At 51.7% G+C, this 125,253-nt stretch overlaps 4 protein-coding genes and 1 non-coding gene across 8 annotated transcripts; 2 read left to right on the top strand and 3 right to left on the bottom strand.

The window, feature by feature from the left end:
- Nucleotides 1-13,694: 13,694 nt before the first annotated feature.
- On the top strand, nt 13,695-13,801 carry LOC118652846. The gene has a single exon (XR_004966714.1). It is a non-coding gene; the product is annotated as a U6 spliceosomal RNA (small nuclear RNA).
- An 8,414-nt stretch (nt 13,802-22,215) lies between these two features.
- Nucleotides 22,216-59,804, bottom strand: LOC118652803 (optic atrophy 3 protein-like). The gene is made up of 2 exons (XM_036302949.1): nt 59,570-59,804; nt 22,216-24,242 (listed from the first exon to the last, which is right to left on the bottom strand). The coding sequence occupies exons 1-2, from the start codon at nt 59,709-59,711 to the stop codon at nt 23,830-23,832; spliced, it is 555 nt and encodes a 184-aa protein (XP_036158842.1). The 5' UTR covers nt 59,712-59,804; the 3' UTR covers nt 22,216-23,829.
- Nucleotides 59,805-62,886: 3,082 nt separating this feature from the next.
- Nucleotides 62,887-73,408, bottom strand: GPR4 (G protein-coupled receptor 4). 3 transcript variants are annotated; one of them, XM_036302975.1, is made up of 2 exons: nt 73,318-73,408; nt 62,887-65,756 (listed from the first exon to the last, which is right to left on the bottom strand). In XM_036302975.1, exon 2 carries the CDS (start codon nt 64,967-64,969, stop codon nt 63,875-63,877), a length of 1,095 nt encoding a protein of 364 aa, XP_036158868.1. In that variant the 5' UTR covers nt 64,970-65,756; nt 73,318-73,408; the 3' UTR covers nt 62,887-63,874. The 3 variants fall into 3 exon arrangements, with proteins under 3 accessions (XP_036158868.1, XP_036158871.1, XP_036158869.1); XM_036302978.1 differs by having other exon boundaries at nt 62,887-65,125; nt 73,318-73,375; XM_036302976.1 differs by lacking the exon at nt 73,318-73,408 and adding an exon at nt 67,909-68,208.
- A 3,785-nt stretch (nt 73,409-77,193) lies between these two features.
- EML2 (EMAP like 2) lies at nt 77,194-104,847 on the bottom strand. Of its 2 annotated transcripts, XM_036302957.1 has the most exons (22): nt 104,646-104,847; nt 102,008-102,226; nt 101,790-101,913; nt 101,512-101,616; nt 99,638-99,666; nt 99,299-99,428; nt 95,029-95,178; nt 94,004-94,073; nt 93,779-93,889; nt 92,593-92,688; nt 91,327-91,461; nt 90,235-90,334; nt 88,891-89,045; nt 88,652-88,777; nt 86,299-86,430; nt 83,118-83,185; nt 82,760-82,848; nt 82,421-82,518; nt 81,808-81,895; nt 81,284-81,379; nt 79,608-79,738; nt 77,194-77,614 (listed from the first exon to the last, which is right to left on the bottom strand). In XM_036302957.1, exons 1-22 carry the CDS (start codon nt 104,791-104,793, stop codon nt 77,489-77,491), a joined length of 2,526 nt encoding a protein of 841 aa, XP_036158850.1. In that variant the 5' UTR covers nt 104,794-104,847; the 3' UTR covers nt 77,194-77,488. The 2 variants fall into 2 exon arrangements, with proteins under 2 accessions (XP_036158850.1, XP_036158851.1); XM_036302958.1 differs by lacking the exons at nt 101,512-101,616; nt 101,790-101,913; nt 102,008-102,226; nt 104,646-104,847 and adding an exon at nt 100,187-100,267.
- Nucleotides 104,848-115,128: 10,281 nt separating this feature from the next.
- GIPR (gastric inhibitory polypeptide receptor) lies at nt 115,129-123,405 on the top strand. The gene is made up of 13 exons (XM_036302844.1): nt 115,129-115,306; nt 115,685-115,784; nt 116,445-116,552; nt 117,087-117,190; nt 118,323-118,426; nt 118,616-118,760; nt 119,486-119,645; nt 120,076-120,136; nt 120,454-120,523; nt 120,645-120,733; nt 120,821-120,959; nt 122,458-122,499; nt 122,592-123,405. Exons 1-13 carry the CDS (start codon nt 115,223-115,225, stop codon nt 122,796-122,798), a joined length of 1,413 nt encoding a protein of 470 aa, XP_036158737.1. The 5' UTR covers nt 115,129-115,222; the 3' UTR covers nt 122,799-123,405.
- Nucleotides 123,406-125,253: the final 1,848 nt, after the last annotated feature.

Below are 125,253 nucleotides of genomic sequence, written 5' to 3'. Positions count from 1 at the left end.
CCCTCCAGTGCCCAGGCCCAGCATCCACTTAGTCACTTGGCCAGTCTCATGGGGAGACAGGGCATCTCACTGGCCTGAGTGAGGCTGAGCATCATTTCCAAGGGCCACAGCCTGTGACCCGCATGGTACCCAAGGTGGGCGGTGGTAGCCCTGCTCACAAGGTCAGGTCAGGAGCCCATGGGGGTGTGAGAGCTCAGTGCAGGCCCCACCCGTGGGCTGGACAGAGGCCACTGGACATGGGACCTGGGTGCTGGGGGAAGATGAATGGATGCGGGAGAGATAAGGCCCAGGAGGAGGGCAGGCCCCCACCCAGGACCCGCCAGGCCTTATGCTGAGCTGTCCGGCCCCAGGCGAGGTGCAGGTGGTGAGAAAGGAGAAGTGGCGGCTCTGTGGCAGCGTGGCCCTGCACCCCAAGGACTCCACGTGGAGCTGCTGCAGAGACCTGTACCCCTTCCACCGCCCCACACAGAGGTGCTGCCAGACCTCGGGGATATTCGTCATCCCCAAGGACTGCAACAAGTCAGAGGCTGAAGACTGTGGGACATACACCCAGCGGACCCCAGGTAGGGCCTGGCCGCTTCCCCTTCTGCTCCTCCTGTGCTCCGGAGCCACAGGGACTCCTCCTTCCTTCCCTCCTCCTGGAAGCTCTGCCCTCCATGGACGGGACCGTCCGCTACTGGACAGGGGTCTGTGCCATTAACTTAGCTGTGTCCTAACTTCCTGCCAGAGTCCTGCCCTCCCTGGGCCCAGTCTATCTGACCCCAGGTGAGGGGGAGGAGTAAGTGTGCACAAGAAGTTCTCACCCAAAGAGGGAGGCTGGGGCTCTTCTGGTCCCTTCCCACAGCTCCCACAGTGACTCATCTGTAAATCATCAGGCCTCCCTCCATTGGGCCTCTTCTAAGCCCCTCCCCCTCCCCAGCCCCTGCCCCCAATCCCTGTGTGTGATGGGCAGCCCCCTGGGTGTGTGTACCACAGAACATATGCAGGGGAGGCATGGGGCAAAGGAAAGAGGCTCCTCTCCTGGTTGGAAGTCATGACCAGGTGGGGATCTCATGAGGGTCCCCATGCAGCAGTGGCACCTGCAGCCCCTTCACAGGTCGCACAGAGGCGCTCACAAGGTCAGGGGTGCTGGGCCGCCCTGGGCTGGTGGTGAGCTGAATGTCTGGTTTTCTCTTCTCTATAAACTCGGCTGAAAAGTAAGTCCTACTGGTAATAGGCTAGTCATGTGCATCTTTCCCCTCCCCTCTTCTTCCCGCACAGGCATTCATCCAAATTCTAAGGGACCTCAGGAGATTTGCAAGGAGGGGCGCAATGGACAAGGACAGGTGCACCCAAGCTGACCCCCTGAACCTGTCTCCAGGCCCCCTTTTCCTGCCCTGCCGGTGGGCTCAGTGGTTGAGCATGGACCTATGAACCAGGAGGGCACCTGCCTGGGTTGAGGTCTCATTCCCGTGTGGGGGGTGCAGAAGGCAGGAGCTCCGTGTTTCCCTCTCATCATTGATGTTTCTATGAACAGAAACATCTATGGGCAGTCCCCTGGGTGCTCTCTCCCTCTCCCTTCCTCTCTTACATCAATAAAAATATTTGTTTTTAAAAAAGGAAAAAGGCCCCCTTTTCCTCATTTCCCAGGGAGCTCAAGCAGCCCTGCCCAGGCTCATTACTTTCCTACAGAACATTTTCAGAGACCAGAGCAGCCCTGCCTGGGTGTCCCCTTGCTTCTTCTATGCTAAGCCTTCCTGCCTCACTGTCCCCAGCTTTCATACACACACTCTCTCCCTGGCCCCTGTGGCTCAGCTGGGGGTGGGGGTGGGGGTGCGAGTGCACCAGACCAGTGGGTCCTTGGGTTGGACTCCTATGGTGACATTTTTCCTACAAGAAGTCAAGAACCCACACATTGCCTGCTGCCTTAGGCAGACTCGCCCAGGGCTGGGTCCCTGCCCGGTACCTCTGCTGGCTGATTCAGTTTGAAATGAGCAGGCTTTACAGAAGCTGAAAATAACAGGAGTGATCTTTTGGAGAAACACAACTCCAGGGTCCACAACAAACTTTTCTGGGGAGTGCGCCCCGCCCTCCTGCTCAGGCTCCCTAGTCCGCAGCCTCACAAATGCACCAGACAGCCAGAGAGTGACTCTATTTGTCAGGTATGTCCTCAGTCCCTCAGGTCATTTACCTATGTCTCCAGAGCCCCACCTCCCCAAAGATCAGGAAATTCAATATCTCGCCACCTCTGTCTGGGATTAAGCACCAATCCAAATCACCTCATTAGCACAAAATAGGATATAAAAACTGTCTTTTCTCCAGATGCTGTGGCTTCCACAACATGCATCAACCAGGAGCAGCCAGATGCAGGCCAGGACCCAGCGGGAGGGAGTCCAGACTCCTTATCTTCTCAGGTGCGGGCCTCCCATCACCCAAGGTACCAGGGTAAGGGCCTCCCACCACCCACCTCCTCCAGCTGGGACCCCAACCCTCACACCTCTCTCCCCTGCAGCCCTCTTCTTCCCGCTGTTCCCATTGGTGCATGGAGGACGCCAAACCTCCCAAGGTGAGCATGGGTGTGGGGGCAGGGAAGCCTGGCCCCTCCTGGTGTCCCCTTTTCCTGCCCTGCTGGGCGGGGCTCAGTGGTTGAGCGTGGACCTATGAACCAGGAGGGCACCTGCCTGGGTTGTGGTCTCAATCCCCAGTGTGGGGCATGCAGGAGGCAGCAGATCCACGATTCTCTCTTATCATTGATGTTTCTATGAACAGAAACATCTATGGGCAGTCCCCTGGGTGCCCTCTCCCTCTTCCTACCTCTCTGAAATCAATAAAAATATTTGTTTTTTATGCAGTAATCGGTTTGGCTCAGTGGATAGAGCGTTGGCCTGTGGACTCAAGGGTCCGCAGTTTGATTCCAAGGGCATGTACCTTGGTTGAGGGCATATCCCCAGTAGGAGGTGTGCAGGACGCAGCTGATGGATGTTTCTAACTCTCTATCTCTCTCCCTTCCTCTCTGTAAAAAATCAATAAAATACATTTTAAAAAATAAAAAAATTATATATTTGTTTTTTAAAAAGGAAAAGGGCCCCCTTTCCTCATATCCCAGGGAGCTCAAGCAGCCCCACCCAGGCACATTTCTTTCCTACATAACATTTGTAGAGACCAGAGCAGCCCCGCCTGGGTGTCCCCTTGCTTCTTCTATGCTAAGCCTTCCTGCCTCACTGTCCCCAGCTTTCATACACATAGTCTCCCATTCCCCCCTGTGGCTCCCTTGGTTGAGCCCCCGGGGGGATGGGGGGGTAGGGGACGGGGGAGAGTGCACCAGACCAGTGGGTCCTTGGGTTGGACTCCTATGGTGACGTTTTTCCTACAAGAAGTCAAGAACCCACACATTGCCTGCTGCCTTAGGCAGACTCGCCCAGAGCTGGGTCCCTGCCCGGTACCACTGCTGGCTGATTCAGTTTTAAATGAGCAGGCTTTACAGAAGCAGAAAGGAACAGGGGCGATCTTTCCGAGAAGCACAACTCCGGGGTCCAAAGCAAACTTTTTTGGGGAGTGGGCCCTGCCGGCCTGCTCAGGCGCTGTGGTCCAGTGCCACCCAAGGCACCAGACAACCAGGGAGTGACTCAGTTCCTCAGGTCTGGGCTCAGTGTCTCCCCCCCCACCCCCCATCATTAACCTATATCTCCAGAGCCCGACCTCCCCAAGAGTCAGGAGCTTCAACATCTCCCCACCTCTTTCTGGATTTAAGCACCAATCGAAATCACCTCATTAGCATAAAATAGGATATAAAAACTGTCTTTCCCCCAAATGCTGTGGCCTCCACAACATGCATCCACCAGGAGCAGCCAGATTCAGGCCAGGACCCAGCGGGAGGGAGTCGGGACTCCTTATCTTCTCAGGTGCGGGCCTCCCATCACCCAAGGTACCAGGGTAAGGGCCTCCCCCCACCCACCTCCTCCAGCTGGGACCCCAACCCTCACACCTCTCTCCCCTGCAGTCCTCTTCTTCCTGCTGTTCCCATTGGTGCCTGGAGGATGCCAAACCTCCCAAGGTGAGCATGGGTGTGGGGGAGGGAAGCCTGACCCTCCAGGTGCCTGGCAGCAGTGAGGGTACAACTTCCCCCTGTGCTCCTGCTCAGCAGAAATGCCAGCCTCAGGGAGGAGTTCTGACTCACCTCCCACCGGGCCCTGGGGGCCAGCCCCTGTGAGCATCCCCCCATCCCCATGGCCTCTCCTTGTGCTGAATGTGGTGCAGGGCAGGGTGGAGGGAGAGCCCCTGAGGAGGGAGCAGAAATGGGGACTCAGGAGAAGGGAATGATCTGCTGAGTCAAGTGCCAAAGTCAAGGGCCTCCTCCCACCACAGGCCTGGCGGTGAGCTCTTCTATTAAAACTCCCTTCAATCAGCCCCACTTGTCACCCGCAGTCCGTGTGACACCCCCACGAAGCAGAAGAGACCCTTTAGAAATGGAAAAAGTGGGACTCAGAGAGGTGAACTTCATGCCTGAGGCCACACAGCAGGTGAAGGGAAGGATGGGCTTGAACCCTGACTTGGCTGAGGAGTCCTCTGTCTTCCACTTTTCTAAGCAAACTCCTAACATGAGGTGCCATGAGTTTCAGCCCTGGCAGCAGCCCAAGGACCAGGGAAGTGCAGTGAGGGGGTGAGGGATGGAAGGAATGTGGGAGTGAGTGAGGAGGAGGTGATCCAGCTCCTGACAGTGTGAGGCAGGATGGAGGGCAGAGACCAGGGTCTCTGAGCCCTTGAAGCTCCCCGCCCTGCTCCCATCACCCCCCCTCCCTCCCACTGCTTCCCTGGCTTTGCTGCCTGTAGATGCTGACCTCATCATGGCCACTGGTTGGGGCACCTGCAGCAGGAAGCCCATCAATGTTTCCCTGTTTCTCTCTCACATTGATGTTTCTCTCTCTCACCCTCCTCTCTCTAAAATAAAGTAAAATAAATAAATAAATAAATAAGTAAATAAATAAATGGGGGAAAAGACAGATTTTCTTTTTTTTAAGATGCTGACCTCCTGCCTGCCCTGCCCAATCTGCTCTCCCTCCAGTGCCCAGGCCCAGCATCCACTTAGTCACTTGGCCAGTCTCATGGGGAGACAGGGCATCTCACTGGCCTGAGTGAGGCTGAGCATCACTTCCAAGGGCCACTGGCTGTGACCCGGGTGGCACCCAAGGTGGGCGGTGGTAGCCCCGCTCACAGGTCAGGTCAGGAGCCCATGGGGGTGTGAGAGCTCAGTGAGGACCCACCCGTGGGCTGGACAGAGGCCACTGGACATGGGACCTGGGTGCGGGGGGAGATGAATGGATGCGGGAGAGATAAGGCCCAGGGGGAGGGCAGGCCCCCACCCAGCACCCGCCAGGCCTTATGCTGAGCTGTCCGGCCCCAGGCGAGGTGGACGTGGTGAGAAAGGAGAAGTGGCGGCTCTGTGGCAGCGTGGCCCTGCACCCCGAGGACTCCACGTGGAGCTGCTGCAGAGACGTGTACCCCTTCCACCGCCCCACACAGAGGTGCTGCCAGACCTCAGGGATAGTCGTCATCCCCAAGGACTGCAACAAGTCAGAGGCTGAAGACTGTGGGACATACACCCAGCGGACCCCAGGTAGGGCCTGGCCGCTTCCCCTTCTGCTCCTCCTGTGCTCCGGAGCCACAGGGACCCTTCCTCCCTCTATCCTTCTCTCCTTCCTTCCTCCCTCCTTCATTCTGTCCCTCCTTCCTGGAAGCTCTGCCCTCCATGGAGGGGACTGTCTGCTACTGGACAGGGGTCTGTGCCATTAACTTAGCTGTGTCCTAACTTCCTGCCAGAGTCCTGCCCTCCCTGGGCCCAGTCTATCTGACCCCAGGTGAGGGGGAGGAGTAAGTGTGCACAAGAAGTTCTCACCCAAAGAGGGAGGCTGGGGCTCTTCTGGTCCCTTCCCACAGGTCCCACAGTGACTCATCTGAAAGTCATCAGGCCTCTCTGCATTTGGCCTCTGCTAAGCCCCTCTCCCTCCCCTGCCCCTGCCCCAATCCCTGTGTGTGATGGGCAGTCCCCTGGGTGTGTGTACCACAGAACATATGCAGGGGAGGCATGGGGGCAAAGAAAAAGGCTCATCTCCTGGTTGGAAGTCATGACCAGGTGGGGATCTCATGAGGGTCCCCATGCAGCAGTGGCACCTGCAGCCCCTTCACAGGTCGCACAGAGGCGCTCACAAGGTCAGGGGAGCTGGGCCGCCCTGGGCTGGTGGTGACTTGAATGTCTGGTTTTCTCTTCTCTATAAACTCGGATGAAAAGTAAGTTGTACTAGTAATAGGCTAGTCATGTCCATCTTTCCCCTCCCACTTCTTCCCGCACAGGCATTCATCCAAATTCTAAGGGACCTCAGGAGATTTGCAAGGAGGGGCGCAATGGTCAGGGGCAGGTGCACCCAGGCTGACCCCTGAACCTGTCTCCAGGCCCCCTTTTCCTGCCCTGCCGGCGGGCTCAGTGGTTGAGCGTGGATCTATGAACCAGGAGGGCACCTGCCTGGGTTGTGGTCTCAATCCTCAGTGTGGGGTGTGCAGGAGGCAGCAGATCCATGCTTCTCTCTCATCATTGATGTTTCTATGAACAGAAACATCTATGGGCGCTCCCCTGGGTGCTCTCTCCCTCTCCCTTCCTCTCTGACATCAATAAAAATATTTGTTTTTTAAAAAGGAAAAAGGCCCGTTTTCCTCAAGCAGCCCCGCCCAGGCTCATGTCTTTCCTACAGAACATTTTCACAGACCAGAGCAGCCCCGCCTGAGTGTCCCCTTGCTTCTTCTATGCTAAGCCTTCTTGCCTCACTGTCCCCAGCTTTCATACACACACTCTCCCTCTGGCCCCTGTGGCTCAGCTGGCGGCCTGCCCAGTGCACCAGACCAGTGGTTCCGGAGGTTGGATTCCTGGTCAGGGCTCATGCCCTGTTTGGGGTTGATCCCCAGTAGGAGGCGTGCAGGAAGCAGCTAATCAGTGTTTCTCTCCCTTGCCTTTCCTCTCTCTGAAATCAATGAAAACACATTTAAACATGTACATACACAAAATAAACGTACTTTCAAAACCACCTTGGACTCGTATGGTGACATTTTTCCCGCAAGGATTCAAGCACCCACACAGCGCCGGCTGCCCCAGGCAGACCCACCCATGGCCCGGTCCCTGCCAGTACCACCCAGGCTGATCCGGTTTCAAAGGAGCAGACCTATAGACGTGGGAAGAAGCAGGCGCCATCTCCTTCGGAGAAGCACAGCCCCTCGGTCCAAAGCAAACCCCTCCAGCGGGAGGAGACGCAGGTCCCGCCAGCTCAGGCGCCGCATTCCGCCGCGCTGATGCGAGGCCGAGGGCGGAGGCTGGGCATCAACACTCAGCGCAATGGTGACGGGTCAGGTTGGGCTGCCGCCCCGGAGGGCTGAGGTGAGCGGGTGGTGTTGGGGTTCTGCTTTCACGCTCCCTTGGAAAACTGGGGACGCGGAACTGCGGCGATTCTCTCTGCCCCCAGCCCCCCTCTGCACTCTGCCCGCCTTTCGGTGCTCCCCGAGGCTGAGCGCTGGGCATGTCATCACTGACGCCCGCCCTCAGTATTGGGGTGGGCAGTGCCCGGGAAGGAGGAAGGGATGGGGGAAGGGCAGGTGAGCTTGTCCCCCGCCCGCTCCTAGGCTGGCCCTCAGCGCTGTGCACCTGCGCATCTGAAACCTGCTCCTGGCGCCCTGGCGCCTGAGGGTGGGATCAGCCCTGCTGTGTCCACTCCCAGGGGCCTTGACCGTCCCTGGATCCCTCCATCCTCCCTGCGCCCGCCCACGCCGCCATCCTGCAGGGCACAGGGGTCTCTGAGCCCGCCCCTCGAGGTCCTGCACAAACCCCCCTCCCAGCTACCCGCCCCCTCCTGCTCAGCCCTGCCTCTCCCGCCACGTCCTGGTGCAGCCAGGTCTTTGCACCTGCTGTGCCCGCCCTCCCTTAAGGAACCGCCCCTTAAGCTGAAGCTGGGCAGGTGCCCTCTCCTCAGAGGCCCCTTACTGATCGTCTAAGAGACGGATACAGAACACTTATCAGATGATTGCCGCTTTGTACATATGGATACATCCACCAACACATATAACTTTGTTCTCTATACACGAACATTTAGGGCAGGAAACACAGCTACCAGTGTGGCCCCAGGCCTTGGGTGATCTGGTCACCATGGGAATCGAACCAGCGACCTCTTGGTTCCTGGGTCAACGCTCAGCCACTGAGACACACTGGCTGAACACCAACTTGGGTTCTGTGCACCCTAAGCTCTAGGGCTGGGACATTAAAACTTTTCTTTTGCACAAGCCCTTCTCACTCTCACCTCTGGGCCTTCGCACATGCTGTTCCCACTGCACCCAGGCTCTACTGGACTCACTCCAGGTGCCTTTCCTGTTTGTTGATTTTAATCTGCATCCTTTCCCTGTATAAACTGTAACCATCTGTATATCAGCTTTTCTGAATCCGTGAGTCCTTCTAGCCCAGCAGTTGTCAACCTGTGGGTCGCGACCTCTTTGGGCGTCGAACGACCCTTTCACAGGGGTCGCCTAAGACCATCCCGCATATCAGATATTGACATGACGATTCATAACAGTAGCAACATTACAATTATGAAGTAGCAACGAAAATAATTTTATGGTTGGGTCACAACATGAGGAACTGTATTTAAAGGGCCAGAAGGTTGAGAACCACTGTTCTAGCCAATCGTGGAGCCTGGGGTGGTTTGTGGACCCAACACAAGGAGATTAAAGGATTCAACGATATAACTTATGTAAAACCCTCCACACAGGCTGCTTTCTTTTTCATCCTAGTGGATAAGGAAAGGGAGCGGGTCCTGGAATGAACATCTCCTCTTCAATTACCGTAGACTCCGAATAAGAATAAGTGCTACCTTGTTATCAGGCCCTGAGAGCAGGAGCTGCAGGCTGCCTTGTCCCAGCTGCTGTTTCTATTTGTTTTGATGCAAAGAGCCCAAGTTAGGAGACCTCATTTGGTCCAGAAGACCCTCCCAGAAGAAGCAGCATAGGGCGGGCCTGCCTTTCATTTGCTCTTGCCCTCTCCTTTGTGGTTGTGGGGCCAGGATGCAATTAGCTCTGTGACGGGAGAGGGACAGAACAGGAAAGGGCTTGGGCTGGAACATGTTGCTCAACACCAAGCCTTTCAAGATGGTCCTCCTCAGCATCTTTAGAATTCTTCCTCTTTGGGGACTGGTGCTTCTACAGAGCAGAGTCCACAGGGAAAAGGTAGGGCACACTCCACTGGCCCTGGCTGGAGCCCCTGCCTTGTCCCTGACTCAGGAGCGGCTAGACCAGCATGTCAAACTCATGGCCCGCGGGCCGCATGTGGCCCACAATGAACATTTTTGGGTCCCAGCCAATATAACAGTATGTAAGAAATGTTTTAATAAAAATTTCGTAACTTAATTTTTATAACATCCTGTTATACATAATTATTAATAATAAACTACAACGTTCACTAATGACTGATTACTATCATCGTGTTGCATTCATTTCCCTTATGTGCAGGCGCACCATTTCTCTCACTAATACTAGCAGCGAATATGTCAGCAGCTGATTGCCTCGTCATTAGTCTTGGACTGACTTGTTTGGTGTGCGCAACAGGAAATATTTCGCTTTTGGAGAACAAGAAAAATAGGTTTATTTACATTACACTTATTAATTTGTGCAGTTATTCAGTGTCTGGTAAGTTAATGTTCAAGAAAAAATATTAATTTTTATTGAAACGTTCTATTATTTTATGTTAACGATGACTCATTCATTTCAGCCCTTTGTATTCAGCATGGCTGTCAAAATAAACCTATGTTTCTATGAAAATTGAAGCTTTTATTTTGGGAGCCCACATATACTTACACCTTGTTTATTTGGCCCGTGCTAGCCTTTGAGTTTGACACGCTTGTGCTAGAGACTAGCCCAGTGATGGCGAACCTTTTGAGCTCGGTGTGTCAGCATTTTGAAAAACCCTAACTTAACTCTGGTGCCGTGTCACATATAGAAATTTTTTGATATTTGCAACCATAGTAAAACAAAGATGTATATTTTTGATATTTATTTTATATATTTAAATGCTATTTAACAAAGAAAAATCAACCAAAAAAATGAGTTCGCGTGTCACCTCTGACACGCGTGTCATAGGTTCGCCATCACTGGACTAGACGAAGCCCCTGGCAAGCAGCAGAGGAAGCCACGGGTCCCCGGGCATCCCATGCGGTACAGGCTGGAGTCGCACCAGTGCTCAGCTGAGGTGGGTGGGCACCCCAGGGAGAACAGCACGATGGGGGCCCATGGTGAGGCTGGTGAGGCCCTTGGCCAACGTGGAAGGCCTCTCACAGGCCCCCGGCCTATGCAGACTCTGGACTTTCCTCTGAGACCAAACCAGGTCGCCTACCAGCTAGTCAGAGCCACTGTGGTTGACCGCCGGCAACTCCACCTGGCTGGCTCCCACCTACAGGGAAACAAATACGGAGCTGTCTGCGACAAAGTCATTTCAAAACCACCCACATCCATGGCGAGGAGAAATGGGAAGAGCTGTCGGTGCTCATTGGATTCCAATAGGGGAGTCATTGTAACCTTCCTATGGAGCACCAGGCTTCACAGGGGCCTGGTGGGAGGACACATCGTGCTGAGGCCTGGGTCTGACTTCATGCTGGGCTTGCCTGCTGTGCAAGTCCAGTCTGGCTCTGGGCGTGGGTCTCGGGGGAGCCCGGCTTGCTGCCTTGGGAGGCTTGGAGCTCCTCCTTGGACTGTAACTCTTTTCTACTCCTCTGCTGTATTGAAGTGGGGGGAACTGGGCTGTGTCACAAATAAATCATTTTCTTGTTAAATTAAAAAATAATCCTTCGCCAAAACCGGTTTGGCTCAGTGGATAGAGCGTCGGCCTGCGGACTGAAGGGTCCCAGGTTCGATTCCGGTCAAGGGCATGTACCTGGGTTGCGGGCATATCCCCAGTGGGAGATGTGCAGGAGGCAGCTGATCGATGTTTCTCTCTCATCGATGTTTCTAACTCTCTATCTCTCTCCCTTTCTCTCTGTAAAAAATCAATAAAATATATTTAAAAAAAAAAAAATAATCCTTCACACAGTGCCTGGAACGCAGGAAATGTGAAATGGACGAGATTCATTTCCCCTGAGCCTCACTCCTCTCCTCTGCAAAATGGGGTCACAATCGCCCTGCACTCTTGGGGTTGGGGTGCTTGTAACTTGGGGTGAAGAAGCTCTTCCCAAACAAGGGAGGAAGAGGAAGAGCCGTAAGGGAGGAGATGAGGTTTATTAAAACGGAAAAACGTTTGTAGGACAGAAGACACCACAAACGCGCTTTAAGGACGAGTACAGCAGGCGTTACACACAGGAATTCTAATGTCCACCCACAGCTGAGAACACGCCGAGCCCACGAGGGATCCTCAGGGAAGCGCAGCCCACACCCCCCATGCCAGTCTTCACACCCCACACCTCCAGAGAGCAGCTTGCCAGGAAGCATGCCCATCTCAAACAAGGGGTGCCAGGGAGTAGCCCCATCTCAAACAAGGGGTGCCAGGGAGTAGCCCCATCTCAAACAAAGGGGCGGCTCACAGATCCTGCGAAGACCACCTGCAAGTTGCTGGGAGAAAGACTGAAAGCCTAAAAAAGTGGATGTGAGAGAACCCGAGATGGCGGCATAGGGAAACACCTGAAATTGCTGCCTCGCACAACCACTGCAAAACTACAACTAAAAGACAAAATGGACATCATCCAGAACCACAGGAAGGCTGGCTGAGTGGAAATTCTACAACTAGAAGGAAAGAGAAAAGCACACTGAGACTCAGAGGAGGTGCGGAAGTGCAGAGGTACGGAGGCGCACGCAGAGAGGGCTGGCAACTGAGGACGCGGCTGTCTTTTTCAATCAGGAGGGAGACACAGATCCCGACTGCTCTGAACTCCAGTTCTGGGCAAGTCTCTGGGGACCCAGACTCATACGGGGAGAAACTGGATTGTCTGGCATTGGGCGAAACTCGAGGGCAGCTTTCTCTCAGAGGTGCTTGCAGCGATTACTGCGGGACACTGAGACCCGAGGCCTCTTAGGGTATGACTAAGAATCAGACATAGCTGTTTGCTCCGCCCTGTTGATTCCCGGAGACCCTGCCCCACCCAAGCTGTGTGCAGAGGCTTTTGCATATGAATGGCGTGGCCCTTTTGCAATCTAAAATTACCTAACAAACTGCAGCTGCGTCAGAGAGACCCAGAACTTCCAAAAGAAGGCCCAAGGCCCCACAGCAGCTTGCACTGCTTCACAGCTGGGCCTCATCTGGGCACCTCCAAACCCCAAACAAGGAAGAAGATTCTGCAGATCTCTCCATAGCTCCTGCTGGGTAGCCTCAGGCAGAGGCTAAATTAGCAGCTAGAGCCAGTGTACCCAGTGGTCAGAGTGGGACCATCCAGATTATAACTCCTCAGATCCATAAGGGACACACTCAGGGGGCAGACTCAGTGAGCACCAAAGCCCCACTGAAGCAAGTCTTGCCCCATATGGGTGTCGCCAGCACAGAAGTTCTCCCACCATAGACACAGCTGATTCTCACAGCCAATTGGCCTGGAGGTCAATTCCTCCCAGTGATACCAACTACAATCAAGGCTTAACTACAACAAGACTGTGCACAAAGCCCACAAAGGGGTGCACCAAGAGAGTCCACAGGTAATTGGGGAGGCTGAGCCACTGGGCCCAATAGGACACCTAGCACAGAAAGCCACTCTATCAACACAGGGAAGCATAAAAAATGCAGAGACAAAGAAACAGGTCACAAATGACAGAAATGGAGGAAAGCAAACTACTGGATATAGAGTTCAAAATCATGGTTATAAGGTTTTTTAAGAATTTTCTAGAAACCACCAATAAATTTAGTGAGACCCTTGAGGATATGGAAAAAGGACCAACTATAAATTAAGCATACACTGACTGAAATAAAGAATAATATACCGAGTTCCAACAGCAGACTAGAGGATCGCAAGAATCAAGTCAAAGATTTGAAATACGAAGAAGCAAAAAACACCGAACCAGAAAAGCAAAAAGAAAAAAGAATCCAAAAATATAAAGATAGTGTAAGGAGTTTCTTGGACAACTTCAAGCATACCAACATCCGAATTATAGGGGTGCCAGAAGAAGAGAGAGAGCAAGATATTGAAAACCTATTTGAAGAAATAATGATAGAAAACTTCCCCTACCTGGTAAAAGAAATAGACTTACAAGTCCAAGAAGCGCAGAGAACCCCAAACAAAAGGAATCCAAAGAGGACCACACCAAGACACATCATAATTAAATGCCAAGAGCAAAAGACAAAGAGAGAATCTTAAAAGCAGCAAGAGAAACACAGTTAGTTACCTACAAGGGAGTACCCATACTACTGTCAGCTGATTTCTCAGCAGAAACTATACAGGCCAGAAGGGAGTAGCAAGAAATATTCAAAGTGGTGAATAGCAAGAACCTACAACCAAGATTACCCAGCAAAGCTATCATTCAGAATTGAAGGTCAGATAAAGAGCTTCACAGATAAGGAAAAGCTAAAGAAGTTCATCACCACCAAACCAGTATTATATGAAATGCTGAAAGGTATTCTTTAAGAAGAGAAAGAAGAAGAAAAAGGTAAAGATAAAAATTATGAACAACAAATACATATCTATCAACACGTGAATCTAAAAATCAAGTGAATAAAAAATCTGGTGCTCGCTTCAGCCGCACATATACTAAAATTGGAATGATACAGAGAAGATTAGCATGGCCCCTGTGCAAGGATGACACACAAATTTGTGAAACGTTCCATATTTTTTCAGAAAGGATATATGCACCCCTATGTTCATAGCAGCACAATTTACAATAGCTAAGATTTGGAAACAGCCTAAGTGCCCATCAGCAGATGAATGGATTAAAAAACTTTGGCACGTCTACACAATGGAATACTATGCTGCTGTAAAAAGGAAGGAACTCCTACCATTTGCAACAGCATGGTTGGAGCTGGAGAGCATTATGCTAAGTGAAATAAGCCAGTCAGAGAAAGATAAATATCACATGCTCTCACTCATTTGTGGATTATAAGGAACACCATAAACTGATGAGCAAAAACAGATGTAGAGACAGAGAAGCATCGATCAGATACTCAAAACTCAGAGGGAAGGTAAGGGAGGGTGGGGGTGAGGGGGAGAGATCAACCAAAGGACTTGTATGCATGCATATAAGCATAAGCGATGGATGTGGACAACAGGGGGTGAGGGTGAGGGCAGGATTGGGGGGATGAGGGGACATTGGGGGGGATAAGAACACATCTGTAGTATCTTAATCAATAAAGGGAAAAAAATCTGATGAACAGAATAAACTGGTGAATATAATAGAATCAGGGGCATAGAAAGGGAGTGGACTGACAATTCTCGGGGGAAAAGGGATGTGGGGGTGCGGGAAGAGACTGGACAAAAATCGTACACCTATGGATGAGGTCAGTAGGGGAGGGGTAAGGGCAGAGGGTGGGGTATGGGAACTGGGTGGAGGGGAGCTATGGTGGGGAAAAAGAGGAACAACTGTAATAATCTGAACAATAAAGATTTAATAAAGGCCCTCTGAAAACTCAAAAAAAAAAAAAAGAAAGTGGATGTGGTGCATTAAATGATGGTCCCCACATATGTCCACATTGCAACCCCCAAACTGGCCAATCTTATTGACACGGCAAAAGGACTTTGCAGATGTGATGAACTTAAGGATTTTGAAATGGGGAGCTTTTCCTGGATTCTCCATCCAGCTGGGCCCTAAATGCCACCCACGGGGTCCTCACTGCAGGGAGGCGGGAGAGCTGATCACTGTAGCAGCTGGAAAGATGGCGCTGGAGAAAGAATTCCACACCCTAATCCCTGGAACACGTGTTGCCTAATTTGGCATGAGGGTCTTTGCAGATGTCTTCAATTTAAGGAACTAAAGATGAGCCATCTAGGCCCTGGCTGGGTAGCTCAGTTGATTAGACCGTTGTCCCCATATGCCAAGGTTGTGGGTTTGACCCCTGGTCAGGGCACATCCAAGAATCAGCTAATGAGTGAATAAATCAAATTTGTGTTTTTCTCTCTCTCAGTTAAAAAGAAAAGATGAGTCCAGCTGGTGTTGCTCGGTGGTTGAGCACCGATCTATGAATCAGGAGGTCACCGTTCAATTCCCAGTCAGGACATGTGGGCTCAATCCCCAGTGTGGGGCGTGCCGGAGGCAGCCGGTTAATGATTCTCTCTCATCATTGATATTTCTCTTTGTCTTCTTTTTCCTTCCTGTCTGAAGTAAATTTTTTAAACAAAATTTTTAATGATGAGATCAGCCTGCATTATTCAGGTGTCCTTAAAAGAGACTGAAGAGAAGGCACAGATACACAGAGGAGAAGGTATGTGAAGATGGAGACAGAGATTACAGCGATGCAGCCACAAGCCCAGGAATGTGTGGAGCCATCAGAATCTGTATGAGACAAGGAAAATCCCCCCCCCCTGAACCTCTGAAGGGAGGCCAACAGTGCCACATCTTGGTTTTCAGCCCGGAACTGCAAGTGAATACATGTGTATTGTCTTAGCCACCACGGTTTGGGTAATTTGTCAACAGCAGCCACAGGAAACTAATACAATGGATAAGAGACTTGAACAGATATAATTAGTATCTTTGCCAAACAAAACAATAAGAATAGCCAATAAGCATATACAAAGATGCTCGACATCATTGTTCATCGGAGAAAGAGAGATACCACTGCCTACTTACCAGAACGGTCAAAATTCCAAAGAAAGAGAAGAAAATAAGTTGACTGTCCATATGGAGCGTTGTCAGGACAGGGAGCTACCGGGACTTGCATGCTTGGTGCTTGGGAGGGGAGGGGAGGGAGGGAGGAGGAGGAGGAGAATGTCATCGAACTCACTTTAAAAGGCACCGGCAGTTTCTCCTAGGATAACGCCCTATTGTCTGTCCTATAACTAGGCAATCCCACGCCTATTCTCAGGGAAACAAGTGCAGCGCACGCTGATACCCACAATGCCTGTGGAGACTGGCTGGGCAGCGAGGTAAGGTCATCACTGCAGTGATGATGAAGTAGCCTACCCTGTCCATGTTGGCAGGGCGAAGCAGAAGTGCTGATTCCTATGCACAGCAAACCACTCCCCATGATTTTTTTTTTTAATCTTTTTTAAATATATTTTATTGATTTTTTTTTTCTTAACAGAGAGGAAGGGAGAGGGATTGAGAGTTAGAAACATTGATGAGAGAGAAACATCTAACAGCTGCCTCCTACACACCTCCTACTGGGGATGTGCCCGCAACCAAGGTACATGCCCTTGACCGGAATCAAACCTGGGACCCTTCAGTCCGCAGGCCGACGTTCTATCATTGAGCCAAACCGGTTAGGGCTCCCCATGATTTCTTAAAGAAAGTGACTGCTTTTCCCCTTTGTAATCAATTTGAACACTATGCTGGCAAAGTATATCGCGTGAAACCAAAGGTGGTCAATCCACTATTTGCTATTCCGCTGCTTTTCTTTCCCCCTCCCTTTGCTTTCCTGTCCTCCTATACAATAGCAATAGGTATACCCTTCCGGTTTCTGTCTCCTCCTGACCTGTTTCCTGTTTTTGTAAAACAGAGAAAGTAACTGTACCTATTTTACAAGACTGCTGAGAGGACAGTGAGATAGATAATGCACAGGAAAGAGCTTGGTAAAGTGGAAAAACAACAACAAATGCAACGCCCAGCACAGCCTTCTGCCAGGATGGTCCTAGCAGCTTTGCTCATAACAGCCAAGCCTGGGGACCACCTGCGTGCAGATCATTCAGCCGGTAAAACAGTGTGTGTGGTCAGCAGTGGAATACTACACAGCAACGAAAAAGAATACTTGATTGCTACACAGAACACAGATGGATCTCTCAGATATTATACTGAGCAAAAGAAGCCATGCCCTCCCGCCCCCCCCACGCAAATAAAAAAGATCATTCCATCCCTGGCTCAGTTGATTGGAGTGTCGTCCCATACAGGTTCAGTTCCCAGTCAGGGCACATACATAGGCTTCAGGTGCAATCCCCAGTCAGGGTGAGTACAGGAAGCAACCAATTGATGTTTCTCTCTCCCTCCATCCCCCTTTTCTCTCTCTCCCCCTTCCTGTCTCTCTGAAAATCAATTTAAAGCCCTAGCCAGTTTGGCTCAGTGGATAGAGAATTGGCCCGCACACTGAAGGGTCCTGGATTCGATTCCAGACAAGGGCACATACCTTGATTGCAGGCTTGATCCCTGGAAACAAAACATATCCTTGGGTGAGTATTCAAACAAAACAAAACAAAAACACATTCCATACGAGTCTGTTGATACTAAGTCCAGGACCAGGCAAATGTTATCTACAGATAGATTTCAGAATAGTGGTTTACGTGGGAAGGGTGCCGTCTGGGAAAAAGCAGGCGGCAGCTTCTGGGCCCTGGAATGCCCTCCGTCTCCACCTGGGTGCTAGTTACACGTGTTTTAGTCCTTTGTAAGGAGTCACTGAGCCACATAAAGTGCAGTTTACACACTTCACTGTATTGGTTTTTAATATATTTTTATTGATTTCAGAGAGGAAGGGAGAGGGAGAGAGAGATAGAAACATCAATGATGAGAGGGAATCATTGATCGGCTGCCTCCTGCACGCCTCCTACTGGGCATCGAGCCCACAACCCGGGCATATGTACTTTACCAGAATTGAACCCGGAACCCTTCAGTCCACAGGCCGACGCTCTATTCACTGATCCAAACCGGCTAGGTCTATCTGTAGTTTTTCTTTATGAAACGAAATGTAATAAAATAGGAAATAGACTGCACATATTAAGGGATTTAGTGAAACTTCTAATGATATATATAAACACATACAACATATAATGTACAATGTGATGTTACATACTACATAAAATATATTTTTATAGTCCATTATATACTACTAGAGGCCCGGTGCATGAAATTCATGCACTGGGGTGGGGGGGTGGTGTCTCTCAGTCCAAACCTGCACCCTCTCCAATCTGGGACCCCTCGGGGAATATCCGACTGCTGGTTTAGGCCCCCTGTGGGATAAAGCCTAAACTGGCAGCTGGACATCCCTCTCAGAATCCAGGCTGCTGGCTCCCAACCACTTGCCTGACTGCCTGCCTGATCACCCCCTAACCACTTCCGTGCCAGCTTGATCGAAAACTAACTGCTCCCCTCCTGGCCTGGTCCCCCCCAACTGCCCTCCCCTGCTGACCTGGTCACCTCCAACTGCCCTCCCCTGCCAGCCTGGTCACCCCCAACTGCTCTCCCCTGACAGCCTGGTTGCCCCTAACTATTCTCTCCTGTAGGACTGGTTGCCCCCAATTTCCCTCCCCTGCTGGCTTGGTCACCCCCAACTGCCCTCCCCTGCTGGCCTGGTCACCCCCAACTGCCCTTCCCTGTAGGCCTGGTTGCCCCTAACTGACCTCCCCGGCAGGCCTGGTCACCCACAGCTGCCCTCCCTCTGCCGGCCATCTTGTGCCCACATGGAGGCAGCCATCTTGTGTGAGGGCATGATGGTCAATTTGCATATTACCTCTTTATTATATGTCACATAATGCACTAATTATGCAGTGTTGGAAATACATATTGAGGGAAAACTGTGGATTATATAAACATTGCACATATGGCCCTGGCCGGTTTGGCTCAGTGGATGGAGGGTCGGCCTGCAGACTGAAGGGTCCCAGGTTCGATTCCGGTCAAGGGCATGTACCTTGGTTGCAGACACATCCCCAGTGGGGGGTGTGCAGGAGGCAGCTGATCGATGTTTCTCTCTCATCGATGTTTCTAACTCTCTCTCTCTTGCCCTTCCTGTTAAAAAAAAATCAATACAATATATTTTTTAAAAAACTGTGTGTATGTGTGGATTATATAACTGGTTCCTGGAAATGGAGATGGAGACTGAGGCCTGTGTGCAGTGGGTGTACCTTGGAGCCTCCGGGGACAGCAGCTGTGGGTGGGGCTGGAGGAGGCAGGACTGGGCAGGGAGAGCTGAGGTGAATGCAGTCCCAACAGTCTATCTGATGGGGCACCTAGAGCTGGCATGACCTCCAGTTGTGCCAAGGGGGCTGGCTTTTGTGCTCTGACCCCCTCACTCACCCCCCTCTCCCCTTACTTCCTCTTTTCCAGGGGTCGGTAAACTCTTTATGTAAAGGGCTAGATAGTAAATATTTTTGTCTTTCAGGCCATATGATATCTAGAGCAAATACTCAACTCTGCCATTGAAAAATATATAAACGAATGAGCGTGGCTGTGGACACTGGATTTGGCCTCAGGGCCTTGGTCCACTAACCCCTGCTCTATCCTGGTAACAACCTCCTGCTGTTCCAGGAACAGGCCAATCCCATACCTGCCTCAGAGCCTCCGTCCATACTAATAGCCCTTTCTGACTCCCAGGCAGCTGCCTTTGGGCTCATCTCAAATGTGGCTTCCTCCAAGACCCCCTCATCTGAATTGGCCATCCCCATTACTCCTGAACTCTGACACTGGGTTAGTTCTTGACTTCTTTACTGTCCCTTTCCCCGCACCAGATGTCAGCCCATAATGGTGAAAGGATTTGAGAATCGGGAGAGGCAGGTTAGGGGAAGGGGGTCCATAGGAGAGGAATGCATACGTGATGGGCAGAGACAGCCCCAAGGCCCGATTGTTTACAAGAATGTTACAAGATAAGGAAGAAGGAGAGGGGGGCGCCCGCTGAGCTTTGAAACTTTGAAACTGAGCCCACGCAGGGAAAGGGGGAACGTGACCAATTAGGAAAGCTCGGGGGACATAAAATAAGGAAGGGTCCAATTAGAAAGTGGAATGAACGGACCAAGAAGCTCCCAGCATTTATAAACTGGTAGACAAAGAGATGAAAAGGACTAGGTTCTCCCCATTTTAGAGGGAGCAGGTTTTCTCCATTTGGGGAGTCTCCCCAGGGGGAGTTTGTATGTGCTCGTCATGAACTTCCACATTTTTGCTTAAAATCTTTTAGTCCGCGAATTTATTCTTCAAGCTTCGTGAGAACCATGCAATGAGAGGCCGAGCCTGCCATTCCACGTGTCAACAGCGGGGACTTTGTCTTGTTCTCCATTAATTCTCAGCGGCTGGAACGGGGCATGGTAGGTGCTCAGTAAACATTTGTTTAATGTGAGGGTAGATTTCTCCTCTCTGTCCTTGGGGCTGAGGGACCCAGCCTAGCCACTCAGCATCACAGTGGCTCATACAGGGATAGCAGGGGCCTCCTGAAGTCCATTTGCTCCTGGGGTGGCCCTCTCCGCTGGACAAGAAAAACAACATGGGATGGACAGGGCCTGCCGGGAGCTGGGAGAGACAGAGGCCCAGGCACGTTTTGAGGCTTTTGTGAGCCAGTGTGCATGGGTTTCTGTTCTTTCCTCCCTAAAGCGCCGAGTACGTCTGGAGGGAGGAATCTGGATTCAGCCTGATTCCCAAGTAACCAGAGACAGGGCAGGTAACACTTGGGGGGGTTGGGGGGGAGGAGTCTGTATGTGCGTCTGTCTCCCCACTGGACTGTGAGTCCTGTGAGGGAGGGTGAGGCTGTCCCAGTCACCGCTGGGACCCACATGGCACAGAACAGGCAGGGCGCATAATGAGCACCTGGGTGACAGTGTCTTAAATGAAAGAATAAACGAAGGACAGTTTTGCTAAGATTAACAGGGATTTTTCAAATACAGAAAAAAAGCAGCAATTTGAACACAACCAACTTGAATTACAAATTTATTCTAACCCCTCTCTCCCCAAGTCGCAAATGCATACAAAATTTCTGTAGTAAGTTGGAGCGATGAACCATCCATCCTCCGGCCTCGTGTATTTTGAGAGGGCGCTCTTCCCACCTGCACACACCCTGATCCCACCCCCACCCGGTGGGTGAAGCTGTTGCATCCCACAGGTCTGGCCACGTCAACACACACAGGGGCTGTTTTCTTTTTCTTAAACATATTTTATTGATTTCAGAGAGGAAGGGACAGGGAGAGATAGAAACATCAATGATGAGAATCGTGATTGGCTGCCTCTTGCACACCCCCTATTGGGGATCAAGCCCACAACCCAGGCGTGTGCCCTTGACTGCAATCGAACCCGGGACCTTTCAGTCCAAGGCTGACGCTCTAGCCACTGAGCCAAATTGGCCAGGGCAGGGGCTGTTTTCAATCTCACACATGAGCACAGCGCTACCTCAGGGCCAGGGGCTTAGGCTCCCACCTCCTCCTCTTTCCTGCCTGTGTGACCTCGGGCAGGTGACTTTCCCTCTCTGTGCCTCAGCTTCTTCACGAATGAAGAAAATGTCGCTGGGATTACGTAAAGCACTTAGAACAGTGCCTGACACCCACCCAGAGCTGAATGGATTCCACCTGACTGCTGTTTATTAACATGATGGAGAGGGGTTTGCAGTCAAGATCCCTGGCGTCCAGCAACCCGTCCTCCAGAGATGTGACAGGGCCAGAGTGAATCCTCTCAGGGGTAACCATGGGAACCAGGCACTGAGCCTGCCCACCTGGCTCCTCGGTCCACCACCCTTCCATGCACTGGTATCTCTTGCCTCTTCCCCTCATCATTTAACCCACTCGGGTCCCTCCTACTGTAGAACACCCCACCCATGACCCATCTCCGCGCCCTCTACACCAGCCTCTCCCTTTCTTCTATAAAGAATTGATGTTTCACTAACCCAGTTTACTGGGTTTCTACCAGGTCTTGTGGCCAGGTGTTTTTAACCACCTGGGGGAAGTGGAAGAAAACCTGCCCCACCCATTTCCTGGTCTATGACTACGCCCATTCACTGAATGCCAAGATCTTGGGTGGCTGTGATTGGGGATGGAGGGCCACCCACTCTTAGCACTGCTCTGGGACCTCTGTGGAGATTCCCACCCCTCCCCCAGTGATCTGCCTCCCCCTCATCTCCCTTCTTGCCCCCCACCTGTTCCCTCAAGCACCCTGCACCCAGGGTAACCTGGGCTCCCGTTTCCCTCCCAGTGCCACTGGCTCCCATCCCTCATGGGCTTCATAGCCCTGGGCAAGTCTCTTGGCTTCCAGAGCCTCAGTTTCCCCATCTGGGACAGTTCATAGGATGACTCTAGACCAGCCGTGGGCAAACTACGGCCCTCGGGCCGGATCCGCCTGTTTGAAATGAATAAAACTAAAAAAAAAAAAAAAAAAAAAGACCGTACCCTTTTATGTAATGATGTTTACTTTGAATTTATATTAGTTCACACAAACACTCCATCCATGCTTTTGTTCCGGCCCTCCGGTCCAGTTTAAGAACCCATTGTGGCCCTCGAGTCAAAAAGTTTGCCCACCCCTGCTCTAGACTCACCCCCATCAGATCTCTGAGCTTCTCTCCTAATTTTAATGAGCTTTGTACCCATTTTGGAGATCCATATAATGGTTCTCAAACAGTCCTTTAATTAGGAAACACCTACAGTCTGAAAAATAGGAGCTCTCCTTGGACTGTTCCTCTCTCATGTGGGGAAGGTCAAATGCCCCATGGGGTTGGCAGGAGTCCCAGCATGCTCTTGGGGTGGGGAGGTGGAGCGAGGTGATGGAACTTGTGAATGTGAGCTTATTTGGGAAAACGGTCTTTCCTAGAGTTAGGGTGCCCTAAGTCCAATGGCCAGGTGTCTTTATAAGAGACAGAAGAGAAGGCCACGTGAGGATGGAGGTGGAGACTGGAGAGAATGCAGCTGCAAGCCAAGGAGCCTGGAGACACCAGAAGCTGGAAGAGACAAGGATCCCCCACTAGAGCCTTCGGAGGCAGTGCTGACAGCTGACTGGATCTGCGGCCTCTAGGACTGGGGGAGAATAAATTCTGGTTGTCCTAAGCCACCAAGTTTGTGGTAATTTGTTAGGCAGCCCTAGGAAACGACTAAAGAAGGTAAAACCAACTAGGGGCCCACACCAGGGAGATGGAGGTGGCACTTGGGGCTAAGGAGGCAGGAGGTACCAGTGCATGAAGAGGGACTGCTGGACCAGTCCGGAGCCCCAGGGGAGGGGAGCAGGAGCCCACAGATCAGATTTAAAGGAAACATGGGGGATGTGATCATCTAATCCATGGCCGGGGTTGCCTGAGAGAGGCCCCTGGGGAAGGTAGGAAAGGACAGCCAGGAAAGCCCCAGGGACTCTGACGACAGGTAACAGGAAGCTGAGGCTGAAAGGCAAGTTGATTAGCCCTGGGCAAAATCAAAGCCCACCACATCAAGGGGGTTGGGAGGGCACTGCCTGAGAAGACCAGCCATTCCAGTGGGTGGTGCCACAGACTGAAGGAGGAGGGGGCTCTGTTGGAATATTCCACTTGAGGACTCAGGAGAAGGTCTCACAGATCAGGTTAAGGAAAGATATTCAGTGGATCAATTGCAAGCCAGGATCCTTTCCCCCCTCTTAAGATAAGGGGGACAGAAGTCCAGGGAAAGACACTGCATTCCTTACAACGGTCTGTACCAACTGATCAAAAGAAGGGGGTGTTCAGTGTAATGGCCGAGTGTCCCAGGGAAGGTAGCACTGATCAGGCAAATGGGGAGCTTGACAGGCTGATTCAGCTGAGGTCCAGGTTCCATGTTTTCCTTCTGCCAGAAGAGTGAGCATGTCGTCCTGGGGCTGGGACCTAGAAGGCCCGTGAGGTTTGGGATGGGGGGGCACTGAGGGCTGTACCAATGAGGTAAGGTAGGGGCTATGTTGGAACGCTTCACAGTCCCAGTGCAGGGTACTACCACTGGTCAGCAGGGGGTGACCAACAGCCAAGTTCATCAAAATCTCAGTGGCTTCCGCTGGGCCAGCACATTAGGGCGCACATGGCCACATCCGAGTTCAGGCTTCAGCAGCTTCCTATTTCTCGGGCGTGGACGCTGCCTTGGGCGTGGACTTGGACCGCGCCTCCGCGTCCCGGGTGTAGAGTTCAGCGCGCACCTCTTCCATCTGCGCCCGCAGCTCCTCCAGGGCTCTCGGCGCCTCCTGCGCCTGCACCTGCGCCTGCAGCGCCTCGAGCGCCAGCGCCAGGCGGCCCACCTCGTCCTGCATCTCGATCCAGGCGGCGCGCTGCTCCTCCTCCTTGCGGCGCTGCTGCGCCTGGTGGCGCGAGTACTCCAGCACCATGCAGGCGCCGCCCACGATGAAGATGGTGGCCTCGCCCAGGAGTTCGGCGCCCAGCTCGGCGGCCGCCTCCTCGTTCAGCGGCTTGATGGCTGTGCCCCGGAAGCCCATAATGCGCATCTTGGTCCGCATCTCCACCCAGTGGTACACTGCAGGGGAAGAGAGGGGTCAGCCCGTGCTCTGCGAGCCCCCTGCCAGCCCCGCCCAGCACGCCTCAGTGTCCAGGTGGGAGCGATGGAGACACAGCAAACAGAATCGCCAGGGGGCGCTTTAAACAAACCCGAACCGGCCTCGCCCAGAGAAGGCCGAGTCACCTGGCCTGGGGTAACCCTGTGGGCATCTTTTTAAATCGCCCAGAAGATTCTGGCAAGCAGCCAGGAAAGAGAAACCCTGCCTGGGATGGGAGGCCCTCAGACTGGGGGCTGTGCCCCTGAAGGGTCACAAGAAGCTCCCAGAGCACCAAGTCCCCGGAAGCTGTGAAGGCTCCATTGGCAGGCGCTTAGCTCCCTCTGCTCGCCCCCCCCCCCCCCCTCCCCAAGCCATCCGGGCCAGCCCGTCCTCCTCCCCTGGCACTGTCACCCCATCCGCTTCCCGGGAGAAAGGGCGACCCCCCTTTCTTTTCGAATCTTCCCAGAATGCAGTGTCAGGGCTGAGGCAGAGGGTGACCTACTGGATCCAAGGAAAGGGCAGCTGAAATGTGAGATGAGGTTAAGCCTTGAACCTGTGAAAAGCGGGTAACAGGGCTGGTGGCTCCCAAATAGCCCCACAGCCCGAAGCGGGAGCTAACAGTTGCCCGCCCTCCATGGCGGGTGTAGATTAGAAACACACCTTGGAAGGGGCTTAAGAGTTGACTGGTGCTGCTGGCACAGAAACTGCCTTGCCTGGCCGCTTCTGTGAGGAAAACTTCCAGCCCTTCTGAACCTTAAAAGCCAAGGCAGGATTGATGCGAACCCTGACTCACTCCTGTAATAATGCATCTTCATCCAAGAGCACGTGGAATTAATGCGGGTGCCCTGTCTAGCTTATTTGGAGATTCATTTCCAACATATTTTACTTTTTTTGTTGTTAATCCTCACCTGAGGATATTTCTTCCACTGCTTTTCAGAGAGAATGGAAGGGAGGGAAGGAGGGGAAGAGAGAGAAATAGACTGGCTGCCTCCCGCACTCCCCAAGGGGGAGGAAACAGAATGGGGGGGCAGTTTGACTGGAAGGGAACCCAGGACCCTTTGGTGCTCAGCCAGAGCTCCAACCATTGGACACACCGGCCAGGGCCAACATATTTTACTTTCAATGTTTAATACTCATGAAAATACATGAAACATGAAATGTTTTATATTATTTGTGCACTAGCAAAAATTTTAAAAGTAATTCAATCCAGAAGAAAATATTTTAACATTTGGAACCTTATAGTCACAGGAAACTAAATAAAATTAAAAATTTAGTTTCTGTATATATTTTGGTTGATGATACCTAATTCATGAGGCAGAATTCTGTCCAGAGGGAGCTCCAAGTTAAGGTCCAGGACAAAGAGGAAGAATGTAAAATTCCTGACAGTAAAAGAAGAGTTTGTTCTTTTTGAAACGGGGCACTGGCTGGCACCAAATCACCAGCGCTGGTGGATGGCATTAGATGTGTCAAAGGAAGGACGCGCCACTCTGCTGGAATATGTCAATGTTCACAAGTTATATCCTTTGCAACTACTTGAACTTTCAGAGAGTTTAGTGTCAACTTGGAAATGCACTAGAGAGTAATCTGTCGATTGTTTTAAGGGGCAGGGTAGCGCTCTGCCACGGTGGCTGCCACCTTCTGCCACTCGGGGGGCAGCTTGTGGTCGGCGGGTGCTCAGTGGACCTGGCACCTCTTTTGTGAAGCGGCGGCTGAGGAGACTCGGGTGTTCACCAAGGCCAAGGGAAAGCCCCGGAAGGAGCCCAGAGTGAGAATAACGATCATATTAATCTGAGGGGCGGGGGGCAGGATGGTTTGCGATGCGCTTTAAGACTAAGAGGCAATACACCCCTTAGTAAACGAATGGAAGCCTATTGTGACTAGCAGGTTTGCCAATGAGGTGGATCAGATTTCGATTTGATGGGCAGCCAATCAATGCAACAGACACAGCTGCACAGCTAAACACGTGTCTGGAACAGTCCAGCAGCAGAGGGAGTGTCTACTCACTGAGACGGGAACCTGCTACTCCGCACCGCAATGTGCCTCCGCCACACGCAGGCTACCACAGCAGCTTTCTCTCTTCTTTCACTTCCCCTTCCCCATTCTTTTATTATACATCAGGTAACTGATGTATGTGCGCAGAATTTGCATTTTTAAAAATTAAAGGCCAATGGTGGGTTTTGATTGACATCAAATGGAGATGGGATGGAGACAAACTGGTTTTCCATTAGTGGACGCTCATTCAGCTCTTACCTTTCTATTCCAGGAAGTTATTTGGCTCTCACTGTTTAACAAAAAAAAAAAGAGCACATAGTGGTTGAGCATCAACCTATGAACCAGGAGGGGAAGGTTCAATTCCCAGTCAGGGCACATACCTATGTCAGTTTGCTCTCGGCTGGACAATGATTTTCTAGAATGTCTTGGTTTCCACTCACATGGTATTTCTCAAACGGGTTTGGGGTTTTTTTGCTGGCTGTTCGTCATTTTCCACTTGGTAACAGTTTGTGGCTTGCCATAAGAAGTGGCGGCTCTCTCATCTTCCTTTTGTGGTGACGTCACCTGTTTATCTATAAAACTACTACTTCTGCTTGCTGTGGGGTGCCTAGTCTAAGGGTGGGGTTGGGCGGAGGGGAGGGGTAGAGCAGGGGTGGGGGGTTAGGGGCTGATGGTGGCTACTTGGAATGGGGGCCCTGCGCTGGCTTTGCCAGGCAGGCTGCCTGGCTGTTTCCTGGAGGCTCCCTGAGCCAGGTGGAGGCTGGAGAGACTGAGAGCTCTGGAGATTCCGACATTGTGACTGTGATTGAAAATGGACTTCCTGAAAAAGAAGCTCGCCCACCAGTGACGAGTCGGCCTTAGGGAGACCTGTGTGATGGGGGATCGGTTCCCCAGGACACTCAGTGCTTCCACAGGAGCTTAAAACTGCAGATTTTGTCTTGTAAGCGGGTAATGAAATCAATTTAGTTGCACAGATCAATTTAGTTCCATTAAAAACATGATGGAGATACAACAGAAAATATGGAAGCCAATCTGAAGTCGTCAGGGTAAGTATTGTTTCATAAAACTTTTGTTCTTGGGAGTGTGTGTGTGTGTGAATGAGTAATCAGAACACCGTTGAAAGGTTGAAAGCCATTGTCCTAGATTTGGGTTGGAATCCATTGAGTCTACAGAGTATTTTCAGGACACTGCCATCTTCCCAATAATGTCTTTCAAGCCACAAACGCAGCATCTCTCTGCATTCATTCTCTAATTTTCTCTGCATGTCGTGTACTTCTTTGATTATATTTAGTCCTGGGTCCTGATATTTTTGACATGATTATTTATAGCATTTCACATTCCATTTTCAATTTGGTTGGGGCTGATATATAGAAATACAATGGAGTTAATGATATGTAGAAATACAAATCATTATGTAAATGATTTTCTAGCCAGTGAACTCACTAAATTCATTCTTTTTTATCTTTTTAACAAAATATAATTTTCATGAAGCTCCATGACTTTTTGCATTTGTTTATGCTAGGGTTCTCAGTTAGGCACAATTTTGCTCCCTGCCAGTAGCACCTCCCAAGTTTTGACAACCAAAATGTCTTCAGACATTGCCAATGTCCCCAGGTAGCAAGGGAGTGGGGCCCGTTCCATATGCATATGCAACTGCATCATTTATAGAAATGACCATCCTTTCCTCACTGAGCTGTGGTATCTTTGTTAGAAATCAACATACATACTACGTACTAATTACATACCCATTACTCATGCAGCCCAGGATGGTGAAAGGGTGCTCAATATGGCATAACTGGTAACAGGATTGTTTAATTACTGAGAGGGGGGGTTGTTGTTTTTATATGGGAGGAGAGTAAAAGCATGAAATTTTTATCTTCCATATTAGGAAGTCAACAGGTAATAAAAAAAGGGGGGTGTGTGTCTTTAAGAACTAGGAGTATACGTGCCTTACTTAGAAATAAGGCGGCAGCCCTAGCTGGTTTGGCTCAGGGGATAAAGCGCCAGCCTGCAGACTGTAGGGTCCCAGGTTCAATTGTGGTCAAGGGCACACACCCGGGTTTCGGGCTCGATCCCCAGTAGGGGGCATGCAGGAGGCAGCTGATCAATGATTTTCTCTCATCATTGATATTTCTATCTCTCCCTCTCCCTTCCTCTCTGAAATCAATTTTAAAAAATATATATTAAAAATATAATAATAATGTGGCAAATGTCCCCAAACAGCCAGGAGAGCCAATGGGACCAAGAGCCTGCTCTGCTTGGAGGACCTGGTTCCTCACCTACTCAGGTACTGCGCCCAGGGCCCCTCACCCAGCCCCCTCTGCACCCAGCCCCTCACCCAGGGTCCCCTGCACCCAGCCCTCACTCTCTTCTCTCCCTTGAAGCCGTCTGCCTCCTATTGTGGCCATTCTCTAATGGAATGCCTGTGCCTACCTCGCCATCCTGGAGCCAAGAACCCAGAGGTGAGACTGGGTATGAGGATCTTCCGAGGGAGGCAACTGAGAGAGGTGGGCTGGCGGTAACACAGCTTTCCAAGTGGGAGTTTTTAAACTTCAGGTCTATGATCTTAAGTGGCAAAGTCAATTTGGTGTGCTATGACCAGCATTTCTTTCTTTCTTTTTTAAAAATACTTTTATTGATTTCAGAGAGGAAGAGGAAGGGAGAGAGATAGAAACATCAATGATGAGAGTGAATCACTGATCAGCTGCCTCCTGCATGCCCCACACTGGGGATCAAGCCTGCAACCTGGGCATGTGCCCTTGTCCGGAATCGAACCCGGGACTTCAGTCCGCAGGCCGACACTCTATCCACTGAGCCAAACTGGCTAGGGCCAGCATTTCTTTAAAGAAAAAAAAAGTTAAGTACATACTGTATAATTCCATTTATAAAAATTCTAGAAAATGCAGACATCTAGCAGACCAGTGGTTGCCTGGGGATCCAGAAGTTGCCTGGGATTTTAAGGAGCATGAAGATACTTTGGGGCTAATGGATATGTTTGTTCTCTAGATCACGAGGATGGTTGGGTGGCCATGTCTATTGAAACTTATCTGATTGTATATTTTAAATAAACCCGACAGACTAAGTCACGAAGGAAGGAAGAGGAAGGAGTAGGCGTTAGGTGGAGTGATAAGCATCACAGGAGATAGAGGGCAGTCCCCAGAAGGGAGGTAGGAGCTGAACTGGAATGAGGAGGGAGGACCCATCTCCCAGCCCTGCCCAGGCCCAGGCTGAGCTGTTTCTGGTTCCCAGGCAAGGCCCTAGCGGAGGCTTGGAGGCGCTGTGGCAACGTGGTCCTGGACCCGAAGGACAGCAAGTGGAGCTGCTGTGGGCTCCACTCCCCCTTCCACCGGGGCTCCCAGAGGTGCTGCTCGACCTACATGAAGGAGTTCCGGGTCATTCCCAAGGACAACAGCAAGTCGGAATACGAGGACTGCAGGACCTACAACAACAGGAAGGACCTCTAGGCTCCAGGAAGGCACGCTTCCCCACCTGACTCCCCCAGCACCGGCCCTTTCCTCCTAAGCTTTCAACAAGAGTCTAAGTTATGGGCCACAGGTTCCCACCGTGTGATGTTAGGAAGTCACCTCATATCTCTGGGCCGTAGGCTCCAAGACAGACTGAATCGGAGAGGCTTCCAGCGCTGGCTGGGGGAAAGGATGATGGCCCAACAGCCAGGGAAGATGGGCCTGCAGTTCTGGAACCCCTTCCCCGAGTGCTCCTTGGGTCAGGGGAGATTTCTTTCTGTTAACAAGTGAACAGGCTGAGCTGAAGGCCCCAGATTGCTCAGTTCACCCCAAAGTGGTGCAAGAACTTCTCTCTGTCCCTTCTCCTTCCTAGCAATTCTCCTGAGCTGCAGGCCTCTCCCCGGAGCATCTTCCCAGCACCTGAGAGGCAACAGTCCCAAGAGGGGAAGCTGGGCACTCGAGGATGCTCTCCCTGGTGAGGAGAGGGTGAGAAGTGGGAAAGCCACCTGCCAGAACATTCCCAGTTCGTGCACATGACCGTCCCTGTGACTGGGCCTTCCCGCATCATGAGGCTGCGACGCTCTAAGCAGTGGTTCCCCACGTGGGGCACATGCCCCACAGGGGGGCAATTTGATTTAGGGGGGCCAATTTGAAAATGAGCTATTAACAGTGAATTTTTTGCATTTCTTATGGTTCTAGGGATCTCATATACAGTATATAAATATATATTGTGACATATTTATGCATTTCAGTTCTCTATTATGTTTTGAAACTTTATTTGCTATTTTTTCATATCACTTCATATTATTATTATTATTTATAATTTCTTAGTGATTTCTTCCTCAGCTCTTCAACTGTCCTTTCGTCCTTTTATTTTTCTCTTTCGTGGATGCCGTGTTCTTTGGAAGCTTGTTTAGACCAAGTTACTGGCCTTTTAGGCTTCCTCCACGTGAATAGGAGCTCACTTTTTTTTTTTTTTTAAATATATTTTATTGATTTTTTACAGAGAGGAAGGGAGAGAGATAGAGAGTTAGAAACATCGATGGGAGAGAAACATCGATCAGCTGCCTCCTGCACATCTCCCACTGGGGATGTGCCCGCAACCCAGGTACATGCCCTTGACCGGAATCGAACCTGGGACCTTTCAGTCCGCAGGCCGACGCTCTATCCACTGAGCCAAACCGGTTTCGGCAAGGAGCTCACTTTTTGAATAATAAGAATTCTATGTCACGGGGGCATCAGGATTTTAGAGACGCTTAGGTGGGGCATGGCCAAAACAAGGTTGGGAACCACTGCTCTGAAGGCTACTTCCCTGACTGCCCTGCCACACAGACCCCGGATGTGAGCTAGTCAGCCAATGAGGAGTGAGACAGGGCCCCAAACTGTAGTTTAGGTTCTGTGGTGTTGGTCCCAGACCCAGCCAAGAGCTGCTTTACCCAGCCCTTCCAGTGACTGTGCCCGCCTCAGCCTTTGTATTAAGTGCCTCCTGAAATGCATAAAGAGTGAGAGAGAAGGATGGATGGGCAGAGGGGTGGACCAATGGATGCAAGTGTCATCAAGCAAATACGGTAAAATATTAGCGGGAGTATCTTCGTGTGGGTGTTTGGCTGTGTTTCAATGTAAAATTCTTTCAATGTTGCTGTATGTTTGATGTTCCTAATAAAATGTTGAGGGGAAAATTCCTTCTTTCTTTAAAAAAAAAATCCTCACCCAAAGACATGCTCATTGATTTGAGAGAGAGAGAGAACATTCATTGGTTGCCTTCTGTATATGCCCCAACCAGGGATTAAACCCACAACCTGAGTATTAACTACAAAGGGAAAAACAGTGGGCAAACCTAGCACACATCATGCTAAAAATGTGACCAAGTCACATGATCTGAGAACACGTACTGAAGTCATGAGCCCCTGATGGGCACAACATCACTTCTGTGGTCTTCCTGTCAAAAAGGGAGAACCTCTTTCCAATCAAGAGAGAGCATCAGACAACCCAAATCGGAGGACAGTCTAGACCAGTGATGGCGAACCTTTTGAGCTCGGCGTGTCAGCATTTTGAAAAACCCTAACTTAACTCTGGTGCCGTGTCACATATAGAAATTTCTTGATATTTGCAACCATAGTAAAAGAAAGATTTATATTTTTGATATTTATTTTATATATTTAAATGTCATTTAACAAAGAAAAATCAACCAAAAAAATGAGTTCGCGTGTTACCTCTGACACGCGTGTCATAGGTTTGCCATCACTGGTCTATACAATAATTAACCAGGACTCTTCAGGGGGTCAAGGTCACGAAAGACGAAGAAAGACTGAGAAACTGTCACCGACTAAAGGGGACGAAAGCTATATGACAACTAGCTGAGCCACAGGACCCTGGGACAGAAAAAGCCATTGGTGGGAAACCTCTGAATGAGGTCTGGAGTTGCACTAGTAGTTCTGCAACTAGTAGTTCATGTGCATTTCCTGGGTTTGCTCACTGAACAATTTAAGATGCTATCGCAGGGGAAGCTGAGTGAAAGGTATGCAGGAACCCTCTGCACTGTTTTTACAACACTCCTGTAAATCTAATCTTAGTCCAAAGAAAGAAGATAAAAACAGAACTCGCCTTCAGGTAGCGAGGCTGTGAAGAAGGGGGGCCCTCCCAAACACTGCTGCTGCCTCCGGGCCATAATCCTGCTTGGGGAAACCGATGCCAGATTTACCCCACGGGTGTGAAAGGCTGCTCACCGCCCTTAATCCTGCAGCATCAGCATCGCTTAACAGTGGTTCTCAACCTTCTGGCCCTTTAAATACAGTTCCTCATGTTGTGACCCAACCATAAAATTATTTTCATTGCAACTTTATAACTGCCATGTTGCTACTGTCATGAATCGTAATGTAAATATCTGATATGCAGGATGGTTTTAGGCGACTCCTGTGAAAGGGTCATTCGACCCCCAAAGGGGTGGCGACCCACAGGTTGAGAACCGCTGTTGTAGATAGTCTTGCATGGCCTCTCCTGGCTTTTTTCATTGTTATTATAAACCAGCGGTTCTCAACCTGTGGGTCGCCACCCCTTTGGGGGTCGAACGACCCTTTCACAGGGGTCGCCTAGGACCATCGGAAAACACATATATAATTACATTTTTTTTGTGATTAATCACTCTGCTTTAATTATGTTCAATTTGTAACAATGAAATTGGGGGTCACCACAACATGAGGAACTGTATTAAAGGGTCGCGGCATTAGGAAGGTTGACAACCACTGATCTACAGTCTCCTAAATTACAGTAATTCTGGCAGCAGCTGAAATAAAGAGTACGGAAGGTTTTTATGTGCTGGGAGGTCATTCTCTGCAGGGCAGCATGGTCAGTGGAAGCAGTGAGGACTAACACAATGTATACTGTTAGCTACATTCATAGAACATTCAAAAAGGGAGGGTGGGGTGGGGTGGAATGCATATTGGCATTTGTTTGGAAATGCAGCTTTTAAAAAGTTACAAACTGTGAACATAAAAGGGGCTCCATACATGGCAGGCCTGACAGGTTCAGTGACCAGGATGGTCTGATCATAAATTCCTAGCTGGACAGGTCACGGCGGGCAGTCACGTCCCAGGCCTCTAGCTTCTATTTTTTTTAAATTTTATTTTATTGTTTAAAGTATTACAAATAGTAGTACATATGTCTCCTTTTTTCCCCATTGACCTCCCCCGCTCCCACCCTCTGGCACATGCCCTCACCCTAGCTTCTTTAGCAAACTAAGGTCAGTCTTTACCTTAAGTGAGCCTGTTGTTCTTATGCATCAGATACCACCTTTGAAAGGTCAGAGTAATTTTCTTTCCCTGACAAGAGCACATGGACTGAACACCGCTTTGTTACCTGGTTGCCCACATCCCATCTCCAGTTACTACACGTGTTAAATGTTAACTATCCTGTCCCCACCAACGTGAAGGAAGTATGGATTTCTCCATTTTGTTTTGTATCCAATCGCTTTGCTTTCTCCCTCTTCCTCGACCTACCACTAATGATGTCATGTAACCTGCCTTACATTTTCCCCCTTGATTCTAACTTTACAACATGAACTGCAAAACTGTCATTTTCTGGAGCATCTTCTCAATTTGTTAAGATCTTGCTTCCAGGCATCTACAGTTTGGCTCAAATAAACTGTTATAAATTTTTTCTATAAGTTTGGATGTTCTTTTGTAGACATGAGAAAGAAAGATAGATCCCTACCTCACACCTAACACCCAAAATAAATTCCAGATGCATCAAAGATTCAACACACATACAAATGTAAAACTGTAAAATTACTATAAGAAAACATAAGATAAATCACTTATAATCTAGAAATAGTCTTTCTAAAGATGCCACAAAACCTAAAAGTCATAAAAGAAAAGATGAATACATTTGACTAAATTTTTTTTTTTTTTTTAAGTTTTTAGCCCTTGCCCTGACTGGTTTGGCTCAGTGGATAGAGCGTCGGCCTGCAGACTCAAGGGTCCCGGGTTCGATTCTGGTCAAGGGCATGTACCTTGGTTGAGGGCACATCCCCGGTGGTGAGTGTGCAGGAGGCAGCTGATCGATGTTTCTCTCTCATCAATGTTTCTAACTCTCTATTCCTCTCCCTTCCTCTCTGTAAAAAAATCAATAAAATATATTTTTTAAAAAAAGGTTTTAGCCCTACCTGGTTTGGCTCAGTGGATAAAGTGAGCATCAGCCTGTGGACTGAAGGGTCCTGGATTCGATTCCAGACAAGAGCACATGCGCGGTTGCAGGCTCAATTCCCAGTGTGGGGCATGCAGGAGGCAGCCAATAAATGATTCTCTCTCATCACTGATGTTTCTCTCTCTCTCTTCCTCTCTGAAATCAATAAAAATATACTTTTTAACACATTAAGAGCCCAGCCAGTTCTGTCTTTCAGACGGAAAGTATAGTGGCAGTCACCAGTGACTGACTGGGCGCTTGAGGTGTTAAAAAATGATACATCAACCAGCTCTTTTGTAACAGTGTTTGCATCATTCCTTGTTCTCCTTGAAGTTCAAACTATATTTTACTCTCTCTACAAAATTTTATACTAACAGAACATATTTTTATGCTCAAATGTCCTATTATATTTTTCTGAAACAAAAAAAAAATGTGTCTATGAATGAAAGTCAAAATTTTCATTTCTTGTGACCTTAGCTAAAAATGTTTTTAGGCTGCATTACAATTACAGATACTATTAGTACATCACTGATCAGAGCAGCATATATTACACAATTTGATGCATAATTATTAAACATAAAAAGTAACGTCCTGGCTGAGATGCATGCCTTAATAAGGGGGCTGGGGGGAACCTTCCTGCTGTCAATATTGCAAGTGTTCCTCTGTAAGCCCGGAGACTTTTACACCTGCAGCATCATCGTACGACCAGAAAGAGGGGACAGGTTTGTCTTTTTCCCCATACTTCTCCCATAATTTCTTTTCCTGGGAGTAGAGCCAAGCAAAGACCCAACAGATTCCTCAGGCAAGTCCAGTGAAGTTGGAGATCGTGCAGGTGTGTGTGTGTGGGGGGGGTGATGTGGGGCACATGTACCTCAGCATTAAGGCTGCCTGCCAAGTGCCACGTAGACTGGAATACCGATGGCAGCGTTCTCTGGGAGAATATAACCCAGAAGTAACCTAAATGTCCACCACAGTGTGGGCTCTCCACACTGTGCCGACTGCTATGAAAAAGAACGTGGGAGCTCTTGCCCTGGCCGGTGTGGCTCAGTAGATAGAGCGCTGGCCTACAGACTGAAGGGTCCCAGGTCAATTCCGGTCAAGGACAAGTACCTCGGTTGCAGGCTTGATCCCTGGCACTGGTCAGGGTGCGTGTAGGAGGCAACCAATTGATGTGTTTCTCTCTGTGTATCTCTCCCTTTCCCTTCCACTCTCTCTGAAAATCAATGGAAAAATATTCTCGGGTGAGGATTAACAACAACAACAAAAAACACACACAAAAAATAACCCCAAAACAAAAAAAGAATGTGGGAGCTCTGAATGTGTGCTACAGACGGATTTTCAAGGCATGCTGCTAAGAGGGAAAAATTGGGCACAAAACAGAGTGAACAGTAAACTATATATGTGATTACGCATACACATGCGTAGGATATGCTTGATTATACACAGAACACTTCTGGAAGGTGGTTGGGGGTGACTTTGGTAGCTCCCCCTCTGACATCTGACCTACGTTACCACTCACCCCCTGCCCTAGCCACCCACAGAGGCTAGGTCTCCTCACCATTCCTGGAACTCAGTGGGCATTTTCTAGCCTCAGAGCCTTTGCACTCACTATATCTTATGCCTACAACGCTTTCTTCAAATATCCACACTTCCTCATCTTACACAAGTCTCTAATCAAACATTTATCTCCTCAGAGAGGCCTTCCTAAACCTAATGCATGTGCCTTCCTATTACATCTATCCTTCCTCCTTGCTTCATTTTTCTTCAGTACTTATTACTACCTAACACAAAATATATTTTGCTTTCTTGACTTGTTTATTATCTGTCTCCCATCAGGAAAACCTCAACTTCATATGGGAAACCAACTTAGGTCTCTTTTTAAACAGTTGTATCCCCATGCCCTAGCCCAGTGGTTGGCAAACTCGTTAGTCAACAGAGCCAAATATCAACAGTACAACGACTGAAATTTCTTTTGAGAGCCAAATTTTTTAAACTTAAACTATATAGGTAGGTACACTGTTATTAACTTAATTAGTGTACTCCTAAGCTGGCCTTTGCTAAAAACGTCCTCCATCTGATTGAGGTACATTCGCTGAGGTTGACCCCTTCCAACTCTCCCATCCACAGTCGTCTTGTATACTTGTTTCAGATAGAGGAGTGTGGATGGGAGAGTTGGAAGGGGTCGACTTCAGCGACCATACCTCAAAACAATATACCTCCCTCATGCTGCGTCTCCCGTCAGCTGACCGACCGACATCCCCCCACTTCTTCTAACGCCACTTCTTCAAAATAGACTCACCCAGGCCGAAAACAGACTTCTGCCCACAGGCCACGAAGTTTCAATCACACTGTATGTGCGTACCTGCACGTGGTATTTTGTGGAAGAGCCACGCTCAAGGGGCCAAAGAGCTGCATGTGGCTTGCGAGCCGCGGTTTGCTGACCAGTGCCCTAGCCGGTGTGCTCAACTGTTAGAGGGTAGGCCGGCACACCGAAGGGGCTCAAGTTTGATTCCAGGTCAAGGGATATACCTGGTTGCAGGATCAAACCAGGCCCAGTGGGGGTGTGTGCAGGAGGCAACCAATCTATGTGTTTTTCTCACATAGATGTTTCTCTCTCTCCCCCCCTTCCCTTCCACTCTCTGAAAAAACAAATAACCAAAAAACACAGTTGTATCCCCAGTGCCTGGCAAGTAGCAGACATTTAGTAAATATTTCTTAAGGAATAAAGAAAAGAAGAAAGACAGATAGGCAGGCAGGAGTGAGAAACATATGTACTCTTCACCATATTTGCTTTCATACCAACTGAATTTTCCCCCCATATGCATTATCACTGACAATAGAATTAAATTAAAAATCAATAACAATGAAGAATCTAAAAACGCCCCAATATTGGAAATGAGACAACACACCATGGGTCAAAGAAGAGACCACAAGTGAGACCAGAAAATATACAAAACTGAATAACAATGAAGAGACAACATTCAGGTTTTATGAGAAACATCTAAAGTACTGTCTAGAGGAAAAGTTGTATTTCAATGCTTATATAAAAAAAAGAAGAAGAGAAACCAAGATGGCGGCATAGGTAAACACCGGAGATTGCTGCCTCGCACAACCACTTCAAATATACAACTAAAAGACGGAACAGACATCACCCAGAACCACAGGAAGGCTGGCTGAGTGGAAATTCTACAACTAGAAGGAAAGAGAAAAGCATACCGAGACTCAGAGGAGGTGCAGTGCTGAAGTAAAATACCAAGGTGCGGAGGTGCATGTGGAGCAGGCTGGCGGCTGAGGGCGCGGTTGTCTTTTTCAATCGGGAGGGAGTCTCAGGCTCTGAGCTCCAGCTCCGGGCGAGTCTCTGGGGACCCAGACTCAAATGGGAGAAGCGGGACTGTCTGGCATCGGTCGGAACTCGAGGACAGCTTTCTCTCCGAGGTACTTGCAGCAATTGCTGGCACAGTGAGAAACAGAGCGTCTGAAGGCAGGACTGAGAGCAGCCTAACTGCTCGCTCCAACCGCCCTGTTGATCCCCTTCGACCTGCCCCGCCCAAGCCTTGCATGGAGGCATTTGCTGGATAGCCTCAGGCAGAGGCTAGATTAGCACCTCCCTAGAGATCATGACAGAAGTTCTCCCACTGCAGACACAGCTGATTCTCACAGCCAATTGGCCTGGAGGTCAAATCCCCCCCAGTGTTACCTACAACAATCAAGGCTTAACTACAACAAGACTGTGCACAAAGACAACAAGGGGGTGCACCAAGAAAGCATAAAAAATGCGGAGACAAAGAAACAGGACACAAATGACAGAAATGGAGGAAAGCAAACTGCTGGATATAGAGTTGAAAACCACACTTTTAAGGTGTTTCAAGAACTGTCTAGAAGCCGCTGATAAATTTAGTAAGGCCCTCGAAAAGACTGGTGAGACCGCCGATAAATGTAGTGAGATCCTCAAGAAATCTAGTGAGGCCCTTGATGTTGTGATAAAGGACCAACTAGAAATTAAGCATACACTGACTGAAATAAAGAATATTATACAGACTCCCAACAGCAGACCAGAGGATCGCAAGAATCAAGTCAAAGATTTGAAATACGAAGAAGCAAAAAACACCCAACCAGAAAAGCAAAATGAAAAAAGAATCCAAAAATACGAAGATAGTGTAAGGAGCCTCTGGGACAGCTTCAAGCATACCAACATCCGAATTATAGGGGTGCCAGAAGAAGGGAGGGAGCAAGATATTGAAAACCTATTTGAAGAAATAATGACAGAAAACTTCCCCTACCTGGTGAAAGAAATAGACTTACAAGTCCAGGAAGCGCAGAGAACCCCAAACAAAAGGAATCCAAAGAGGACCACACCAAGACACATCATCATTAAAATGCCAAGAGCAAAAGACAAAGAGAGAATCTTAAAAGCAGCAAGAGAAAGAAAGTCAGTTACCTACAAGGGAGTACCCATGCGACTGTCAGCTGATTTCTCAACAGAAACTATACAGGCCAGAAGGGAGTAGCAAGAAATATTCAAAGTGATGAATACCAAGAACCTACAACCAAGATTACTTTATCCAGCAAAGCTATCATTCAGAATTGAAGGTCAGATAAAGAGCTTCACAGACAAGAAAAAGCTAAAGGAGTACATCACCACCAAACCAGTATTATATGAAATGCTGAAAGGTATTCTTTAAGAAGAGGAAGAAGAAGAAAAAGGTAAAGATACAAATTATGAACAACAAATACACATCTATCAACAAGTGAATCTAAAAATTAAGGGAATACATAATCTGATGAACAGAATGAACTGGTGATTATAATAGAATCAGGGACATAGAAAGGGAGTGGACTGACTATTCTTGGGGGGGGAAAGGGGTGAGGGGGATGCGGGAAGAGACTGGACAAAAATCGTGCACCTATGGATGAGGACAGTGGGTGGGGAGTGAGGGCGGAGGGTGGGGTGGGAACTGGGTAGAGGGTAGTTGTGAGGGTAAAAAAGAGGAACAAATGTAATAATCTGAACAATAAAGATTTAATTTAAAAAAATAATAAAATAAAAATAAAAAAGAAGAAAGAGCCTGGCCGGTGTGGTTCAGTGGTTGAGCATCGACCTATGAACCAGGAGGTCACTGTTTGATTCCCTGTCAGACTCAATCCCCAGTAGAGGGCAAGCAGAAGGCAGCCAATCAATGATTCTCTCTCATCATTGATGTTTCTATCTCCTCCCTTCTGAAATCAATGAAAATATTTTTTTTAAAAAAGAAAGATTTAAAAGCAATAATATGAGATTCTACCTTATTAAAAAGTAGCACATTAAACCCAAAGTAAATGGAAGGAAATAATAAGGATAAGAGTAGAAACCAATGAAATAGGAAACAGACAAATGAGAGAAAAATAACAAAGCCAAAGGGTGATCCTTTGAAAGATACATTGATAAACTACTACCAGGACTAGTGATCAAGAATAAAGAAAAGAGAAAACATAAATTACCATTATTTAGAAATTAAAGAAAAGACATCACTACATATCTTACAAATATTAAGAAGATGCCAAAGGAATATTACAAACAACTTTATACCAATAAAGTCATCAACTTATATGAAAGGACATGTACCTTAAAAAACAACTTGTAAAAATTGACACAAGAAAGAAATAGAAAATCTGAATAGTCCAATAACTACTAAGGAAACTGACTCCATTATTAAAAACTACAAACCTAAATGGGCATTTATGTCAAATATTTAAGGGGAAAAATTCAATTTTATACAAAATCTTACAGAAAGTAAAGGATGAGGGAACATTTTCCCAACTGTTTTATGAGGTTAGCAAAACCATGATATTAAAACCTATCAAAGACACTGCAAGAAAAAAATTACAGAATATGTCACTTGTGACCACTGGAAAAACCTTTAGGAAAATATTAGCACATCAAAGTAGGAGTTATCTAGAAATATAAACTGGTTTAATATTCTTTTTTAAAAAGCAATCATTTTGCTATGGCCAGTGGTGCTCAGTGGTTTGAGTGTGGGCCCTTGAGAAGGGTCTTGGGTTTTTTGTTTGTTTGTTTGTTTGTTTGCTTTTGGGGAGGTCTTGAGCTTGATTCCTGGTCAAGGGTGCAGTTGTGGGGTTGCTCCTGGCCCCCCATTGGGGCACATGCAGAGGCAACAAATTGATGTGTCCCTCTCACATCAGTGTTTCTCTCTCTCTTTTTCTCTCTTTCTCCCTTCCTCCCTCCCTCTCTTCCACTCTCTCTTTAAAAAAAAATCCATCATTTAATTCATAGCGGTAATAGAATTGTGGTAAGCCAGCCTCCATGATGGCCTCCAACAATCCCCGTCTCCGGTATTCACTCCCGTGCGTAGTCCCTTCCTTCATGGTGTTACAGTTGGTCTGCACGACCAATAATAGAATGCGGCACAAGTGCAGTATGTCACTCCCAAAATTATGTTATAAAGATACTGTCTCTTCAGCCTTGGTTACTTTCCTTCTTAGATCACTCTCTTTGGGGGGAGCCAGCTGCCAGGACGTGAGTAGCCTAAGGAGAGGTCCGTGTGGAAAGCAACCAAGCCCTCTGGCCAAAACCAGCAAAGAACTGAGGCCTTCTACAACGATCGTGCAGGTGCGTCACCTTGGCAGTGGAGCCTCCAGTGCCAGACTCGGAGCCTGGGCCACTCAACAAAGCTGCTCCTCAATTCCTGATTCTCAGGAACAGTGTTTACAATAAATGTTATTTATTATCATAACTAAGTCTCATGACAAATGTCTATTTATTATCGCATGAAAGAGCACTCAACATCACCATTCATCAGACAAAAGTAAATGAGTTGCCATTTTCACCACCTGGAATGGATAAAGTTTAACTATGAAAACATTATTAAATATTGGCAAGGATGTGGAGCAACTGGGAACCACGGTGAATAACTCTTTGGTAGTTCCTTATTCCATTAAACATACCTTTACCCTACAGTCCAGAAAGTTTATACCCAGCATAAACAACAAAAAGTTGCCAGATCTTGGAACTGGGTAGTCTAGGAGGGCCCCAGCTGGACCAGCTCAAATGTGGTCATCCGGAATTTCTCAACTCACTATCTGTAACCTTCAGCAAATGTTTAACTTTTTATTGATGCTTAATATACAGCAGACAGAAGCACTAATCATCCTATATAATAAAAGGCTAATATGTAAATTGAATGGCAGAACGACTGGTCACAATGATGTGCACTGACCACCAGGGGGCAGATGCTAAACGCAGGAGCTGCCTCCTGGTGGTCAGTGCACTCCACAAGGGGAGCGCCACTCAGCCAGAAGCTGGGCTCTCCTGCCTCCAGGATGTCCCACTGCTGGCTTAGGCCCGCTCCCCGGGGGGACATCCCCATCAGTCAGATATCCCCGAGGGCTCCCAGACTGCAAGAGGGTGCAGGCTGGGCTGAGGGACAACCCCCCCAGTGCACAAATTTCATGCACTGGGCCTTTAGTAAATGTATAATACGCTGAATTCACAAACAACCCATCCATGCAGCCAGCTCCCAGATGGAAAAACATCATTGGACATCAGACTGGCCATCAGAACGATGCTTTTCCTTTGGCCACAGTGATTGGCTCAAGGATGGGGATGCGACACAAACTGGAACACTAAGATCCAGCTTGGGCCGAAACCGGTTTGGCTCAGTGGATGGAGCGTCGGCCTGCGGACTGAAGGGTCCCAGGTTTGATTCCGGTCAAGGGCATGTACCTGGGTTGCGGGCATATCCCCAGTGGGAGATGTGCAGGAGGCAGCTGATCGATGTTTCTCTCTCATCGATGTTTCTGGCTCTCTATCTCTCTCCCTTCCTCTCTGTAAAAAATCAATAAAATATATTAAAAAAAAAAAAAAAGATCCAGCTTGGAAATTTGGGAGGAACTACTGGAAAGAGGGGGACCTCTCTGTGCCCTGGAGTCCCTGGGCAGGTAACTAATACCCTTGAATGTGAGCTTCACCAGAGCAGGGAGTTTTGTCTGTTTTGTTGACTATGAGTTAGTCCTATTTCCTAGAACAGTTCCTGACCCACAGCAGGCACTAAGTAAAGACTGGCTGAATTATACAGCCCCTTGATGGACTGAAGCATGCCCTTGTCCCAGAAAAGAATCCCCAGACCTGGAGAGGCCCACTCAACTTAGTACAGATGGCACCTGGGAATTTAAGAGGCACAAGGGAAGCAGCTAATAGAGAGGCTGTGCTTAGTGTGCTCTGGAATAGGGTAATCCTGGGTTCAAGAATCATGCCCTGGCCAGTTTTCTCAGTGGTTAGAGCGTCGGCACAAGGACTGAAGGGTTACAGATTCGATTTCCAGTCAAGGACACGTATCCAGTTGCAGGTTCGATCCCTGGTCCTGGTTGGCACATGTGAGAGAGGCAACCAATCGATGTGTCTCTCTCATGTCGATATTTCTCTCTCCCTCCCTTCCATGCTATCTGAAAATCAATGGGAAAAATATATATATATCCTAGACTCAGAAATCAAGATGGCGGCATAGGTAAACACCGGAATTTGCTGCCTTGAACAACCACTTCAAAAATACAACTAAGGAGAACCAAGATGGCGGCATAGGTTAACGCCGGAGTTTGCTGCCTTGAACAACTACTTCAAAAGTGAAACTAAAAAACGGAACGGACATCACCCAGAACCACAGGAACGCTGGCTGAGTGGAAGTCCTACAACTAGGAGGAAAGAGAAACGCATACGGACACTCAGAGGAGGCGCAGTGCTGAGGTCAGGTTCTGAGGTGCGGAGTGCGCGGAGCGGGCTGGCGGCGGAGGGCACGGTTGGCGTTTTCAATCAGGAGGGAGTCGCAGACTCTGAGCTCCAGATACAGCCGAGTCTTTAGGGACCCAGACTCAAACGGGAGAAGCGGGACTGTCTGGCTTCGGTCAGAGCGAGTGCAGCTTTCTCTCCGAGGTTTGCAGCGGTTGCTGGGACTCAGAGAGGCAGAGCCCCTGGGGACAGGACTGAGAGCCGCCATAACTGCTCTCTCCGGCCCACCCTGTTGATCCTGTGCGACCCACCCCGCCCAAGCCCTGCACAGAGGCATTTGCCGGATAGCCTCAGGCAAACGCTAGATTAGCACCTCCCTAGAGGACAGAAGTTCTCTCACTGCAGACACAGCTGATTCTCATAGCCACTTGGCCTGGAGGTCAAACCCTCCCTGGTATTAGGTACAACAATCAAAGTTTAACTATAAGACTGCGCACAAAGACCACTAGGGGGTGCACCAAGGAAGCATAACAAAATGCAGAGACAAAGAAACAGGACAAAATTGTCAATGGAAGATATAGAGTTCAGAACCACACTTTTAAGGTCTCTCAAGAACTGTTTAGAAGCTGCCGATAAACTTAATGAGATCTACAAGAAAACTAATGAGACCCTCGATGTTATATTGGGGAACCAACTAGAAATTAAGCATACACGGACTGAAATAACGAATATTATACAGACTCCCAACAGCAGACCAGAGGAGCGCAAGAATCAAGTCAATGATTTGAAATGCGAGGAAGCAAAAAACACCCAACCGGAAAAGCAAAATGAAAAAAGAATCCAAAAATGCGATGATAGTGTAAGGAGCCTCTGGGACAGCTTCAAGCGTACCAACATCAGAATTATAGGGGTGCCAGAAGATGAGAGAGAGCAAGATATTGAAAACCTATTTGAAGAAATAATGACAGAAAACTTCCCCCACCTGGTGAAAGAAATGGACTTACAGGTCCAAGAAGCGCAGAGAACCCCAAACAAAAGGAATCCAAAGAGGACCACACCAAGACACATCATCATTAAAATGCCAAGAGCAAAAGATAAAGAGAGAATCTTAAAAACAGCAAGAGAAAGAAACTCAGTTACCTACAAGGGAATACCCATATGACTGTCAGCTGATTTCTCAACAGAAACTTTGCAGGCCAGAAGGGAGTGGCAAGAAATATTCAAAGTGATGAATACCAAGAACCTACAACCAAGATTACTTTATCCAGCAAAGCTATCATTCAGAATTGAAGGTAGATAAAGAGCTTCACAGATAAGGAAAAGCTAAAGGAGTTCATCACCACCAAACCAGGATTATATGAAATGCTGAAAGGTATCCTTTAAGAAGAGAAAGAGGAAGAAAAAGGTAAAGATACAAATTATGAACAACAAATATGCATCTATCAACAAGTGAATCTAAGAATCAAGTGAATAAATAATCTGATGAACAGAATGAACTGGTGATTATAATAGAATCAGGGGCATAGAAAGGGAATGGACTGACCATTCTTGGGGGGGAAAGGGGTGTGGGAGATGCGGGAGGAGACTGGACAAAAATCGTGCACCTATGGATGAGGACAGTGGGTGGGGAGTGAGGGCGGAAGGTGGGGCGGGAAATGGGAGGAGGGGAGTTATGGGGGGGAAAAAAGAGGAACAAATGTAATAATCTGAACAATAAAGATTTTTTTTTAAATATATTTTTATTGATTTTTCACAGAGAGGAAGGGAGAGAGACAGAGAGTTAGAAACATCGATTAGAGAGAAACATCGATCTGCTGCCTCCTGCACATCTCCCACTGGGGATGTGCCCGCAACCCTGGTACATGCCCTTGACCGGAATCGAACCTGGGACCCTTCAGTCCACAGGCCGACGCTCTATCCACTGAGCCAAACCGGTTTCAGCATGAACAATAAAGATTTAATTTAAAAAAAAATACAACTAAAAGACGGAACGGACATCATCCAGAACCACAGGAAGGCTGGCTGAGTGGAAATTCTACAACTAGAAGGAAAGAGAAAAGCATACTGAGACTCACAGGAGGCGCAGTACAGAAGTAAAATACTAAGGTGCGGAGGTGCATGCGGAGCGGGCTGGCGGTTGAGGGCGCGGTTGTCATTTTCAATCGGGAGGGAGTCTCAGGCTCTGAGCTCCTGTTCCAGGCAAGTCTCTAGGGACCCAGACTCATACGGGAAAAGCGGGACTGTCTGGCATCGGTCGGAACTCGAGGGCAGCTTTCTCTCTGAGGGGCTTGCAGCAATTACTGGGACACTGAGAAGCAGAGCCTCTGAAGGCAAGACTGAGAGCAGCCATAATTGCTAACCCCGCCCTGTTGATCCCCTGGGACCTGCCCCACCCAAGCCCTGCAGGGAGGCTTTTGCTGGATAGCCTCAGGCAAAGGCTGGATTAGCACCTCCCTAGAGATCCAGGAGCCAGGAAACCCAGAGGTCAGAGTGGGACCATCCAGTTTGCAGCTCTGTGGAAACATAAAGGACCCACTCAGGGGACAGACTCAGTGAGCACCAAAGCCCCACTGAAGCAAGTCTTGCCCCATATGGGTGTCTCCAGCACAGAAGTTCTCCCACTGCAGGCACAGCTGATTCTCACAGCCAATTGACCTGGAGGTCAATTCCTCCCAGTGATAACTACAACAATCAAGGCTTAACTACAACAAGAGTGTGCACAAAGCCCACGAGGGGGTGTACCAAGAGTGTCTTCCCCCTGTAATTGGGGAGGCTGAACCACCGGGCCCTAGTAGACACTCAGCACAGAAAACCACTTTATCAACACAGGGAAGCATAAACAATGTGGAGACAAAGAAAAAGGACACAAATGACAGAAATGGAGGAAAGCAAACTACTGGATATAGAGTTCAAAACCACACTTTTAAGGTGTTTCAAGAATTTTCTAGAAATTGCTGATAAACTTAATGAGATCTATAAGAAATCTAATGAGACCCTCGAGGTCGTGATAAAGGGCGAACTAGAAATTAAGCATACACTGACTGAAATAAAGAATATTATACAGACTCCCAACAGCAGACCAGAGGAGCGCAAGAATCAAGTCAACGATTTGAAATAAGAAGAAGCAAAAAACACCCAACCAGAAAAGCAAAAAGAAAAAAGAATCCAAAAATACGAAGATAGTGTAAGGAGCCTCTGGGACAGCTTCAAGCGTACCAACATCAGAATTATAGGGGTGCCAGAAGAAGAGAGAGAGCAAGATATTGAAAACCTATTTGAAGAAATAATGACAGAAAACTTCCCCTACCTGGTGAAAGAAATAGACTTACAAGTCCAGGAAGCGCAGAGAACCCCAAACAAAAGGAATCCAAAGAGGACCACACCAAGACACATCATCATTAAAATGCCAAGAGCAAAAGACAAAGAGAGAATCTTAAAAGCAGCAAGAAAAAGAAAGTCAGTTACCTACAAGGGAGTACCCATACGACTGTCAGCTGATTTCTCAACAGAAACTTTGCAGGCCAGAAGGGAGTGGCAAGAAATATTCAAAGTGATGAATGCCAAGAACCTACAACCAAGATTACTTTATCCAGCAAAGCTATCATTCAGAATTGAAGGTCAAATAAAGAGCTTCACAGATAAGAAAAATCTAAAGTTCATCACCACCAAACCAGGATTATATGAAATGCTGAAAGGTATCCTTTAAGAAGAGGAAGAAGAAGAAAAAGGTAAAGATACAAATTATGAACAACAAATACACATCTATCAACAAGTGAATCTGAAAATCAAGTGAATAATCTGATGAACAGAATGAACTGGTGATTATAATAGAATCAGGGGCATAGAAAGGGAGTGGACTGCCTATTCTTGGTGGGGGGGGGGGCTTGGGGGGGAGGGGGATGTGGGAAGAGACTGGACAGAAATCGTGCACCTATGGATGAGGACAGTGGGTGGGGAGTGAGGGTGGAGGGTGGGGTGGGAACTGGGTGCAGGGGAGTTATGGGGGGAAAAAAGAGGAACAAATGTAATAATATGAACAATAAAGATTTAATTAAGAAAACAAAAATATATCCTCAAGTGAAGATTACAACAACAAAAACAAAAAACAGGATCATAAACCCTGGCTTGTAGGGACTTTGCCACATTCAAGGCTCGTGCATAAACTGATGTCTAGTAGGAGACACAGTTTAGCTGTCTACAGAGACCAGGAATGGAGGTGAAACCGTGGGTGCAAACCGGAATTAGATCTGGTTCTAACGCTCTCACTTAGCACCTGGGTGCCCTCGGGCAGGTTACCTAACACTCCATTCCTTTTCTTCAACCATTAAGGCAGTGTTAATGATGGTAATGTACCTCATAGGAAATGCTAAGAACAAATTAGCTTATGTAAAGACTACAACAGCTTTAGTGCTTATGATGATTAACACTATATTATTCTCTACTGTATTATTTACTCTCTTGTCACTAGACTCTAGAAGTGATATTTAACAGTCTGACCTCCCACATAGCAGAGGAAGTATGGACTCAGTTCTCACCCATCAGCAGTGAGAAGAGTCTCCTGGCGGCTTCTGGGAAAATATTTTTCTTCTTGAAGAGCTCTCTCTCATTTCCCTGTCCCCGCTGCCACACACACATTCTCCCTTTGGAAACTGTAGTATAAAGACACGATGCCTGGTGCTCTAGCAGCCCTTGTGAGGCCTTGAGGAAAGCTATGGCCTGAAAGACAAACATAGTAGAGACAGAGAGAGTCCTCAGGTCCCTAATGACATCACCAAGCCACCAAACCAATCACAGAGCCACCTTTCTCCACCAACAATAAACATCCTTTTGATTTAGGTTTGATTAAGATTTATTGGCTGGGTTTTCAGTTAGTCACAGATAAATACAAACTGATTTGTGTCTTGTTCTTTCTTTCACAACAAGCATATTTTACTTCTGTAAATTTAGTAAGTCCCCCCAAAATACTTCAGAGAGAAAAACCCACAAGTAAAATAAAATTTGATTTTATTTTAAAAAGAAGAGATAAAAATTGGCATCACACTCAGCTCTCAGCAGAGGGCAGCTGCTACGGACCCAGGCGGCCTACAAGCCGGAGGATGGCTCACTAGAGGGCAGTGAGGGAGCTCTGAGCACATCACCAGTCATATGGAGGCTCAGAGGTCTGAGGTGGGGTCAGCAAGAGCCTGAGCACCAGGAAAAGAGGAGCCAAGAAGCTGGAAGTGGGGGTAAGACCCCATTTAGGGGCAGAGGCATCAGGGTAGGCCTGGGGGAGTCCAAGACATTGGGGTAGGCCTCTAAGGCACTGACCACGGAGTCTCAGGGAGCGGTGAACAACGAGGGTGGACAAGGTGTTTCTTTGGGGCATAGGAAGCAAATATCAGAATTTCTGGTTAAGTTTATATTTTGAAGAAGAAGGGAAGGGAAAGAAGAGAAAGAAAAAAGGAAGAAGGGGGGGAGGAGGAGGAGGAGGAGGAGGAGGAGGAGGAGGAGGAGGAGGAGGAGGAGGAGGAGGAGGAGAAATTAAGCTTTACTGGCCATATACAGAGCTGTATAGAGGTCGACTACAGAGATGGTCTCTAGCGCCTCTCAGCTGGCAGGTGCCACCATCTGAAGGTGCTGGAGCTGGACCCAGAGGCTGAAAGGGTGACACGGGCGCCCTCTCCTGTCCGCTTAATGAAGTAGTTCTCAACCTTCCTAATGCCGCGATCCTTTAATATAGTTCCTCCTGTTGTGGTAAACCCCAACCATAAAATTATTTTCATTGCTACTTCATAACTGTAATTTGCTACTGTTATGAATTGTAATGTAAATATCTGATATGCAGGATGTATTTTCATTGTTACAAATTGAACATAATTAAAGCATAGTGAGTAATCACAAAAACAACATGTGCCCTAGCCGGTTTGGCTCAGTGGATAGAGCGTCAGCCTGCAGACTCAAGGGTCCCGGGTTCGATTCCGGTCAAGGGCATGTACCTTGGTTGCGGGCACATCCCCAGTAGGGGGTGTGCAGGAGGCAGCTGATCGATGTTTCTCTCTCATCAATGTTTCTAACTCTCCCTTCCTCTCTGTAAAAAATCAATAAAATATAGTTTAAAAAACAACAACAACATGTAATTATATATGTGTTTTCGGATGGTCTTAGGCGACCCCTGTGAAAGGGTCGTTCGACTCCCAAAGGGGTCTCGACCCACAGGTTGAAAACCGCTGGCTTAATGTAATGCAGCCAGGGCAAATAGATTCCTGAGAAAAGTCTCAGGTTGCAAAGCAACCAGTCCTCACACAAGGGCTTCTTAAAGACTCCTGCTCAGAAACCTCCACTGAAGATTTAACAATGTGAGCACAAGCAAATTCCAGCAAATGTCTCTGCATATAAAGGGGTAGGACTGAAAAATGAGCAGCGGGGTTAAATGTAGCCGATGGCACACTGCTCTCACTGGATTTCTGTGCCTTAGTTGGGTCTTTGCAGCTGTGACAACCATACATAAAGAATGTCAAAACTAGGCTCTCACCAAGAGTTTCCAAATGCATTAACAGTGTCTGTATAAGAAAACATTTTTATTCTATATAAAGTATGTTTTCATTGTTTTTAAAGAGAGGAAGGGAGAGGAAGAGAGAGACCGGTTGCTTCCATGTGCATCCTGACTGAGGACTGAACCCGCAACCTGACCAGAAATCGAACTAGTGATCTTTCAGTGCACAGAACAACATGCAACCACTGAGTCACACTGGCCAGGGCAAAGGAAACATTTTTAGGGAGAGCAAAAATATTTGAGGGGCCATGAATACATAAAATTTTTATTTTAAAAATATTAATTTCAACCCTTCTAATCTTCATGTTTTTTAAAAATATATATTTGATTTTTTTACAGAGAGGAAGGGAGAGGGATAGAGAGTTAGAAACATCTATGAGAGAGAAACATTGATCAGCTGCCTCCTGCACACTCCCTACTGGCGATGTGCCTGCAACCAAGGTACATGCCCTTGACCGGACTTGAACCTGGGACCCTTCATTCCGCAGGCCAACGTTCTATCCACTGAGCCAAACCAGCTAGGGCTAATCTTCATGTTTTTAAGTGCACATAATATATCTATACTATTATATATTAGCACTATATATGATTGTAAATAACTAATAACTACACACACACACACACACACACACACACACACACACACGCCGTGCACAGGGGAGAATGTTAAAAAATGTTTCCTTAACAGGAGAACATAATAAAACTGTTCGGAGGTCACCGGCAGCAGCCTGGATGTCCTGTAACATAACCGACGTGGTGCCCTGGAGATTATAAATAGATTCCAGGGCAGTGATTTCAAACACTCATACACACAGGAATCCTCTCTGGAGAATGTTAAAAATAAAAACGTCCAGCCCTTCCCCAGATGGAGCCCAACAGGGCCTGCAGGTGGCACTCCTGGGCAGCTAAGGGGTGCACCCCACAAAGCTGGCTTTTTCCCTTCAGATGGGCTATCTTTCAGCTCACCAATCTTCTAAGCAGCTGTATTTAATCTGGTGTTTGTCTAGATCAGTGGTTCTCAACCTTGGCTGCACATTAGAATCACCTGGGAATCTTTTTAAAATCCTGATTTCTGGGCCTCATCCTCCGGAAATTCTTTCTTTGTTATGGGGTGGGACCACAACATTAGCAACAAAGAAACAGAATTTCCAGAGGATGAGACCCAGAAATCAGGATTTTAAAAAGATTCCCAGGTGATTCTAATGTGCAGCCAAGGTTGAGAACCACTGGCCTAGGCCTTCGACGGAGCTCTGAACATCAGCTGCTGTATTTGTCATTTCTCGGTGTTCTACTTGGTTCTTTTTCTAACTTACTGGTAATATTTTATTGTACTTATGTTTTATATTCCTCCTATTTTATCCTTTTCAGATACAAACATAGCTATCTGATGTCCACATCTGGTCATTCCAATGCCCCCAGTGTCTGCAGGTCTGGACCTGCCATGTTTTGTGTCTGCTGACTCTCCCTCATGGTGTCCGCTTGTCCGTACAGCGCGTACTTTTTTATCATGAGCTCCTATGTGCCAGATCTCTACCTGAAGGAATTCTTCAAGGCGCAGGCACAGGTGGCGCGCCTACAGAGAGGGTTTGCTTGTCCTTGCCAGGAGCTTAGGGGCACAGTCCCGGATTCCCTCTCAGCCTGCTGTTTCAGGACTTTTCAAAGAGTGCAATTCAGGCCCAAACCCACATGAGAGACAGCTCAGTGGCCACAAATTCTCAGAGGAGACCCTTTCAGTCTCCACCTAGATCTGAGGCTGTGTGCCTCTGCAAGGTGGGTTTTCTCTAGTTCACCTTTAAGCCCCCCTGCCCAGCTTTCTCACAGCACAGCCCCTGTCCCCAAGGCCACGGGAAACCGAATGTCCCTGGAGGATCAGGCAGCTGCAAGGCTCAGTCCCCTCCTCCCCAGCTTGTTGCTACTGCTTTCTCCTTGCTCTGGGAAGAGCCCCTTTTCTTCCTTGCAGGTACAAGCACTCATTTCAAAGGATGCTTTAAATATTTCATGAAGCATTAGGTAGTGGGAGGCTCTCTACTCAGCCACACGGCCCTCCCTCTGGTCGACTTTGTCACATTTCTTTACTTAGAAATATAACTCCCATATGATCAGACAAACATAGTAAGTGCCCCATGCTGGTTGGCCCAGACCTTTCTGCCTGTGGTAATACGCCTGTTAGGGCTGACAGGAAGAGGGGCAACATGATTCAGAGGCTTGAAGTACTGACTGCTCAGCTGTTACAGGCGACTTGGGAGTACACACTGAGTGAGAAGGATCGCACTAACAGGGGTGAGCAAACTTTTTGACTCGAGGGCCACAATGGGTTCTTAAACTGGACCGGAGGGCCGGCACAAAAGCATGGATGGAGTGTTTGTGTGAACTAATATAAATTCAAAGTAAACATCATTACATAAAAGGGTACGGTCTTTTTTTTCAATAGTTTTATTCATTTCAAACGGGCCGGATCCGGCCCGCAGGCCGTAGTTTGCCCACGGCTGCACTAGAAGGTTTAGCATTAAATGATGATGATAAGAAAGATAATCAACAATATTTGATTGTTGACTTGACAGTCAACAAATATTTATGCAGCACTTAAGGGCCAGGCGTCGTTTAATGCTTTATGGATTATTAACGTACAGAATTAACAATAACAATCCAATTTATAGACAACAAAACTGAGGCCTAGAGGTCACACAGAAGGTGGCAGGACTGGCATTCACACCCAGGCAGCTCCAGAGCCGGGTTCTCGGCCACTTAGCCACACAGCTGTTTACTGAACTTAGTAAGTGCCAGGCCTGTTCGAAAGGTGTCGGCCCACGCAACAGACCCAACCATCAAGCATATGAGGTGAGCGCTATTCTTCACAGTGGAGGAAACAGGTGACCTGCCCAGGACACACACCAAGTAAATGGCAGGGCAGGAATCAAGAGCAAAAAGCCTTTATCTAGAAGCAGAGTTTTTAAGTAACTTTTTTTGGTGTGCATGTTTTTTTATAAAAAACAATTTTATTGATTTCAGAGACAAAGGGAGAGGGAGAGAGAGACAGAAAGACCAATGATAAAAAAGAATCATTGACCAGCTGCCTCCTACACGCCCCACACTGAGGATCAAGCCCGAGACCTGGGCATGTGCCCTGACCAGGAATCGAACTGTGACCTCCTGCTTCATAGGTCAACACTCAACCACTGAGCAGTGCCAGCTGGGTTAGAAGCAACGAGTTTTTAGCATCTGGGCAGTAATGCCCGCATACGATAAGCACAAATTCTGTAAGTTCTTGTAGCCAGTATTAATCAAATATGCATGCTTTGGTCCGGGCCTCAATACTCACTGTCATCTGCATCCTCACAAGAATTCCAGCAGATGAGCTCTATTATTAACCTTTTTTGATAAACATGGAAACAGAGGCTCAGAGAGATCCAGCTACTTGCCCAAAGTCACACAGCTAATAAGTGGTGTCAAGATTCAAACCCAAGAGTGTCCACTCTGTAGTAGACTGCCTGCCTTTGGTGACGCTGCATATCACACCCTGTGCAGCCCCTCCACCCTCACTATGCCAAGGTCGCCTTGACCAACAGAGTGTGCAGTGCCAGGTCTTGCCCTTAAATGGCTGCAGCTTCTTACTTCTTCCCTCCTGGAAAGCTGGCTTTTGGGAGCCCTGAGTGACCCCGTGGGAAATTCTGCTACCTGCTGGAGAGGCCGTGTGGAGAAGAGAGGCCCTGAGACAACACTGAGAGGGAAGAGGGAACTGGCCATTTCAACGCCCCAGTCGAGCCTCCTGATAACTCCAGTCCCAGCTGCCCTTTGACCACAATCCCAGGAAGACCACTCAGCAAGATCAGCAGAACTGCCCAGCTGAGCCCAGCCAGCCCACAGAACTGAGAAAAAGAATTAAAGGGTCACTGGTGGTTTTTTTTAGTTTTTTTTTCATCCTCACCCAAGGATATTTTTCCATTGATTTTTGGACAGAGGGAAAGAGAGAGAGAAATATCAATGTGAGAGAAACACATTGATTGGTTGCCTCCTGCACGAGTACTGACCAGAGCCCGGGCCAGGGAGGAGCCTGCAACCAAGATACATGCCCTTGACCGGAACCGAACCAAGAACTCTTCGTCCGCAGGCTGACGTTCTATCCACTGAGCCAAACTGGCTAGGGAAAAGGGGTCACTGTTTTAAGCCACTAAGCTTTGGGTCAGATTGCTATGTAGCAACAGAAAAATTGAAACCAACTCCAAGGCCGGGTGGCTAAGTTCATTGGAGTGTCGTTCTGATATGCCAATATTGCAGGTTTGATCCCTGGTTAGGGCACATACAAGAATCAACCAATGAATGCATAAATAAGTGGAATAATAAATATCTCCCCCCCCCTTCTCTTTCTCTCTTAAAATAAAGAAAAGAAAAAAAATCAGTTTAAAAAAAATAGAATGACTACACAAAGTTAAGCACTTCTAAAAATATTACCCAGTAACCTGAATGAGTTATCATGTGGTGTATTACTTTCCTGTTGTTTCTGTAACAAAAGACCACAAACATGGTGGCTTAAAACAACACATTGATTATCTATGATTCCTGAGAATATAAGTTCAAAATAGGTCTCACTGGGCTGAACCCAAGGTGTCAGCAAGGGACATTCCTTCCAGAGGCTGGAGGGGAGAAGCCACTTCCTTGCCTTTTCCAGCCTCTCCAAGTCGCCTGCATTACTTGGCTCGTGGCCCCTCCTCCATCTCCAAGGCCAGCAGTGTAGCACCTTCAAATGTTCCCTTCCCTGCCTTCCTCTTTCATTTCTAAGGACCTGGTGATTGCAGGGGCCCACGCGGATACCCCAGGATAATCTCCCTACCCCCAATCCTTGATTTCATCACATCTTGATTTCATTATATCCCCTTGGCCATGTAAGGTGAACACATCGGAATTAACAGGCGAGGGATTAAGATGCGGCCATCTTTGGGGGGGACTATTACTGTGCCTACTGTGAGCAGTCAACTAGGAAAATGACCAGCATATTCCAAAGGAGTAGGCAGAAACACTGAGATCTTCCCTCTGCCCAGAGACATCCTACGGCTCCCCTGAAGGGTCAGCAGTGCGCTTGGCGAGAGTGGCCTCAATCCGCCTGGCATCACCAACCTTTATTCTTCTTTTTCTTGCCCAGAATTCTTTGTTTAAAAAGATCCTTGCTCCCCAACATAGTGCATCATCGGTGAGCTATGCTTCTGGCATTTACGGTTCTTTTCTCGGGCAGACACACCTACCACTCCAGCCTCTCTGCTGAGTCAGAGGCAGCCCGGCCAAAGGCACAGACGCTGGATGCGTAGGTCAGTTCCAGGCCTGACCTGAGAGGACGCAAAGCTGCTACTGGGAATTCTAATCGCACAATCAGGGGGCCAGAGCAATGGGCAATTAGCAATGTGAAGACAGAAACAACATAAGAAAAGAAGAGTAAAGATGAAAGTCAGTGCACTTTAACAGTATCTAATAGCATCTCCAGCTAAACCTGTCCCAGGCTGAGCTCCTGGGCCTTTCTGTGCAACCCGCCCCTCCTCCAGGCTGCACGGCACACCCAATCCACAGGAAATCCTGCTGGCTCCACCTTCCAAACAAATCCACTGGTTATTCATTAGTCAGGGGAAAAGGAAAGGTTCTTGGAGTGGTCACCCCCTTAACCAAGGGCTCCAAGTTACCATCACAAATGACGGAAGAACAGACATCAGTAGCCCCCTGAGGTGATGTCCTCAGGACACACCGTCATGCCTGTGATAGTCCTGCCAAAGATGCTCAGTGTAAACCAAATCAGAGGGAATGATCAGAAAACTCGAGGTTGGGGGACATTCCATGGAACTCTTGGACTCTTCCAAATGTCAATGTTATGAAAAATAAGGAAGAACAGGAATGCCGTTATAGAGCTGGGTCAGCAAACATTTTCCATAAAAGGTCAACGAATAAGTATTTTAGATTTGTGGGCCATACAAACCCACCTTTGCAGCTACAGACCAAATGCAAACAAATGTGTGTGGCTGTGTTCTAATAAAACTTTATTTATGAAGACAGGCAGTGGGCCGATTGCAGAGTCCTGTTGTAGACTAAAGGTTACTAAAGAGACATGATAATGAAATACAGTGCTTGATCCTAAGCAGATCCTAGATTAAAAATAATAATAAACATGCCCTAACCGGTTTGGCTCAGTGATAGAGCATTGGCCTGCAGACTGAAAGGTCCCAGATTAGATTCTGGTCAAGGGCATGTACCTTGGTTGCAGGCAAATCCCCAGTAGGCTGTGTGCAGGAGGCAGCTGATCGATGTTTCTAACTCTCTATCCCTCTCCCTCCTCTCTGTAAAAAATCAATAAAATATATTAAAAATAATGATAATAATAATAATAAACAATGCATATAAGCAAAACCCATGGAGGGGGGCGAGGGCATGTGCTAGGGGGTGGGAACGGCTGGGGAGAAGTCAATGGAGGAAAAAGGAGACATATGTAATACTTTAAGCAATAAAGAATTTAAATTAAAAAATAATAATAAAGAGTAAAAAAAGGGCTTTGGGGGGCAATTGGAGAAATCAGAATATAAGCTATATATTAATATTGTTATCAATATTATTGTTATCAGTATTAAAATTCTCAGGTATGATATTGACACTGTTATATAGAATGTTTTTGTTCTTAAGAGATACAGGCTGAAATATTTAGGAGTGAAGTGTTACATCCATCCACAACCTATTTTCAAAGTGTTCAGGGGGGAAAATGTGTATACATACATACACGCATACATATGAAAGCAAAGACACAGCAAATTTGTTGAAGGCTAATAATGGATGAAATAGGTAGTAATGGGTATGTAACTAATGACTACACCATTCTTTCTTTCAACTTTTCTGTGGGTTTGGCAATTTTAAATGAAGAGTTGGGGAGAAATTTCTCCAGAATCTGACTTCTCCTCCTCACTCACCTCCCACCTGGACTACTGTGTTGCCTCCTCCCTATATCCACGCCTCATCCTATGATTGCCAAATGACTGCTATCTATATAAATATAAAAGGCTAATATGCAAAGTGTCCCCTTGGGAGTTCGACCGGGAGTTCAATCACTCACTATGACATGCGCTGACGACCAGGGGGTGGCGCGGAACAAAGGAAGACCCCAGCCAGCAGTCAGAGGCCCTGATCGGCCCTGATCACAAGCCAAGCCTAGGGACCCTACCCATGCATGAATTCCGTGCACCGGGCCTCTAGTTAAAATATAACGCAGAGCCTTGGCCCGGTAGCTCAGTTGGATAGAGCATTGTCCTGATACACCAAGGTTGTGGGTTCAAATCCAGGTCAGGGCACATACAAGTACCAACCAATGAATACATAAATAAGTGGAACAACAAATCAATGTGTGTCTCTGCCTCTCAAATCAATAAATTTAAAATTATATATATATATCTCACAGATCCTGTCCTTCCTCTGCTCAGACCCTCCAGTGAGTCCCCCCCACTCAGAGTAAAGCCAAAGCTTTTGCAGTGGCCCACAGGCCCTGCACAGTCTGCCCGCCTTGCCCAGCACCACCAGTTTCCCCTCAGCCCTCAGTCTCCACTTGATCTGTCTGCTCAGCCGCACTTGCCTTGCTGTTCATCCAACATGCCAGGTACACTCTCACCTCAGGGCCTTTGCATGTGCAGAACCTTTGGGCTAGAATGTTCTCCCCCGACACCTGTACTGTTCGTTCCCTCCTGAGTATTTTCAGTGAGGTCTCCCTAATAATCCTATCTACACCTACAACCTGCCCCAAATACTCCTCCTTCTGCATCCCGGGTGTTTTCTCTAGAACAGTTATTGCTATCTAATACACTTCATATGTTAACTATTGATTTTGTTTATTGTCTGGCTTCCCCCCAGAATGTAAGGTCCCCAAGGACAGGATTTTTTGCATTTTCTTCTCTGCTGTATTCACATCTACACATATACATCTGTGAACCACTGACTTAACATTGTATATCCGTTTACTCCTCACAACACGTATTATACATAGCATAAATTCGTATATAGTACACAAAATGGGAATATTAGTATACACATCTCATAATAATGTGTGATAACTGAATGTCAGAAGGCCTGTGAAGTGCTCAGCACACTGCCTAGCACAAAGTGAGGGCGCATTAAATGTTGTGATTATAAAATACCCACAGAAGAGGAGACTGAAGCTCTGATTGGTTAAATCACCAGCCCAAAGCTACCTGGCCGGGAAGACGTAGGGCCCAGAATGGAACCCATGTCAGCCTAACTCAAGAAGCCACCTTCTAAACCACAATGCGAAGACATATCAGTGTTTGGAGAAAGGCAGGGGCAGGAACAGAAACCAGCACAGTCCAGGATTTAGGTACTGCCTTTGGCACAAACTCATGTGTGACCGCAGCAGTTCACTTCTGCTCTCGAGGCCTCCATTTTTTCCTTCTATAAACTGGGAGAAGTCATTTCCCAACCCTAACATAGGGACAAAATAGTGTGAAACTCAAGTAAGATAAGCTGATAGGAGAGTACTTGGTAACTGTGCGATCCAACACTTTTCCAGGCTAAGATCTGCAGCTGTGGCAAAGGGCCCACCAAAAATGCCAGTGGACTAAGAATTGTAGGCTCCAGAATGCAAACCGTAAGCACCCAAACTTACAAGAAAAATAAAAAATGGTATGTGTTCCTCTTAACCATTTGGCCTTTGCCCATGCTTCTCCCACTCCCTCGACATCACCCCTGCCCCCCATGTTGTCTGGTGAGGGTCTCCTCACCCTGAAGCCATCGCTGGACCCCAAGCCAGGTCAGGCACCCAGTGGGCAATCCCATCCCAGCTCTGCCCATCTGGTTGTCACTCTTGCAGAATGGGTCGATCCCGACTGGACTGAGCTCCTTGAGGGCACAGATTGGGCTGACTTGGTCCCTGCTGTCTCACCAACACTGCCCAGCACAAGGCCAGGCACAGAGTCGATGCTCAGAAAATACTAGCTAAATGAAGCAATGGATGGATGGATGGATGAGCCAACAAATTACGTCAATTTCCTTATTCTGTGCTCCCATAGGCCTATTCATCTAGTTCATCTTTTTAAAGTAGCTTGTATTTTGAGTGTTTACGATGCCCTTTAGATCTCAGCTCGGGCTGCCCTCGTCTAGACACCATGACCCTGGATCAGGTGGCCTCTCTGAGCTCCGGAGTTCCCACCACCCTGACCACTTGGGGGTGCAATGACGGGTCATGAGTGTCTCTCCCAGTAGCCAGCAAAAAGCCAGCATGGGCTGTCTCTTGAATAAATGGACGAGCAAACACGGTGTATCAGTGTATTAAGGAACAGACGGATGAGTGTCTGTCCACTCTGGTTAAATTGCCTTTTTGCCAGATTCTCAGGCCACCTCCCCAGACCGCAACTTAACTTTGCCCCGAGATACGCTTCTAACCCAGTCCTGTTTCCCAGAGTATTAACCGGGGCAAACCGCTGTCCTAAACGAATGACATACAAACAAACACCTTTAACCTCCCAAGACAAGAGGAAAACTGAGGCACGAGATGGAGTTTTGGAAGCCAAGATGCCCAAGGATGGCTGGGCAAATCACTCCGCCTAGTCCCTCCTCCGCTGGCCCCTAGCTCCTCTCAGCCCCGGAGGGCCCGGCCCAAATTACTCTCGTCCCACACTATTGGCTCTCCCAGACATCAGTCGCCACGCGCTCTCTTACTCTATTGGCTGGTATTTTCAACTCGGGAGCTAGCGCCCTGCCCCGCCCCTTAGCCCACGCCCGCCCTTGCAATTGGACTCGCCGCAAGCCCTTATCCCAGAGACCCTCCCTATTGGCTGCAAAACTTTGCCGGTTCGGGCTGTGATTGGTCGTGAACAGAAGTCCAGCCCCTGAACAACCACCTGAGAGGAGTTGGAGAATGGAAAGGTTGGAGGGACGTGGGGTCAGACTCACGCTGAGCCGGCGGGAGGCAGACATAGGTCTTGAAGAACTCGCTTCGGCGGGCGCCCGCCTTAATGCGGTTGGCAAGCGGCTTGCTGATCTGCCGGATGCCCAAGTATAGCAGCTTCGCCATGGGGAACGCACCCACCACCATCTTGGCGGTCGCACGAGGGACGCGTAACCCTCCTGACTGGGCGGGGCGCTTCCAACCTCTCCCTCCTCCTCCGCCCGCTTGTCGCTGTGCGTGCGTGCGTGCGTGCCTACGCTCGGAGGGAACTGCATGGGCGCTCCTTGACGTCACCGCGTCGCGCGTCACAGCGACATCGTTCGCTGAATATGCAAATGTACGGCGGAAGCGAGGCGGTCAGGGGGCAGTGTCGTTAAACTGCTGATTGCGGGAGCGTGGATGGGTCCTCACTCCCGCGTCGGGTGGTGTTGCCGCGCTCTTTCGTGACGTTACGTACCTAGGTGGTCGCTCGGCCCCAGTGAGGCTCTCAATTAGTCCTAATTGGGTTAATGAATCCCAAATACACCTGCCCCCGCAGGTTAGGGCTGTCGCTGGGATTAAGAGAAAACTGGCTGTGTAGTCATACAGACCTGGTTTGAGAGCCCGGCTCCGTCATTCATTCATTTGCTGTGTGATATTACGCGAGTGACTTAACCTCTCTGGGCATCAGTATTCGCGTCTACAAAACGTGATTCATGATTGCTCTTACTGGGTTGCATGTGCATCTGAGTGTAAAAATATAACGCACTCTGTTAAGTGCTTAGAACGGTGCCAGTCGCATAGTAACTTAATAAGCATTTAATAAACAGCCCTTATTACTACTATACACGTATTAGTGTCATCATTGCTAACTCTAGTGGGAGGCTGCATTTCATCGCCAGAGGCAGCTAATCCAGCCCTCTCCCAAGCAACAGAGAAGGGCAGGGGGCTGGCACAAGGTCCTTCAGCCGGCAGAGGTTGAGAGCCCAGCATTTTGGCCAGTAAAACCGTACCCGGTCTCAAGCCGCCCCACTGCCTCCATCGCGGGGCGAGGGTCCCCAGGGAGCTGGCTCAGGAAGGAGTTTAAGGACATGTTCCAGCCTGTCCTCCCTTACCCAGCAGGGAGCAAAATCATATAAACAGGGTCAGGAAGGGGTTGAGAGAAATTTCTGGGTGGTGGAGTGCTGATGGGTAATTGAGAGGCTCCAGGAGCGGCAGAGGGAGACGAAGAGAGGAGCAGAGGAGTGGGGTGAACAGGGCACAAACCTTCAGCACATAGAGTCGGGAGACCCTGGGCTTTCCTTGCATCCACTCTGACTCCCCGACCATCCTTTGTCAAGTCCCAGGCGCTGGTGTTCCTGTTTCTTCATCTGTAATAATGATGGTACTGACATGTGTGAACCCAGATATTCTAAATCATGTAGTAAGCGTGACAAGACCATAAAGCAAACCTCCCCTGGGATCCCTTCTGGACAAAGTGTGAGGGAGCTTGGAGCCTATCCAAGGTGCATATCCACTAGGGACCAACCCCCTCCCCATTTTACAGACTGGCTAACGGAGGCCAGAGAATGAAAAGGATTTATCCAACATTCCAAGGATCATCAGGATGGAGCTGAAGGCTGGGATTTCACTCCCTTTCTTTAAAATGTGATTTTGTTTTTTAAAATATGTTTTTATTGATTTGAGAGTGAGAGAAAAAGAGAGAGAGAAACATTGATGTGAGAAACATTGATCCACTGCCTCCACACGCACCCCAACTGGGGATTGAACCCGCAACCTGGGCATGTGCCCTGACCGGGAATCAAACCCAGCGATCTTTGATTGCACAGGACTATGCCCAACCGACTGAGCCACACTGGCCAGGGCGAGGCTTGGATTTCTTGAGTCCCACCCCAAAGTCTTCTCCTGGAGCCCAAGGACCTACTGTGGGGACTTAGGTAACTTCCAAACTTGTACATGACTTTTTTCTGTATAAGTCACTGCTGTTTCCTCAGCTCCTAGAACAGTGCCGGGCACATAGTGGGTACTCAATAAATATTTATTGAATGCAAATGAGCATTTGGTGGAGGGTAATGTGCAGGCTTTCGTCTCACCCTCTGAGGAGACTGTGTTCAAAATATCTGACCCCCTGCAACTCCATCCCAATAGCTTTATGGTGGTGAGACAGGATGGGAAAATTACCAGAGCCCCCAGATCCTAGACCCCCCTTTTTCTCTCCCAACACCAAAGCCCCAACTTCCTGCATCTCAGTAACCCCCGCCCCTGCAAAACCATTTTCTTCATTAAGTTCTTTTTCCCCCCTCATTCCCGTCCTCCCTCCTCTTCCTTTCTCTGAGAAGGGTTTCCAGGAACCTCTTCTGGGAACTTCTGGGGCAAGGGTGTGTGTGGAGGGAGGTGGGGGTCGTCACATCTCATCAGGAGCATGAAGCCTGTTAGGTAACCAAGAAAGGTAACCTACCAGAAGGGGTGAGGCCGGCCCAGAGGCAGGTGCGTCCTCCTGTTCTCCAGCCTGGCTATAGGAGGACCATTCCTGGTGACCTCTGGGGGCTGAGAGAGGGAGGGAGAGACCAGCCAGAGCCGGCAGCCTTGGCCACTCTGGGGCGTGGGAACAGAGGCAGCGACCGGGAGGGGAGAGGGAGCCCAGGATGGCCCCAGGCTGACTCACCGGCTGTGCGACTCCGGCTACTCTCTTGGCCTCTCCAGTGACCACCCCGGAACAGGGCCTGGGATCGCTCCCAGAGGTCCTTCCAGCTCAGGCTCTCCGTCACCGTTTTCCCAGGATGGGCAAGAGGCTCATGCTGCACAATCCCACAGCCCCCCCAGCTTCTTCCCTCATTGTGTTTCTTCAAAGTAAAAACCCCAAAGCAAGCGCAGCACAGTTCCTTGCTCACTCCACCGCCCACCTCGGTCCCCCTGCCAGCATCTCCCACCTGGGCTACTACACCGCTTCACGGGGCTCCCAGCTGCCGCCCTAACTTCCCCTATTCTGTTCCCCACTCAGCAACCAGCAGGACCCAGTTAACATTGAAGTCAAATCACAAATCACGTCCCACCTCTTATGGCTCCCATTTACCTCAGAGTAAAAGGCAAAGTCCTCAGCAGGACTTTTCGAGCCCCAAAAGATGGGCCTCTGGCCCCTTGCCAGTCTCACTCCCACTTCTGTCACCCCCCACCTGCTGTAGGCACACCCGGTCCTACTGCGCCTCAGAATTCAGGCATCTCTGATTCCAGGGCTTTCCACTTGCTGTTCCCTCTGCCTGCGATGCTCCCCCCCCCCACCCCACCCCCCCACGCCCCCCCACCCCCGGCAGCCACAGGGGCCCCCTCCCCTCCTCCAGGACTTTGCTCAAATGCCACCTTCTCAGTGAGCCCTCCCCTGACCTCATCTAGCTCAGACTCCATGTCCCTCTGTCCCCTTGTGTGGCTTTATTTTTACCCAATATACTTATCAGTTCCAAACTTTGTATTTATTTTGCTTTACTCCCTTCCTGGGCGCCCCTCGATGGTGGCTCCGGGGCTGTCTTGGTCACCACTGCGTCCCCAGCCCCAGCCCGCACAGGGCCGATGGGAAGTACAAATAAACCTGTTGACCGAACAGCTCCTCCAGCCAGTCTTCCTTGATTGCCCTCCACTTGGGTTTGGACATTCTCCCTCTTCTTCCTCAGTCCTGACTTGGAGAATGTTAATCTGAAAACTCAGAAGTGCTCTGTCCTGCTCCCTCTCCCCTACATGACGGGGGCTTCCCTACAGCAAAAGTGATCACTCCACACTCAGTGGGTTTCTCCTTCCGCCTTCCCCTTGAGTCACCCCCTCATTGGAAATAAGCCTCATGTGGTGTGTGTGTGTGTGTGTGTGTGTGTGTGTGTGTGTGTGTTTTCTTCACCTCTGGAAACTTCACGTACTGGTCTCCTACTCCAGGACGCCCTCCCTGTCCCCCAGACTGGGTCAGATGCCCTTTGGGGTTCCCCCAGACCCTGGCCTCTCCTGCCTGAGCCCTGCCCCCCTGGATCATCACTGCCCAGGGGCAGATCTGTCTCCCCCATCGGAGCGGGGCCGTGAGGGCCGGGCCAGGTCTGCCACTCATCACCCCTATGTCACTAACACTGCCCCGGGCAAGGCCAGGCACCGTTCAGCTGGACTATTAAGGGGCCGTGACGGGGGATGACAACTGACCAGCGACACCCCAACCTTGCTGTTTTCCTCTTTTCTTATATTCACATGATTAGTCACATGGCCTTATTTACATACAATCGGCATACACCAGAGCAGAGGAGCCAGGGTGTGGGATGAATTTAGGGGGGGAGGGGGTGCGTCTCAGTGCGATCTGAGGTTCATTGCGCCACCGGAGGCAGCATCTTCAGCTGCACCTGGTCCTCCTGGGAGGGCGGAGCTGCCGCCCAGCCGGCGGCGGCCGTGACCCTGGCCACGTTGCTCCTCTTGGAAGTGAGCGGGGTCTCCAGGGTGAGGGAGGCGCTGGCCATCTCCTGGGGCTTGTCGCTAGCCAGGAAGTGCAGCAGGTCGTGCAGGGCCCTGGCGACGTCGCTGCGGGTGCCCTCGTTGACCAGGCAGTAGAGGATGGGGTCGGCCACGCAGTTGAGGCTGGTGAAGGCCAGCGAGCTGTGGTAGGCGGGGAACACGCGCTCCTCGAAGCCGCAGTCCCAGGGCCGGCCCAGGTGCACGGCGCTGCGGGACAGCAGGAGCACGTGGTAGGGGGCGAAGCAAACCAGCACGATGGCGATGAGGCTGAGGGCCAGCCGCTTGATCTTGGTCTTCTCCTGGCGCTCGGTGGACACGCTGCCCCGCACGGCGCGCAGGATGCCGCGGTAGGACAGCAGCATGAGGGCCCAGGGGAACAGGAAGCCCACGAAGACCCGGTAGAGGTTCATCCAGGCCACCCAGCTCTCCATGGGGAACTTCTCGAAGCAGAAGGTGTGGTTGTAGCGGTCGCGGAAGAGCTCGTCATGGAACAGGGGCGCCGAGTTGGCGCCCAGCTCCGTGGCCCAGACCACCGAGCTCACGGCCACGGCCGTCTTGACGCGGCGCAGGCGGGCGAAGCGCAGCGGGTGGGCCACGGCCAGGTAGCGGTCCACCGAGATGCAGCACAGGAAGGCGATGCTGATGTAGATGTTGGTGTAGAAGACGAAGCCGAAGAGCTTGCACGAGCCGGGCCCGTGGATCCAGTTGTCGTGGTGCAGGAAGTAGTCGACCCAGAGCGGCAGCGTGCAGATGTACAGCAGGTCGGCGATGCTCAGGTTCATCAGGTACACGCCCAGCTCGTTGCGCTGGCGCACCTGGCGGTAGGCGGCCCACAGCGCCAGGCAGTTGGTGGGCAGCCCCACGCCGATGACGAAGATGTAGAGCGAGGGCGGGAAGAGGTGGTCCATGCGCGAGTCCACGTGGCAGCCCTCCCAGGTGCCGTTGCCCATCCTCGGCGCCGCCGGGCCTTTCAGGGGCTTCCCATGGCCCCCGGGGGCTGCGGGGCCGCGGGGGGCGGGAGGCCATGGGGCTCCCTGAGCCCCCTCCCTGGAGGCTCAGGGGGACATTGGTGGGAGGCGGTGTCCCCGGGGAGGAGAGGGTGGTGGCTGTGGACGGGAAAGGGTGGAGCTTGAGAGGGGAAAGTTGGGGGAAGGGCTGAATCAACACAAGAGGGAATTGGGGGTGGGGGGTGGGGGGTGAGGGGGATGAGCCAAGGGCTTTGTCAAGGAGGTGTTTCTAGACGCAGAGTGCCAATGGGGGAGGAACGGGGTGACCCAGAAAGTGGGCGAGGGGCGTGTTTATGGAGGAGATGCAGGCGTCGGTGGGCCCTGGGGGGGACTCTGTACAGGATGGAAGGTGCACGTGGGGCTGAGCCGGAGTAAAGGTGGGAGGAATGTACCAGAAGACTCAGGAAACATACAGGAAGGTGTTGAGACAGGACGGGCTACAAGCAGGGAGTGAACAGACCAGGCAATGCGGGTGTGGGTGCTGGCATTTCCCGGGAAAAGGAGGTGTTGGGGGGTGGGAGGTACAGGGCGGAGGAAGGGCTCAGCCTGGGGGATGTGGGAACTGGAACAGGAAGGAGGTGAGTAAGGGCCAGATCAGAGGCGGATTGTAGATGGAAGGGGCAATGGGAAGGGGGCAGGGGAGGCTGCGGCCTGTCCTGTGGGAGCTGAGCAGTGAGATGAGGCGGCCCCACCTGCAGGTTCTGGGTTCTGCGTGCTGGCCTCGCAGTGCCTGTGGGGAGAGGCCTGAGTGAGGGGCATGGCTGTGACACGCCTGGCAGAGACCCCCTGGAGACCGCAGAGGGGGGACACCCAGATCATGCCTCTTTGACCCCCATGCTAGACAACAGCTCTCTGAAAACACAGATCTGAGGCGCCAGATATATTTTCCCCTAATAGATGTTAAAATAATGACCCTACTTAGATTTTAGAACATTCTTCCAAAAACCACATAAAGCTGGCACAGGAGTCTACCCTGCTTTGGGGAAAGCTGGATGAGGTTAACGCCGTCATTTCACAGGCAGGGGGGAGGGGCTCAGAGAGGCTGGGTCACGCCCCTCAAGGACGCACAGCAAGGTAGTGACAGAACCGGAACCAGAACCACAAATGGAACCAGAACCAGCCTCTCATTCCTAACCCAGGGCACCCCATTCTTTTTTCTTTCTTTTTTAGCTTATTTATAATTTTATCCTCACCTGAGGATATTTTTTCATTGATTTTTAGAGAGAGTGGAAGAGAGAGAGAAAGACAGAGAGAAACATTGATATGCGAGAGACACATCAATTGGTTGCCTCCTGCACCAGCCCCCACCAGGGCCCGGGCCAGGGAGAAGCCTATAACTTAGGTACATGCCCTTGACCGGAATCGAACCTGGGACCCTTCAGTCCGCAGGCCGATGCTCTATCCACTGAGCCAAACCAGCTGGGGCCAGGGCACCCCATTCTTGATAGTGATGATGAGGAGGAGGATATTCACAGCTAAAGTTTGTGAGTCCTGCTACATAGCAAACCTTGTTCTAAGCACTTTTATGGGTGTTAATTCTTTTTTTTTTCTTGGTTTCATGCTTTATTTTCACCTTCTTGAAATTCTTTTTTTTTTTTAGAAGTTTAAAAGTATATATTTATTTATTTTATTATTTTTTTTTATTGCTTAAAGTATTACAAAGAGTATTACATGCCAAAACCGGTTTGGCTCAGTGGATAGAGCGTCGGCTTGCGGACTGAAAGGTCCCAGGTTCGATTCCAGTCAAGGGCATGTACCTGGGTTGTGGGCATATCCCCAGAGGGAGATGTGCAGGAGGCAGCTGATCGATGTTTCTCTCTCATCGATGTGTCTAACTCTCTATCTCTCTCCCTTCCTCTCTGTAAAAAATCAATAAAATATATTTTTTTTTAAAAAAGAGTATTACATATGTCTCCTTTTTTTCCCCCGCCCTTGACAATCCCCTGGCCTCCCCTACCCCCCAGTGTCTTATGTCCATTGGTTATGCTTATATGCATGGGTGTTAATTCTTTAAAATGTCAAGAACCCCATTGAAAGTACTATTATTCCTGCTATTGGACAAACTGAGGCACAGACCGGTTCAGAGACCTGTCCAAGGTACTGATGATGAGAGAGGAGGAATCTCGGCTCTCGCCCCCTTTGCTCCAGCCTGTGCTTCAGGTTCCTCTGGAAAATAACTGGACAGAAAGAAGCCTGGACAGCAGGGGCTGGGAGCCACAGCTGCAGGGGGCTGGGGTGAGGGCTGAGCGCAGAGGCTGCTGGATCCGATCAAGTTCAGGGAGCAGGGCCAGCATGCCGTCCCCTCCCCCAGGGACCACACCCTCATTGCCTCCTTTCTGACTTTCCCCGAGTGAGAACCCTGGGCCGGGCACCCCCTTGGTCCTGGGAAGACCTGCAAGCAGGGGCCAGAGGGCAGTCATGGACCGAGCCACTCCCTGAGCACGGTCAGCCCCAGACAGAAGGGGAGCGAAGCCTGAATCCCAGGCATTTTCAGAGACTCCATTCAGGGGTTCGCACAGGTTTCATTTCCTGGGCTTTTTAGAAACAGGAAAGGTCTTAAGTGGAAACCCCACGTAAGATAGTGAAAAGGGAAAGCTGCTCTGTGCTCTGGATGGAATAAGGAAGGCGGGGCACCTCTGAAGAATCCCCCGACACACTTAGAAAACCATTGGCCAAGCCAATGGGCCAGATGACAAAACGGAGGCCAGAGAGGGGAAGGGAGGAGCTCTAACTCCCACAGCAGGTCTTGGCCACCTCCCAGGTGCCTGCGCGTCCTTCCACGGGACACCCCTCTGGTTCCGCCCCCCTCCACGACCCGCCCTGAGTCCCTGCGGGTCTCTAAGCCCCGCCGCTGCCTGCTCTGTGCCTCCATCACGGCTCACCTGCTGGGACCCCGCAGTAGCCTGCTCCCTGCCTTCTGGCTGCCGTTCTGATGTCCTTCGCCTCGTTTCCCACGCTGCAGCCAGAGAGGTCTCTCCACCATGGAAACCAGCTCTGGTGGCTCCTCTGCTCCAAGCCCTCCAATGGCCTCCCAACGAACTGGGGGTAAAATCCCAGCTCCCTGCCCCCGGTGCCAAGGCGCTGCCTGACTTCCTTGCCCACCGCCCCTTCCCCCTCTCAGCGGGTGCAAGGCCAGTGACCTCCTTCCCAGCTGGAAAGGTGTGCCCCGCTGCCCGGACTGCTCTTTTTTTTTTTTTTTTATTCCTCACCCGAGGACATGTTTCCATTGATATTTTTTTTTTAGGGAGAGTGGGAGAGAGAGGGAAAGACAGAGAGAAATCTCGATGTGAGAGAAACACATTGACTGGTTGCCTCCTGCATGCACCCTGACCAGGGCCAGGGCCGGGGAGGAGCCTGCAACCAAGGTGTGAGCCCTTGACAGGAATCAAACCCAGGACCCTTTGGTCCGCAGGCCGACGCTCTATCCATTGAGCCAACCCGGCCAGGGCTGCCTGGACCGGGCGCTCCTCCAGATCTTGGTAGAACCAGCTTCCTCGCCTCCCTCACTTCCTCAAGGGGCCCTTCCCACCCAGAGTCCCGCCCACCACCATCCCCAGGACTATTCCCTCACCTCACCTTGTATCTTGTTTTTGTCTGTCTGTCTGTCTAGAGTGGAAGTCCCAGGAGGGCAGGGGCATTGCGTTGACTGCTAAAGCTCCAACATACAGTAGGTGCTCAATAAATGACTGTTGACTAGAGGAGCACGCATTGGCCAGGCTATCCCCAACGCAGGCTCCCTTGAGGTGCCCCACTACCACCACCACCACCACACACACACACACACACACACACACACACACACACTTCTGGCTCAAACAAGCCCCTGTGGGGTCCCAGAGAAAGAGGTGGGGTGTGTGTGAAAAGGGCAGGATCTATCTGGTACGGAACAGACTTTGAAAGGTCAGGGCTGAGTCCTGCTTGGTAAGTCCTACCCCCTGCGGGGTCCTCGCCACAGGGCACCTGCCCTCACCCCAGACTCAGGCGGAGGCTGGATCCTGTGGAGAAATGATGGAGGGGGCTTGCTCCCTGCTGTCCCAGTGCAATCCAGTCCCTCCAAATCAGAACCTGCCCCTGCCCAGACCAAGTTACCCAACCCCCGCCCCCCCCCCCCGCCCCTGGCTCTCTGTCCCTTGGTCTTCTCCTCTCTCTGCCCTCTGTCTCTCCTTCTGCCTTTTGTAATATCGAGGGAATTACTTCTTTTTCAGGAGCCTCAGTTTCCCCTTCTTATAAAAGGAGGGACACAACTTCTATTTATACTCGTCACATCACAGATCCAAACATCCTTGTTGGTATCATCTTATCAATTATTGAACAATAATTGTTATTCTACCGCCACTGGAGAGCTAAGACCAGAAGCCAGTGTGCAGTGGGCGGAGGCCCCCAGAGCCGGGATTTCCCGCTGCCCCGGCCTCCGGAGACCACCTGGGTTCAGCCGCAGCGGCACCGGCACTGGCTGGAGACTAATTCCTTGCAGCCACAGGAAATACGCTTCTCCTTGCTAATCTCCTCAAGGGGAACCAGTGGGACGCTCACCCCTTCCTGCTCCCGCCCCTCCACCTCAGCCCACCTGCTTCCAGGGAGCGCTGGGCATGGGGGAGGGGCACTCAGACAGCCCCCTCTCCCCCAGATCTGCCCACCACGGGCCCCGAAAGACAGCACAGTGTGTGACAACTGGGGTGCGAGGCTTTCTCTGACCTCTGCCTGCCCAGATGGGGAAACTGAGGCCCAGGGGGGGCAAGGCAGTTCTCTAAGGCACATGCGGTGCCACCACTGGGCAGATGTGTCCCCCTTAACTGAAGAGCTTCCCTGCCTGGATGCTGTCTCTCACTCCCCGCACCCCGGGAACTCCCCCTCAAGACTCGCTGGGGTTCTCAGACCCTCGGAGAATCTGCTGAAAGACACACCGACTTTCTCACTATAAGAAAGCAAGAGGCCTGGCCGGCGTGGCTCAGCGGTTGAGCTTCGACCTGTGGATCAGGAGGTCACGATTAGACTCCCTGTCAGGACACATGCCCGGGTTGCGGGCTCGATCCCCAGTGGGGGGCATGCAGGAGGCAGCCAATCAATGATTCTTTCTCATTATTGATGTTTCTCTCTCTCTCTCTCTCCCTTCTTTTCTGAAATCAATAAAAATATATTGAAAGAAAGAAAGAAAGAAAGAAAGAAAGAAAGAAAGAAAGAAAGAAAGAAAAGGGCTTGTAGTGTCTTGGCCATCCCTTCATCAGTCTCTCTTGTCCAGCTCCCCACCCCTCACCCCAGTGTTGACCCTCTTCAGTTGGGATCTAAGTGGCCTCCCCTACTCAGACTTTGCTGGGAGCTCACCCCCCAAATCTCTCAGCCCCCACAAGAAGCTCCCCCTGTCCCACAGGCCCCCTCCCCGTTTTGGTCCCTAAAACCCCTCCCCAGGGGAGCAGGAAGAGAGAGAAGGCAAGTGTGGAGTGATAGTGGGGGGACGAGAAGGATTGATCAGACCCCGGCCCCCACTTTATGCCTCAGCTGTGCAGGCCAGATTAGTGCCTAGGTCTGCCAGCCACCCCTGAACCCAGCGAGGATGAAGGACTGGGGTGGGGTTGAGAGGACAGAGGGAGACGTGGAGCCACAGGCTACCTCCCCCCACTTCCCTCCTCTGTGGGCTCTGGCCCCCCCACCTTTCCTCACCCCCCCTCCCCGGCTCCCCATCCCCCGGCAGCCCCAGGGGACCAGCCAGCTCCGGTCTGCTCATTAGGGGACGAAATGTGATCACCGCTCAGCTCCTCGCTCCCCACCTGGTGCCCTGGTGGCAGGCGGAAGCCAGGGGACAGTCAGGCTGCGCTGACCGCCCTGCTGTGCCTCGGTTTACCCTTTTCTACCAAAGGGGTCCTCACGTCCCCCAAGGCCCACGCCGCCAGGAAGGGACAGCAGGGTCACCAGCCTCATCCCTCTGATGTTGTAAGTTCCAGCGTTCTCAGGCCTCAGGTGCTATTGTTAGTCCGTCCATGGTTGGCTGTTCTATTATTGTAACATCCTAGAGCCTTACCTTCGCTCCATCCTCTTATTATCATCCTCACAGCTTTCCATGCCCTCGCCCAATATGCCAGGAGGCTCGCATTCCAACATTCGAAAGTTCTATTGTTAGAACGCGCTCTGATTTTTTTTTTGTAACATTCTACAACTTTCATAATCTATTATTAACCTCTCGGTGATTATTATCTTTGCCAAGCAAAACCATGAATGCGTATTTCCCTTTTTCTACAGAAATGGGAACAGACTGCATGTACGGTGAACCCCGCTTCCTTTCCCCCCTTATCTATTCCGTTTCTTTAATGTTCCAGCAGCCTGAAGTTCAACGTTAGGCAGAATTCTCAGATACTAAGGACTCCTGGGGAGGGGGGTTAGTCACCACCTCCCTAGTCCCTAAATTCTCACGTGGGGGGGAGGCAGGCCCTAGGAGCCCAGGCTGCCTCCCTACTCCTCGCTCAGAGGGTTTAGAATCAGCCCTCCCGCTGGCTCACACCAGCTGAGTTATTATTTGTCTAGACACAAACCAAATTATAGGCCCTGTCCCAGGGGAGCAGTGGGCTTCATGGGGAGGGTCAGGAGACAGAACCAGGCAGGAACTGATCCTGCCTCCCCACTTTGCCTCCTCTCCCCCCTCCTTCTCTGAAACGCCTCACCTTCCACCCGAACCAACCCTTGTCCCCTCTCCCTTGCCACCACCCTGGCTTTAGAAATATTTTCTCTTCTCTGCTTCTAAAACGCTCCTCTGGGTTCCAGCCATTCCTACTCACCCGGGCTTTCTTCCCTCCTCCCAGTGAAGACTCCCTTCTCCAAGTGAATGCACTGAGCAGAAGAAGCCAGGGCTTCCGTGGAACTAGACCCCCAGCCCCCAGACCGGCACTGACTCGCTGTGGGGACTGCTGCCCTCGGGCCTCAGTTTTCCCATCTGTAAAGTGGGTGCTTGGCCCAGATGGCTCTGGAAGCTCTTTGGAGCCCACAGCTGGGAACGCTGAAAACGGCCAAGATTCCAGCAGGAATCTCTTTGGATTGAAGGGTTCAAATATCTTGAGACCTTTGACTTGAAGGTTACATGGAGCATTCATTCCCAGTTCTCCCCTCCGATCATTCCCACATTCTAGGTCTTTCCACTCGAAGACGTCACACTCAAGGCTTCTTGGATATATGATTCCCAGAACCTGGCAGCCCCCATGGGTCTCTGTCATCTCATCCTAATCGGACTCCCTCCAAAAGGAACGGCTCCCCATCCTCATCCCAAATATGAATTGGAGTTGAGGGGCGCCCTTGGGGGGGGGTCAGGCGGAATGAGGCTGGTGGGGGGGCCTGGAGGGGGCGTTGGAGGGTGTAGCCCCCATCCTCTCCATCTGTGCCTCCAAACAAACCCCCAGCACACATCCTGCGTGGGCGCACAGATAACCCCCAACGGACGCCCCACCGAAACCCCAGAGCTGCCCCGCAGCCTGGTTTGGTTGGGGGGTGGGGTGTCCAGTTCAAAGAGGGGGATGAAGTGGAGGTAGGAAGGAGTTAACGGTGACCAGCCAAATCCTGGAAGGGAGGAAGTGTGAAAGGAAGTCCCCCCACACCCCCACCCCCGCCAGGAATTCCTGAAATTGGAGGGTGGGGTGGGTGGGAACTCGGGAGCCGCGGGTGGCTGTGTGAAAAGAGCGCTGGGGTCACAATGTCACTCAGAGGCCACCTGCCCCAGGTAGCAACCCTGCGCCCCCCCACACACACAGCCCAGGAGCGGGCTCTGGGGTGGGCGAGGATTTGGAGTGAGATGAGGACGGGGCCTAAAACACAGGGAAATAGCGAGTGAGGCAGAGACAGGAGGGAAAGGGCAGAGAGAGGCACGGACAGAGGGAGGTGGAGGTGGAGGTGGAGGTGGAGGTGGAGGCAGAGATGGAGAGTTCCGCCAGAGACGGGGATAGAGGCGCACAGCGACCCGGAGAGAGAAGGGGTGCCGAGGCCGAGAGAGAGGGACAGGGGGACAGAGACGGGCAGGCAGAGGCAAAGAAAGGGACACAGACACCCAGAGGTGCAGAGGGAGACACGCCCAGAGGGAGAGGGCCCGCGGTACAGAGAGAATCGGAGACAGGCGGGGAGATGGAGGCAGATCCGAGACAAAGTCAACCGCGGAGACGTCGGGAGAGCCCGCAGCGGAGCGGGGCGGGGGCAGACGGCGCGGGAAACCGGGGCAGCCGGCCGAGGGACGTTAAGCCCCCGAGGGGCGCGGGGAGCAGCGCCCCGCGGCGGCCGGACGCCGGGCGGGCGCGGGCCGGGGAGGGATGCGCACCTACCTGCGCGCGCCGGCTCCACGGGGCGGGCGGCGGCGGCGGTCCCGGCGGCGGTGGCGGCGGGGTCTGGGCTCGACGGTGGCCCGGGACCCAGCGGCGACTCCTCCCGGCCGAGGCCCCGCCCCGGCCAGGCCCGCCCCCCCGTTAACCCCTCCTTTGTCGCTCCCCTTAACCCCTTTAAGCCTTCGCCCCACTGAAGACTTCCAGCGCAAGGAGAACCGCACCTGCTGCTGGAACCCCTCCCCCGCACACCCGTCCCGCAGAGCCACCTGCCGGGCTGCCCGCAGGTCATTAACCCCTTTGCTCACTCTCCCTCCAGCCCACACCTCCGGTTTGATCAAGCCCCCAGCTGGGGGGCAGGCGGGCTCCCCTTTGGACTCTCCTTGAGCTGAGCCATGTCCTCGCTTGGAGACCCCGCGCCTTGGAGGTCACAGGCCCCACAGGGACAGGACACGGGGCTCTGCTCGGTCCCCACTGCCAGGGCCTGGCCGCCCCCGGAAGGAGTTCGGGGCTGGCAGTCCCCCCCTGCCTCTGGATCGGACCTCAGCCGGGGACCTCTCGGCACCTGTTTCCTCTCCCGCCATTATGGTCACAGGGTAGTCCCTCTGTCACGGGGATGTCATTTGGAGGTGTCAGCACCATCACGTTTGTAGAACATGCCCCCAGCTCCCATTCCTCCTTGCTTTGTTTACTTTTCCCCACAGAACTTGTCACCGTCCAATGTCCCATGCGTCTCATTTATTTTCTCCTAATGATCCGCCTCCCCCAGGAGGAGTGTAACTTGTCATTTTTGTGGCTGATTTGCATACGGTGGTGTCTGTTGCCTAGAAGCCCCTCTCCTACCTCTCCCACCTCCCTTACCTCCCCCACTCCCCCCCCTCCGCTCCCGCCCCCCCCCCCCCCCGCACGTGGTAGGTGTGCAATGCGCATGGTGTTCAGGGAGCAAATACATGAATGGTGAGCGCGCCCAACAGGTTTGCTTGTTTTTATGATTCTCGTCACCACCAACTGGTCGTGAGAATTCATTCTAGGTCAAAGCACTCCGCACAGACCTGGGATGTCGGACTCAAAAATGGCAGCTATTGGGTTTGCAAATTCTTTTTTGCTTATTTGTTGTTGTTTTCTTTTAATAAAAAGAATGCCCGGATCTTAAGTACAATGAGTTGTGACCAACAGATACACCCATGTGACTAAGCATTCAACTCAAGACGGAGAACATTTCCATCACCCAGAACGTGGCTCTGCCCCCCTTTCCAGGCATTGCTCACCGGCTGCTCGCCCCCCACCCCGCCCCGCCCCCCACCCCCAGAGGCACCTCTGTGCTTCCTTTTCTCACGGGAGATTCGTGTTGCCTATTCTAGAACTTCATATAAATGAAGTGACTCAGTTGTTGTTTTAAAGGTCGCTATTTCGGTCATTTGCTGTGTGGCTTTGGACAAGTGACTACACCTCTCTGAGCCGTATCACTGCCTTCTTCCCAGAGCTCTTGAGGGAAACAAAAAGTGAGAGTTAACCAAGGACCTAAGTGACCTGCAACACACACATCATAAAGGCTGTTTCCTTCTCCCCTCCCTCCAGGGACAGTCAGGGACAGATCCAAGGAAAGTGTCCTGAAGGCTTTTAGCCCCTCCCCCAAAATAACCCCATATACATCCTGTCAGCTGCAGGACAAGCCCCACATAGCCCTCCTCAGCCCCGTGGCCACCCCAAGCTCTTCCTAAAGAGAAATTCTGGGCCTCACTGGTAGCCAAGCGTCCCCCATTCCCTCGCCCTAAGTTTATGCTGTGATTCAGTCAGGTTCCTGGCAGGAAACAGGTGGCCACTCAAAGAGTTTAAGTGGCAGCACTTATATCTATTTTTATTATTGATTTGAGAAAGTAACATTGATCTGTTGTTCCACGTGTTGATGCATCCATTGGTTGATCCTTGTGTGTGCCCTGATGGAACCCTCAACCAACCCAGCTACCCCGCCAGGGCTAAGTGGCAGCACTTACTAAGGGATGTTTTCGAGGGATGGCCAGAGTGTAGGACCCCGCAGAGGATGGTGCTTTACCAGGGGACCAGCCTCAGGGAAAGCCAAGCCATTGCTACCCTTTGGACAGAAAGTTAGAATTTGGAGGAGCTGTGGCTGTAGGTACAGGAACTCGGCCACTGCAAGAAGGGCAGGGATGCAGAGGCCGGAAAAGAAACACTCCCACCTCCGCCTGCTACCCTCGGATTTCCGGTCAGTGCCTCGGAGAGGCAGAACCCAAGCCAGAAGGCGGAGGGCAGGCGACCCTCGTGGGCGGAGTCCGCACGGGATAGTCTCCCAGGGCCCTGGGGTGGGGGCACGTGGAGAATTCCCAGCAGGATTTCCGCAGAACTTTCTAGGCACATTTTTTTCCGTGCAGGTTTGAGGCTGGGCACAAGGGGGCGACAATGCTCTAAGAGACCCAGTGAAGAGGATGCTTCAAAAGCACTGGCGACTTCCCCAGAACTTGAACTACCAGGAGAGGGCTTGCAGGATTTCCTTCCCCTGGGAAGAGGCGGGCTTGGTAAGCTGTCCCTGTGGAACTGCGAGGCCCTGAGCTTTCCGTCCGTTATCATCTGTAGCGGGGACAAAATGACTATGTACTGTTCTGTCCGGGAAAACCCGACGTTTGCTATCTTATTCTATTTCCATTAGAGCAGAGGTTCTCAAACTGTGGTCCCTGATGGGGGCTTGGGGGCGCTGCATTGCCAGTATAACAAGGCCTGCAGGTGATTCTCATGTTCCTTCAAGTTTGGGAACTACTCAACTAGTGAAAAAAAATCTGCCTCAAACATAAAAAGAAATATATAGATGTAATTAGATAGCATCAGTCAGTTATCTTGGCTACAAAAGATAAAATCAGAATAACTCAATCCCCATCCCTACATATATTTACCCCTATGGTGTGGTAAGTCAGGGTAGTGGTTACCAGGGGTGGGCAATGACTAGGAGGGGACACAAGAGGGCTTGGGGTGGGGGGGATGCGGGGGGAGGGCTTGTGATATTTCTCCAGCTGGGAGCTGGCTGCATGGATGGGTTGTGAATCCAGCAGACTAGTTTATGAGTGCATGTCTCTGCTGTTTGTTAAACACCAATAAAAAGTTAAATATTTGCTCAAGGTTACAGATACTGACTTGAGAAATTCCTGATGACATTTGAGCTGGTCCAGCTGGGTCCCTCCTAGGCTACCCAGTTCCAGGACCTAGCAACTTTTTATTGTTTAATGCTGGGTGGAGTTGGGCTTCTGTCTCTTGCCACCCAGAGTCCTCATACCCTAACTCACAGGCACCTTTTGTCGTAGGCCCACTTCTCTGAAATCTGAAAACATTTCTTGCCTTATTTCAATCTTGTGAAATAGGTGGAGGCTACCATGGTTTTATACTACCCCACCTCCCTGATCACAATCATTGGTCTAGGACTGGTACTTCACCCAAATGGAGCCAATCACAATAGACCATCCAACAAGTCAGTTTGATTGATCTGTAGATGGGCCAATCACAATCTTTCCCTGGGATTTTTTTGGCCTTGGGGCCCAAGGCTGGTTGATGTGAGCTTTGCAGCTGCTGGGTGCAATGTTTCTGTGGTGTGGAGAATGCTGACCCCAGAGACAAATGATGACTGGCAGGTAAGAGAAGGTATAATGGGAGTGTCCCGGTGGCCCTCAAATTCTGGTTCAATGGCCCTGAAGCCCAGAGGCACTTACTTGTTTATTTGAGGGTCAATTGAGTTCTCTTTTGGCCTAAGTTAGAACAAGCTTGGTTTCTGTCACTTGTATATAATAAAGACCTAAGTAATAAACACTGTAATCCATGCACACACACATATCCCTCATTCACACTGGCCTGTAGACACAATCCATGACACGCCACCTCAGTGCACATGTCTTTATTTCTGGATGATATAAAAGAATAAACTTAAAAAACACCCCAAACCAAGCACCCTAATGGCTCCCACAAAACAATGTGACCCCTCTTCCCACCCTGATAAATAGAGACTTCTGTCTGTCGGTCCACCCTCCCAACACCATAACCCTCTCTGCTATAGACATACTCTGGGTATATATTACTCTACTCGGCAATAGACATCTCCCGAAAATAGAATTCCAGCCCTGCCACCTGACTCTCCCTTGGCCCCATGTCTCTGGGACCCCTCCGCACCCCCACTTCAGACCACCCGCCACTGCAGTATGCTGGTGTCCTTGCCCCCTGTGGTCAGGGCCATGCTGTCATCCCACAAGAAGGCCACGTTTGTCACGTGGCTGCTGTGTCCACCATATTTGTGGCTGTGGGCCTGTGATAGGGAAAAAAGGAAGTGAAAGGTCAAAAGGAACAATGCTACCCCAAGTCCTCCCAAGCTAACCCTCTTCTTTTCTGCTTAATAACCCCCCCCCCCCCTTAAGAACAAGGACAACTAATCTGATTCCTTCAACAGGCCAATGGCGCACACAAAAATGAGTGTGCACGTGGGGGAGGCTGTTCTGTATGACAAGACATGAGACACAAGCAAATGCAATGTCCGGACCTTAATTCAAACAAACCAAGTGTAGGCGGCCATTTGAGGGGAAATTAGGAAAATATGAATATAGATCTAATACAGGGTATTAGATTATATTAAAAAATTAATGTTAATCAGTGGGTATGAGCATGGATTTGTGAATATGTATGAATTATCTTTATTTTTGAGCTATAAATGCTAATTTGAGAGGCTAAAAGGTCATATATGGTTTTTCTTTTTTTAAGTAAATGCCAAATATGGTAATAGCTGAACATAGGTAATAGGTACAGAAGGGATCACTGCATTTTTTTTTCACTGCACTCTTTTTTTTTGAAACATATTTTTATTGATTTCAGAGAAGAAGGGAGAGTGAGAGAGGGAGAAAAACATCAATGATGAGAGAGAATCATTGATCGGCTGCCTCCTGCATCCCCTACTGGGGATTGAGACCACAACCCGGGCATGTTTCCCCGACTGGAATTGAATCTGGTACCTTTCAGTTCACAGGCCGATGCTCTATCCACTGAGCAAAACTGGCTAGGGCTCTACTTTGATGTCTGCAAATTTCATAATAAAATGCTAAAGCAAATTTCACCTGTTAGAAGCAGGGATTGGTAAAATTAACACCAAGTTTTATGGTAAACACAGGTTATTTGCTGGTGATCTGTGGATGAGTTGAATTTTCCTCAGTGTTGGTAGAAAGATGGTTGCTGACATTTACAAATCGAAGGAATTAACATTAAAATTTTGATTTTCAGCCCATCCAGTGTGGCTCAGTGGTTGAACATTGACCTATGAACCAGGAGGTCACACTTCAATTCCTGGTCAGGGCACATGTCCCAGTTGCGGGCTCGATTCCCATGGGGGACATGCGGGAGGCAGCCAATCCATTATTCTCTTTCATTGATGTTTCCATCTCTCCTCTCCCTTCCTTTCTCTATAAATCAATAAAAACATATTTTTTAAAGATCAATGAAAAGCTCGGCCAGCGTGGCTCAGTGGCTGAGCATCAACCTATGAACCAGGAGGTCATGGTTCGGTACCAGGTCAGGGCACATGCCCGGGTTGCGGGCTCATCCCCAGTGTGGGGCGTGCAGGAGGCAGCCGATCGATGATTCTCTCTCATCCTTGATGTTTCTACCTCTTTCTCCCTCTCCCTTCCTCTCTGAAATCAATAAAAATATATTTTTTAAAAAATCAATGGAAAAAATATCCTCAGGTGAGGATTAAAAAAAAAATGTCAGCCCTACCTGGTTTGGCTCAGTGGATAGAGCGTCAGCCTGCAGACTAAAGGGTTCGATTCCGGTCAAGGGCACACGCCTGGGTTGCAGGCTTGATCCCCAGTGGGGGACGTGCAGGAGGCAGCCAATCAATGATTCTCTCACATCATTGATGTTTCTATCTCTCTTTCCCTCTCCCTTCCTCTCTGAAATCAATAAAGATATATATTAAAAAAAAAAAAATGTCAGCTCAGTGACCTCATCTGACTTGTTTACTGCTGTACCTATCCCCTGTTCCCAGGCGTACAGCAGGTGCTCAGTAAATATTTGTTGAGTTAATAAGGATAAAAGATCTCAAAATTGCAGATGCTCAGAGATTTAGCACTTCAGACTCTGAAATGCATCAACCTTCAGGTTAAGAGAGGCCCTTGGGGTCAAGCCCACTACCCTTCTTACACAGTTGGGGAAACTGAGGCCCAGAGAGGGCTGGTGGTGGACCAGGGCTGCCTCAAACTTGCCCCCATTGTTGCTTGTTACCTCTACCCTGCCAGCCCCCCAGAGGGACTCACTCGAGGCTGACAACAGGGGTAGCTAAACAGGTGGACTTTGCCAAAGTCATCAGCTGAAGCCAGCAACTTGCCATCATGGGAGCGCGCCACGGCGTTGATGTCAGTACCATCCGCTCCCTCGGACCAGATCCCTGTGGGCAAGAAAGGGGGGAGTTGGTGGTAAGATGTCAGCAGGAGCCAGGGACCCGCCCCCCTCCAAAGAGGAACAGGTCCCAGCCCCAGCCCCCCCGCCCTTCCTTTCACTTAGCCTGTCTCTAGCCAGGGATGGGCGTCAGAATGATCTTTTGGAAATGTGGGTCTGACCCTGTCCCCGCAGTGCTCAGAATCCTTCATGGCTCCCTGGTGGCCTCAGGAGAAAGCCCAGGCTTCTTACCGTGATCCCCCAAGCTCTGCTGGCCTGGTCCCCCCACTGCTCCAGCCTTGTCCTCACTAGTGCTCCCCTGGAACTCTGCAATGATTTAGCCTTCTTGCATCTCTCCAAATTCCAAGCTCTGTGTCACCTCTGGGTCTCTGTATGTGCTATTATGCCCTTTGCCTAGAGCAGTGGTCACAAACCACAGCTCGCAAGCCACATGCGGCTCTTTGGCCCCTTGAGTGTGGCTCTTCCACAAAATACCACGTGCGGGCGCGCACATACAGTGCGATTGAAACTTCGTGGCCCATGCACAGAAGTCGGTTTTCAGCCTGGGCAAGTCTATTTTGAAGAAGTGGCATTAGAAGAAGTGGGGGGTGTTGGTCGGTAGGTCGGGCGACGGGAGACGCGGTGCAGGCGGACGGCGGGATACGCAGCTCAGGGGAGGCGCATGCATTCATGCACGAGTTGCTTGCGGATGGGAGAATTGGAAGGGGTCGACCTCAGCGAGCAACCTCAATCAGACTGAGGACGTTTTTAGCAAAGGCCAGCTTAGGAGTTCCCTAATTAAGTTAATAACAATGTACCTACCTATGTAGTTTAAGTTTAAAAAATTTGGCTCTCAAAAGAAATTTCAATCATTGTACTGTTGATATTTGGCTCTGTTGACTAATGAGTTTGCCGACCACTGGCCTAGAGCAAGCATGTCAAACTTGTGGCTCGCGGGCCACATGCCTTGTTTATTTGGCCCGTGTTAGCCTTTGAGTTTGACATGCTTGGCCCAGAGACTTCTTCACCGTGCTGGAATATCTCATCCTCCATATTGGATGTCCCTTCCTCCAGGAAGTCCTCTCTGACTACATCACAGACAGGCCAGACACCACCACTGGGCTTCCTTGTCCCTGCCCAGTCTACTTTGGGTTGTCCAGGGACAGGTCAGTCTCCCCCACCAGACTATAAACACCATGATACCCAGGCTGGGGCCACGGTAGTCACCACCACGTCCCACTGAGGTGCTCAGGAAGTAGTTGCTAACTGCATTAATGCCTGAATAAAGGAGTGGCTGGGGCCTGGGCAGTATAATTCTCTCTGGACCAGGTGCCACCACCATCTGGTCTCATTACATTACAGGTCCAGGCGGCCTCAGCAGTCATCTAACCACCCTCCTCCCCCCGCCCCAGAACACAGATACTGCCCATAGGTGTAAAAGAGTGAGTTTCCTGCCCTCGAGGTAACCAATAGAAAAAGACTGTGAAAGCCACCAGACAGGGATGTTTCTTCAAACGTCTGGGTTCAGTGATACCTTCCCCATTCCAGAACTTACCAAACACCCCAAATCCCAGGACACAAGTAGCTGTGGCCCATTCCATGTTCCTCACTTCATCTGCACTGGTGATCTGCTTACAGGTGGCTGAGTCCCCTGGGGCAGAAAACGGGGGGAGGGATTCAGAGCTGAAGGAACTACTGACTTGACCCACCCATGTCATAGATGGGCACTGAGGTCCAAGGCAGGAGGCCAGGGTCCCAGGGCTGGTTCCACCTCTCTGGACTGGCCACGGGGGTTGGATTCTGGGTCCTGACACCCCAAGACCTGAGCAGGGGCATGTGCTTAGAAACCTGGACCCTACCCGTTCAACCAGAAAGGGGAGGACTTGGTGAAAGCGGGGTCTACCAGGTAGGAAATCAGAAAGCAGGAAACCGACCAATCAGAACAGCCCCTAAATACAACAGTCAGAGGAGAGAGACTTGAAGAAGCCCATGCCTCTCTCCCCTGCCGGAACTCAAGGAAGGCCATGCCAATCACACAACGCAAATGAGGAGGCTGGAGGAGAACTCCAGAGAACTCACAGTACAGAATCTCATAGTCCCCGGAGTTGGTGACGAAGCGGCTGCTGTCCCGGGCCCAGTCCAGGTGGGTGATAAAACTGGAATGGCCCTGCGGGGAGGCAAGGAGACGAGTTAGAGCTGGAGGGGGCGGGATGAGAACAGGAAGGACGGCTGGCAAAATACAGAGGCACAGTGAGAACACAGAGGGGCTAAAGGGAGGATACACAGGGCTCCGTAGCGTGGGGGCGGGGCCAGGCTCCCGGGGGCGGGGCCAGGCTCCCATGGGCGGGGCTAGACAGAAAGGGCTTAAAACACAAGGGGAGTTTAGAACATGTGGGCATAGCTAGACACAGAGGGATGGGCTTTGACTACAAGGGGCTACTGGGCTACACGGAGGGTGCTTAGAACGTGGGGGGCGGGGCTACAAGGGGGGCTTAGAACGTGGGGGCGGGGCTACACAAAGGGGCGGGCTTAGAACACGATGGGGTGAGTGTGTGGGCGGGGCTAAGACTCCTTGAGGTGAGCAGGGCAGTCAGTTGAAGGTTGAAGCTGTGCTCCCTTGAGGTAGAAAACTGGTTAATTCTGCACCCCCTAGACAGGGTGGCGGCGCGGGCTGGGGCCACTGCCCACTCACCGAGCACTTGCCCAGGCGGCTGACCTTGCGGCCGCCTTGGTCCACCTTGTACACGTACACCAAGTTGTCGTGGGAGCCCACCGCCAGGTACGCCCCGTCTGGGGGAGGGGAGGGGGCTATGAGGAGGCACCCAGGCTCCGCCCCCTCCTCGCTCAGATTCAGCCCCCCACTATCCCAGGCTGCTCCGCAGTCCCAAGCTCCATCCCCACTACAGTCCCAGACCTGCAGCCAGGCCCAGCCACACAGGCCCCACCCCGTCCCATCCCGGTCCCCCTGACGGCAGCTCTGAGGCTCAGTTCCCAGGCCTTGCCTCTCCGAGGTCCCAGGCCCTGCCCTTACCTGGCGAGAAGCTGACCACTGAGATCTGTTCGTTGCCATCTGTATGGATAGCCACCAGGTCATTGGTCTCCGTGTCCAGCAGCAACCATCTTTAAGGAGAAGGCATGGGAGTGGAGGAGGAGGGTGAGCTGATCTGGTAGGGGGGGGGGCAATCTGTAGGGCCTGAGGGGCTCCAGAAGAGATTTGGGGGAGAGGCTGACTTCAGAGGAATGTTGGGAGATCAAGTCATGCTTGGTAAACAGTTGGTACCTAACTAATGTTCTCTGTGGACTCTGAGACAGTAGGGAACGGGGGTGAAGGGACAGTTCGGGGAGAGGAGAGCAGAGAAGCCCTCCCCAAATGCCCAATCCAGCCTTACCTGCCAGTCACTGTGCCCACAGCCAGGACAGAGCCACTAGGGTGGAAGCCAGCAGAGCGGGCAGGGTCCTGGGAGGGAGAGAAGAGGCAGGGCTCAGGGCTGCTCCCCATCCATCTGGCCATTCCCGGGCCTCAGAGCCAGGTCGCAGCCAGGCAACGAGGCTCTCACCTCCCTCGCTGCCCTCCAGGAACCCACTGCCTCAGACACGCTGGGATCAGTCCCCTTTCCTCTAACAAGCCACCTCGAACAGAAAGCATCCCTCCTGTCACTGTGGGTTCTGGATCCTTTTTGACTCCTGTTTGAAATTCCCACAGCTTGATTTATCCAAGATGCTTTACTTAGGTAATTTTCTAGAGTGAGGCTACTGGGACGAAGGTATTGATATTTTTAAGAGTTTTGATATAACCTGGCCAGCGTGGCTCAGTGATTGAGCATCAATCTATGAACCAGGAGATCACAGTTCAATTCTCAGTCAGGGCGCATGCCTGGGTTTTGGACTCAATCACGGGGCGGGGGGGGGGGGGGGGGGGGGAGTGCAGGAGGCAGCTGATCGGTGATCCTCTCATCATTGATGTTTCTATCTCTCTCTCCCCCTTCCTCTCTGAAATCAATAAAAAAATATTTTTTTTAAAAAAAAAGGAGTTTTGATATATAATATCAATTTGCTTTCTGCAAAAGTATGCCAACTTATGACCAGGTGTGTCTGAAGGACTGTTTCCCGCACCTTTATCTAACACCCAGCACTGGGTACTATCATTTTTAAAGTTTTGGGGGCATTGGGTTGGTTCACAGGCAGTAGAGAGCACCATGGAATCAGACCTGGGTTCCAAGCGGCTCCAATACCTCCTAGTTATATAACATCAAATAAATGTCCCGTGGTTGTCGCATCTGGTAGATGGAGATCAATCCACACTTTCCAGGATCGTTATAAGCAAGGGGCAAAGTCCTTAGGCTGGTTAGCTGGTAAGACGGTCACAGGAAGCACTCAGTAAAGATCAGCTGTAATTTTAAATACACTGTGACTCTGGCCCGGTAGTTCAATTGGTCAGAGTGTCATCCCGATATGTGAAGGTTGTGGGTTCAATCTCCAGTCCAGGCACATACAGGACGCAACCAATGAATGCATAAATGAATGGAGCATGTTTCTCTCTCTCTCTCTCTCTCCCAAATCAATAAATAAAATTTAAAAATAAATTATTTTTAAAAATTATAATTACACAGATGATGGGTGAGGGATTTTACTTTTCTGAGCCTATTTCTGAGTGGGGATTTTTCACCCTTGTGAAAACTGAGAGGGAGAAGTTAAAAAGATGATGTGCATAACGTGTTGAGTGGTTTTTCTAGGCATGGTCAGCAAACCACCCAAATTGGAATAACTGGAGGGAGCTCATTACCATCTGCAGATTTTTAGCCTCAAATTCAGACCCCTGAATCAACACTCTGGATGGGGCTTGGGATTCTGTGCTTTTAACAATTCCCAGGTGATTCTGATGCCCTGGCAAGCTGGAGAACTGCTGTGTTCAACTTCGGCCTGGCATATAGTAGCTGCTCAATTAGGCAACTGGGATGATTATTATACACGCCCTAACAATTTCCGGGCACACCATTCCTGATTCACAGAAGTTCAAATGCCATCACGTGTTCCAGAACCAGAGGTAACCCTGTACTCCGGCAGCAAAGCCTCAAAGAATGCTATAGGGCAGTGGTCGGCAAACTGCGGCTCGCAAGCCACATGTGGCTCTTTGGCCCCTTGAGCGTGGCTCTTCCACAAAATACCGACTTCTGTGCATGGGCCACGAAGTTTCAATCGCACTGTACGTGCGTGCCCACGCGTGGTATTTTGTGGAAGAGCCACGCTCAAAGGGCCAAAGAGCCGCATGTGGCTTGCGAGCTGCAGTTTGCCAACCACTGGTATAGGGGATATGAGGAACTGACCTTCCAAAGTCCCACACTGCACAGCCAGGGGAGCTAAAAAACTACACTGCCCAGAATCCCTTGCAGCTATGGTTCTGCTGTGATTTGGGTTCGACAATAAGTTGCACTTTTTTTGTTGTTGTTAATCCTCACCCGAGGATACTTTTTCCATTGACTTTCAGAGAGAGTGGGAGGGAGGGAGGGGGAGAGAGAGAGAGATATCAATTGGTTTCCTCCTGCACATGCCCCCACTGGGAATTGAATCTGCAACCCTGGCATGTGCCCTTGACAAGGAATCGAACCCTTGACCCTTTGGTGAGCAGGTCAATGCTCTAACCACTGGGCCACCAGCCAGGGCAGTAAGTTGTGCTTTTGTGGGTTCCGGTAGGCAGAGGCAGAAGCCCCACTTTTGCCACTCCCACTGACCAGCTGGGTCGTGAAAGCAATGACATTTGCTATGCTAGTGAGTAATTACTAGCCTTGAAAAGCAAGGACAAAGAGTATCCATTTTTGGGCAGTGAAAATATAGCCACTGTTGGGCCACTCTAGAGCAGTGGTGGGAAACCTTTCTTCTGCCAATGGCCATTTGGATATTTATAACATCATTTGCGGACAAAACAAAATTATCAACTTAAAAATTAGCCTGCTATATTTGGTCAAACATTTCATTAACACACCCCCCGAGCCTTGGCAGGGCCAGACCAATGATTTCACGGGCCTTTTCCGGCTCACGGGCCGACGTTCCCCGCCCCTGCTCGAGCGCAACAGTCCTACAGAACCTTCTGCAATGATGATGTTCTCTATTGCACTTTCCAATATGGGAGCCACTAGCCCCATGTTTGAAATGTAGCTAGTGCAACCAAGAACTGAATGTTTAATACTATTTACATTTTAAAGTTAATTTAAGTGTCAACAGCCACATGTTTTGGACAGTGTAGTTCTAGAGCCAACACTGGCAGCGACCACAGCTTCCTGGTTCCTGGATCGCAGCTAAAGCGACGGCAGTTTCTTGAACTCAGCGGTTCCTGGCTCCCCACCCTCCTGACTGTGGCAGGACAGCAGCTCCCCTGGAAGGTCGGTTCGATGGCGTTCTGGGCGTCCTTCCAGTTGAGGACCCTCCCCTCCAGCCCTTCCCAGCGAGTTTGTAAGGGTTTGAGTTTATGAGGGAGCGTTAAATCCTCTGCTTAAACAGACGGAGCGTGGCTTCCACCTGATGCCCAGAGTCCTGACCCACCGGGAAGGGGTGTTAAGTCCCCTGTGCCCTTACCTCGATGACCCTGCTCCACAGGGGCTGGTGGGACTCCACGCTCCACAGATGCACCAGTTTATCATGCCCGCATGTCACAAACTGGGCCCCGCTGGGGTGCGTGGCCAGGCCCCACACCTCTTCCATGTGGCCCTGGCGGAAATGGGAGACAGCAGATTGGAGACCACAAATCCTGGCCCTTTCCCCAAAGACTGATGCCAGAAAGAGGAGCTGGACTAGCCCAGCAACACGCCTGCCCACAGGTGACCCAGGGAAGGCCCTTTCCCAGTGTCTGAAGGAGGCTGTGACAGGGCAGACCTGTGCCAGTGTGTGGCTCGAGGCAAATGCCCCCCTTTCCCCCCACCTCCAGTTCTACTTCCCAGCTTGCACAGTGGGAGACAAGTGAACAGACGGGTAGGAGTTTGACTTTGGGAGTCAGCTGGCACCCAGAGGGCTGTGGGATCCCGTGTACCCCGCCTGGGGGGTCTACCTACAGCTCTCTCTTACTGACTGTGGCAGTCACCTGGGCAGGGGACTTCTCTTTGGGGCCACAGTTTGACCTTCTGTAAAATGGGGCTAATCACAGTGCTGGTGTCTGACTCAAATCATGGAGGGGAAGAGCATGAGGCTAGAACAGCCGTGGGCAAACTACAGCCCGCGGGCCGGATCCGGCCCGCTTGAAATGAATAAAACTAAAAATAAAAAGACCGTACCCTTTTATGTAATGATGTTTACTTTGAATTTATATTAGTTCACACAAACACTCCATCCATGCTTTTGTTCCGGCCCTCCGGTCCAGTTTAAGAACCCATTGTGGTGCTCGAGTCAAAAAGTTTGCCCACCCCTGGGCTAGAATAAAGTGATTACAAAGTGGAAGTGGCCATTACTATTGTTTCCAACATAGACTATTAATATATTGTTAATTAATAATAAGTCATTGCCTTGGCCGGGTGCTCAGTTGGTTAGAGCATCATTCCGATAAGCCAAGGTTGCGGTTTTGATCCCCAGTCAAGGCACGTATAAGAATCAACCAAGAATGCATAAATAAGCCCTGGCTGGTTTGGCTCGGTGGATAGAGCGTCGGCCTGCGGACTGAAGGGTCCCAGGTTCGATTCTGGTCAAGGGCATGTACCTTGGTTGCGGGCACATCCCCAGTAGGGGTGTGTAGGAAGCAGCTGATCGATGTTTCTCTCTCATCGATGTTTCTAACTCTCTATCCCTCTCCCTTCCTCTCTGTAAAAAATCAATAAAATATATTTTTTAAAAAAAAGAATGCATAAATAAGGAGAATAACAAATCAATGCTTCTCTCTGTCTCTTCCTCTCTCTCTCAAATCAATAAAATAATAATGTTATTAACACTAATAATATAACTATAATAATTGGTATCAATATAATAGTAATGCTAAAATTAATCTAATTAGAATATAATAAATCATGTAAAATATTGATGATATCATTAGGGGTCTCCAAGGTCTATTCTGGGGACACCTAGACGGTCCCTCCAGCCTTTGTTCATCTCCTTCTATGGAAACTAGAGCCAAAGAGGGGATCTAAAGGCAGTAGCATGGATTTCAGCTGGCCTGTCATCGGGGAAAATGCTGGAGGGGGAGAAGGAAGGGGGCCGCTGGACAAGGGGCAGTTTTGGCCAAGACTCTTTGAGCACTACTCTGTGCCAGGCACCATTCCAAATGCTGCATATGAACTGACCACGGAATCATCACAAAGCCCCGTGCGGTCAGCCGCTCTTCCCCAGATTCATAGAGGCACAACGAGGTTTCTCACTGGCCTCAGACCACGCAGCTCACGAGTGACAGGGCTGCGATTAGATCCCAGGCAGCCACACCCAGAATTCATATTCCTGACAACGGCACTCTACACCTTGAGGGAAGTGGGGCTGCTAGGTGGGGTGGGAGGGTGGCGAGAAGGTTTGGGCACAGTCATGGGAGGAGTGAGCGTCTGAGCTGCAGGAAGAAAAGCAGGCCGGCTCCTGAGAGCCCGCCGGATCCTTGGACCTGGCACCTGGAAGGTACGTGGCCCAAGGTGTGTGCAGCCTGTGTGGCACCTGCCACGGCCTTACCAACAGGAGAGGACACTACGCTCATCAGAAGAGCCGGGCAGCTCGGCGGGAATGGGGTTCTGGGACCCCCTGCTGTGCTAGCGGTTCACCTGTTGGTTGCTGGATCGTGGGGAGTTTGGGGAGGGGTCCTGGGTCAGGGGTGGGGTTATGGAGCAGGAGCAGGAAAAGGGAAGGAAAATGGTGTTTTCCAGGCCAGAGGAAAGGGACGGGGCAGGGAGGTGAGGAAAAACCAGACAGGGAAGAGATGAGAGGCGGCGGGCCAGGGGCGCGGGCAGGTGCAGAAGAGAGAGCTCACCTGGACGAGCAGCGAGAAGCCCGTGTGAACCGAGCCCTGCAGGATGCAGTTGCGGGTGGTCCCCACGTACAGCGTGTCTCCCCGGCCCTCTGCCACGGTGCGCACGGGGCCAAAGTCCTCGGGCACCTGGGCGGGCAAACGCGGAGAAGGGAGGACACACAAAGGGGTGGGGCTGGGAGTGACGTGCTGGGGAGAGAAGGGGTCCCCTCACCTTCGTAGGAGCCCCTCCCCCTCCTCACCTCCACCTCCTGCAGCTTGCTGTAGTCAGGACCCCAGAAGACCACTCTCCGATCGCGGCCGCCTCCAGACACCAGCGTCCCGTCCCGCAGGGCGCAGAGCCCAAACACGCCACCATCGTGGGCGCCAGGCACCACCTGTGTGATGCGGTTTCCACCTATCGGATGGGCAAGGGCAGGGGTCAGCATGGGGAAGCTTCCCCTGTACTGACCACCCCCCACCCCCCCACCCCACCCCCCCCACCCCCCGAGCATCTCACACTCTCAATCCTGTACCCAGCCATTCACCACCTTTCCTTCTATCCACCCTTCCACTCACCTGTTCCAATACCCTGCCATCCACCCATTCAAACAACGGAACTAACATCTTCTCCTCTACCCATCCACCCTTTGATCCATCTACCCGCATCCATTCCTCCACTCACCTATCTACTGGTCTGTCCATCCACCTCTTCATTCCTCAGCCACACATCTACCCATCTGTCCATTCATCCAGCCATCCACCCTTCCTTCCTGGCACCCATCCATCCATCTCTCATCCATTCAGTCACCCTGTTTTATCCAAGTACTCACTCACCAATCAATCCATCCTTCTAGCCAACCATCCACACTTCTCCATCTGTCCATTACACTCATCTACCCACTTACATGTCAATCTAGCCATCCGTTTATTCATTCATTAACCCATTCAATCAATAATTATTTAACATTTACTCTGAGCCCAGCCATTGGTTAGAACAATAAACTCATTTATTCATTTATTCAGTAATCAACCCACTTCCTAGAACAATCCAGTCTTCATAACACATTCATCTATTGGCTGATATAACCAATCATTCATTCATCACTTTATAGATCCACTGAAAAAACTTATTCATTAATACAGTCATACATTATGGAGACAACCATTCATTTTTTTAGTTGTCTATTCACCTAATCATCCAATATCAAGTAGGACAACATTCATTTACTCAATTCTTTTATTCATTTACTCATTCTTTCATTCATTGGCTAGAACAACCCCTTCATTCCCTCATTCACTCATTCATTTCTCTGAGACAAACCACTTTTCCATCTATCCATCCATCCACAACTAGGTTAAACCATTTATTAATAGTTCAAACTTGATCCCTAATATGGGATTTGCAGAGAACAAGGGTGGGAAATAAGTGAAGATGTCACAGAGGTGGGATTTTGGAACTGAGCCTTGATGGGGTGCTGGAATTGAACAGGTAAGGATTTGGCCTGTTTAATCATACATTCCACACAGCAGAGAGGAAGGGAGACACAGCTAAAGGGGGTTAGGGAGGACTGGGTTGGGGGCCAAACAGGTGGGATGACACTGACCTTTGCCCCAGACATAGAGGTTCCCTCCAGAGTCCCCGGTGACGACATCGCCACCCTCCAGAAAGGTCACACACAGCACGTACTTGGGTTTCTCGTGTTTCTAAGGTGGGGGAGGAGGGGAAGGTGTCAAGGTCGCTGAGCTGGGTGGCCTCCCGAGCTTACCTATTGTCCAGGACCCCTCCATGGTTTTGGGTGAGGACCTGCGTGGAGCATCCCCATCTCCAACCCACCTCCATGGAGTGCTCACGTCATCCAGTTTCTGACCCCATTGTCTCCTTCCCGCCCCTGGACCCACTTCCTGCCTAACTTCTGTTCCCCTCTCTGTCCTCAGTTTCCCCTGCTCTCTTCCCCTTGGATTCCTCTCACCCCTGACCCTCACTCCTCCCCTCTCCCTCCCTGCCTTCCTCCCCATCTCTGTCTCTACGTCATCCTCCCAGCCCCATCCCACCCTCTTCCCAGTGTCTCCAGTTCATCTCCATCTGTGCCTGGTGTTCTCAAGGCCTCTCTTTTTGGGGTGAAGCCCCAACTCCCACCAAAGGCAGGGGAGCGCCATCGGAAGTGCCCTGGATCTTCTCTCCTGGGCCCTCTGCTTCTCACTGGATTTCTGCCTCAGTGCACGTTCCTCTCTGCCAGTCAGCCTCTGACTTCTTTGTGGGTCCATAATATTGACAGCCTATACCAGTGGTCGGCAAACCGCGGCTCACGAGCCACATGAGGCTCTTTGGCCCCGTGGCATGGGCCACGAAGTTTCAATCGCACTGTACGTGCGCGCCCGCACGTGGTATTTTGTGGAAGAGCCACACTCAAGGGGCCAGTTTGCCGACCACTGGCCTATACTATCTGCTAGAAGCCGCTAAACTCTTCACCCCACTAATCCTCACGATTTCAGCGTTAAGGAGGATCATCAGATCGCTGCATCCACCCCATGGTCTAGAGAAGGACACTGAGGCCCCGGCAGGCAACAGCGCAGCACCTGGGTAACCGCCAGCCTCTGGGACCCTCGGGAGTACCTGTTGTCTGCCTGGGTGTCCCTGCCTGCCTCTTTCAGGCCCAGCCTGTCCTCTCCCCCTTCCCCCCCACCCCGGCACTCACCTCAAAGAGGCCCTGCCGCTTGCTCAGGCTGCCCCCCTCCAGGCTCCAGAAGTAGATGTGGGATTTCCCGCAGGTGATGATCACAGTGGGGTCGGTGGGGTGGAAGGTGGCCACCAGCACAGCGTCGTTGGAGCACTTTGGGAAGTGGGGGATCTGAATGAGGTCCTCAGACCACCGGAGCCGCCACACCCACCCCACGCAGGAGCGCCCCGCACAGCTGCGTGGGTTGTGCACTGCACACCGACTAGTCTGTATCTTTCCTCTCCAGGCAAAAGGCACAGGAGGCAGGGCCCACCAGCGAAGCCTTACTGCCGTCTTCATTAACCTAACAGCAAGGCACCAGGACAGCCCTACTGGGCACCTAGCACCGTGCTAAGGACTTTACATTTATCCCCACGGCACCCTGTGAGGTAAGGCTCATCCGTGCCCCCCTATTACACATAAGGAGTGAGGCTTGCCTGGCTGGTGTGGCCCAGTGGCTGAGCACCGACCCATGAACCGAGAGATTGCAGCGGTTCAATTCTTGGTCAGGGCACATGCCCATGTTTCGGGCTCCATCCCCAGTGGGGGGGGATGCAGGAGGCAGCCAATCAATGATGCTCCAATCAATAATAGAAACATCATTGATGTTTCTATCTCTCTCTCCCTCTCCCTTCCTCTCTGAAATCAATACAAATACATTAAAAGGAAACAAAGAAGAAATGAGGCTCAGAGAGGTGAAGTTACTTGCCTAAAGCCACACAGCCAGGTAAGCATCGTGTTCAGCATCAACTCACATAGGTCTGACCCCAGAGCCCAGCCTCTCAACCATTTCTCTTTCCCCAAACCATGGGCCCCAATCCAGAACCCAGGTCTCCGGCCCCTAGCCCAGAACTGGCATGTGACCTTGGACAAGGACTTCTCCCCTCCACCATGCCCAAGGTCCCTCATCTGTAAAAGAGGCCACTGCCCAGGGATGCAAGTCAAGGTCAGTCTTGGACCTGGCAGGACTGTAGAGTCAGCAGCCACCTCACACCAACCCTTCTGTTGGGCCTGGTCCACCCACCCCATATCCCAACATCAAAGCCAAGGCCCTACAAGGAAGATGCTTCCATTTTACAGATGAGGCAACTGAGGCGCAGAGAGGGCAAGCCCAGAGTCACCAGCCAGCAAATGCAAAGCCAGGGTGTCAAGGTGAGCCTATCTCATACCAGACTCCTAACCACTGAGATCCAGCCGGTCCCCCCGGGGCACCCTGAGGAGGCGGGATGGGAAGGGTCACCCCACCTTGCTATCCACCACCTTGGCCTCCTTGGTCCAGTCCCACACGGAAAGCACGTGGTCGTTGGATTCGTCCACCGCACAGAGCAGGTTGCCCCCATTCTAGGAGAGAGGGGCAAGGTGGGTCAGGATCCATCCCCCCAAATTCCCCCCCATGGGGCACTTGCCACTCAGACCTGTTTTAAGATTTGCAAAGGCTCTGGCCCACGTTACATGAAGCATATGAAAATATACTCCCTATCCAGGAGCCATACACACGTTTAAAAGGTTTCTATAATTTTCCCTTTGAAATGACTTGTCCCTAAGAAGTGTGTCTAATTTGCCCTCAGTTACAATTTCTCTGCAGTCATCTTGCAGTCAGGAATTCATACCGAGACCATCTAATCTCCATTTTCCTATGAAATGCCTTTTATGTATATGAAATTAAACAAGTAATTAACTTGACAAGATATTTTTTCATATCTTTAGTTAAACACAGGTTAATTTTGATTTTGCAGGATCTCTCTCTTTCTCTCTCTCTCTCTCTCACACGCACACACACACACACACGGACAATAAAATCGCTTTTTTCCTCCCAAAGCTCTCAACTGTCTCGTTAGGACTCAGAAAACCTGTGAGGCTCTAACCCAGGGCTGCTTAACCTGTCTGTGGGAAGACTGGTTGTTTTTTATTCCCCGATCCATGACAGACCAACACTCTGGTAAAATAATGATAAAAATGTAAAATATGGTTTTAAAAACAACACACCACCATACTTGGACTTGGTGTGGGAATGTCAACTTGCTCTACAAATTCCTAAAGGCTTACTCTCAATTGCTTTACTTATCTTGCCCAGACCCGCCAACACCCATCTGGTTACAACAAGGCCCACCTCCCTGGACACTGGCCTGAAAATGCCTAAGGAGTCAGGGCCCTTGGAGAATGAAAGGTGGTGTGAGAAGCAGTGCAACAGCATTACCTGATCTACAAGGGATCACGGAGGAGTCTGGGGCAATCGGGACCTACGGGTTCCCTTCATAGAGGCTAACAGAGCAGGTCTGTGAAGTCCCAGGGATGGGTGCCCAGCCTGAGTGATTCCGCCAGGAGCAGGGCCTACACCCGTGGCATCCATCCCCAGGGGCCAGCGGGAAGGTGCTGTGCTGGCTCCAGATTCTGGGGGTGGGGGGCAGGGGAGGGTGGGTGCAGGACTTACCGATTTGGAAAAGCCCACACAGCACACAGCTCTGTCAAACACGCCCAGGCCCAGCACGTGTAAAGTGGAGAGAGAAACCGAGTCCCAGACGCGCACATGGGGCGGCAGTGGCTGCAGGGAGAGAGGCCTGTTACCTGGGGCGGCCCAGCTGCCTGTGACCCCTCCCCCCCCCCCCCCCCCGGAGACCCCACTCGTCTCCTGGTTCTGCCCTCGTCACTCCGTTACCTTCCCTTCCTTAGTGGTGCCTGCCACCTGTCCAGTGGCAATGGTGACCATATCAGGGTGGACAGCCAGGCTGAGGAGAGAGAGGACAGATGGACAGGGCTCAGTGGGAGCGAGGGCGGCCAGGAGCCCCCCCGACAGCATGCCACAGTCGTGATGCCTGGTTATTCATTCTACAGTTGGTTGACTGAGTTATTTAGTCAATAAACAGTATCAATAAAGAGGTACCAGCTCAGAAGCAAGACCTGGGCCCGTGGTCTCACCACAAATGTACCACAAGTGCCACAAATGGCCAGGAGAGGGCATCCACTTAAAGGGGCAGCCACTGCCCTGGCCGGTATATGCAGTGGTTAGGGTGTTGGCTAGCATACTGGAGGGTCTCAGGATCTATTCCCGGTCAGGGCACATGCCCAGGGTTGCAAACTCAATCCCCAGTGTGGGGAGTGCAAGAGGCAGCCAATCAATGATTCTCTCATCACTGATGTTTCTGTCTCCCTCTCCCTTCCTCTCTGAAATCAATAAAAATAAATCAGTAAATAAGTTAAGCCCTAACTGGTTTGGCTCAATGGATAGAGTGTCGGCCTGCGGACTCAAGGGTCCCAGGTTCGATTCCAGTCAAGGGCATGTACCTTGGTTGCGGGCATATACCCAGTAGGGAGTGTGCAGGAGGCAGCTGATCGATGTTTCTCTCTCATGGATGTTTCTAACTTTCTATCCCTCTCCTTCCTCTCTGTAAAAAAATCAATAAAATATATTAAAAAAAAATAAGTTAAGTAAAAAGAAAAATAAGTGGCCACACCAAGTAGGTCCAACAGACGGCTGGATTATCTGGGGTGCCAGCTAAAAGTTTTCAAAGGAAGTGAAATATCCAGGCATTTGAGAAAATTAACCAGTATTTGAAATATAACCAATCCACACTTTTCCCCTCTGAATTCAGCCTGCAGGCCACCAAAGGCCCGGCCCCTCCCACCCCACCCCCAATACTGTCCCCAGTAGCATCTCTCTCCAGGCCCCCTCCCAGGCCTCACCATTTGATGTCATCGTTGTGTCCCAGGTAGTGCCGCTGCCTCTGTTCCTCCACGCTGTACAGCACGGCCACGGAGGCCACGAAGTACACTATCTCCCCCGTGGGCAGCAGGTAAAGGTTGGCGCGGCAGTCTCGGCCCCGGTAGCCATAGCTGGAGATGCCCGGGCTGGTTAAGGAGCCTGTTTGGCATTGCGTGTGCCGACTGACTGCCGAACTCAACCAGGTAGCGGGAGGTGGGTTTTCTTGCTTCCAACCTTCCCCCCTTGGGGGCTTGAATGATGGTAGGCCCCCAAAATTATGTCCACCCAAATATTAACGCCGGAACCTGAGACTGTGGCCTTACTTGGAGAAGGCGTCTTTGTAGGTGTAATTGAGGATTTTAGGATGAGATCAGCTGGGGTGGAAAAGGCCATGTGAATCGACCTCTGAACCAGGAAGTCACTGCTCAAATCCCGGTCAGGGCACATGCCAGGGTCACGGGCTCAATCCCCAATGTGGGCGAGCAGGAGGCAGCTGATCAATGATTCTCTCTCATCGTTGATGTTTCTGTCTCTCTCTCCCTCTCCCTTCCTCTCTGAAATCAATACAAATATATTTTTTTAAAAAGAAAAGGCCCTGCCGAAACCGGTTTGGCTCGGTGGATAGAGCATTGGCCTGCGGACTGAAAGGTCCCAGGTTCGATCCCGGTCAAGGGCATGTACCTGGGTTGGGGGCACTTCCCCAGTGGGGGATGTGCAGGAGGCAGCTGATCAATGTTTCTCTCTCATCGATGTTTCTAACTATCTCTCTCTCTTCCTCTCTGTAAAAAATCAATAAAATATATATATTTTAAAAAATAAATAAAAAAATAAAAAAATAAAAAAAAATAAAAAGAAAAGGCCCTGTGAAGATAGAGATTGCAGTGGTGCAGCTACAAGTCAAAGAACTCCTGGGGTTGTCAAACAACAGCCAGCAAAAGCTAGGAGCCAGACATGGACAAATCCTCCCCAGAACTTGGAGGGAGTGGCCCTGCTGACCCCTTGCTTTGGGATTTCTGGCCTCCAGAGCTGTGAGAGAAGGGCTTTCTGGTGTTTTACGCCACCACGTTTGTGGTCATTTATGACAGCAGCCACGGGAAATTAATATCACTTCCTGCCCACCCCTCTCCCCCACGGGGATGCAGTTAAACCCATTCACGCTAATTCCGCTTACACCCCCCCTCTTCTCAGAACCTTCCTATGGGTGGGTCCCACCTCACTCAGAATCAAAGTCAAAGTCCTTACAAAAGCCCAGGCAGGAGGCCTAACCTGATATGGGCCCTGATTCTTCATTCCTCTCCCCCTTCTCACCTCAGCGGCTTTGCCCTTGCTCTTCCCTCCACTGGAGCCCTCCTCCCCTTCAGCTCTCCTGGCCCCTCAGTTCCTCCCGCCCTCTGCTCAGTTGTCAGCTCTGGAGGAGGCCTTCCTGCCCCTGCTCTCTGAAACTGCAAACTCATGCACCCTCACTGCCGCCACCCCCTCCTGGCTCCATCTCTGTGCTGTGCACTCACCAGCATCTAATGCTATCTGTTCAATTATCTGCAATTATCTGCCTCCTCCGCTAGTGTGTCCGCTCTGGGAGGGCAGGGCTGTCTGTCCATTTTGTTCACTGCTGTATCCCCCATGCCCAGATCAGGGCCTGATGCACAGCGGACATCCAGGGGTGGCAAAAGTAGGTGAATAATAATAAAAATAAACAATACAATAATTAATGAATAAATAAGAATACAAGAATAAACTGATTCACGTCCGCATCACTATAAACCTACTTTTACAGCCCTCCCTCCCCCGTATAAATTCAGTATCTGCTGAAGGAATGACCGACTCTCCCCTGCTGAGAACTTCCTGTGGCTCCCCAGGACTCCTAGGAGAAAGCCAAGCTCCTCCTCCGGCCTGGGTGGCCCCTCCTTGGCTCTAGCAGGGCTCCTGCCCTCCCTGGACTGTTTTTAGAGTTCCTCAACATGCCAAGGTCATTACCACCATTCCCAGGCCTTGGCAGTAGCTTTCCCTTTGCCCAGTACATTCTACCTGCCACCCTTCTTAGCTGTCGCTGCCTCCTCCGAGATGCCCTCAGGCTCATCCTCCACGGCACTTCCCCACTTAGTAATTATCTGGTTGACTTGTTAACGGCCCCTGCTCCCCAGTGAGACTGAGTTCCATGGTGGGGCACTCAGGGCTGTTCTGTTTACTTCTGTAACTCCTCCTCCAAGAAGCCCTCCCTGACCCCCAGGCTGGGGCAGCTGCCCCCTCAGGGTTCCCCCATCCCAGCCTTGCCCACTCTGAGCGGTCACTGTCAAGGTGTCTGTCCCCACACTGGACTGTGAGCCCAGGAGGGCAGGCAGACACTGTCACAGTGACTACTGGATCCCCAGCCTCTGGCCCCAGAAAATGTTCAGAAAAGATTTGAATGAATGTCACCATGTATATCCCAATCCCACCGGAACTGCTCCACCTCGTAGCCATTTCTGAGATGGGAAAGGAGACCCATGCGGCTGTCTGCTCTCAGCTGCCTCTCATCTGATGCTCTCAAGCTCATCCTGGCATGACAGCTTGGTGTTCCTAGATTCCCATGGGTATTTCCGGCTGCCTCGAGGACAGTCTGGGCTCCAGCATCCCTGCCTCCTCCACAGCAGACACCAAGGCCAAGAGAAGAAGACAGGGTTGGGTCCCATGGATGCTGATCCCAAGCTCCAGGGGGCTTTTGGGAAGAGCCTGGGGTCTAGAGTCAGAGTTCTTGACTCAGACCTATGCTGACTCCCTAGGACAGGGCTCAGTCCCCTCTCCCAGCCTCAGCTTCCTCATCTGGGAAGTGTGGTAGTAACTCCCAGCCTGCAGGCCTCAGAGAGCTCTGGAGGCCACCGGTTGTAAAAATACTCAATTCCGCCCTAGCTGGTTTGGCTCAGTGGATAGAGCGTCAGCCTGCAGACTGAAGGGTCCCGGGTTCGATTCCAGTCAAGGGCACATGCCCAGGCTGTGGGCTTGATCCCCAGTAGGGGGTATGTAAGAGGTAGCCAATCAATGATTCTCTCTCATCATTGATGTTTCTATCTCTCTCTCCCTCTCCCTTTCTCTGTGAAATCAATAAAAATGTATTTTTTAAAAAAAAATGCTCAATTCCACAAAAGAGAAGGACCATATCATTCAACATATTTATACATCAAATAATTCAGAACAGCCGGGCTGGTGTAGCTCAGTGGTTGAGCATCAACCTATGAACCAGAAGGTCATAGAGCAGTGCCTGGCATATAAGCGTTCAATAACGATTAGTTGTTATTTTATAATCCCTATTTATGGGGCACATGTTACAAGCTCAGCACCTTTACACCTCGCTTCACAGCCCTCCGAATCTGAGATCATGAAACCCATTTTTCAGAGGAGGCAACTTAGAGCCAGAGAGGCAAGGTAACTTGTCCAAGGGTCACACAGCCAGCAGGAGGCTGGGCTGGGCTTCAACCCATTTGTGCCAGCCTCCGCAGACAGCGTTCTTAACCATTACCACCTTCTATTCGTCAAATACACCGCGCTCACTGGACACAGAGCCCTTGTGCCCGCTGAGGCCTGTTTGGAACATCCGAGTTCTTCCTAATTGTTCAACTCACAGTCCACATGCCCCCTCCTCAGAGAAATCGTTACTCCCCTTGGATGAGCCTAGGACAGTGGTCGGCCAACTGCGGCTCTTTGGCCCCTTGAATGTGGCTCTTCCACAAAATACCAACTTCTGTGCATGGGCCACGGTTTCAATCGCACTTTACATGCGCACCCGCACGAGGTATTTTGTGGAAGAGCCACACTCAAGGGGCCAAAGAGCCGCATGTGGCTCGAGAGCCGCAGTTTGCCAACCACTGGCCTAGGATACTGTACTCCCAGCTTTTACTACTAGCTGAAATTATCTTGTTTATTTAATCACTGGCTTCTATGCTATCCTGTGTCTCCCACCCCAGCTTTAAAAGGTTAGCCCCGTGATCCAGCTTGCAAATAGAAGAGAATCTGACATATGGAAGGCACCCAGCAAACATTTGCTGTTTCAGTGAATCATATAAGGTCCTTTCAGTGAACCTGCCTTTCACTGCTCCCTCCGCCTCCAGGTCATCCTGACCCCTCAAGCCTTAGGGGCGTGGGAAGCCTGGCCTTCAGTACAAAGACGCTTCCATGTGCTGAGGTCCCACCCCAAAAGGACCTCTGTCCCCTCCTGACTGGGGGATGGGATGTGAAGGAGGTGGTGGGGGGAGGGGAGGGATTAAAGCAAGAGGATACACCCAGTCCAGCTTGAGTCTGCAGGAAGGCAGCTCGGAGCGCGTGTCCAGGCTGTAGGTGGGCACCAGCTCATCCGGGATCAGCATGGGCACAGGACGGCCCCTCAGGAACATCTTCACGGAGCCCTCCTCTGCCAGGACACCCCGAGAGGTCAGGTGCTAGCACCAGCCCCCACCCCCATTCCCTCTCCCCTTCAGGCTTCACTTTAAAAAAAAAAAATAGGTGGGGAAACTGAGGCCAGAGAAGCAAAAGCCTAGTAGCCAGGTCCCCAGACCTCCAGCTTCGGGGGTCTCTCCCGAGCAAGCCCCCAACCAAGCCCCGCCCCCTCTGCTCACTTACCCACGCTGAAGATAGCTTCTTTGGTTTTGCTGTCAGGACAGAAGAAGAAGGAAAAAACAGTTATCGTTTTTATTAGGGAGCAGTTCAGAAAAGGGGGGACACCGCTGCTTCGCCCCACCGCACCCGAGAGGCCTCTGATGAATAAAGGACCGGGGGCCGCGACAGGAGCGGAGCGCTGCCTCTCTGCAGGCCGTGTGCTTTGCTCGGTTGATCTTGCAGAGCCTAAGACACAGGCCCAGAGAGGCAGTGATCGCCAAAGATCACACAGCACGAGGCGGCAGGCACGCGATCCTGGAAGAGGGGAGTCACCGGGGACCCCTCCCTCCTAAAGAGCACGCTCTCCCAGCGCTCCCCACCCCCACTCCCACAGCGCCCCAAACTTCCAGCAGCAAGGAAAGCCGTGAAGGTTTCAGGGGAGGGGCGTGTCTCCACGTTCCCTCCGTCGGCGGAAAGGAGCGATGCTCGCGGGCCTGGGTCCCTGGCGAGGGGGACACCTGGGACTCAGGCCCCAGGAGCGCAGAGGGGAGGGGGGGTCTGCGAGGGTCTCACCAAGCTCCAAAGCTACTCATGGCGGCGGCTGGCGGAGCTCCGGGACCGGGGGTGGAGCCGGGACCGGCCCCGCCGCTTCCGGCCCTGGGAGGCGCCCGCGCCGCCGCGCCCAGCCCCGCCCCGCCCTCCGCGGCTGACCCCGGGAGCCGGCGGGTCACACTGGGTCTCAGGTCCCAGGCGGTGGGTCCTGATACCGGGTTCTTTTTATGGGGGGGTGGGGAGGGGAGGGGAGAGTGTTGTTTGAGAACATGGACTCGGGGGCGTGTCTGCCTGCGTTCAAACCCCAGCCCCGCCACTGCCTCGCAGCGTGGACAAGTTGCCCAACCTCTGCCTCGGTTTCCTCGTTTTTAAAAGGAGGATAATAGAGTACCTACTTTCCGGGGTGGTTGCAAGGATTAAATTGGTTCATTCATGTTAAGTGCCTGGAGTAGTGCCTGTACAAGTCTATGTATGTGTTTGCTGTTATTTGAATGGGGTTGAAATGTGTGTGTATTTTAATCCTGTCCCTGCCTTACTCTCACGCCCCAGCCCTGACCACGCCCACTGGCCCCTGGCCCCGCCCAGTCCTTCGGTAAGGCCCCGCCTCCAGGAGTTGGCCACGCCCGACATTCCGGTCACACCCACTGGACTGATCCTGCCCCTGAGTTGATTGCTACTTGACAACTGACCTCCCCGCCTCTGGTCCCGCCAGGCATTCGGACTACGACCACTTTCACGTGATCCAGTCCTCGAGTTGAGTCCCTCCACATCCGGAGATTTGGCCAGGCCCACCTACGACCGCGCCCGTTTCCGCGGGGCACTGACCCAGGCTCCGCTCCACCCGGCTTCCTGCATCTGACTCGTCCTCACCTGGTCGCAGCCCCAGGGACCCCGGCCCCGGGTTCTGATTCGGCCCAGGCTGACATGCGGGCCACACCCTCAAATTCCAATCACGCGCCTACCTCTGGATCCCCCATTCCCTGCAGAAACTCCACCTGAGACTCAATGGGAATTCTCCTTGACATTCATTCATTAGCCCACAAACCCAGCTCCTCTCTGACCTCTGCCCTGGCTCACCCAGGAGACCCGGACCATCCACGCCCATGTTCTAATGGGGCCCCTGAGGGCTTTAACCACGCCCCTCGGCGTTGGCTCCGCCTCTCCCGGCCTTCCGTTTCCACCATGCTATCTCAGACGGGTCCCTCCAGGCTTCCGGCCCGGCCCCCGTCTTCTGAACCAGATGATCTCGTGGCCTGGGGCATCACCCTAAATTCCCCATCCTTTCCGATGCCTATCTGAGGTCTTGGCCCCACAGTCTGTGACCTGTCCCCGCCTCCGACACTCACCCTTCCTTTTTGGCGCTACAATTGCTGCTAGAGGATGTGGTGCGGCTGCGGGGGTCTTCGCGGCGCACCGAGGCGAGGCGTTCTGGTGACAAGTAGCGGCGGGCACTGTGAAGACAAGAGAGCACACAGTAGGGGCGGATCCTGGGAGGCCAGCAGGCGACAGAGGGCGGAGGGCGAGGACCTCTGGGCACCGTTCACTCCTGGAGTTCGGGCACATGCGTCCATCCCTCTCCACAAGGTCTTAGAGGAGGCGGGGGACCCCAGCTGCTGCGCCTTACCTGTGCCGGGAGGTGGCCTCCTTCTTGGGCGAGGATGGGGACGTGGCATAGCCACCCACGCGCCGCGGGGGTCCTGAGCCATTGAGGGGCGTCCTGGTGGGAAGGCCTTTCAAGAGCTGACACACTAGAGAGATGGGGGTGAGGGGGACAGAAGCAGGTGAGGGGGAGGTCCCAGCCCGGCCCCTCCCTATCTCAGCCCCCCGGTCTAGCGAAGATACCCGAGGCTGTGGTGCCCAGGCGCGGAGGCGCGCGGCCCTTGGGGGTGCTCCGCGCGCGCAGCGCAGCGCCCTGCTCCTCGCACGCTCTTAGGCGACGCAGCGCGTCGGCCAGCGCCGCCTTTAGGACCGCCAGTTCGTCTTCCTGCAGCTGCAGCCGCTGCTCCAGCGCCGACACGCGGTCGTCCACCTCCATGCCGCTCGTACCGGACAAGTTGTCATCTGGAAGGCAGGGGAGAGCTAGCTGCGGGGGCCACCCAGGACCTCCAACGCCCGAGGGGTCCCTCCTGCCATCCTGGGTCTCAGCGGGGCCGGCCACGCTCCCTTCCTCTCCCGCAATCAGCGTCTGGGACGCTTGGAGACGGGCCAGGAAGAGGGCCCGAGCGGGAAGGAAAGCCCCACGGCTCTCACCCCTTGCCTCCTCGCTCTTCTCCGCTCAGCGCCCTGGAGGTGTGACCTTAGGGAAGTCCCCTCCTCTCCTCTAAGCGTCTACGCATCAATAGACTTTCGACCCTGGTTTTAAGATGCTATGACTAAGATGCTAAATATTTATGAGTGATATCAGCGCTTTAAAGATGGCATCAACTTATTCCTGGTGACACCAATGTTCTAGAATTGATTTCTAGAGACTATCAATATTTTATCGCGAGGACTAAGTTCTCTCTCTCTGTTTCTAAGACTCTCCAAGCCAAAAGGTCATGCCTGGTCCCTCCTCTTCCCATTCTGTCCCCACTAAGGGGTTGGACCCTAGCGCCGCCTGCAAGGACGGGGTTCCTGCGCCCCCTGGCGTCAGATTTGAGGGTTGCAGGTAGCGCATCGCAGACCCAGGAGACCCAAACTCTTTTTTTTAAATTGGAGCTTCTCTCCTCTGTTCCTCTGTTCCCCTTCTTTTTTTCGCTTCTGTGTACCCCACGCCCTAGATTCGTTTCTCCTTCTCCTTCCAGCCCTTGGGTGCAGTCAAATAACTCTTCCATCGCCCCTCCCGCCCGTTTCCCCGACATGGGAGGGGCGGGCCACCGAGGTGGTCCCCCCTTCCCCGTCCTCTCAGACCACTCATACCCAGACTCATTGCTGACAACAACCGAGGAAGCCCTGGCTCCCAGCCGGGTGGGGTTGAAGGCGGCAGCATTAACAGGGACGGGGCGTGGAGGTCGCATCTGCCATCCCGAAGCTGTAGGCTGCCCCACCCGCCCGCTGGTCTCCGCAGTGCAGCTCTCGGCCCCTCCCTTCCCTCCCCCCGCCCCCGGGGGCCCAATCGCCTGCCGGACCTCACCGGCCCTGCCCCCTCCCACTGCCTCTCTGGTCCGGTGCCTGGACCTGCAGAGGAAGGTGGGGGCCTCTCAAGGTCGGGCGGGGGGTGAGGGAGGAGAGAGCTGTCAAGCTTGGAACTCAAGAGGAGGGAATCCCAGGGTCCCGCTGGCATCACGTATGCGAAGGAGGAAAACTAAGGACGGAAGTTGGAGAAATATACAAAGACTCTCCAGAGGTCACACAGCCAATAGGTGAGGGGCAGGAGGGCGCAGTCACCTCTTTGTATTGATCCCCCTTTTTCTACCATTAATAGTAGTATAGCAAAAATGAGATCTGCTATAGAGGGTTTACATGTGGCAGGCACTGTTCATGCAAAAACGCTTAGCAACATTTCAATTTTATGGTACCTAATGCTCCCAGCAACTCTGGTAGTTGTGCTACTACACTCATTTTAGAAGGAGGGGAGGAAAGGGGAGACTGAGGCTCAGAGAGGTTAGATTACTTGTACATGGACACACAGCCTTCCAGCAGCGGAAAAGGTACTCAGCCCTGTCACTCTGCCTCTTAGAGAGGGAATGGAGGACAAAATGAGCCAGCATCCTGACCCTCTACCAGCTGCAGTGGTCCCTGTCCCTGGGGTGTGCACCCAGGGGCGCAAGCCTCTAAACTGGAAGAGGGCCCCCACCCAGAGAGGCCAGCTGCATGCTGAGGCCTCGGCCTGCCCCCACCAAACCATGACTCAAGTCCTCTGATCCCTCCAGACCATCCCCCCACCCTCAGCCCTTCTGCCCAGGGACCAACCCTCAGTGCCCATTTCCCTCCCATCTCCCCTCCCCTCTGCCTCCAGCACCCCTCATCTGGGCCGGACACCCACAATGGCCCTTCTGGTATCATACTCATTTGTCTAGGGAGAAGAAGTGAGTCCTAGTGGATGGAAGGTGTGGGGCCTAAGGATTTGAGGGGGGGGAGGTTAGTAAAGGTGAAGTCCTCTGGTGGTCCTCCCAGGTCCCACACCAAGTCCACAGCCAACACCAAACCCCACCCTCTCCTCATCTGTCTATCCCTCTGCCAGGGAGAAGGGGGGTGTCCCAGAGGACTGAGAGGGGAAAGGCAGGACAGAGTTCCAGACCTCCAGGCCGTTTCCTCTTCAACCCCGGAGGGGAGCGGGGGGTGGGGGGGAGAAGAGGAGGGTGGAATCGGGGGAGGGGGGTCCGGGATCAGGGCTTTGAGGACCAGGGACCTTGCTCTGGGGTCAGAGTCCTTCTGCGAGAGAAATGGAGATCTTCAGCAAGGGGCGAGGATGGGGACTTGGAAAGAGGAGGTTGGGGCAGGAGGAGATGGGTCCAGCGCTGGGCAGGGCCAGGGTCGGAAGGGTGGAGAGGGTTCTCACCGTTGCAGTATTGAAGCAGCGAGGACGTGTCATAGAGGCCGCAGAAGGCCGGGCCGCGCTCCGCCATCGCCCCGCCACAGCCACCGCCGGAGCCCCCGGCCCCAGCCCGGGCCCGGTCCCCACCCCAGGCCCTGCCTCCCGTTGCCATAGCAACACCCTTCGTTCCAGCATCCCCTGCACGGCCCGCCCGGCATCAGGCGGCCGGCGCCTGGCCTGGCACCGGGGTCATCCCTCAGGATGCCCAGAAATGGGGGGGGAGGTTTCGGGACACCCCCTGCTAAGCCCCCCAACACAATCCTCAAGCCCGGATTGGTTGGGTCGAGATCCCCCACCCCCGGTACCGTCTGGTCCAGCCCACAACCTGCGCATATTCTCTCTAGACCCCCACTTGTCTGTTCAGGACCAATGAGAGCCTGTCGCGCAGGGCCTTCCACCAATAGGAACACAGAAGGCTTGGAAGGGGCGGGGCCTTCCCTGCTTTTCAGCCATAGGCTTAGCCCCGACTCTAAGAGGAAGATCGGGTGGAGGAAGACACTTCCAAATCCCCCGAAACCTTCTCCCCAATCTCTTACTGGATTTCCCAAAAGCCCCCTTCGCAAGACTAGAACCCGACTCTGGGATCTTAAATCCACCCTGACATCCACTAGCTCCGCCCTGGAACTCTGATCCTCGCCCAGTTCTTAGAGCCCTTGTTTATTAGATCTAGACCCGCCCCCCGAGGTCTTAACTCCACCCCAGAATCCTGCGGGAGACCCCGAGGGCAGTAATGCTCCGTCCAGCGCCCCCGACCCAGCCTTCTTATGGGATTAGCTCCGCCCCCGGAGCCTAGGCCCCTCCCCCAAGCCTGTACCTCCTTAATCTTTCCTTCCACTTTCGTATCAGCCGCCCCTAGTTCCTCCCCTACAACTTCATCTCCCACAACTTCAGTATCCAGTCCGGGTTTTGACACAGGTCCAGCTCCGACGCCTGGCCGGCTGGCGGTGTCTGCAGGAGCCGGCTCCGAAGTTGGGGGAAGATGGGAGGGTAGAACACCTGACAGTGGGTTTAAAGAATGGTGGACCACCTTCCCCAAGTCCCCATGGAGGGTCACCACCCAGCTAGACATGACCCATGTTTAGGGAGGGGAAGCGAGCCCAAAGCGGGAAGAGATTTGCCTCTGGAAACACAGGCTGACACTGAGAGCACAGGGCTTTGGGACCAGATTGATCGGGGTTTGATTCCTGATTCCACCACTTTCTCCTTGTGACTCTGAGAGTCAGTTTCCACATCTGGAAAGTGTGTGTGTTTCGGGGGACTCGGGGAGGGCGCGGGGGGGGGGTGGGGGGGGCTGGTGTCCTATCACGCCTACCTCTTTCATTCATTTATTTTTTTAATTTTGTTTTATTGCTTAAAGTATTACAAAGAGTATTACATATGTCTCCTTCCCCCTGCCCCTTGACATTCCCCCAGCCTCCCCTACCCCCAGTGTCTTGTGTCCATTGGTTATGCTTATATGCATGCATACAAGTCCTTCAGTTGATCTTTCATTCATTTAAAAACGTTCACTGAGCCCTAGCTCTTTTGGCTCAGTGGATAGAGCATCCGCCTGCAGACGGAAGGGTCCCAGGTTCGATTCCGGCCAAGGGCACATGCCCGGGTTTGGGTGCTCAATCTCCAATGGGGGGCGTACAGGAGGCAGCAGATCAATGATTCTCTCACATAATTGATGTTTCTATCTCTCTCTCCCTCTCTGAAATCAATAAAAAAATATATTTTTAAAAATTAAAAATGTTCACTGAGCCGTGGCTGATGTGGCTCAATTGGTTGGGTGTCGTCCTGCCAACTGAGAGGTTGCCTGTTAGGGCACATGCCCGGGCTCCATTCCTGGTGGGGGGTGTGCAGGAGGCAGCCGATGGGTGATATTTCTATCTCTCTATCCTTCTCCCTTCCTCTCTCTCTAAAAATCAATTTAAAAAAACATATTTTAAAAAAAGGAAAGAGCCCTGACTGGTTTGGCTCAGTGGATAGAGCGTCAGCCTGCGGACTCAAGGATCCCAGGTTCGATTCCAGTCAAGGGCATGTATCTTGGTTGCGGGCACATCCCCAGTGGGGAGTGTGCAGGAGGCAGCTGATCAATGTTTCTCTTTCATCGATGTTTCTAACTCTCTATCCCTCTCCCTTCTTCTCTGTAAAAAATTAATAAAATATATAAAAAAAGAAAAGGAAGTCCATTGGAGAAAAGCGAGAGTTCAGGGAGATGACAGTTTCTTATTGGCTGCGCTGCTGGGGAAGCTGATTTCTTGTAGGAGATGCAATGTACATCTTCTCTTGTTGGGGCCTGTAACTGACGATTCTCAAGGATTCTTCCGTTAAAGCGTGTAATTGACAATTCTTGTAACTGACACCAAGTGGTACTGTGTGAGAGCTCCCCCTTCTGGCCTCCTAACGTCCCTTTTAGTGAGGTTTCCCTTTATTAATTTTCACAATCAATAATGGGTTCTGAGTGATGACCAAAATAGATGCGGACGATGATCACAGCTAATTGCGTTACTGATAGAAACAAAGCGAGGACTCAGACTTCCTGCCTCCCGAACTCCTGCTTCTCCACCCTCCACCCTGATGAGCTCAGATTCTAGGAGAGGGGAAGTCACACTCCTACATACAGACTTGCAGCAGGCTGCCGTGTGCTAAGGGCTGTTACCGAGTTTTCCCAGAGGACTGCGGGAGCCCAGGGGAGTTCAGATCTTGTGAAATCCATGTGCTGGGGGAGTGGAGCCAGGGTGTGCATGAGGGAGCCATAGGCAGGAGGCTGGCAGGCTCTATGTTCCGAGGACAGGGCGTAGTGGGGGCGACACCCAAAGATGAGTTAGGCCTTGCCCTTGAAGTGTCAGGATCCATATGAGGACAGTGACCTTAGCTTTTCTTTCCCTGCAAAATGGGAGCTATCCCAGCACCCACTTCCCAGGGGAGAAGAGCAGATTCAGTGAGCTCATGCCTGTCAAGTGCTCCGCACATGGCTTTTGGGTACAGCTAATGGAGCTGGATTTATTACAAGTGCTCTCACAGAGAGATGTCAAGGGCGGGAGTGGGGAGGGGGAGGCTGGGGGATAGGGGGCAGGGCTCAAGGTCATGCTTCATCTTTTCTCTCTGCCTCTAGGCTCCCCTTTCCATGCTGCTTTTCTCTCTCATCCCTGTCTCTATGTCTCTGTCTGGAAATTGGGTCATTGATCCATCACTTACCAGCTATGTCACCTTGAGCAAGTTACTTAGCCTCTCTGAACCTCACTTTCTTCATCTGGAATACAGAGATGAAAATACCTCTGCTGCAGGTTTGCTACGAGGATTAAATGAGACACATACGTGTAAAATGCCCATTATTTGGCACCTATTATTATTCATTTTTTTGTTAATCCTCTCCTGAGGATATTTTTCCCATTGATTTCTAGACAGAGTGGAAGGGAGGGGGAGAGATAGAATCATCAATGACAGAATCATTAGTCGATCGGCTGCCTCCTCCTGCACGCCCCCTACTGGGGATCAAGCCTGCAACCCAGGCATGTGCCCCGACGGGTAATAAAACCCTGACCCCTTGGTTCATAGGTAGATGCTCAACCACTGAGCCACACCAGCCGGGCTGATTTTGTTTTTCTCTCAGCTTCTTTATTCCTCTGTCTTTCTAACTATTTCTTTCTTTGTGTTTCTCTTCTGTTAGTCTGTCACCCTATTTGGGTCTGTGCTTGAGCTCCATAAGGGCAGGGCAACGCTATCTTGGCCACGCAGGTCCCCAGCCTTGCCAAGCCCAGCCCTGGTACATAACAAGTACTCAAAACGAATTGAACTCTGGTTGGTGTCAAACCATTGTGGGCAATGCTGGGGACCCAGCGGTGACTGAGACAGCCCCAGCCCTGCTCTCAAAGAGATCACAATCCAGGACAGGAAATATGTGTTGAATGAATGAATGAATGAATGAATGAATGAATAAATGAACTAGCTAGCTTTAAAATGGGCTTGGAAGACTCAACAAAAAGTGGGTGGAGGCATTTGAAGCAGAGAAAACGTCTAGAATTAAGGTTGTGGCGGCGGGGAGCGACTAAGAAGAGATTGAAGAGTTAAGAAGTCATGGGAAGAAGGCTGGAGAGCTCAGCGAAAGACTTAAAGGCCGTGGAGAAGAGCCTGAGTTTTCTCCTGAGGGCACTGGGGAGCCAGGGCAGGTTCTGAGCAGGACTGGGACAGGGTCAGGTTTGTGCTCTGGCCCTTTCCCCCCCGCTGCCGGTAAGGTGCTCAGTTCTTCCGAGGAAGCTAAGACCGCGTTGGGGTGAGGCCCTCACTTCATCCGGCGACTAGCACTGCTCCCGGCAGCGCTCACCCAGCATTTAAAAGAAAAAAAGAAAAGAAAAAAAAAAGAATGACCACTCTGACTGCCTGGCTGCCCTATTGGAGGGCGGGGGGGTGGATGAAGAGAGAGGGGCCCGACTGGGGTAGGAGACCCCAGAGAGGAGGGTCCTGAACCAGAGCAGGGACTGCAGGGGGAGGGAAGAGGAGCCAGATTCTAGAACCGAGAGGAAAATGCCTGGACCAGCCTGCTGTCCTTGAGCTTCAGGGCTCACCCACTACCACCACCAGGGGGCAGCCAAGGGTACAGGTTTGAAAATCTTGGCTTCTCCCAGGACAGGGAGGTTTGCACCCCCATTTAGAGGTGGGGTTAGAACTGTCTGTGGGGTCCCAGATGAGAGGCCTCCTGCTCTCCTGCCCCCATCCCGGCCTTTTGGGCTTCTGGAGCCCCCACCCCACCAGCACAAGATTATGTCAACACAGCCCCACTGTTTCTGGCCAGGACAATATTTGCCCTCTGGATCTGGGGAGGTTGCTATGGAGATGTGCTGCAGGGGGAGGTGAAGGTGGGGTGGGGGAAGCGTGTGTGGGCGAGCGCACACACACGCACACTCACACACACTCACACACACGCACACTCACACACACTCACACACACACACGCACACTCACACACACTCACACACACACACGCACACTCACACACACTCACACACACGCACACTCACACACACACACACACACACACTCACACACACCGTCAGAAGAGGGCAAGGGGAGCTGGGCTTCTTGCCTCATCTCTGAGTGATTGTGTCTGAGTTCTTTTTTTAAAAAAATATATTGATTTTTTTACAGAGAGGAAGGGAGAGAGAGAGAGCTAGAAACATCAATGAGAGAGAAACATCAATCAGCTGCCTCCTGCACATCTCCCACTGGGGATGTGCCCACAACCCAGGTACATGCCCTTGACCAGAATCGAACCTGGGACCCTCCAGTCCGCAGACCGACGCTCTATCCACTGAGCCAAACCAGTTTCGGCTGTGTCTGAGTTCTGAGAGCGTTTACCCACCCCCATCTATCTGGGTTCTAACCCCCACCCCTCCCTATCTCTCAGGTCTCTTCCTCTGTCCTTCACTCTCTCTCCAGGTCCCCATCTCTGTTTCTCCATGTCTCTGTCTGTCTCTGGGTTTCATGTCTCTACGTCTCTGTTTCTCTTTGGATCTGTGTCTCTGTCTCAGACGCCGTGTTGCGTGGTGTTTCCTAGGCCCCTGTCTCTGGACCTCTGCGTCCCCGTCTTTCTCTGGCCCGTGTGAGTGTGTGCATCCCTGTCTCTGTTGCTCTGTCTCGGCCTCTCTGGATCCCCATGCTTGTGAGCATGTCTCTCTCAGCCGGTCTCTCTATTGCTGTCTCTCACTCTCTGTATCTCTGTCTTTCTCTCTCTCTCTCTCTGTGTGTGTGTGTGTGTGTGTGTGTGTGTGTGTGTGTGTGTGTGTGAATCTCAGGGGGCTGGCTCAGGCGCCCGTCCTGAATCTCAGGGGGCTGGCTCAGGCGCCCGTTTCTGGCCTCAGTCCCCATGGGGCATGCCCTCTCCCCATCCCTCTCTGCCTCATTGCTCCTGCACCATCTGCTGGCACCCCAGGCCCCAGCCTGCTCCCACAGGCTCTGCTTGGTTGGGCAGCCCCATGGGGGAGGCACAGGCCCTCCGGCTGCCTCCCCACCACTGCGTCCTGAGCTGAGGGCACTGCCTGGTCATTGCTGGGGTGGGGAGAGGGGCCAACAGCCTGGAAACCCAGGGGCAATGGAGGGAGAGAAACAGACAGACAGGCACCAGCGAGAAGATGAGGGAAAGGGGAGAGAAAGGGGAAAGTTTAAAGACTGGCTAGAAGAGGCTGATCCGGAGAACACGAGGGAGCAAGGGAAATGAGCAGAGGGGCAGAATGAAACCAGAGGGAAGAAAAGGGACAAGACAGCCCAGCGAGCAAGAGAAGACAGACCAACGGAGTGGGTGCTTGGAGAAAAGGAGAAAGGGGGATTCGGACCAAAGGGCGGGGGCAGGGAGAGATGGACAGCAGAGAAGGGGGTGGGAAGGAGGGGCGCACAGCTGTTTCTCTGCCTGCAGGTTCCAGAAGCCCTGAGCGTGGAATTGGGGGGGCCCATGTGGATACCCCTGTGGCCCCGCTGTCCCCTCCTGATCCCAGGAGACTGCAGAGACCCCAGGAGGCTGAGATGGGCAGTCAGGACCCAGGCATCTCCCCTCCTGCCGGACATGAGCCCCTCCCTGTTCCCTGTTCTGTCCTGTGTCCTCACAGAGCGGCCCATGAAGGGCTGTGGGGCTCGGAGGCCAGCCTCAGGCTCATCCCCGCAGCTCCTGCCTTGGCCATCTTTCCTCAGGCCCCACCTTTCAGGCTCTCCCTCCCTCCCCCCTCCCCATCTTCATCTCTCTACGTCTCCATCTCTCAGCTTGTATCTCTTCTGTCTCTCTCCCTCTCTTAGTCCCTGTTCTCGCTCCCCTGATTCCTCTTTCTCTTTCTCTCTGTTTTGATCTCTTTACTTTATTCTTATGTTTTAATCCTCAACCTGAGGATACTTTTTTCCATTGAGTTTTTTTTTTAATTTTTTTTATTGATTTTTCACAGAGAGGACGGGAGAGGGATAGAGAGTTAGAAACATCGATGAGAGAGAAACATCGATCAGCTGCCTCCTGCACATCTCCTATTGGGGATGTGCCCGCAACCAAGGTACATGCCCTTGACCGGAATCGAACCCGGGACCCTCCAGTCCGCAGGGCGACGCTCTATCCACTGAGCCAAACCAGTCAGGGCTCCATTGAGTTTTAGAGAAAGTAGAAGGGAGGGAGGAGGGAGAGGGAGAGGGAGAGAGAGAGATGAGAGACACACATTGATTGGCTACCTCCCGCATGCACCTGGACCGGGATGGGAGTAAACCTGCAACCCAGGTACATGCCCTTGACTGGGAATCAAACCTGAGACCCTTCGGTCCTCAGGCCGACGCTCTAACCACTGAGCAACGGGCCAGGGCTCCGTTTCTTTCCTGCCGGCCTCTTTTGGTCTTCCTCTTTCCCGTGGTCTCTCTCATCTCTGCTTCTTCCTGTCTCTGTTCTTTCTTGAGCTTTGGTTTCTTTTCCTATTTCTCTCACCACCTCAGTTCCTCTCACTGCTTCCCCTCCCTCCTAGTTTCTCCCTCCATTCCAGCCTCCCCCCACCTTCCCACCCTAGCAGAGAGACACCCTCCCCCCCATAGGCCCTCTGGGGGCCAAGGAGAGATTCCCTCCAAACCCCAGCATCTCCCGAGGTGCTAGGCAACCTCAGACCCCTTTTCCTCCCCATCCCGCGGACTGAGCCTTTCCCAGGACCCAAAGGGCGCCAGGAATGTGGGGCAGAGAGCAGGGAGGCCAGCTGGAGGCCAGGAAGTCAGGACCCCCCTTCCCCACGCTCCTCCCCTCCCCCAGAAGTGCCTCCTCTCCTTCCGGCCTCTGGTGCTGGACCTCACCTCAGGCCACCCCTGTTCCCTGCCCATACTGGGGCCTCTGGGCCTCAGTTTCTCCTCTGCAAAATGGGCAAACTTGCCTCTGACCCACTTACCTCATAGGTCCCAGGGGAGTGTGTACTCTGAATGTTCATCGCACGATTAATGTGCATGCATTGGTAATTAGCATTAAGGGGGGAGAGCTGGGACGCCATTTCTAAGACTTCTCCCTGCTTGCACAGATGTTCCTCATCTTTTAGGGTTCCCCTTTTTTTGGTTAATTCTCACCTGAAGATATTTTTCCCAATGATTTTTAGAGAGAGTGGAAGTGGGGGAGAGGAGGAGAGAGAGAGAGGGAGAGAAACATTGATGTGGGATCAAACCTGCAACCCAGGTATGTGCCCTTGACTGAGAATGGAACTTATGACCCTTGGATGCCTGGGCGGATGCTCTAACCACTGAGCGCACTGGCCAAGGCATTAGGATTGTTCATGTTTAAGGAAGAGACTGAAAGGGGAGATTTTCAGATGTGGGGGTCAATGATTGTGACCATGAGACCGTGTGAGGCTGTGGGCTCATGTGTGACCCTGTGTGACTTGTGAGTGTGGGTGAGGCTGTGATGGAGAGAGCTGTGTATCTGTACAACCGCGGCACTGATGTGACTGTGAGGGTGACAGTGTGATGGCGTGACGCTGGGAGCCTGTGAGAGTGTGTGCTGGGGCGGCTGGGTAATGTGCGTTGTTGGGGTGCCACGGTGGACCCGGCTGGTGATTATGTGAAGTGTGAAATGATGTGTGAGAGTGTTAATGGGCCTGGCTGTGTAACATTGTGAGATGTTGTCATTAAAGGATTATACGACCATGTGAGGAGCCACATAACTGTGCATTTATTTTATTTTTTTAATATGTTTTTATTGATTTTAGAGAGAGAGGAAGGGAAAGGAACGGGGGGATAGAAACATCCATGGTGAGAGAGAACCACTGATCGGCTGTCTCCTGCACAGCCCCTCCTGGGGATCGAGCCCGCAACCTGGGCATGTGCCCTGACCGGGAATCGAACCTGTGACCTCCTGGTTCATAGGTCGACGCTCAACCACTGAGCAACCTTGGCCAGGCTGTGTATTTATTTAATCAACAATCATTCGTTGAGCCTCTGTGCTCTGTGCCCAAACCTGTGCTGAGTGATACTGGGGACCCAGAGATGCCTGGCCCCGTTTGCATGGGGGCATACAGGCCAGGGGGGAGACAGATGGTGTCTGTGATGTGAGCTGGTGAGTGTGTGTGAGTGTGTGAGTGTGTGGTTGACACAGTGTCACTGGGACTGTGGGTAGTGGCGGTTGTGTCACTGTGAGTGTAGGTGCCCACGCCCGAGGACGCGTGCCCGTGTGTCCTGTGGGTGACAGTCTGCCTGCGGGCGTGGACCGGGCTCTCTGGGTGTGACCGTAGATCGCACAGCTGAATGAGCACCAGGAACACACTCTGTGAAGAACAGCATGTGACATTGTGTGCTGAGCCAGAGTCTCGGTTAATGGGACTGTGTGCGACACTGCGTGTGACTGCCTGAGTCTGTGGGCGACGGCGGGTGGGACAGTGAGAGACTGCCCTGGGGGCGGGGGTGGCTGCTCCCTCATGTGACCTGGAGTGCTGTGATGCTCACAGGCCAGGGCCCCTGCTCCCCTGGAGCCCCCCCTTCCTGTTCCCTGGCCCCGCCCCTCCCACCACACAGGCTGTCACCTCTTCCAGAGCTCGGGAGGCCGTGGAGGCAGCCGCAGAGGCAGCGGCAGGACAGGTGAGGGCTCCCCTGGCCCCTGGCCCCTCAAGTCTGTGGGTCCCTCTCTGTGTGTTTCTGAGCCTTTGTCTCTCTCTGTCTCCGTGGCCACAATCTCTAACCTCCTCTAACCCGGTGTCTTATCTTCGTCCCCGTCTCCCAATCTCTGTGGAACCTCTAAGTAGCTCTGGGCCTCTATCTCCTCCGCCGCCGAGCCCACATTTTGTCTCTTTCTCCGCCTTGTGGTCTCCGGCCTCTCGCTGCGCCTCTCCTATCTGTCTCCGCTTCTCGCTCTGTGTCTGTCTCCTGCATCTCTGACCCGGGTCTGACCCGTGTCTGTGGTCTGGTCTGAAGTCCTCCCCGCCTCTCCTGCCCCCACCTGGTGCTGCGTGGTGGGGGGTGTTGAGCGCGAGAGACAGATTTCCAGGCACGTGGCCCCTGCACACCTCAGCCCGGGGTCTGAGCCTCTCCAGTCCCTCGGGAGAGCACGTCCCACGGACTCCGGGCTTTGTCCTCAGCGGGATAAGTTCCCTACCGCCAGGTTTTTATCCCCGATTTGGATTTAAAAACCCTTTGGACTCAGGGAGTGGGAACTCCGAGGGCCGTCTGCAGCCCCGTGCCCTCCGCTGCCAGGCGGCCCCCAGGTTCACCCCGGTCTCCACGTCTAGACTCCGGGTGACATTAGCACTTCCGCCGGCGCAGCTCTAGGGCAACCACGCCCTCAGCAAACACCGCCCCCCCTCGCCGCCGCTGCTCCCGCAACAGCTGCGGGTGGGCCCGGGGATCGCGGGTCGGACCCCAGCCTCGTCCCTTCTCACGCATCTTCCCCCACCCCATCATCTCGTGTGGGGCTGGGGGGGGGGGGGCCGGGGGGACGCTGTCTCGGAGTCCGCGTGTGTAATCCCGGGGAGCCCGGCGGCCTGAGGCTGGGGCTGGGGGCGGAAGGCGGAGGCTCCTGACCCCGCCCTCGGACCCTCCAGGCCGGCTGCCCCCCGGGCCCCCCCGCCCTCACCATGCCGACCCGTGCACCCCGGAGACTGCTGCTGATGTTGCTGCTGCTGCTCTGGCTGTGGGGGCCGCTGCTGCCGAGGGCGGAGGTGAGGACCCGGGAGCCGCGGGGGGCGAGGGCTCGGAGGGTCTGGGACGGTTTAGTCGCCCCCGGGGCCGAGGTTTAGAGACGGCCCCACTCGCGCAGATTCGAGTTTAGGTGGTTGTTTCCAGTCCGTCTTCTTTGCCTCGCAAATCTTCCTGCTGATTTCCATTCCCGCAATTTTCCTGGAGGTTTTCAGTCCCCCAGGCAGCTCCCCTGGAGGTTTCTAGGCTCCCCTCAAGAGTTAGAAGAGGTTTCTCGGCCACCCAAGCTCCTGGGCAAACAGGACAGCCCCTCCAGGCCCCACGAGGGTCTCTGGCGCACACGCACCAGGCAGCCTGGTAGCGGGGTCGGTGGGGGCGTCCTCCCTTCTCTCTCTCCGTAGACAGGCTCGGAGGAGCAGACGGCGCGGGCGCTGTACCAGCGCTGGGAGCGCTACCGCAGGGAGTGCCAGGGGACCCTGGAGGCCGCGGAGCCCCCGGCAGGTGCGACTGGGGAGCAGGAGGGCTGGGCCCCCCAGGAGGGGTGGGCTGGGAGGACGGTAAGGGCTGAGGTTGAGGGGGGTGGGCTAAGGACCAGGCGCTGGGCCTGAAGGAGTTGTCCGGGGTAGATGTGGGCTTGGCCTCGGCGGGAAGGGCCTGGATCCGAGTGGGATGCTACTCGGATTAATGGAACAAGTCTGGGAAGAAGCTTGGAATGGGCGGGGTCTTGGGCGGGGCTGCAGTGGGCGGGCGGGGTCTAGATGAACAGAAAGGGGCGGGGCTTCACTGGGCGGGCGGGGTCTAGATGAACAGAAAGGGGCGGGGCTTCACTGGGCGGGCGGGGTCTGGATGAACAGAAAGGGGCGGGGCTTCACTGGGTGGGCGGGGCCTGAAAGGTACCGAAAGGGGGCGGGGCTTGAGTGGAGCCTAGAAAGGGCCTCCAGCAGTGGGAACCTCGTGCAGCGGGAACTTGCTTGGTGGGGAGCCCCGAGTAGGGCTCGGAGGCTAGGCGGGCCTTGGGGTCTGATGGGCGCAGCTGTGGCGCTGCAGGGTTGGACCACTCCCGGTGGGTGGGCTTAGGGCAGGGCTTGTGGGTGTGAGGAGGAGGGCTTTGGGCAGAGGGTGCAGTCGATCCACCCGACATCTGCCCCTATGCCACTCCAGGCCTCGCCTGTAATGGGTCCTTCGATATGTACGTCTGCTGGGACTACGCTGCACCCAACACCACTGCCCGTGCTTCCTGCCCCTGGTACCTGCCCTGGCACCGTCACGGTGAGGTGCCCTCTGGGTTGTGGGCCTTTCTGGACACAAACAGCTTCTAACCCTTGCCCCAGACACCACTTCCCCCAAACTCACCTACAGCCCATGCCCTGCTCCTCTCTGTCCAGCTGGGTGTCTCCTCTGACTGTCCAACCCGGGCTGGGTCGCCCTGATCCTGGCTCTGTCACATAATGCCCCTTCTCTGGCTGTCTCTCTCTCTTTAGGACTAGGGGTACTTTTTTTCTCTCCTTTATCTGAGTCTGTCTCTGGGCATCCTGATCTTTCTGTCCTAACTAGCTATGTGGTCCAGGGCAGTTTATTTAATGTCTTTATACATCAACCTCCCCATCTGTAAAATAGGATTGATGATAGCACCAGCTTCATAGGTATCTTATGAATATTAAATTAATACGTGTAAAATTCCATAGAAGGGCTCATCATCATCATCATCACATTGGCTCTCTCTCTCTGCCTTTCCTCCCAGTTGGTCTCTCTGTCTCCATCTCTTTCTCTGTGCCTCTAATCCCCTCCCCCGATTTCCCCCAGTGGCTGCAGGCTTTGTCCTCCGCCAGTGTGGCAGTGATGGCCAATGGGGACCTTGGAGAGACCATTCTCAGTGTGAGAACCCAGAGAAGAATGGGACCTATCAGGTAAGAAGAGGTGAGGGACTCAGATTGGATGTCTAGGGAGAGGTGAAAAGGCAGCAGCCTCAGACTGAGCCTGAAATCCCTTGTACTGTTCAGGACTCTGGGTTCCAAGTGATAGAAATTCCAAGTAAACGTGCTTGATGCAGAAAAAAAAAAAAGTCTTTATTTATGTGACTGAAACATATTCAGCCACGCACAGCTTCAGGCACGGCTGGATCTAGGTGTTCGAATAATGTTGGGGATCTCTCTGTTGCTCGCCATCGTGTGCCTGTGTTTTTCTATGTGCTGGTCTCATCTTCTCTGTGGGGTGGAACAGGTTTGTCTTTTCCATTAGCACCAGGCTCACATCCCACCAACCAAGCAACACTGTGGGAAGACTGAGTTTTGTTCTCAATAGTTCCAGCATAATGTCACAGGACTGATTCTTTTTAAAATTTGTCTTTTTCCTTAAAAAAAAAAAAAAGCATTTTTGTTGATTTCCAAAAGGAAGGGTGAGAGAGAGAGAGAGAGAAAGAGAGAGAGAGAGAGAGAGAGAGAGAGAGAGAGAGAGAGAGAGAAACAAATGATGAGAGAGAATCATTGATTGGCTGCCTCCTGCATGCCCCGGACTGGGGATCAAGCCCACAACCCGGGCATGTGACTGCCTGGAATCGAACCCAGGACCCCTCAGTCCACAGGCTAATGCTCTATCCACTGAGCCAAACCAGCTAGGGCTAAAATTTTTATTTTTCAATTACATTGTCATTCAATATTATTTTATACTAGCGGCCCGATGCACAAAATTCGTGCGAGGGGCTCGGCCCTCACAGCCCCTTGTAGCCTCCGCCAACCCTCGCAGCCCCAAACTTTCAGGATTGACTCTTATTGTCCTGATCTGGGTCATATGCCCAACCTGGGCTAATCACTGTGTGTGTGTGTGTGTGGGGGGGGGGGGGTTAGAATGCTCTGATTGGCTGGTCACGTGTCCAGTCTGGAGCAGAGGAGTGGAGATAGCCCCATTGAAATAAGGGAAGTTGGATCCCCAAGAGAAAATTGGGATGTTTGGCAGGAACAAGGAGCAGATCGATGTCTGTCCAGCCCCTGTCTGGCCCCAGAGCTGAGCTCTGTTCCTGTGTCCTTCCCTGTACCCCCCCAGAACCAAAAGCTGATCTTGGAGCGGCTACAGGTCATGTACACCGTGGGCTACTCCCTGTCCCTGGCCGCGCTGCTGCTGGCCCTGCTCATCTTGAGCTTCTTCAGGTGGGACCCCCCAACTGTGAGTGGCAGAGACTGGGCCTCAGTTTGCCCACTAAGATGGGGGGTCAGGCTCCACCAGCAACAGGCACCCAATGGTGGTTCTGTGAGAAGAAGGGCTGGGAGGCGGTTAAAGGGGCTCCATGTGGCCACGGACAGGTCTCCATGGATCCCCACTGCCTCCCCAACCCCCAGGCGGCTGCACTGCACACGCAACTACATTCACATCAACCTGTTCACGTCTTTCATGCTCCGGGCAGCAGCCATCCTCACCCGAGACCGGTTGCTACCTCCACTGAGCCCCGCACCCGGGGACCAGGCCCCTATCCTGTGGGACCAGGTGAGCATCGCCCCTCTTCCTCTCAAACTGGGGTTCCGCCTCCTCTGATGGGCAGGAGGTTCCCAAGCTACCCACTACCCGCTACACTAGCAACAGTTTTCCTCTCTCTTGACCACGCCGAAGACTTTGGGAGAGGGGCTCCCAAGTCAGCCGCCTTCATTGTTGACCCCCCATCTCCTTCATTGGAGTTTTCCATTCTCTCTGTTATATTACCAACCACTGGCCTTTCCCACCCCTGAGAGAGTCTTCTGCTGGGGGTGAGGAGGAGACAGATTGGGGGAACCAGCTGGTGGGAGGATGTGGTAGACCCCCGTTTGTTACTGAGGAACAAGGTGAGAGAGGCCTGAGGCTGGGAACGGGGGGGGGGGGGGGGGAACCATTGTTAGGAAGCCTGGGGGCGGGCGGGAGAGGAGTGGAGAGATGGGAGAAACTTTTGGAGAGGTGTAGCTGAGCACAGGTCTCAGGAGATGGGGTGGGAGAAGCCATATTTGGGGGCATCTGGCCGGGGGAAGTTTGATAGTGAGATGGAAGATACCAGTTGTTTAAGCGGTAGAGTGGGAGAATTCATACAGGGCGAGAGACAGCAAGCACGGGTACCACCCTTCGGTGATACAGAGCGGGAGACTGATGACAAGAGATGGGGGCGAAAGGACGAGCAGCTGGAGGAAAGCTTGGGGTCCCCCCGCGCCCTGACGGCCCCCTCCCCCTGTCTGGCCACCCTCCAGGCTCTAGCCCCCTGCAGGACGGCCCAGATCGTGACCCAGTACTGCGTGGGCGCCAACTACACCTGGCTGCTGGTGGAGGGCATCTACCTGCACAGCCTCCTGGTGCTCGTGGGAGGCTCCGAGGGGGGCCACTTCCGCGGCTACCTGCTCTTCGGCTGGGGTGAGCCCCGACCCTGTCCCCTGCCCTCCCGGCCCAGCGCACCACCGCTGCCCGACTACCCTGCTGGTCGGCTTCAGGGGTCTCTTCCTCTCTCTAGGCCAGCGGTTCTCAACCTGTGGGTCGCGACCCCTTTGGCGGTCGAACGACCCTTTCACAGGGGTCGCCTAAGACCATCCTGCATATCAGATATTTACATGACGATTCATAAGAGTAGCAACATTACAGTGATGAAGTAGCAACGAAAATAATTTTATGGTTGGGTCACAACGTGAGGAACTGTATTTAAAGGGCCAGAAGGTTGAGAACCACTGCTCTAGGCTTTTGCCTTCCCATCTCAGCGGGGGAATTCCGCGGGTCTTGGGCCAGGCGAGGCCCGCGCGCGTGCTGACAGCTGCGGCGGGGTGGGGGGTGGGGGTCGGGGTCTGCACAGGGGCCCCCGCGCTTTTCGTCATTCCCTGGGTGATCGTCAGGTACCTGTACGAGAACACGCAGTGAGTTGCGGGGGGGGGTCTGGGCGGGGCCTGGGGAGGCGGGCGGGGCTTTGAGGCACCTGGGCGGGTGTGCTGGAAGCGTGGGGTGGTCCTGATGGCACCTGGGGGCTTGGAGGGAACGTGGGTGGGGCTAAAGGAATGGCAGCTTGGAAAGATTGGAAGGGGGTGGTGAGGGCGGGGCCAGGGCAGGAGCAGGCGGGGCTCTGAAGGAATGCGGGTGCGGCATTCAGGAAGGCGGGCGGGACCCGGCGCGTGAACGTGCGTACCTGGTGCTTCCAGCGGTTTTCAATCTCTTAGCTCTACAACCCCTACTCCAGGTGCTGGGAGCGGAACGACGTCAAGGCCATTTGGTGGATCATACGCACCCCTATCTTCATGACCATTTTGGTACGACCGGCCCCACCTCCTCCAGGCAGTCCTCGGGGATTTCTCATCCTGGGGAGAGGGGTGCCACCCTCTGTCTCCCAGGATGGGATCGGGCTGGCTCAGCCTCTATCTTTCCCCGCAGGTTAATTTCTTCATCTTTATCCGAATCCTTGGCATCCTCGTGTCCAAGCTGAGGACCCAGCAGATGCGCTGTCCGGACTACCGGCTAAGGTGGGGGAGGGCGGGGGAAGGCGGGAAGAGGGCTGGACGTGAGACGGGGACCCGGGCCACCAGCCCACAGCTGCCCTCTCCTCCCAGGCTGGCTCGCTCCACGCTGACGCTGGTGCCGCTACTGGGCGTCCACGAGGTGGTGTCTGCTCCTGTGACCGAGGAGCAAGTCCGGGGCCACCTGCGCTTCGCCAAGCTCGGCTTTGAGATCTTCCTCAGCTCCTTCCAGGTGCTCAGGCTGGGGGCAGGGGCTGCACCCTTCCACCCGGGGCCCTTCTCCCCCGAGGGGCAGAGGGCTGCAGTCATCCCCTGGCGCAGCCACTGAGTTGGGTGTGACTAAGCGAGTTCATTCATTCTGCACAGGATGCTGAGCTGGGGCAGTTCTCAGCTGAGGAAGCGGCAGGGACCAAGACAGGAGACGGAGGCCTTAGCAGTACTGCCTCCTGGTGAAGATCTAGGGCTTTGAGACTGGACAGGGCTGGGGCCAAAATCAGATCGGTCAGAGCTAGGGTGGCAAGAGAGGTGCTCAGGACGCAAAAGACAGGAAGGCACTCACTCCAACATGTAAGGCTGGCCCTGCGTGTGCTTGCCCTAACCCTAGTCCCCACCCTGTTTTACCTGCTTGGGCCTCAGTGTTCTCATCTCTAAAGTGGGGACAACACTTGTCTCACCTCACATGCCTGTTCATGTCATTAAATTCAGCACATTTTTATTGCATACATTTTTCCTACCTCATTGTGGGAATATTGCCAAGAACCGAAATGGTCTCTACATTCTTGTAGGAGAGATGGACGCTATACACACATGGTATATAAGTAAAATATATACAGAATGGCAGATGGTAAGATGTGAGTAGAGGGAAAAAAGCAAGAAAATAGAGGTGAAGATTAGACAAAAGATAGAGTTACAGGCAGGGGGTCAAGGAAGGCCTCCCTGAGAAGAAGATATTGGAGCAAAGACGGAAGAAGGCGAGGGAATGAGCGGGGCAGGTAGTGGGGGAAGTGTTCCAGGAAGAGGCACCTCACATGTCAGATCCCTGAGGTGGGAGTACCTGTCACCATGGAGGAGGGCTGGCGGGCCTGAAGCAGTGGGAGCCAGTGGAGCAAGGGGGAGATAAGACAAGTAATATTTTACCAATAACACATATAAATAATTGACTTGTATTAATTTATCAAGTAACTTATTAATTATAAATACAAATGTATTTTATATTTATTTGTGAAACACAAATATAAAAATAATGATGAAAATTTATTTATCAATAATTTAGAATAATCATTAATAATTAAAATTAAGCAAATAATAATAAACTTGATTTATTAATATTTACTAATGATTATATAATAATGGTAAGATAAATCATAAGACTAAGTAAAAGGTTTAACACTATGTACCAGACACTACAGCTTCTTGCATACCAGTATCTCAATTCTCACAACCACCATTGTATTACCCCATTTTCCAGATGAAGAAACTGAGGCCCAGAGGGGTTAAGCAGTTTGCCCACGTGGGATAGAAACTAGGGAAGCGGTTATTACATCCAGGGTTTTTATTGCTCAGCAACCTGGGGAGGAGAGGGGGGAGCAGGGAGCCTGGGAGGTGCCTGCAAAAGTCTAGAAGCGGGATAGTGGCAGCCGAGGTGGTCTGGGGCCTGGCAAGGGCCCGAGCTCTTAAAGAGGTGCTCATAAGCCTGTCCCCAATCCCTGATATAACGCCTTGTTTGACAGGGCTTGCTGGTCAGCTTCCTCTACTGCTTCATCAACAAGGAGGTAGGGAGAGCCCCGGCCTGCCGCCCGCGCCCTCTGGCGGCAGCACAGCGAACGGCGTGCCTGGCACCGACTCTGAGCGCTACCCGTTGCAGGTGCAGTCGGAGATCCGCCGAGGTTGGCACCGCTGCCGCCTGCGCCGCAGCCTCGGAGAGGAGCCGCACCAGCCCCCACAGCGTGCCTCTCTGACCCTGCAGTTGAGCTCCGGACCCAGACAGGTCGCCACTGGCCGTGCCCTGTCCTCGGGGAACCTTCCAGGGCCTGGGGATGAGTCCAGCCGGGTCTTGGAAAGTTACTGCTAGGCAGCGGGATTCCTGTGATCATTACGTTAGCATGTATTTATTGAGCGCCTACTGTGTACCGGGCCCCTTGTGGAGGGAGGGCGCTGGGGAAATGGGGTGGAAGGAAACAGAGAAAGGCCCCTAGAGTTCGAAATTGAGTGGGGGAAACAGGCCCTTAAGACAATACATGGTTATATATAGGCTGTGGAGTGGAATGGCTTATAAAGGAAAATTAGAAGGGGCATATGGTGGTCAGGGAGGGCATCTCTGAGGAGGTAACATTTAAGCCATACCTGCCAGAGGTGCAGGAGACAACTGGTAGGCAAGATTCTAGGCAGAAGGAACAGCATCTGCAGAGGCACTTGGCCATGTCTTAGGAGCAGACAGGTGGCCTGCATGGCTGGAGCTGGGATGAGTCAGAGCCAAATGGAGAGAGAAGTGAGTGAGCAGGGGCAAAGAGTTGGGATTTTATTCCAGGTGCACTGAAAACTCTTAGCAGGAGCATCTCATGGGCTGTGTGTGTGTGTGTTTTATTAATTGAGAAACATCAATTTGTTGTTCCACGTATTTATTTATGCATTCACTGGTTGATTCTTTTATTTAAATAAAGTATGTTTTTATTGCTACTTTTGAGAGAGAGGAAGGGCGAGGGAGAAACATCAATGTGAGCAACATCTATTCGTTTACCGGTTGCCTCCTGTACAAACCCTGATCTGGGATCGAAACCACAACCTGGGCATATGCCCTGGCTGGAAATCGAACCAGCGGTTCTTCAGTGCACGGAGCAACACTCAGCCAACAGAGCTACCCAGGCCAGGGCTACCTATTGGCCGCTTCTTGTATGTGCTCTGACCGGGGGCCAAACTCGAAACCTTGGTATATCGCAGGGAGAGGGAACATCTGGTTCATGGGCTCTATAAGGTCTGCAAGATCATTTGGTCTGGCCCTGCCAAGGCATCAGGGGTGAGTTAATCCAATGTTTGACCAAATATAGCAGGCTAATTTTTAAGTTGATAATTTTGCATGGCCTGCGAATGATGTTACAAATATCCAAATGGCCTTTGGCAGAAAAAAGGTTCCCCTCCCCTGGTGATTTGGGACAATGCTCCAACCAACTAAACTACCCGCTACCCAGCCAGGGCTCATGGGCTAATGTTTTAAACAGAGCCTTCTGTCTGCCCTATGGGGGAACAGATTACTAGGGATGGACACTGGGAGCCCAGCGAGGAGACTACAGGCGGGAGGTGATGGAGGCTGACCCAGGTGGTAGCCATGGAGGAGCGTGAAGCAGTTGGACTTGAGCTATTTTAAAGGTAGAACTGAGGATTTGGCAATGAATTGCATGAGAAAGTTCAGCAAGAAGAGAAAGAAGTCCAGGAAGACTCGACGGTGTGACTGTGGAGAAAGGAAAGGGAGGTTGGGTTTAGGGTGGGGTGAACCGAGAGTGCTCTTTGGATGTGTTAAGCTGGGACTAAAGGTCTGGAGCTCAGGCAGAGGTTAGAGCTGGAGACGGAAGTGTGAGCCCACTGGGGTCCAGAGAGGAGGATTCAGTGTAGATATAAACACGGGCAATTCAGGGCAGGCCCCGGCTGAAATCTTGCATCCAGAGAGGCGGGGACCACTGCTGGCTGGGGAGTGTGGCTGCACATCCTCACCCTCCTGAGTGGCCCCCGGGCACTGGGAGAATTGGGGGAAGCCAACAGCCACACTGTAGCTGGACCACCTGCACACACCCAAGCCCTCACTCCTAATCCTCCCCCCACAGATAGATTCAATTAGAACCTGGGTGTTGGCAATTATTTTCCTTGGATCTCCAGCTCCCTGGACAAACTCAGAATCCTTTAAACATGAGGTGGCCTTGCCGCCCCCCACCCCTTCCTTGTGGGTTCTGGGAGGATAGGAGGCCCTAAGGCAGGGTCCTCATAAATCAGGGTGGGGAACATCTGGCCCTCGGGCCATATAAGGCCCTTGAAACCGCGTGGTCTGGCCCTGCCCCGGCATTAGGGGTGAGTTAATTAAATGTTTGACCAAATATAGCAGGCTAATTTTTAAGTTGATGATTTTTCATGGCCTGAGAATGATGTTGTAAATATCCAAATGGCCCTTGGCAGAAAAAAGGCTCCCCACCCCTGTAATGTAAATAAAGCATGAGAAACAGTTGTGTTGTGTTTTTTGGTGTGTGTGTTGAGACAGAGAGACAGAGAGAGAGAATGGGAATCTTTTGGCCAGGCAATCAGAAATGACTGAGGCTGGGTGTATGGCTGGGAGCCTGTGGTGGCCACACACACCCTGGAGGGTAGCACTGCTCATCTTCAGCCATGTGTTTCCATGATAACATGGACATCAACATGTACATCATGCTGTCACAGTCCCCACTGCCTAAGAGAAGCCCCAATTGGGAATGTTCATGTGATGCTTAACTATTTACAATGTATACAATTAAAATTGTGTGTGTGTGTACGTGCACCGAACACTT

The sequence above is a fragment of the Myotis myotis genome, unplaced genomic scaffold, assembly GCF_014108235.1.
Source record: "Myotis myotis isolate mMyoMyo1 unplaced genomic scaffold, mMyoMyo1.p scaffold_m19_p_34, whole genome shotgun sequence".
In the NCBI taxonomy this organism is placed as follows: domain Eukaryota; kingdom Metazoa; phylum Chordata; class Mammalia; order Chiroptera; family Vespertilionidae; genus Myotis; species Myotis myotis.
Note: the sequence above shows the minus strand (reverse complement) of the source record. Positions and strands in the feature narration are given on the sequence as shown.

Bases quoted from the DNA above. Each gene is read 5' to 3' on its own strand.
- LOC118652803 (XM_036302949.1), bottom strand. From the start codon at position 59,711: ATGGTGGTGGGTGCGTTCCCCATGGCGAAGCTGCTATACTTGGGCATC. The intron at 24,243-59,569 runs GTGAGTCTGACC...CTTCCCCTGCAG, and splicing joins CTGCCTCCCGCCGGCTCAGC to TGTACCACTGGGTGGAGATG.
- GPR4 (XM_036302975.1), bottom strand. From the start codon at position 64,969: ATGGGCAACGGCACCTGGGAGGGCTGCCACGTGGACTCGCGCATGGAC.
- EML2 (XM_036302957.1), bottom strand. From the start codon at position 104,793: ATGGCAACGGGAGGCAGGGCCTGGGGTGGGGACCGGGCCCGGGCTGGG. The intron at 99,667-101,511 runs GTGAGTGTCGGA...CTGTCCTGACAG, and splicing joins TGTAGCGCCAAAAAGGAAGG to CAAAACCAAAGAAGCTATCT. The intron at 82,849-83,117 runs GTAAGGCTGGAT...TTCTCCTTAAAG, and splicing joins GTGGGCACAGTGACTGGCAG to ATGGTTGCTGCTGGACACGG.
- GIPR (XM_036302844.1), top strand. From the start codon at position 115,223: ATGCCGACCCGTGCACCCCGGAGACTGCTGCTGATGTTGCTGCTGCTG. The intron at 118,761-119,485 runs GTGAGCATCGCC...GCCACCCTCCAG, and splicing joins CCCCTATCCTGTGGGACCAG to GCTCTAGCCCCCTGCAGGAC. The intron at 120,524-120,644 runs GTACGACCGGCC...CTTTCCCCGCAG, and splicing joins CTATCTTCATGACCATTTTG to GTTAATTTCTTCATCTTTAT.